This window comes from Lepidochelys kempii, chromosome 4 (assembly GCF_965140285.1).
Source record: "Lepidochelys kempii isolate rLepKem1 chromosome 4, rLepKem1.hap1, whole genome shotgun sequence".
Lineage (NCBI taxonomy): Eukaryota > Metazoa > Chordata > Testudines > Cheloniidae > Lepidochelys > Lepidochelys kempii.
The window spans coordinates 129,984,003-130,128,181 of record NC_136383.1 but is presented as its reverse complement, the minus strand read 5'-3'; positions in this window follow the sequence as shown (position 1 = coordinate 130,128,181).

The following is a 144,179-nucleotide window of genomic DNA, read 5'->3' as shown; positions in this document are numbered from 1 at the left end:
CAGTTTTTTTGGTTCTCTATCCTTCCGAGTGTGGCATAATTGGACTCATAATAATGAAGGTATTTGGTTCTGGAGTCTGATATAAAAACCACCAAAGTGGATGGAAAGACTTCCATTTGCTTTGGATTAGCTCCTTTATTTAAAGAGCAGCACTTGTGGCACCTTAGAGACTAACCAATTTATTTGCCAATTTGTTAGTCTCTCGGGTGCCACAAGTCCTCTTTTCTTTTTGCGAATACAGACTAACATGGCTGCTACTCTGAAACCTATTTGAAGAGCGTGTGTGTTTGTGCATAGATTAGATATAGATATATAAATACACATACACATTCATTGGTCACCAGTCTGATATATTTTATTGGACCAACTTCTGTTGGTGAGCAAGACAAGCTGTCAAGCTTACACAGAGCTTCCCTTCAAAAATGTGTCTCTTTCGCCAACAGAAGTTGGTCCAGTAAAAGGCATTTCCTCACCCAATTTTTTTCTCTAATATCCTGGGACAGACACGGCTACAACAACACTGCTTTCTGTGGAAAAATGTAAACTTTTCATTGAAATACCTAAAAACCAAAATGGCTGAAATAATCATTTTTTTTTTCAATGAAAGTGCCAGAATTTTCAGCAGAAAGGAATCCCCATTTTCTGATCAGACCTATTCATTACCTTTTGGGAGCACTCTCTTTAGAAAAGAGGTTGCTAAATAAGGGTGTTTTCTTGTACATCTGTTTCTGTATTGTGTCATCTATGTTGACCTGGCTTCAGAAGGTAGAGTTCACAGGATGGGGTGCTAACTGGGAAGCTGTGTGCGGGACAGTACCAGCTAATTCTTCCATACTTGAAAGTAAGGATGGTTTTACTGGTCTTGAAGTGAGGTCACTGGCACTCAATTCTTGAGTCTAATCTAGCTTTCCTGTGTGACATTGGCCATATCACTTAATCTCACTCTGTCTTGGTTTCCCCTCTTTTTAAAGGGGATAATAATACTTTCTTTCTCCTCCTGTTTGTCTGTCTTGTCTGATTAGGCTGTAAATTTCTCTGGGCAAAAGGATTGCCTCGTTCTCTGTCTCTGCACAGTGCTAGGGCACAAGGATGCCCTGAGCTCACATGGGGCCTCTAGGTGCTACTAAAATATAACAAGTAATACTGTTTAATAGTGTTAATAGTGCATTCTGTTATTGTTACCATTTATATTTTACTTGTACCTCGAGATCTGAACTGATGTCAGGACCCCACTGTACTAGACATGGTCCAGACACACAGTGAGAGAAAGTTCCTACTTCAAATAGCTTCAAAGCTGAAAACCAAGAAAGGGGTGGAGAATAACCTACTCAAGGTCACAGGCTAGGTCAGTGGGTGGCAGAGTAGGGATTAGAATGCAGATCACCTGACCGTGTTTTATCCACTAAACTATACTACCTCTTTTGGTCTCAACCCCTACTACAAAAAATAGACCCTATTTGCTGCCAGCTTACTAGGAATCTCCATTGAATAAGAAGTGGGCCCTGCCTCATTTTGTAAATAGTTTGTGGTGTTGTTCTATACAGTACACTGCCATGTTATTTTCAGCATAACCCAACATGCTATTTGTTTGGTTTAGTGAGATCCCACTGGGATTAATATAGTTGCACTTCTCAAGTCTGAGAGCAGTAAACAGGGGGGGTCTACGTAATGTACCAGCAGGGGGCCCTCAAATAGCATAGATAAAGAGGAAGGGCATGCATAAGAGAGAAGAGGTCACCACGTTATTTTTCTATTCTTCATTTTATTGCTGGTGCCTTGCATTGCTCGGGCAAGCACCAGGTTTTTCAAATTGTGTTTATTTCTTTCGGCCCAAGCTGGCTTTATCTTGCTTCCAAAGCCGGCTTATTCAAAATGTCAGTGTCTGCTGACTGCTAAAAATGATTTGCATCTACATTCATTTTAAATTAAAGTAAATAGTTTAGTTTTATCCACTCTATTGTCTGACCAGCTGCCTCAATGAAAAGAAAGAAAGAAAAAAATACCGCCATCAAAAATACAACCACGAAATGCGCTTATGTTTATGAACAATTTAGGCACAGCAGAGCTGCTTGCCCAAGGATGATTGTTCATTCCACTTTTGTTAGAAACAAGCCACGTCCAAATTAAAAAAAAAAAAAAAGAAGCAAAAATTGAAATTTCCACTTAATCAAAGGCTATCACTCCCAGCCCTAGCTCATAACTACAAGGATACCTACTTCACCCAGTGCTTGGTGGAAGAACAAAATGTGGTTACTGAAGGAGACATGGATTAAGCACCATTTAGTTCACTTTGGTCCTAATTCGGCAGATTTTACTCAGGAAAAATACCCACTGAAGTCAAACTCTCTGTCCAGGCAGGTTCTTGTATTGGCACCCATGGCCGTAATCCACAGGATGTTTTATGTCCTCACTCAAGCAAAAATCTGATCGAAGCTAATGGGATTTTGACTAGGAAAGGACTTCAGGATTTGGGGCCTGATGCAAAGCCTATTGACGTTAATGAAATGATGCCTACTGGTCTCATTGGCTGCTGGATCAGGCCCTTGGAGCATAACGGCGCTGATTCAGCAAGGTATTCAAGCACGTGGCTTCAGTGGGATTACTTGGGGACTTAGATTTAAGTATTTGTGTAAGCACCTTGCTGAACTTGAGTCAGCTGCTGAAATCCTGGCTGCATTAGAGACAATGGCAAAATTTCCAGTGGCTTCAGTGGGGACTTCAGGACTTCAGCAGATGTGTCCTGAATCCACATCTGCTGTGACTGATACAGTGGCAAAAATCCAATTGATTTCAGGGAAAGCAGGATTTGGGCTTCTTTTTCTCTGTGGGTTTGGTCTGACATTTTGCTCCATTTGCTATATTTTTCATAAGACTTCAGATTCCACATGTCGGGGTCATAAAAGAAAGCAACAGAAACCTAGAGGAATCCATTTGTGTGAGCAAACTGGAGGTTGGAAATATATATAAACACACAAATATCCCTCTTTTTTCATCCTTTTCTGTATTAAATGTATGTGTGATTTCCTTTTCCAAATACACACTCATATTGGCAGGTATTTAATAGTGCTTAGAAAATAGCAAAATATTTTTAAAAGACTGAGATGGAATGAAGGGAAACAAAGAGAATGTGTGGGAAGAAGAAGAAAGGGAAGGGGGAACCCAGCATGGCTGAAGATGGAAAGAATAATGAGACCGGTCTGTTTGGGTTAGTTTATTTCCTCATGGCGGAATTACCTGAGAGTATAAATCCAAGATTCTCAGAAATGCTGACCAAAATATCTTCAATAACTGGAAGGTGGGAGAGTGGCAATAATGTCCAAAGATTGTGGAGAAGGCTTTTTCCATCCTAATGACAATCTGGTGAACAGATTGTAAGCAGACACATCCTCAAAAGGGTTAAACAAATTTAGGAGACATGGGAACTAGTGGTGGACCTGTCCTCACACTTTGTTCTCTGATGTTATCCTATTAAATGAACAAAATTTACTTCACACCTGTCTTCAGAGATTTTATCAACACTGAAAGCTTTTAAACTCAATATGTGATTAAATAAACCCCATTCACCAATCTGGTAAAATACAATATTAATTTAAGCCATTAAAAGGCCTCCTAAATCAATGTATCTGCTCCACAGCCATTTCCTAACAGAAGACAAAAATCCCTATTAATATAAATAAAGGAAGGAAAAGATAAAGGAAAAGATTTGCAGAACACCATGGCTACAGTTTTAAAAGATCAAAGATATAATTCTTAGTCCTACCTCAGTGCCGGGACTTGGGCCAGATGACATATCAAGTCCTACATTTCTATTATTATATTCAAATTAATATTGCTCCTCAGCACCGTAATGACCACAAGCAATTCCATCTTTCCCCCACCTCCATGTGTTTGCACTGTATTTGGAACAGATGGAGTAATATTCTGATCCTCCCCATACTCTAGGAAAGTGCTGACTCACATTTTTTGTCTGAGGACCAGCGCTGCAACACTGATCACGGCCAAATGACAAACTCTTCACCTGGATCAAGAAGCAGGTGAGAAGTGAAGTTTGGTCAAGCCTCCCTGAGCTAATGAAGCCTGACGTGCCACGTGTTTTGAAGTGCCTGATCGCCAGAATGAAGAGCCAAGTCTATGTTTTTTTCTTTCAGTGACATTCAGAGTTGGTCTCCGTCCACCATCTAAACTGGTCACAGTTGCCACAGAGATGGTGGATAATAGGTCTCCATTCTGCCTTCAGTTGAACCCATTGATCAATGGCCATTCAGTGTCTAGTGTTGTCAGCTGGCATGTGTGTGTGTTCTTTCTGTGTGCCGTCCCAGCTTTGTGCAGCTAGCTGGCTCAGCAGAACTCAACAATAAATGCCAGTAGATGGCTAGCCCTCTGTGGAGAAAGAGGTGGTTAGGGACTATTTAGAAAAGCTGGATGTGCACAAGTCCGTGGGGCCGGACGAGTTGCATCCGAGAGTGGTAAAGGAATTGGCGGCTGCGATTGCAGAGCCATTGGCCATTATCTTTGAAAACTCGCGGCGAACGGGGGAAGTCCCAGATGACTGGAAAAGGGCTAATGTAGTGCCAATCTTTAAAAAAGGGAAGAAGGAGGATCCTGGGAACTACAGGCCAGTCAGCCTCATCTCAGTCCCCGGAAAAATCATGGAGCTGGTCCTCAAAGAATCAATCCTGAAGCACTTACGTGAGAGGAAAGTGATCAGGAACAGTCAGCATGGATTCACCAAGGGAAGGTCATGCCTGACTAATCCATTCGCCTTCTATGATGAGATTACTGGTTCTGTGGATGAAGGGAAAGCAGTGGATGTATTGTTTCTTGACTTTAGCAAAGCTTTTGACACGGTCTCCCACAGTATTCTTGTCAGCAAGTTAAAGAAGTATGTGCTGGATGAATGCACTATAAAGTGCGTAGAAAGTTGGCTAGATTGTCGGGCTCAACGGGTAGTGATCAATGGCTCCATGTCCATTTGGCAGCCGGTGTCAAGTGGAGTGCCCCAGGGGTCGGTCCTGGGGCAGGTTTTGTTCAATATCTTCATAAATGATCTGGAGGATGGTGTGGATTGCACTCTCAGCAAATTTGCGGATGATACTAAACTGGGAGGAGTGGTAGATACACTGGAGGGCAGGTATAGGATAGAGAGGGACCTAGACAAATTGGAGGATTGGGCCAAAAGAAATCTGATGAGGGTCAATAAAGATAAGTGCAGGGTCCTGCACTTAGGACGGAAGAACCCAATGCACAGCTACAGACTAGGGACCGAATGGCTAGGCAGCAGTTCTGCGGAAAAGGACCTAGGGGTGACAGTGGACGAGAAGTTGGATATAAGTCAGCAGTATGCCCTTGTTGCCAAGAAGGCCAATGGCATTTTGGGATGTATAAGTAGGGGCATAGCGAGCAGATCGAGGGACGTGATCATCCCCCTCTATTCCACATTGGTGAGGCCTCATCTGGCGTACTGTGTCCAGTTTTGGGCCCCCCTACAAGAAGGATGTGGATAAATTAGAGAGAGTCCAGCGAAGGGCAACAAAAATTATTAGGGGTCTGGAACACATGACTTATGAGGAGAGGCTGAGGGAACTGGGATTGTTTAGTCTGCAGAAGAGAAGAACGAGGGGGGATTTGATAGCTGCTTTCAACTACCTGAGAGGTGGTTCCAGAGAGGATGGTTCTAGACTATTCTCAGTGGTAGAAGAGGACAGGACAAGGAGTAATGGTCTCAAGTTGCAGTGGGGGAGGTTTAGGTTGGATATTAGGAAAACCTTTTTCACTAGGAGGGTGGTGAAACACTGGAATGCGTTACCTAGGGAGGTGGTAGAATCTCCTTCCTTAGAAGTTTTTAAGGTCAGGCTTGACAAAGCCCTGGCTGGGATGATTTAATTGGGGATTGGTCCTGCTTTGAGCAGGGGGTTGGAGTAGATGACCTCCTGAGGTCCCTTCCAACCCTGATATTCTATGATTCTATGAATATTACGCAGAGGGATCCCAGGCTCTGTTTGTGGGCGAACGTGCTCGGACAGGTTTATTGTCCATGAAGCACAGTACTAGCGCCCCAGCTCAATGGTTACAGGTATACTAACATATGTACGCCTGTCACAATGGACCAGCTCAGTCACCAGCAGAACTTTCTGCTGCCCCTCTTGGCCGGACAAAGGTTCCCGTCCTATGGTTCCTCTTTCTATACAGTGATACAAGCAAGCTGCATACTATACTCCTGGCGTCGTTAGTTACCAACCCTTGTACCATCTGGTTCTAACAAAACATCTCCATTCATGATTCTGTCTTCCTATCCTTGTCTTACTCCAATACCTAGTACTTAGGAGTGTTTGTGTTTTAGCAACACTTGCCGTACCTTTGCCAAGTGCATGTACCAGGCCGTGAACTTATAAGCAAGTGTCTGCTTTATGCCAGGGCCTGATTTTCACTCATAGCATGACCTGGCTTTGCTGACTGTGCAGTACTCCAGGGTATCTCTTTCTACAACTAGAATTCTTTACAGATGCATTATTTCATTATGATTTGTATGGTGTTTTAATTACCAACACTGCAGAACTGATATATACATACATTTATTTTTGACTGGAGCTGCATTTGAGTGTAGTTACCCATTTTATACTTCATTCTTTGAGCAATATTATTATTTGATTACAATAGTGTCCAGAATCCCGCAACCAACACCAGAGCTCCGCTCTAATGGGGTAGGCATGCTACATCACATGTCAAAAGATAGCCTCTAGCCTGAAGAGTTTATAGTTGAAAAAGAGAGGACAGGCAAAACTAGGAAAGGAAACAGGCACAAAGTGATTTGCCTAGGGTCACACAGTAGGTCAGTGATAGACAGGAATAGAAGCCAGGTATCCTGAGGCCCAGTCTAGCTCCCTATCTACTAGACCACGCTATATCTCATGTTGAGGGCTCCTGTATTCTTCTCACAAATAGGCAGGGAGGATGAGGCCAGTGAGATGGAAAAGGGGGCTTGTTCTTCCCCAATTAGTGTGAAATGTCACACTTAACATGCATGATTAGTAAAAGATATGAATGATATAGACAAGTTTCCATCTTGTGGCAGGAATAACAATATGGTTTTAAAATGCTTGAAGACTTGCAGCCCTTTTGATGGACAGATCTCCAAGGCTTGGCTTATATAATGATGAATTTTTGTCCTTGGCTCTCTCTCTTTAGGGCATTTTTTCCCTTCTGTTTTAAGGAATTTGATTCTCTGTTGATTTATCTCTATTTTAAGGTCCCTTATCTCTCTCTCTCTTTCTATTTCTGCTTTCAGAACCTCTCTCTTTCTTTCCTTCGGGGGCCTATTTCTCTTTGTTCTGTCTCTCATTTTCTGTGTCTGACACTTTGACTCCCGCCTCTCTGCCAGCCCTAAACGAACAATGTGATCGATGGAATGCTACTGGAAAAAGTTTCCATTCCTTCATTGAGTAGAAAGGTGACCTGCAAATACTTGAACAAAAATGAAGCAAATGCATTTTTATGTGCTGAATGCCCCTTCTAGCAAGAGGCACAAACTATTTGGGGTCAGCACAAAACACAGTTTAAACTAACCTTCTTCCCCCATCTCCAGTCCCTTGGGAGCTATGCACTGTGCCAATAACGGGCCTGCTCCAAAGCAAATGGAAGGCTTTCCATTGACTTCAGTGGGTTTTGTATGAGACCCCAGAACCATATGCTTTCATTATTATTACCTTGTCCCATGGAAAGCAGACACTGTTTGCAAAAAAAAAAAAAAAAAATCAGTTTGACAAAACCCAGTTTTAGGTCAAAAACAGTTTAGATGGAATAGTTCCGACCAATCCTGGTACTGAGTTTAGTTCTGCTGCACCTGAAGTGAAGACAGTCATAGATATTTGAGCAACTAGTTGTCCAGCCCTAAAGTAGATGCTAAGAGGTATCACTGTGTAGATGAACGTCAGAGGTGGGAAGAAATGTGGCATGAGTTGAAAACTGCACTGTAGTAGGCGGCATCCTTCAGTCTCGAGAGACCAGGGATATGTGACCCTGAGAGTTAAAGAATGTACTCGATTGGTTTTATGGCAGCCGCAAACATGACTGAAGAGACCCACTCTAGAGAGACAATCTCTGCCGCATCTGTCACATTTAAAGGTGATGTTTCAACCCTTTGGGTTTGGCTTTCTGTGAGCTCTTTTCTCCTCTGCTAAGTTGGACTGCCTCCCTGTGTAACTCCGGAGACCTTTGTTAAGCTCTTGTTTCCAAGGAGATTCCAAAGATTTGATGAAAGCAACGCATATGAAAGCGGTTAAGCCTCTTTTCCTGATCTGAGTATAACGCATAGTATAACTGCACTGTAAGAACTACCAGTTTTTCCTTGTTTTCTGCCTATTTGGTGAGCCAGTAGCTAAGATTTGTTTCCAGTTCTGATGTTTGTGTAACCCCCGTTTTGAGGCAAAATTCAGCAGCTGTATTTACAAATGTGAAATCTGACAGTAGTTCATATTTTGCCTTTGTGCCATTGAGCTAAAGGTTCTGACACATAAGGAGCTGGGGGTAAAGTCTGAAAGAGCCTTTGTTGGTTTGAGATTAAGGACAGGTAAACCAGTTCAGATACCGTAAGGACTAAAGTGATCCTTAGCCTGAAACTCAAACTGAACTTTTGCTGAAGTTCAAATATTTTCTGATAGCTCATTTCCCCATTTTTTTTTCCTTTTTGTGTACCTCAGCATTTCTTGGTATCCAAGGCCAATACTGCCTGCTTGACTCCCTTGAACAGTCCCACTGAGGCCACTCATGTGAATACGGCCAATGGGATTTAGACCCAGAAATTCAGGGATCAAAATAACATAAGAGGCTATTCTTATAGTCTCAACAACCTGACTAGAGGCAAGAAAGATCTTTCCCCAAAGCCTGTTCTCATGTGATTTTCAATTCAGTTTAGCAGGTTGAAATCGTTCATATGCTTTGGATAAGATTCATATAAGTATTCAACTTTTGAAAGCTTATCTAAAATGAACCTAGGAGTTTGAGTTTGTACTCCTCAATGTTTATTAAGATGGCACTAGGGCCAAGCGTTTAGCTCCAGTTCCTCAGCATTTATGATAAGCATGACAGAAGGTTCATTGGGTTGTACACCTCAATTCCACCTGACCAGAAATTCCAAAAAATAAACCACCTTATTTGAATCAGCCTGGAAACCCAAAGGTCAGGCTGCAAGAATGGAAATCTTCAAGGAGCTCTGATATTACAGAGTGGTACAACAAAGATTAAGTGACCTGGCAAATCTCTCTTTCACAGAAACTCTCCTCTTGCTCTGGTGATCAACGGAAAAGACCTTCTGTATGAGATGTGAATGGAGACCTCATTCACCAAAGGGACCTGTTTGCAAATCCCAAAATAGGGGTTGTAAAAAGATTTGCATGTAACTAATGACTACTGTGATTCTACAGCACAGCAGAAAGTGGCCCTTTGGAAGGCACCAGAAATCTGGCACTGCACGGTTGATATTGAAGTAAGGGAAAGACTGCAGCTGTTACATGGCAGCCTCACTGGTCTGGAAGGAGCACTGGAGAAATTGCACAAGGACAATCTCTTCTAAGGCTTCCCTTCGCACACAGTGGTTGAGCAATCAGCCCTGCTCTGTGGGCTGGCACGTTGTCAGGTCCTGCCTCTCTGTACCCCCTTTTCAGAGTCCCCAGGGATAGCAGAAGTAAGCAGTCCCTGCCCATCCTGAAGCACTGCCTGTTGTTGTGAGAGGCCCTTGCACGACTATACAAGGGTGATGGAGGCTTCTTGGATTCTGGGGAGAAGGAACTATGTTGATATGAAAATTGTTTGCTAAGAGATGCCATCATAGGATAAATATTAAGCAAAACTGTATGATTAGATACACTGTGGGATGAAGACCGACAAAAACATATGCCCCGGGTATGTGGGGAGACAGAGGATTGGACTCCTGGATGGATGCTCTACCTAGCCTGCTCGTTCAGGACTTCAGCAGTTTTGAATGTGAAGGATCCATCAGTTGGCTCCTGGGGTGAAGGGGAGCAGATTCGACAGTTGACTCCTAGGAGGAAAGGAAGCACTTATGGGCTCTTACATTGGTAGGCTGTCCCTACTAGAGTAAGAAGCAGGAAGCTTCCTGAAGGTTATTGTTTAATTTGTGTTATGTTTACTCAGGTTAAATAAGAGGTTAGTCGGAAGCATCATCAATTGGTGGGTTTGAGAGATCTGCAGGGCTCCTGAAATAGAGTTAAGAAAAGCAATCAAGATCACTCGTTCTTTATAGGCAAGTTCCCCGAGAAGATGATTAGGGAATCAAAAGGCTGCATTGGCGACCCAGCGACTCTGGTGTTGAATACTGTGTGAGTCCAGAAAAGGGCAGCTTGTGACAAGAATAGGGCGATGTGGGTGTCCTGGGGACTAGGGACGTGTGTGTGTGGGGCAGGGGGCGTTACATTGGGTAAGACAGGAGATGATAACAGCACGGGTGAGAGGTTTTATCATACTGTCCTATACATTACCTGGCAGACTGAAGTTACAGCACGTTGTGAGGATTCTGCAGCAAGTATTCATATAGGAAATAGCCCAGGCTAGTACAAGTAAAGAAAAGTCTGAGCATGTGTGTTCTTCTTGGTGTACCTGGATTCCTACTGGGAAAAGGAGATGAGTGGAATAGAGTCATTACCATTATTTGTTCATCATTGTTGCTGATTAGGTGGGATAGCTGCTTACTTTAGTCCTGTGGTTTTAGTGCTTGAAAACAGCTGCAAAATATGGCTGTATTTCATAGAGACTCCCAGAAAAGCTCAACCTTTGGCAGAGAACAGAGCTGCCTCCAACAGAAACCAGAGGAGGCACTCATTAAGGATAATGTGAGTTCTGAATGTGTTTTTACTTTTACTTTCCTCCTCGTCACCTGCTGCCTGATGGCTCTAAATTGATCTCCAGCTGTTTTTCCATGTTATTTTTTATCAGAGCTCAGACATGAGCTATGAGATGGTATAACATTGTCAGGGACTCTTCCCAGCTCATCAATCGGAAGTGCTGGCCTGTTCAGAACTGGAGCATAAAGGTAAGTAATGGTCTGAAGGTCTGCCTATTTATATCCCATTATCAAAATTAACAAACATTGCCACACTATGTGAATAGGTTAATTCAGTCTACTGAAAATGAAATACCATGGGCTGGATACCACTGTAAGAATGTGGTAAAAGAACCAGAATAGAATAGAAGGGAGGGATAGTTTTAGAATCAACAAACATGAGCTAAAATGAAGGAGGGATGGTCTAGTTGTTATGGCACTGGCTTGGGACACAGGAGACCTTGGTTTGATTTCCTTCTGACATAGGCTTCCAGTAGGACCTTGGGAAAATCATTTAGACTCTCTGTGACTCAATTCCTCATCTGTAAAATGGGGATAACAGCATTTCCTTTCCTCACAGGGGTGATGTAAAGCTTAATAAATGAAAGATCTGAAGTTGGCATCCATCTCTGCTTTTGGCAGATGCATGCATTGAAACACCGATAGTTTCTTGGCCCCACTGAAGTCAGTTGAAGTTTTGCTATTCTATTCTATATAGGTTCGTTTACTGTGTTCTGCATTGTGGTATTTGAGCACCTTCCAGAAGTGCATTAAGCAATGTGACTACACAGCTGTAATGTGTTGCTCATTCTCTCATCCTCTCCCAAGAGGGATAAATGTCTGCAACTAAGTGTCTTGTTTTGGTAGATTTATTGTGTGTATGTGTGTGTGTGGGGGGGGGGGGGAGGGTTAATCTACATGGTACTATGTATTTATGTTAGAAAATGAAAGCCAAAGACATGTGTCATGCAGTTGCAGCAGAAGGTGGTGAGTTTTCTGATGGCCCTTAGTTCCTGAGGGAGTTCATTCCCCAAGTTCAGACCAGCCCCCAGAAAGTTCTATCTCCTTCCCTTATTGTAGAGAGTTCCATTGTGCCAGATTGACTTCAGGGGGGCTGGGGTTTCACCCATAGAGATAAAGGGACACATAGTGACAAGGAATAGAATCCAGGAATAGTCATCTGTAGTGACAACTGTTACATGGACCACTAGGTCTGAAACCATAGAATAAAAGTCAAGTAACAAACGTTTGTTCTTTCAAAAGTAAAATAACTAGTATTATGGGAAAAGCACTGGGCAAATTAAAGAAATGACACAGTGATCTGGAGAACAGTTCTCAATGAAGCAACTTGGAACTTCTAGGTAGTCTGCACGGATTTGAAAATAATGAAACCATCAGTTTTCTTCAAAAAATATTACTTGGGATAACTAGTCAGCAGTTTGAAAATCCAACTATTGGAAGAGTTTATTGCTTGCTTGGAAAGGATGTGGGGATGGAGATGAATCTTAAAATATTTTCAAATGCTTCATTTTTCAAGCTACTATAACTGCCTCAAAACAGCTAAATCCATTAGCTTTCACACTGCATCAACATATATTCTGATTTTTCCTCTGGGAAGTTCCTAGTTTCAGTTCTACTTTTACATTTTATATTACACACACACACACACACACACAAAGTAGAAAAAAATCATATAACACAGCCACTCTATAGCATGGTAATAAAGTCATTATAAAGGCAAATTCCACCTGAAGATCTGTGAAAGCAGAATTTCTTCAGGCTATGAAGAGTGACAAAGACATGGAAATAGGTCCAGTTTTTAGTACTCAGACGTGAGGGCTCATGTTTGCACACATTAATTATGTATCCAAATTATTAATCTATGTTTATTTATGTATTATTTATTCGTTATTTCTCTTTTCTTCTTAGCTTTCTTCTTGGATGTATTGGAGACAATGTTTTATTTCAGAAAGTGGAGAAAGCTACTGGGGGAAGGCTGTTCTAGATTTGATTTTGATAAATAGGGAGGAACTGGTTGAGAATTAGAAAGTGGAAGGCAGCCTGGGCGAAATTGACCATGCAATGGTAGAGTTCATGATTCTAAGGAACGGTAGGAGGAGAAACATCACAATAAAGATAGATTTCAAGAAGGCAGACTTTAGCAAATTCAGGGAGTTTGTAGGTAAGATCCCATGGGAAGCAAGTCTAAGGGAAAAATAGTTCAAGAGATTTGGCAGTTTTTCAAAGAGACATTATTAAGGGCACAAGATAAACTATCCCACTCCATAGGAAAGCTAGGAAGCATGGCAAGAGACCACCCTACCTTAACCAGGAGCTCTTCAATGATCTTAAACTCAAAAAAGAGTCCTACAAAAAGTCCAAACTAGGTCAAAATAAAAAGGATGTATATGAACAAATAACACGAGTATGTAGGGACAAAATTAGAAAGGCTAAGGCACAAAATGAGATTAAAGTAGCTAGAGACAGAGGGTAACAAGAAAACATTCTACAAATGCATTAGAAACAAGACCAAGGACAGGGTAGGCCAGTTACTCAATGAGCGGGGACTTGGGGGGGTGGGGGGGAAAGAGAACAATAACAGAAAATGTAGAAATAGCAGAAGTGTTAAATGACTTTTGTTTCAGTTTTCACCAAAAAGGTTAGTAGTGATTGGGTGTCAAATATAGTGAATGCCAGTGGAAATGAGGTAGGATCAGAGATTAAAATAGGGAAAGAGCAAGTTAAAAATTACTTAGGCAAGTTAGATGTCTTCAAGTCACCAGGGCCTAATGCAATCCATCCTAGAATACTTAAGGAGCTGACTGAGGAGATATCTGAGCAATTAGCAATTATCTTCAAAAAGTCATGGAAGACTGGAGAGATTCCACAGGACTGGAAAAGGGCAATTATAGTGCACATCTATAAAAAGGGAAATAAGGACAACCTGGGGTATTACAGACCAATCAGCTTAACTTCAGTACCTGGAAAGATAATGAAGCAAATAATTCAGCAATCAGTTTACAAACAACCAGAAATAATAAGGTGATAAGCAACAGTCAGCATGGATTTGTAAAGAGCAAATCATGTCAAACCAACCTAATACCTTTCTTGGACAGGATAACAAGCCTTGTGGATAGGGGGGAAGCGGTAGATGAAGTAGATCTTGAATTCAGTAAGGCTTTTAGAAAAGGGGTACTTGTGGCACCTTAGAGACTAACAAATTTATTTGAGCATAAGCTTTCGTGAGCTACAGCTCACGTCATTGGATTCATGCAGTGGAAAGTACAGTAGGGAAATTTTATATACACAGAGAACATGAAACAATGGGTGTTACCATGCACACTGTAACGAGAGTGATCAGGTAAGGTGAGCTATTACCAGCAGGAGAGAAAAAAAACACAAAACCTTTTGTAGTGATAATCAAGGTGGGCCATTACCAGCAGTTGACAAGAACATCTGAGGAACAGTGGGAGATGGGGGAATAAACATGGGGAAATAGTTTTACTTTGTGTAATGACACATACACACTTTATTCAAGCCTACATTAATGGTGTCAAATTAATTCCAATTCAGCAGTCTCTCATTGGAGTCTGTTCTTGAAGGGTTTTTTTTTTTTAAGAATTGCCACTTTCAGGTCTGTAATCGAGTGACCAGAGAGATTGAAGTGTTCTCCGACTGGTTTTTGAATGTTATAATTCTTGATGTCTGATTTGTGTCCATTTATTCTTTTGTGTAGAGACTGTCTGGTTTGGTCAATGTACATGGCAGAGGGGCATTGCTGACACATGATGGCATATATCACATTGGTAGATGTGCAGGTGAACGAGCCTCTGATAGCGTGGCTGATGTGATTAGGCCCTATGATGGTGTCCCCTGAATAGATATTTGGATACAGTTGGCGATGGGCTTTGTTGCAAGGATAGGTTCCTGGGTTAATGTTTTTGGTGTGTGGTTGCTGGTGAGTATTTGCTTAAGGTTGGGGGGCTGTCTGTAAGCGAGGACTGGCCTGTCTCCCAAGATCTGTGAGAGTGATGTGAGGCTCATTCACCTGCACATCTACCAAAGTGATATATGCCATCATGTGCCAGCAATGTCCCTCTGCCATGTTTTTTCTTTCCTGCTGGTAATAGCTCACCTTACCTGATCACTCTCGTTACAGTGTGTATGGTAACACCCATTGTTTCATGTTCTCTGTGTATATAACATTTCCCTATTGTTCTTTCCACTGCATGCATCCAATGAAGTGAGCAGTAGCTCACAAAAGCTTATGCTCAAATAAAATTGTTAGTCTCTAAGGTGCCACAAGTACTCCTTTTCTTTTTGCAGATACAGACTAAAACAGCTGCTACTCTGAAACCTGTCAGTAAGGCTTTTGATACGTTCTTACATGTCCTTCTCATAAACAAACTGGGGAAATACAACCTAGATGGAGCTACTATAAGGCATAACTATTTGGAAAATCATTCCTAGGGAGTAGTTATCAGTGTTCACAGTCAAGCTGGAAGGGCATATCAAATGGGGTCCTGCAGGGATCAGTTCTGGGTCTGATTCTGTTCAATATCTTCATGTATGATTTAGATAATGGTATAGAGAGTACACTTATAAAGTTTTCAGATGATACCAAGCTGGGAGTGGTTTCAAGTGCTTTGGTGGATACGATTAAATTCAAAATGATCTGGACAAACTGGAGACATGGTTTGAAGTAAATAGGATGAAAATCAATAAGGACAAATGCAAAGTGCTCCACTTAGGAAGGAACAATCAGTTGCACACATACAAAATGGGAAATGACTGCCTAGGAAGGAGTACTGTGGAAAGGGATCTGGAGGTCATAGTGGATCGCAAGCTAAATAGGAGTCAACAGTGCAACCCTGTTGAAGAAGAAAAAAAAAAAGCAAACATAATTCCAGGATGTATTAGCAGGACTATTGAAAACAAGACACGAGAAGTAATTCTTCCGCTCTACTCCGCGCTGATCAGGCCTTAACTGGAGTATTGTGTCCAGTTGTAGGTACCATATTTCAGGAAAGATGTGGACAAACAGGTGAAAGCGTAGGCGCCGACTCCATGTGTGCTCCAGGGCTCCAGCCCCTATGGGGAAAAAACCATGGGTGCTCAGCAGGAGTCAGAGTTTGAGTGTGGAATGTGCTGAGTTCTGTGCTGCTAACAACTTCTGCCCTTGGGAAAGGGAGATTGTTTATAATCAGAGGCAGGGTGATTAGGATAACAAGAGGCTTGTCATTCAATTAAATTAAGGATCCTTAGGTGATCCTGAAAGCTCTCTCAGGCACTCCAGTTAGGATAGGGTAGGAATAAATGGTCCATTTTCAGAATGGAGAGAAATAAATAGTGGTGTCCCCGGAGGGGCTTGTACCAGTCTGGGACCAGTGCTGTTCAATGTATACATAAATGATCTACAAAAAGGAGTAAACAGTGAGGTGGCAAAGTTTGCAGATGAGACAAAATTACTCAAGATAATTAAATCCAAAACAGACTGCAAAGAGTTACAAAGGGATCTCACAACACTGGGTGACTTGGCAACAAAATGGCAGATGAAAATCAATGTTAAATGCAAAGTAACGCACATGGCAAAAATATAATCCCAACTACACATACAAAATGATGGTGCCTAAATTAGCTGTGATCTATCAAGAAAGATCTTTGAGTCATTTGCAGTCCTCTGGAAGCACTATGTTTCCAGAATACTGCAAATTCATAAGAATCCTTCTCACTGTGCTTGTATCATCCTGAACTGTGGACTACTCATTCTCCTCATTCTCCAGCTTCAGAAGACTTAAATATTATCTCCAGTCATCAATGGGACAGACAACTGATTAACGTAGCTGTCCTTAAGGTGCATCAAAACAATACCAGGGAACCTAGATGTAAATAAGATTGCTGACCGTTTCATCCAGAGAGCTACAGTGAGACATAATTTCTTTAAACTGGGATGTTAGTGAAGATAGCTTTTAAGGGATTGCAATGATTTTAATATACTATAATTCATGATAATGGAATGATGTACTTCATAACAATTGCATCATTATTAAAAGAGTAAAGATACCAATGATAGACACATTCAGTAACTAGAATATGAAAGAAGTGTATAAATATGCTGAAAATAGCCTCCCCCCAAAATTGGCAGTGTGTGTCCACATAATGGCCCCAGTAGTCTGTAGACCCAAGTGACCACTTTATGCCCAATATACGACGTTGACATTTTTGTGTGGAAAGCCTCCAACTTTGCCCAGTCTGCACAGCGAAGTGTCCATGTTTTGCAGCCGTACAACAGTATGGGAAGGTTACAGCTCACATAAATCCTGAACTTGGTTGTCATACTAAGATGATGTTGATTCCATATCCATTGAAAATGGCCCATGGCAGATGCTGCAATGCCAATCCGATGGAGAACCTCCACGTGAGAATTGGAGGAGCTGGTAAGTATAGAACCCAGATAGAAAAGCTGGAAATTGATTCGATGGTTTTGTTGTTCAAAGAGATTGGTGTAGCAGGTGGACGTGGTCCTGGATTTTGCAGTTTTGTCTTTGACCATGAAAAAATGGAGACCAATCTTAGCTGACTCCTCCTCCATATGTGGGAGTGCCTCACAAAACCTGTTGGGGCTCTGTACTAGGTTTAGGTTGGACATTAGGAAAAACTTCCTAACTGTCAGGGTGGTTAAGCACTGGAAGAAATTGCTTAGAGAGGTTATGGAATCTTCATCATTACAGGTTTTTAAGAGCAGATTAGACAAACACCTGTCAGGGATGGTCTAGATAATACTTACTCCTGCCAGGAGTGCAGGGCACTGGACTAGATCAAAGGTTCTCAACCAGGAGGCCAGGGCCCCATGTGGGGTGGGGGTGCGGGGGTCACAAGCAGGTTTCAGAGAGGCCTCCAAAATAAACCAGAAAGCAATGCCAGGGCAGAAAGCCAAAGCCCAAGCCCCTGCCCTGCTTGCTACCCCCTAACACCAGCCCTGGCTTTGAGTTTAGTGGATATGTAGAAAAACAGGTGCTGTGGCAGAGGTGGGCCATGGAGTTTTTATAGCAGGTTGTGGGGGGTGGCGCTCATAAAGGAAAAGGTTGAGAACCCCTGGACTAGATGATCTCTTCAGGTCCCTTCCAGTCCTATGATTTTATAATTCTCTGCAGGCTCCCCCACTTTTCTTTTTGGCTTCATCAATTATTCCTCCGATCTGATTCATTGCCCGAGTCACACATTTTAAAGGACAGAAGGGAACACCAAGCTTATCTAGTCTGACGTTCTGAATAACCCAGGCCATAGAACCTCACCCAGTAATTTCTAGATCAAGCCTATAACTTCTGTTTGAATGCCTGACTGAATTACTTGATAGTTTGAATTACCATCAGAGCAGGCTGCATGACCTCGATGGTTGCCCAGGGACTTGAAGACATTGGGGATAATTGCTTTATGGTGGGTGGAGATTTGATGGAGACAGTCCCACCACTTGGGTTTCTTGAGGTTAGAATTTTCCTGGACTGTTTCTGGGGATTTGCTGCTGGTTTTGGTTTTTGTTGTATTGTTATTTTAAAAACTGTCAAAGGCTCTCAGATTAACAGGCACTTTCCAATTCGAGTGAAACCAAGGGGTAAAGGATTGGGGTAGGGATTTTAGAATACAGTCTGCTCCCACTCTAACAGCATTGTTTACATTGACATTAATGGGAGCATGATCAGGCTCTAAATGAGTTAAATCCTTTCCTTTCTTCCACCTACAGTTTTGAATCATAGCAGTAAGAGATGGAAGAGAGATATATAGAGAGATTAGATAGATATATTCATCCACATTGCCCTCACTCTGGCCACTGCAAGATTGTTCAGTGTAGTACTAGGGGATTTTGACAGTGTTTTATATTGCTATTGTCTTTTACTCATTAAAGAACAAAAATAATATGCGTCCCAAATAACCACGTTTGCTAAATACAAACATGCCAGGCCTAGCTAAATACACACTGGGTCTGCATAGGTTTCAGGGTAACAGCCGTGTTAGTCTGTATTCGCAAAAAGAAAAGGAGTACTTGTGGCACCTTGTGGTTAGTCTCTAAGGTGCCACAAATACTCCTTTTCTTTTTGGGTCTGCATATACACTCTTGCTCTGGCTGGTTTCTTGTGGCTTCTAAAACTTAGTGAGATCTACTAGACGGCTCAGAAACTATTTAATATTGCCCTATCCCTATACACTACAATAGCACAGTTCATCCTAATAGCTATATAAACTATGGCCCACACCGAGATAGCCATATCTGTTCACAGGATGCATGTAAATTACACATTGCCGCAGAGGTGTAAATCTAAGTCTTGTCCTCCCTTTAGCCTTACTGAGCTTCATTTCTGATTCTGGGCTTATATCACACCGATATGAGCCATATGATCTTACCACTGAATTGCAGCTACCTCTGGGGTGGGTTGGTTCACAGCATATACCAAACCAAAAGAAATGTAGAATGCTATATCCATTTATAAGAGGGTGAGCTTTAAGTAGGCAGTCTATAATTACTAGAGAACCCAGACTGGAATACTGATCCAGATTCTGATCTCAGTTATGTTCATGTCATTCCAGGATAACAGAGACCAGAATCTCACCCTCTGCGTCCGAACTACTAACCCAAATTCTGGTGAAGATTGGATCCAGATCTAAACATTGTGACTCTATAATGACTTGAGAGCACTCTATCCCACTAGAAGAGCAGCATGCTAGAACTACATGATATAGCTACGACATCATCTGCTCAGAAAACTAGAAGTAAAAATTATAAAACTTGTTTCCGTTCTATTTTCAAAATTTCATTTCAAAAGTGGATTTTTTTTCTGACCAGCTCTAGGCAGAACTATCAAGATAACACTCTTCAATCTCAGGGACCCTTCCGGTTCCCAGGGTTCACTGCACTTCAGCTGATGAAGTATGCTGGCGGCAGCCTAGCATAACGGTGGCACAAAACCTTCTCCAATTCCATCCACGAACAACAGAAGGATTTCTTGTAGATCTATACCATAGTCATTCCAGAAGCAATAAAGAAGTTTCTTTCCCTCAGCCATTGCAGCTGTGAAATGGCAGTCAGTGGAAATATTCCAAATAGTGAAGAGTCTAATCAATCTACAACACAACAAACAGACATCCGTCCCGAGCACATACTGTTGGGAAGAGTCCCTTGGCATAGTCTGCAGAAAAACTCTACAACTCTACACAGGATGGGCTCAGGACAAGCCATTCTAACCTAGACCAAGAAGTCACAACCACTCCACCAGCCCGTTAAGCCTATTGCAACTGTGATGTGTTGAACTACTCAGAATTGTGAGTGCTGATAGCTACAATATAGATATTTGCCCTCCTTAGCTGATGCAAGCTAATAACGAATAATTGAATCCTCTATGAATGAAAATCACAAATGCCTCCTTCAGAGAAGATAATTTACCAGCTTCCTTAAAAATCTAGGATTCCTCACAGTCAAGATTTAAGCTAGAACATGACACTTAAGCAGCCCTATTAACACTATGGATAACCTCCTTGGGTATGTCTATACTGCAATAAAAACCTATGGTATGACTGTGGCTAGCCTGGGTCAACCGACTCAGGGTGCTGGACTAATAATTGTAACAGACATTTGGGTTCAGCGGGAGCCTGGACTCAGGAACCCCTCAGTGTAGGGAGGGTCTCAAATCCTGGACTCCAGCCTGAACCTGAATATCTACACTGCAATTTTTAGCCCCACACCCTGAGTCTATTGACACAGGTTCTGAGACTTGGTGTTATGGGTATTTTTTTTAATTACAGTGTAGACATACCTCTTATGTCTGGGGATAGGGCGACATCTCAGTACTCATAATTTTCAGCTTCTCTGCAGCCTTTGAAGCTGTCAAGGCCGATTCCCCGCTCTGACACTGAATGCAGAAAGTAGGACCCACAAGGATTTTAAAAATTAATAGTGGTCCCTTCAGGCTGGTATTAAACTCCCAAGGTCACAGCTTCTGTCTGACCTTGGATGGGTAGATGCTGCCACCACCCAAGTGCAAACAAATCCCCCCTTTTGAGAACCCAGGAAGGTGTACTTGGGAATTCCTTCCTGTGGGGTACCCTCAAGCCCTTTCACCCCCACTTCGGGGAAGAGCTGGAAAAAACCCCCAAAGGAAATCAGCTGTTGCCACAAGCTAATTAAACAACATGCACAAACCTCTTAGGGACACACAAATCCAATCCTGTTCTTAAAAAAGGTAATGTTTATTAAAAACAAAAAGAAAGAAAGTACATTTGGAACTCAGGCTTTTGCTACATTTTAAAAGAACAATTCCAAAAATTGAGCACCCAAAATAGCTTTCTTGGGGATTCAGCTTAAAGGTTACAAGCAAACAAAAGCATCTGGGGTTAGCACAGAGGAGTTCACAAGCCAAGAAATAAACATAATTGTTTTTTTCAAAACATTCCCTGTCCCAATGAATCCTTCTAGGTATGAACAATGAATTTCATACCTGCTCTAAACTTTACACAGCATTTCAGCTGCCCCCGCCATCTCTTCAGCCCAGAGAGACAAAGGGAAAGCTCTTTTTTTCCAATTTTAAAAAGTTCTAGCCTTCCTATTAGCTCTTTTGATCAGGTGCCCACTCCCCTTTATATTTTTTTCACCTGGGGAACTTTTTAACCCTTGACAGGTAAAGCAAGTAGTCACCAAGAGGGATTTTATAGCTAACTGGCTAGCTGGGTGTCCATAAAAGGGAGCTCCCCGCCCCTCCTTCATTTATCACAGATGCTATCAATAACAAAGTGCTGCTGACCCATTTATACTAACACAGCAGGCATAGATGTATGTAATATGTATGTAATGTCTTTAGTCATTCCTCTCTAATACAAACCAGAGAGCGGACCTCCCTAAGGATCCATCCTATACTTCCTCTTCCCACCACCAGATTCTGGTGTATGTTACTAAATATTACAGGCCTGAAATAAATAGTCTGGAGCTGGATCTAAAAGTTTAAGAGTGTTTAGATGGAGGATTTTTGTTCAACTCATTACAGTGATAGTTGCTAGCCAGAAAATTCAGAGCGGGAGCTGGACTTCCCCAAGGTTTTTGGATACAGGGGTTTTGTTTGTGGATTATTTAAAAATAGACTAATTCAACCCTAGTGAATGAAAAATCAGAGCAGGCAAAAGCCAAGCAGTGGTGATAATTTTAGAAGTATGGCATGTTGTGAAATTAAAAAGTTTTGCAAATGTTTTCATCAACTCAGCATGCATTTCTAATTCAACACACTGAACGGTGCTGATAATCAGGAATCTCTTCAGTAAATGTGCCATGAGAAAAGTAAAATAGGTTTCAGAAATTATAATAAATTCCTTTCATATAAAGTTAGCATCTTCTGCCCCAAGGACCTCATTTTTACCTATTAGAGAACTTGCCTGAGAGCAGACAAAAGAACTTTTCTGTTCTGCTGGCATGCTGAGTGGAATTCATTATTAAACTTTGTGCTGGGTTAATCTGATTTGAGAGAAAACTAAAGATTCAGATTTCAGAGTAACAGCCGTGTTAGTCTGTATTCTCAAAAAGAAAAGGAGTACTTGTGGCACCTTAGAGACTAACCAATTTATTTGAGCATAAGCTTTCGTGAATAAATTGGTTAGTCTCTAAGGTGCCACAAGTACTCCTTTTCTTTTTTTAAAGATTCAGAGGATTCTTTTATAAACACAAAATATTCTGAGTTAAAGTAGATAATATTTGGGAGATATTGCTAACTATGAGACAGGAGGTTTTTTTGCCCCAGCCCCCTAATAATGCTGGAAACAGCTGAAAGGAATGGGTTGGCACAGAGGACCAAGTAACAGGATTGAAGTTCTAGACTGGCATGTCTGATACAGCCCTTCATCTTTCTACAGTAGATAAACTGAACCCCATACAGTTCTGTGTGCATATCTTTCAGATGAGACCTTTTGAAGACCACAGTCCTGTCGAATGTGCACAGACAGAGGAATTCCTGTGGTACTGTTTGCAAGAGTGTGGTTTTATCCTGTTCTTGTTCAAAATCTGTCCTCTCTATATTGCTGCACAGTGGGCTGCTCCTTCATCTGTCTGCTACCTTCTACCTAGGAGGCGGGTGAAATAACGAGTTTAGTCAGTTCTGTCCTAATACTGCAGTCCTTGCCCAGGCAAAACTCACAGTGACCAGTATTAGTTTATAAAGCACTTTGGACCCCTTCTTTTTGGTTGTATATATTATAGATGGGCCAAAACAAGATCTTCAAAGTTGAATCTCTTCGAATATTTTGAGGGAGGGAAAGGTCGGCTTCAAAACCCCAGATTCAATTTGCCTTTACAGTTTGGTTCCTAGTCTCAGATATAAAACAGGGAAGGGCCTACATTTGGGTTCCATTTTGGGTGCTTGCCCTGGGGCAGCAGATATCATACAAGAACAGCTGGTCTCCCAATATTTGGGGGAGAAATCTTCAAAAATCAGTGAGATTTCAGCACCTTTGAATCAGAATTCAAATTTTAGTTCAGCTGTGTCAGGAAGGAATTAAAATTCAGCCAGCAGAAAAGACAGAAACTGCTGAAAACAAGGACACTGACAACTGTAAACAATTGATAAGCTTATATGGTCAATGCCCGCCCACTAACTCAGCTCTTAGAACAAAATAAACCCTCCATTCACAGCCCACCAGATATTTGTAAGCACTCATCCCTACCCCCCAACCCCACCTCACCTCCTTCCCCCACAAGGTAGTCATAGATGTCTGATGCAATTAGACAGGTTTCAGAGTAACAGCCGTGTTAGTCTGTATTCGCAAAAAGAAAAGGAGTACTTGTGGCACCTTAGAGACTAACCAATTTATTTGAGCATGAGCTTTCGTGAGCTACAGCTCACTTCATCGGATGCATATCGTGGAAACTGCAGCAGACTTTATATATACACAGAGAATATGAAACAATACCCCCTCCCACCCCACTGTCCTGCTGGTAATAGCTTATCTAAAGTGATCATCAGGTGGGCCATTTCCAGCACAAATCCAGGTTTTCTCACCCTCCACCCCCCCACACAAATTCACTCTCCTGCTGGTGATAGCCCATCCAAAGTGACAACTCTTTACACAATGTGCATGACAATCAAGTTGGGCTATTTCCTGCACAAATCCAGGTTTTCTCACATCCCCCCCACCCCCATACACACACAAACTCACTCTCCTGCTGGTAATAGCTCATCCAAACTGACCACTCTCCAAGTTTAAATCCAAGTTAAATCAGAACATCTGGGGGGCGGGGGGTAGGAAAAAAACAAGAGGAAACAGGCTATCTTGCATAATGACTTAGCCACTCCCAGTCTCTATTTAAGCCTAAATTAATAGTATCCAATTTGCAAATGAATTCCAATTCAGCAGTTTCTCGCTGGAGTCTGGATTTGAAGTTTTTTTGTTTTAAGATAGCGACCTTCATGTCTGTGATTGCGTGACCAGAGAGATTGAAGTGTTCTCCGACTGGTTTATGAATGTTATAATTCTTGACATCTGATTTGTGTCCATTTATTCTTTTACGTAGAGACTGTCCAGTTTGACCAATGTACATGGCAGAGGGGCATTGCTGGCACATGATGGCATATATCACATTGGTGGATGTGCAGGTGAACGAGCCTCTGATAGTGTGGCTGATGTGATTAGGCCCTGTGATGGTGTCCCCTGAATAGATATGTGGACACAGTTGGCAACGGGCTTTGTTGCAAGGATAAGTTCCTGGGTTAGTGGTTCTGTTGTGTGGTATGTGGTTGTTGGTGAGTATTTGCTTCAGGTTGCGGGGCTGTCTGTAGGCAAGGACTGCCCTGTCTCCCAAGATTTGTGAGAGTGCTGGGTCATCCTTTAGGATAGGTTGTAGATCCTTAATAATGCATTGGAGGGGTTTTAGTTGGGGGCTGAAGGTGACGGCTAGTGGCGTTCTGTTATTTTGTTAGGCCTGTCCTGTAGTAGGTAACTTCTGGGAACTCTTCTGGCTCTATCAATCTGTTTCTTTACTTCTGCAGGTGGGTATTGTAGTTGTAAGAAAGCTTGACAGAGATCTTGTAGGTGTTTGTCTCTGTCTGAGGGGTTGGAGCAAATGCGGTTGTATCGCAGAGCTTGGCTGTAGACGATGGATCATGTGGTGTGGTCAGGGTGAAAGCTGGAGGCATGCAGGTAGGAATAGCGGTCAGTAGGTTTCCGGTATAGGGTGGTGTTTATGTGACCATTGTTTATTAGCACTGTAGTGTCCAGGAAGTGGATCTCTTGTATGGACTGGACCAGGCTGAGGTTGGTGGTGGGATGGAAATTGTTCAAATCATGGTGGAATTCCTCAAGGGCTTCTTTTCCATGGGTCCAGATGATGAAGATGTCATCAATATAGCGCAAGCAGAGTAGGGTCATGCACATTGTGTAAAGAGTTGTCACTTTGGATGGGCTATCACCAGCAGGAGAGTGAATTTGTGTGGGGGGGTGGAGGGTGAGAAAACCTGGATTTGTGCTGGAAATGGCCCACCTGATGATCACTTTAGATAAGCTATTACCAGCAGGACAGTGGGGTGGGAGAGGGTATTGTTTCATATTCTCTGTGTATATATAAAGTCTGCTGCAGTTTCCACGGTATGCATCCGATGAAGTGAGCTGTAGCTCACGAAAGCTCATGCTCAAATAAATTGGTTAGTCTCTAAGGTGCCACAAATACTCCTTTTCTTGATGCAATTAGGATGACCTCTATATGTACTGTTCTTATTTTTATCTTTGTTTAGGGTTCTCTCTTGATTTGTAATAATGTCTGTCTCTGTACGTACAGATAAATGCAAATGAATTGATAAGAGAATGAACATAACTGACCACTATGGCACCATATTTTTGAAGCTGCTTGTCAGTCTTCCCAGTACCGTGAATAACTCCCCTTCAGTATTGTCTGTGCTTGCCTGATTCTTGGGGAAAAGGATCTTTTTGCCTAACAGCTGCAAACCCAGAGCCTAGTCTAAATGTAACTGGATTTCAATTTGGAACTGAGCAAAGCATACTGAAATTGGCTAGCCTATCAATGTAATGCACAATAGAAACCTGCTTTGTGCTGAAACTCCTTTTAACCAAAGCATTTTAGTGTCACCTGAGGATGTACTGTGCCCTGGGATCCTCATTCCAGGATGGAGAAGATGAAGTCTGCTTATTTTATCCAAAGAGCTTAATTTTCACTGCCGCTTGGGGTTGGAGAGCCTGGAGCAGAAATTTGGAAGATGAGCAGGAAGCATTAAAATCAGGAGAGACAGAGCAACAGGCTTTGAAGTCTTTGCTTTGGAGTTGAGGCAACTAAGGGCAGACATCAAAGCCTGCAAGCTGGTTCCCCTAACTTTACTAATGGACAATTTCCCAAATACTGAAGTTGTTCCCCACAGTTTGGGGGATTATGTGCTGTGTGGTTATTAAATACATCACCTCATTACACCAGGAAACAGCCTTCCCTTTAAAAAAGAGAGCCGCGTTCACTTTTCTAGGCATAGTGTTGCAGAAGAAAAACCCAAGCAAATCTCATCATGTAAACACAGAGAGCTGCATTTGAAAGTGAAGGTTTTAATTAAATTGACATTTCAGGGACTCCTGCTTCTCCTGGCCGCCATCTTGCTTATGACTGACAAGTGGTTTGCAGAGCTGCCAAAACCCCTAAATTAATGTTATGGGGAAAGAACAGGTGGAATAATTTATTCCTGAAAGGGGGTAGTCATAAATATAAAGGGAAGGGTAATAACCTTTCTGTATACAGTACTATAAAATCCCTCCTGGCCAGAGGCACAAAATCCTTTTACCTGTAAAGGGTTAAGAAGCTCAGGTAACCTGGCTGGCACCTGACCAAAAGGACCAATAAGGGGACAAGATACTTTCAAATCAGGGGAAGGGGGGAGCCGTGGTGAGCTGAGCTGGTTCGCACTGGTTCGCTGGAAAGGGTTGTTAAATTTAGAAGCCCTGTTAGAACAAGTTAACAACCCTGTTAACAACCGGCCAAAAGTGGCGCCTTCGGTGCTGACTCCATGGGTGCGCCGGGACTGGAGCACTCACGGGGAAAATTTGGGGGGTGCAGCTCCCCTCCCTGCCCCGCCACAGCTCACCTCCACTCTGCCTCCGCCCCTGAGTTATGCTCTGCCCCGCTCTGCTTCTCCGCCATGCCCCCCCCCCAGCTTCCAGCAAATCAGCTGTTCGTGTGGGAAGCCTGGGAGGGCTGAGAAGCAAGCGGCGGCTTTACGCTCCGGCCCAAGGAGGCAGAGAGGAGGGGAGCTGGGGTTGGGGGGGCATGAGGAGGGCCGCCCACGCTGCATCAGGTAACCTGGGGGGCACACAGGGGAACTGCTCCCCACCCCAGCTCACCTCCGCTTCCCTGGGCCTGAGCGGGAAGCCACCACCTGCTTCTCAGCCCTCCCAGGCTTCCTGCGCGAACAGCTGATTTGCGGGAAGCCGGGGGGAGGGGGTGAGTGGAGAAACAGGGTACGGTGGCCCATTCAGGGGAGGAGGTGAGCTGGGGCCGGGCGGGGAGCTGCTGGTGGGTGCTTTGCACCCACCAAATTTCCCCTGTGGGTGCTCCAGCCCCGGAGCCTAAGGCGCCACTTTTGATGGGATCAGTGGAGGGGAGTGGCCTCTCCCCCTGCTCCCCCCCAGCTACGCTACCCCACTCCTAGGAGCCAGAGGGACCTGTCGGATGCATCCCAGGAGCTGCCCCAGGTAAGCACCGCCGGGACTCCCCACCTCGCCCCCCAGCACGTCCTTCTGGCTCTTAGGGGCGGGGCAGGGTGGGCTCCCACTACAGTGGCCCACAAGACCCTCCTGCCTGGATCCCGGGCCCTCTGCCCCTCTGCCATGTACATTGGCCAAACCGGACAGTCTCTATGCAAAAGAATAAATGGACACAAATCTGACATCTGGAATCATAACGTTTAAAAACCAGCAGGAGAACACTTCAACCTCTCTGGACACTCAGTAAAAGACTTAAGGGTGGCAATTCTGCAACAGAAAAGCTTCAAAAACAGACTCCGAAGAGAAACTGCTGAGCTTGAATTAATATGCAAACTAGATACTGTTAACTTGGGTTTGAATAGAGACTGGGAGTGGCTGGGTCACTACACATATTGAGTCTATTTCCACATGTTAAGTATCCTCACACCTTCTTGTCAACTGTCTAAATGGGCCATCTTGATTATCACGACAAAAGCTTTTTTTTCCTCCTGCTGATAATAGCTCATCTTAATTAATTAGCCTCCTACAGTTTGTATGGCAACTTCCACCTTCTCTGTGTGTGTGTATATATATATATATATATATATATATATATATATATATGTTCTATTCAATGTTCTATTCAATGCATCCGATGAAGTGGGCTATAGCCCACGAAAGCTTATGCTCTAATACATTTGTTAGTCTCTAAGGTGCCACAAGTACTCCTGGTTTTTTAAGTTTAGTCAGTTTGTGTGTCCAGCAAAGTTGACTTTTAAAAAAAAAATAGCAATCTCCTTTACCAGTTTCTTAAAAAGTTGTTCAAGCACCAGTCAGAACATCAATGCACAACAGAATTTATAAGAGCATCATGTTCTTTTGAAAGGTTGGTTTAAAGGGTTTTCAACTGACTCTAGCATATATGTCCCTTGGGGGCATCTTTGATTTTGACATTGTTCTCCTGATCACACTGTGTGCTGCCAGAATGAGATTTTTTTCACTGTTTGTCTTCTTTTTCTTATTGGGCACTGTGTTTAGGCAAAAAATCTGTCAGAGAGGAATGGCTGCATACAAATGTTATTCCTCCGATGGCTCTTAATATTATAGCCCCAAATGTTTGGAATATTGATCATGGAGCTGGAATTAGCAATTAAAAGCCTAATTTCTTTTTCCACAGATTTTTGACTAATTGTATGCAAAAGACAGCATAGGAGTGACATAAGGGCAATAAAAATTGTACAGAAGGTACACCAATGTAATAGTTAAACATATGGCCACATGCCATGAAGGGGGACATGCGAGTTATTAACTAGGGAATGAACAGGAATATGATGCAGTTTTGATAATGAGAAAGGCTTGCTTCTCAGTGCTTTCATTTTCCTTCCCTCTTTCATTATATTTGCCTTCCATATCTTGTGTGTTTGTTACTTAGCTATCATGAGCTAAATCGGCTTTCACATTAGACCTACAGTGATCATGAGAAATGTTGATTTAAAGGCATAGACTAGACAGTGTTAAATTTTAACTCTTTAGATAGATACTGGAACCTTGATTTCATGGCATGGTTGTAAAAACAAGAATTCTAACTCAAACAGGCAGTGGGCTAATAGCAGAGAAAGAGGATCTAATTTCTTGCTTAGATTTGTGGTTATTTGTCCACATTTCCTGTGCAGAATATTAACAAGAATATAAGAATTTTTGCATTCCATTGTGAAGTAGAAACTGGTTCCATTTGTTATATTATTTCTTTCATGGTATTACCTAGAGACTCCAACTGAGATCAGTGCCTCATTGTGCTAGGTGCTGCATAAACAGAGAAAGAGCGCGTCATTGCCTGAAAGAGCTTTCTTTCTAATTAGATAAGACTGGCAAAGGAAAACATAGGCATATAGAAGTGAAGTGATTTTCCCAAATTCACACAGCGGGTAACTGGCAGAGTCAGGAATGAGAGGTTTCAGAGTAGCAGCGGTGTTAGTCTGTATCCGCAAAAAGAAAAGGAGTACTTGTGGCACCTTAGAGACTAACAAATTTATTTGAGCATAAGCTTTCGTGAGCTACAGCTCACTTCATTGGATCATCCGATGGAGTGAGCTGTAGCTCACGAAAGCTTATGCTCAAATAAATTTGTTAGTCTCTAAGGTGCCACAAGTACTCCTTTTTTTTTTGCAGAGTCAGGAAAGTGGATCCACGCAGAATGTGGGGGATTCTCAAATATTTTAGATCTTTAAATCAACCTTAGGTGTCTAAAATAAATGCTCTGGTTACGGGCTTGATGCAGGAATAACTTGGTGGAATTCTCTGGCTTGATGAATCTATGAATCCACTTCTCCTGTGTCCCAGTCCAGTGAGTGAGATAAGTAGGAAGATTTCCAAAATGGCTGGCAGTGTTGTCAAGTCATTGTGAATTCACTGCACCAAATCATCATCTGGGATAAATTGGAGTAGCTCCATTGAAATTAATGGAGGTATGATGCTTTACACCAAATGTGGATTTTTCCAGTCATTTGTAGGAGCAAGTTTATCAGGGCTTGACTTGTCTTTGTCAGCCAATGGGTGGAAGAGTTGTGCTACTTTTATCCTGGGAAGAAGCCCTGTTCTTCTCAGCAATTTCCTGTTCAGTATTCATAGAGATCTTTTCCTTGTAATTTATTGTTCGAGATTTTTATGTTTCTGATGAAAAAAGCAGTACACTGCCATATTCATAGAATCATAGAAGGTTAGAGTTGTAAGAGACCTCAGGAGGTCATCTAGTCCAACCCCCTGCTAAAGCAGGACCAACCCCAGCTAAATCATCCCAGCCAGGGCTTTGTCAAGCCAGGCCTTAAAAACCTCTAAGGATGGAGATTCCACCACTTCCCTAGGTAACGCATTCCAGTGCTTCACCACCCTCCTAGTGAAATAGCGTTTCCTAATATCCAGTCGAGACCTCCCCACTGCAACTTGAGACCATTGCTCCTTCTTCTGTCATCTGCCACCATTGAGAACAGCCGAGCTCCATCCTCGTTGGAACCCCCCTTCAGATATCTGAAGGCTGCTATCAAATCCCCCCTCAAACTTCTCTTTGCAGACAAAATAAGCCCAGTTCCCTCAGTCTCTCCTCATAAGTCATGTGCCCCAGACCCCTAATCATTTTTGTTGCCCTCCACTGGACTCTCTCCAATTTGCCCACATCCTTTCTGTAGTGAGGGGCCCAAAACTGGACACAATACTCCAGGTGTGGCCTCACCAGTTCCCAATAGAGGGGATTAATCACTTCCCTCGATATAAATAACAGATGTCGTCTCTAGGATTATGCACAGATTGGAAGACATGGGCAGAATTTGTATTCATTGGCTTTTGCTTTCATAAACCCAAATCGCTGCAGGTATGTTTATTTGTCCCAGCAGTTTAGCTCGTTTATTGCACGTGGTATACACAAATACATACATATATGTAAGTGAATGTGCTAAGGATAATTTTGAGGTCATTTGAACTATGAATTATCCAAAGTATTAAAGAGGCTTCACTGTGGCAGACAATAAAAGTCCAAGCTAACATACATGTTGACTACCCTTCAGGTTCTAGGCTGGATCTTTACCCTGAGTATCCACTTCTGTTAGCCTTAAAAGTAGCAATCTAGCCCTGTGCAGAAAACCAGGACAAAGCATATGACAAGTTTCAGAGCGGTAGCCATCTTAGTCTGTATCAGCAAAAACAACGAGGAGTCCTTGTGGCACCTTAGAAACTAACAAATGTATTTGGGCATAAGCTTTTGTGGGCTAAAACCCACTTCATATGAGTTACCCACAACAGGAGTTAAGTGATGGTTATGCCTTGTTCCAGACCTCTGCACATCACTCAATTTCATTAGCTGACCTGAATTGCAGTATTGCCACATCTCTTGATTTTATTGTGAAACTCGTGATATTTGGTGTTTTTCCTTCAAACACCAGCTCATGGAATCACATGATTGGGTAAGAATCAGCTTTCCTAGTCCATATGATGGTGGAAAAAAGCTTGAAAATGTGAACTCTAAGGAAACAGGAAGTCAAATAAAAAGAACCCAAATCTGACTTGTTTTATTTTTTAAAAAAGCTCATGATTGTAGGGGCCCTGACTCATGGTTTTTGAGTGCCTGGAAATATTGTAACAGAATTTCATCCAGTATGAGTAATAAATAGAATGTTTTCCTTCAGAAATTGCTGGTTTTCTCAGAAGTAAAACATTCCACAGAAATGTGTTGATTTGGATGAAATGTTGTCTAAAAATTGTAATGAAGCATTCTGATAAGGTCAAAATGTTCCTTTTTGATTGTTTCGGAATGGAGCATTTTGATTTTTCATTTCAGAATGACTTTTCCTTTCAATGTTTTTTACTTTATATTATAACATTTTTAAAAAGTCAAAATTGGAATGAAACATTTTGTTTTTACTGAAATGAAATGGTTCATTTGACCTGAAACCTTTTTTCCCCCAAATGTTGTTTTGCAGAACATTTTTATGTTTATTTTGTTGTTTTTGTTCCATTTTGGAGTGGGGAAAATCAAAATTGCAGAATTTCCCATGAAACAGAAAATCCAGATCTAATAGTAGGTATTAACAGGCAGGTAAAATATTGTTCCACTGAATCCGCTGTTCCTTTAAAGCTTTGCACTGGTGGAAATAAATAGGGCTACACAACTGTACGCACACATTGCCATCGTTTCATCCTTGGCAACCCTGTAATTGATTTCTGAATTAATGACACCTCACATGGGCTGGGGATTTTTAATGCTTTGTTGCTCAATCTTCCTAAAATAATGCTAAAAATGAACAACTATGAAATATTTCATTTAGTCATAATGAAGGACTAAATGAAAAGAAAGGAAGGATGAAAATAAGATTGTAGGGCCTGTATTCTTTTTAAACCTATTTCCTATGATAATTTTTGTGAAAAAGAGTAATTAACATGGCACAGCAAATAGATGAAAATGACTTGAAATCACTCACTTTTATGATGATGAGGTGCTTTTAATATTTTCCAATAGTTTCTATTAACAGGGGGCCTCATTATAGTATTTAGAATATTACATTGTGCACTGCAATTGCATTTGCTCATTATTGATGTTCCGCTCAAATTTGTCAAATGCCTGGAATTTCATTACACCCATCGTCTTCCCTAAACACCTTAATCGGTTGCTCAGTTGAATTATTTCTTCAGGTGACATTGCTCTGGGAAACATTAAGGCATGCAAGAACAAATTAAAAAAAGGCTCTCCACAATTTTTTTATTGACCCCATGTCTTGACAATACCAGGGTTTCTGTGCCCAGTAAAACCAATAATCATCAATCATGCCCTGTAGGAGGCATGAACAAGTTTTTTTAGGAATATGAATGTGATTTTTCAATCTGAAAAAAAAGTGCCAACAAAGTAAATAACCGCATGAACTTAAATCATTCCCTGTTGACTGAGTTTTTGCCTTGGACTGAAATGGAGTGATGGAAACCAACTTGTAGCTGCCAATTCTGTAGAGACAATAATGGGGAATACAGTGCAATCATTTCATGATTTAAATTTAGCTCAATGAAGCCAAAAGCATCTGGTGCAAAGGACACTTTGGCAGATTGAGTTAAGCGAGAATGTTGTTCTTGTTGCTGTTATGGTCCGATAACAAAGGGATAATACACATCCAAACCCATTAAGAAAGCATTTGCAGTCTATCTTCCAACCAAAGTTAGAACAATAATAAGGGGCAGAGATGCTGATTGTAATTGCACAGCCTTTCCCAACAGAGACTTCGTAAACCAATTGCCACTTGTCTGTTTGCAAACATTTTTGCTACAGGAGTCATTTGAAAATGCATTCACTTGTGGCATCCTTTCATTTATGTGATAATATCATTGCCCGTCTATTTTCCTTGGCAATTGCCTAATTCCCACCTGGGCGAAACACTACAGATCAAATTGGAATATCACTGAATCTTTGCCAGTTTTCAGACCTAAATTTGAACTGACTCTTTTTTGAAGTTGTGTAATGTTTGAGGAGGAAAATGGGTTGAGATATTTAGTTCTCAGCTGGGTCAGGAATCTGAGTGGGGAAAATACTTGGAGAAAAGCTTTTATTTGCTGCATTCCTAATTATGAATGGGAATGAGGCAGCTTGCAAACAAAGTATTTTTCTGTGAGATTTCTCATGAGTTTGCAGATTTAAACAGTTCAAGGAGGCCCATATGTTTTAAGATCTGGGGCCAAATTCAGAGCCTGCCTTAGTGGGCTGTTTCCCCAAACAAACCTTTAATATTAAACTGTTTTGGTTGTCTCAGCATAAACCTGATGAGGAAAACAGGGAGGTATATTTTGTTGGGATGATGATATAGCGCTGCAGACGTTTAATCACAGAAAAAATTAACCTTATTCCTAGCAACAGAAAAGTAGTAACAGTTAGCACAGGCTAATTAATACGAAACAGGACTGTGAGGTCGCAGATCTGGTATCTAGGCTAGGCCCTTCCACTAATACACTTGGCAACTTTGCATCCTTTGTCTGTCTGTTTAGAATGTAAGCTCTTCAAGACACAGACTATCAATTCATATGTGCTTGTACAGTACCAGGCACAATTGGGCACCAATCCCCCATAATACAAATAAATAATAATAACAACAATGACAACAGTCAGTGAAGGGCTCACTGAAGTCCATGATGACAGGTGGCTAATAATCCTTGTAATAAATAAATAATAAAAAAGGATTGTCAGAAAACAAGAGAGGTCAGCTGCACACTCACAGTGCAACAAGATTAGAATTGTTTCATTGATTCACATTCACAGAGTTTTAGGGCCAGAAGAAACCATTTACAGTACCAGGATTAGAAATCAAAATGGCCTTGATACATTGGAGAGCTGTCCTGAAAGAAACAAGATGAAATTCAGTAATAAAGACAAGTGCAAAGTACTACACTTAGTAAGGAAAAATCAAATGCACAAATACAAAGTTGGGCGTAGGTGGCCTTGACGCTGAAAAGGTTCTGAGGGTTACAGTGGATCACATGTAGAATATAAGCCAACAATGTGATGCAGTTGAACAAACGACATATCATTTTGAGGCATATTAACAGGAGTATCATATGTACGACATGGGAGGTAACTGAGACCACAGCTGGAGTACTGTGTCCACTTCTGCATGCCACACTTTAAGAAAGATGTGGACAAATTGGAGAAAATCCAGAGGAGAGGTACAAAAATGATCAGAGGTTTAGAAAACCTGACCTATGAGGAAAAGTTTTTTAAAAAACTGGGTATGTTTAGTCTTAAAAAAAGAAGACTGAAGGGGGACCTGATTAACTGTCTTTAAATATTGATGGGCTGTTATAAACAGGTTGGTGATCAGTTGTTCTCCATGTCCGCTAAAGGTAGAATGAGAAGTAATCAACGTCGTTTGCAGCAATGGAGATTTAATTAGATATTAGGAAATCCCTGTCACTGGAGGTTTTTAAGAACAGATTAGAACCAGGGGTTCCCAAACTTGGTTCGCGACTTGTTCAGGGTAAGCCCCTGGTGGGCTGCGAGACGCTTTGTTTACCTGAGCGTCCGCAGGTACAGCCACTCGCAGCTCCCAGTGGCCGCAGTTCACCGTTCGTAGCCTTTGGGAGCTGCGGGAAGCGGTGGCCCGGCCCACGCATCTTATGGCCAGCCAGAGGCTTACCCTGAAAAAGCCGCGAACCAAGTTTGGGAACCCCTGGATTAGACAAACACCTGTTAGCGATGGTCTAGGTTTGCTTGGTCCTGCCTCAGTGTTGGAGGATGGACCAGATGACCTTTCAAGGTCCCTTCTAGCCCTGCATTTTATGGTTCTATGATTAAATCATCTAATTTGACCTCCTAATATCTTAGGCCATTACATTTTATGCAGTAACCCCGGTACTGAGTCCAATCACTTGTGTTTGACTAAAGCATAACCTGTGTTTGGATAAAAGATATTTTCCAGAAAGGCATTTGGTCTTGATTTGAAGCCATCAAGAGATGGAGAATCTATCACTTCCCCAGGGAGTTTGTTAATGGTTAATCACCCTCTGGCTTCAACTTCCAGCCATTCATTCTTGTTAGGCCTTTCTCTACCAGATTAAAGAGCCATTTAGTACTGAAACCTGCCATTTAGTACTTGGTAATTTCTCTCTATTAAGCAGAGGTGGTCAAAAAAAATTCAGTGAAACAATTTTCCCTCAAAAATGCAGTTTCCTTGAAGTTGAAACAAAACATTTTGACTTTTATCAATTTGATTCATTTCATTTAAACTTTTTTACATAATACATAAAAGTTGAAACAAAATGAATGTAAACAAAGTAGAAATGAAACATTCTGGTGGTCACAAAACATTTTATTTTTATTTCCATTTTGTAGGAAGTTTCAAAAATTTCAGCTTTTTGGTCCAATTTAATTTTTTTCCTCAAAATGTTGAAATTTTCTACAAAAGAGAAATTTCAGTTCCTGACCACCTCTTCTAAAAAGGTACTTATCCATTAATCAAGCCACTTGATTTTATTTCTGATAACCAGAGATTGAGTTCTTTAAGCCTCTTAGGCCTTGTCTAGACTACACAATTTTGTTGACAAAAGTCAGCTTTTGTCAACAAAACAGTGTAGGTGTACACGGTGTACACACTGAAATGCTCCTCCCACCAATGTATCTCCCCTGCTATGCCAACATAAGAAAACCACCTCAACGAAAGGCATAGTTAGTTAGGGTGTTCTTTACATCGGCTGTTGTCTGTCATTCATGAAATTGACAAGAAAGCCAACTCCCGCTTCCCAGCTGGGCTGCTGCCAGGTCTTCGCTCCAAGCTGAGCTGCCACCCAGGCTCCTGGTTTGGGCTGCCAACTGCATTCCCCATTCCCTGTTGGGAGCCTTGCTTCCCTGGGAGCACAGCAGTCGACTGGACTCCGTGTATGAATCTCCGGGCAGAGGTGAGAAGCTCCAGGTGTTTTTCCCCCCTCTCCCAGCTGGGAGTGCAGAGGAGAGAAGCCCTGAGCAGCTGCCTCCTGACCCAGCTGGGAACGGGGAGGCGAGCAGCTGGACTCCCGGTGGGGAGCTGCACAGAGCAGAGAGCCCTGGCTCTCAGTCCCCCACATTGCCTCTCATCAATCAGTGGAAGCACTCCTGGTGAGGATGCGCACCACCGACAGTAAGAGGGTCATGTGGATGTCAGTATGCAGTGGTTGTAAGTCAACCTAACATAGATTGATTTAAGATTGTAGTGTAGACACAGCCTTATAGTAAGGCATTTTCTGCCATCTCTTGAATCATTTTTGTGGCTCTTTTCTGCACCTTCTCCAATTTGTCAACATCCTTGTTGAACACCAGAACTGGACACAGTATTCTATTAGCTGTCTCACCAATACTGTATATAAAGGTAAAGACACTTCCTTATTTCTACTCCCTGTTCCCCTCTTTATACATTCAAGGATCAAGGAAAGGGAGAAATAGAAGTGGAACAGGATTTGCTATTGCTGTTTCAGCTGTTTAGTCAATTTATGTATCAATCTTTACCTGGGCTCCTCCCACTTTCCCCATTACAGTCAGTCATAGTGTTAGCAGGGCCAAGTAGGAGAGTTTAGGAAACATTACTTCCCTTTGCAGCTGAGTAAGGGCTGTTCCCAATTAGCGCTGTATTAAGTCCTGATCCTGGAAACATTTACTCATGTAGGTCCCTTTGCACAGCTGACCAGTCCCACTGAGTTCAGCTCAGATCCTTCAAGTTACTTGTTCACATGTGGTTTTGCAGGATTGGGGCCATATAGGGTATCCTCCACATTGTTGAGTAACTCGCTCAGCACCTTTCATCACCAAGCCCCTTAACAATGTTTTAGCATCACCAGCAAAGATTTTTTTTTAAAAGTTGCTAATTTCATTTTATTAGTGATTTTTCTTTTGATGTACATCTGAAAATAATTAAAGACCAAGACTGCAAGGTAATGTCAGAGTGATTAGTATACGGAGAATAGTAATAGGGCAAGCTAAGTAAAATAAATTGAACAATATTGAAGCTGAGAGGTATCCCGCATCTTACTAAAGTTCATGCAGCCTATTATCAGTCAATAAAGCTTTTTAATATGTAAGATGAAATTTATGAGCAGAATAAGAGCACTGTTTTGTCTTTTCTCTATCAAGGAAAAAATGTCTCTCTCAATATTGTCAGATAAAAATAACAATTTGCATAAAGTCATCATGAAACATATGGTTTGCGGATAAGATTTTCTTTGAGAATTATAATAAAAAAATGTTACTTCATAGCACAACTATAGCAGCAGATGTATGATTCCCCCATACACATTTTGACAACAAGAGTTAACTTTGTTGCACTTCTTACCTTGTGCAAAGAAGGAAATTGCTTAATTTCAAGGCATGAATAAACAAACAACTTTTATATATTTGCAAGTAATTAAAAAAAGAATTAATTAGATCCTCCAATTATAGCACTGCAAACGTTGTCTTCATCTGTCAAATTTACAAGTGAACAAATGAATACTGTCTTTTTTCAATTAAACCACCCCTTTCCTCCCCACCCCCGCATTTTGATTGCATTATTAATGTGATAAATTAAACTGTCTCTCTGTGAACCATACAGTAGACGTTTCGAATTTATATTAGTGCATTTTGCTATTTATGCATAAAAACTGATTTTGGTCATGAAATTATACAGAAGAGATTTTTGAGAGGGGTTTCCCTTAAAGGTTTTAAAAGCATAATGCAAGATAAAGCCTTAATTGTAACTTGCTGTGTGCTCCAGGGCTAAAATGTTTGGCATTTACCAGCAGTATAATACATCATGCCAAGCAATTTGCACCCAATCCTGTAGTCCTTGGTCAACCTCCCAGTGAAACTGAGGTTATGTCTACCCTACAGATGGAATGGTGGTACAGCTACAGGGCTCCCCTACTGTAGTGAAGACACTTGCTACAGTGACGGAAGGGTTTTTTCCAGGGGTGAAAGTAACTGAGGCCACTTACTGGTATGGGGCAGGGCGGCTCCGGCTCCCGGAAGGGGCGGGGCCTCAGGTGGAAGGGGCGGGGCTGGGGGTGTCAGCATCCCCCAGCCAGCCCTTCCAGTCCAGCTGGCCTGTGCAGCCCCAGGGCTCCCGTGTTGATTTAAAGGGCCCGGGGCTCCAGACGCCGCTGCTGCCATAGTGGCAGCGGCGTCCAGAGCCCCAGGACCTTTTAAATCGCCGGCCCCAGGGCAGCTGCTGCCTTTGCCCTCCCCTGCCCGCGGGTCGGCGGCCAGGGGGACCAAAAGGGGCAGGAACGTTAAAGCGCTGCAGGGTCCTTTGCCGTGGCAGCCCTTTAATGTCGCTGCCCTTTCCCCTCCCTCTCCCCCTCACCCCCCCATCGGTGGCCCTGCCGGTACGGGCCCTACCAGCAGGGCTGCCGACAGGGGAGGCAAAAGGGGCAGGGACATTAAAGCACTGCCATGGCAACACTTTAAAGTGGGCTGGGTATGGGCCGGTGCGGGTTCTTACTGGTACACCGTACCGGCCCGTACCGGCCCACTTTCACCCCTGTTTTTTTCCCACTGCTGTAGTCAATCCACCTCCTCGAGAGGCAGTAGTGAGGTTGACGTAATAGTTCTTCTGTCAATCTAGTGGTGTCTGTCCAAGGGCTTAGGTCAATTTAACTCCTTCTCTCAGGCTTCTACCTCTGTGATGTAGCTAGGTTGACCTAAGTTTTAGATGTAGACCAGGCCTAAGAACAGAGGGTCATCCTAATCCTAATCACACTAGTTTGTAGCACCTTATTCCACATGTGATCCCATTGAAGCCAATGGGACTATTATATGAATAAGGTGCCATTCAGTGTGTCAGGTGATCACAATCTGTCTCAAAGAACCTATTATAGTACCCTTAATCAGGTGGGAGATCACTTACTCACGGGAGTAGCTGGTCCCATTGGAGTCAGTGGTTCAGATTCGGTCATCCATATCCATGCAGAGTAGTACTTTAATCTGGTGCAAATTGTGGCTTTGCAATCAACCCTGAACAAGGGGCAGCAATGAGCTGAGCTTCCCCAGAAGAACAACAGGAACCAGATTGTGACTCAGAGATTGTGATGCTGAGCGAATAACTGATGTTCTGATTCAGTGGCTGAACTGAAAAATGACACACACAAAAAAGTAGTTTCCAAGGAAAGCGGATTTTTCTTTTTGTTTTGTTTTTTTTCTTGCCGCAATGAAAATAAATGAAGAAAATTTGTTTGGTTTGAATGAAATGGCGAGTTTCAAAATGACATTTTGAAGCAAAATGGTTGTGATACTGACAGACTGGTCAACTTGTGTCTGACCCATAACAACATAAGAGAAGGCATTGAAATGTAATCAAGTAATTTAGTAAATCAAGTAATCTAGTACAATGTACTAGACCAGTAACAATTAAACCATTTATTTGTAGTAATAGAGATCAAGGGTAGAGGCTAAGTGTGCTTGTCTGTGTTTACATGTATCTGGTTAGAAGTTTAACAATATGAGCTAATTAGTTTGTAGTGCTAAAATTCTGTTCCTCTCTGATAATGCTTCATTACTGGATTCTATTCACTCAAAGATCAAAGATATAAGATACTGCAGGAACTAATAATGTTATTTACATTATCTTCAGCTTAATTATCTATGCTATAATGAACGACCTTGATAGTTTGAATGGCTAATTGCCTTATGTGAATGGATGCAGCTAGGTTATCTGTGTATGCACAGGAAATAGAAGATTAGCTTCAAAGCAACAATCTACACTGCCTGTTTGGAATCTGGGGAAGGTCCTATTGCGACAATTGTTGTCAAGAGGATTATTAGCTTGCTAGAAGACTATAAAGAAAAAGCCCCTGGCCTGATCCTTTTTATGTCAGGTCTGCTTAAACTTTGACAGGGAAGGTCTAAGCCACAAGACTGAGGTCATGAAGTTTACTCTGGTTTACCCTGGAAATCTCATGGAAGAATTTGAACAAACTCTACACCTGGACTGCTTCTTGGACAGACTTTTACAGATCAGCAGCCTGACCATCTCTGCTACGAAACTGACCTAAGGACTTTTTACATATCTATATGTATATTGATCTCTTAATCACTAAAAGAAAAGCAGTACTTGTGGCACCTTAGAGACTAAACAATTTATTTGAGCATAAGCTTTTGTGAGCTACAGCTCACTTCATCGGATACATACTGTGGAAACTACAGGAGATGTTTGTTTTTATACACACAAATCATGAAAAAATGGGTGTTTATCACTACAAAAGGTTTTCTCTCCCCCCACCCCACTCTTCTGTTGGTAATAGCTTATGTAAAGTGATCACTCTCCTTACAATATGTATGATAATCAAGTTGGGCCATTTCCAGCACAAATCCAGGGTTGTTACCTTGATTATCATACACATTGTAAAGAGAGTGATCACTTTAGATAAGCTATTACCAACAGGAGAGTGGGTTTGTGTGGGGGGAGGGGTGGAGAAAACCTGGATTTGTGCTGGAAATGGCCCATCTTGATTATCATACACATTGTAAGGAGAGTGATCACTTTACATAAGCTATTACCAGCAGGAAAGTGGGGTGGGGGGAGAGAAAACCTTTTGTAGTGATAAACACCCACTTTTTCATGATTTGTGTGTATAAAAACAAACATCTTCTGTATTTTCCACTGCATGCATCTGATGAAGTGAGCTGTAGCTCACGAAAGCTTATTCTAAAATAAATTGGTTAGTCTCTAAGGTGCCACAAGTACTCCTTTTCTTTTTGCGAATACAGACTAACACGGCTGTTACTCTGAAACCTCTCTTAATCACTGCAATTCTCTTCCCTTTTTCCTTTTATTATTAAAACCTTTAGTTTTAGTAACTAAAGGATTGGCATCAGTGTAATTATTGGGTAAGATCTGAAACTTCTATTGACCTGGGGATCGGTGTCCAGTCCTTTGGGACTGGTGGACCTAACACATGGTGAATCTGGTTTGCAGTAACCACTCACTGTATTAGACTTGGATATCTAGGTGGGGGTCAAGGGCTGGGATGTTTAAAGGGGATTGTATTTGGCTTTTCTGTAACCAGTGTGGCATTCAGAAGCTGTTTTGTTACTGGCTTGGTGGATCTAACTATAGAACAAACAACTAGTTTTGGGGATTGTCTACCCTATTCCTTGCAGTCTGCCCTGCATTTAGCATCCTCAGTGTGGCCCATCCAGGCATTTGGTCACAATATATCTTTTAGAAACAAAACATCAAAACAAACCATTTTGACTCTTTTTATTTGATGTTGTTGCTGTTGTTTTTTATTTGGCTGAAACAATTTGCTGAATTCAACCCTGACGTGTAAATAGTTTGTTGCCCAAAATTGCATTTTTTGGCAAATTTACTCTTCAACCACAAACTTTTGCCTGTCTTTACTCAAAAAACCCTATGCCTTGCACAGATTAACTCCTCTTCTGCACTGGCTGGTGCACTGCGGAAGCCGAACCAAGGCTGCAGCCCGTCCCCCACCCCTGCCCGTTCCACACTCACCTGTGTGGGAGGTTTAGTGATGACCCTGCTATGGCTGTACCCAAATGCAAATAGCTCATGCTAAGAAGTAAAGGGCTCTATACGCCCCCTTGCTCCCCTGTGTAGGAGCTGGAGATAAGAATGGGAAAGCCAAGGGAGAGAGGAAAGGCCAATAGTACATCCATACTGAGGAAAAGGGTATATGCTTGTCAGCTAACACATGGTAGGTAATACATAGCAAAATCCTAATGAAGACATGGCAGTTGCTTTCACACGTGTTAGTTAGTCACAGTAAACACCAGGAGAGAGCATTAGGTTAGTTACCCGGTGTTAGATAAAACATGGTAAGAACACTTTTTTGTTTTCCGAATGATGACAAGGCCTCAGAGGTATGAGTGAGGAGGAAGGAAACAGAGAATATCATGAGTGAGGGCAGGCATGTAAATCTGAATGTTGGCATTAAAGCAAGTGAACTGGGAAAAAAATGGCAGAAGAATCAATTAGCTGTTGATGAAGGAGTCTGGCATGTTGGGTTGCCTGCTGATGGACTGGTGCTCAGCTGGATGGAGCATGGGCTATGGCATCTGGAGGACTGAAGCAGAAGGAACAACTGCAGTCCATGAAGGTGTGTGAAAGGGTCATAGAGTTTAAGGCCAGAAGGGATCACCAGGTCATCTAGCCTGACCTCAAGTAAATCACAAACCACGGTCACCACCCAGCACCTGCACACCAGACCCAACAAATGAAATTAGACCCATGTATTTCTGCCCACATGAGGCTAAATGATTATGGGCCACAGGCAGAGAACAGGAGGGACCCAGGTGCACCAATGCTTTAGGCCCTGCAATGTCAGGGAAATGATTAAGTAAGGTATACCTAGATAACACTGGCAAATGACCCGCACCCACACACTGCAGAGGAAATCAGAAAACCACCAAGGTCACTAACAATTGGACCTGGGGGAAAATTCCTTCCCCACCCCACTATGGTGATCAGTTAGACCCTGAACATGTGAGCAAAAACCATTCAGGTAAGCACCTGAGAGAGAGAATGCTTGATGCCACCTCAGAGCACTGGCCCACTCCATCCAATGTCCCATCTCAAGCTGTAGGCATCCCTGATGCTTCAGAGGAAGGAGATTAAAAAAAATACACGGGGGTCGGGTGAGAGAGGAAAACTCTTGACCCCTGCCATGGCTGGCTGAAACCCTGAAGTGTGAGTTTTTAGGGAGATAAGACAGTGAACCCCAGGGCTGCTGAGCCCTGCCCCATACCATCACAAGCAATGCATGGATATGATGCAATAGGCCTAACTCATTTCTGTCCTTATATGTTACCATCCATTCCATCACCTTTAGTTAAAAATAATGCTTAATGTAGCGTATTGCCTTTCCACCAGGTTTCTCTTCCTTCCTGACATTGTGAGTAATATCTATTCATTGTGTTTACTGGAATCCCTAGAAGGAAATTCCATCCCAGATGTTCATTACAGACTCACTAGGTATTTCATTATTCCACACTATAATTGCAAATGGAATAATTCATACCAACGCTGAGCAGAGCACACAGTAATATCCAGGGTGTGTAGTTTGGTAGTTTTGTTGCCTGCCTCTTCTGCTCGGTATGGAAGGAAGCAAGGACAAAATGAACATTGTTTCTGTGGGCATTATAGGATCTATATTAAGACTGGACAGGAAAAGGTACATTGAAGTTAAAAAAGAAATCAAGGTAAAGTTTTAAATGGCTTTACTGTGAATTTGAGTAGATCAGGTGTAAGCTGTATTAAAGGCTGTACATTGTCCCCATGCAGTGCTTTACTGTAAAAACAGAGGTAACATTTCAACAATCTAAAATGCATATAAATGCATTTATAGGATGAAAACAAGCAGCAGAGAGGAAACCTATACAAATAAAAGTACAAGGCTCATGCAAGGCATTTAAAGATGCTCTGTACTTTACTACTGCTGTCTCTTTAGTGGTAAAGAAAATTCAGGGGCAGAAGTCTGGGGGAAGATCCCAAAGGTCTATACATTGCAATAGCTCCATTGACTTCAATAGAGCTATGACATTTTACACCAATTGATGATCTGCCCAGAAAACTTTATTGTTAACAGAGAGCTATCTGTGATTTTCCACTGTGATTTAAAAATTATGTTAAGCTACAAGAAAAAGAGAAGTAGGTTATATCTTGAGATGCCTTCTGCAAAATAATTTGGTGACACATTTTGCAGTAGCTTGGCTGAGAAGAGTAACACTTAGATTTTGACTCTTTCAAGCAAGGAGTTAATTTATTTCATTTCTTTATTAGAGTTGATAAATAAATTGTTTAAAGTGTCCTACATTTGTCATCATGAATAAATTGGAATATCAACAAGAGGCTGCTAGGCAGCTCTCTAACTCCACATTCTACAGGCCATTATCCTCTGATCCCACTGAGGATTACCAAAAGAAACTACACCATCTGCTCAAGAAATTCCCTGAAAAAGCACAGGAACGCATCTGTGCAGACACATGCCTAGAACCCCAGCCAGGGGTATTATATCTGCTACCCAAGATCCATAAACCTGGGAATCCTGGACACCCCATCATCTCAGGCATTGGCACTCTGACAGCAAGATTGTCTGGCTATGTGGACTCTCTCCTCAGACCCTACGCTACCAGCACTCCCAGCTATCTTCAAGACACCACTGACTTCCTGAGGAAACTACAATCCATCGGTGATCTTCTAGAAAACACCCTCCTGGCCACTATGGATGTAGAAGCCCTCTGCACCAACATTCCACACAAAGATGACTACAAGCCGTCAGGAACACTATTCCCGATAATGTCACAGCAAACCTGGTGGCTGACCTTTGTGACTTTGTCCTCACCCACAACTGTTTCACATTTCGGGACAATGTACACCTTCAAGTCAGTGGCACTGCTATGGGTACCCGCATGGCCCCACAGTATGCCAACATTTTTATGGCTGACTTAGAACAACGCTTCCTCAGCTCTCGTCCCCTAATGCCCCTACTCTACTTGCGCTATATTGATGACATCTTCTTCATCTGGACCCATGGAAAAGAAGCCCTTGAGGAATTCCACCATGATTTCAACAATTTCCATCCCACCATCAACCTCAGCCTAGACCAATCCACACAAGCGGTCCATTTCCTGGACACTACTGTGCTAATAAGCGATGGTCACATAAACACCACCCTATACCGGAAACCTACTGACCGCTATACTTACCTACACGCCTTCAGCTTCCATCCAGGACACACCACAGGATCCAGTGTCTACAGCCAAGCTCTAATATACAACCACATTTGCTCCAATCCCTCAGAGATAAACACCTACAAGATCTCTATCAAGCATTCTTAAAATGACAATACCCACCTGCTGAAGTGAAAAAATAGATTGACAGAGCCAGAAGAGTACCCAGAAATCACCTACTTCAGGACAGGCCCAACAAAGAAAATAACAGAACACCACTAGTTGTCACCCTCAGCCCCCAACTAAAACCTCTCCAGCGCATCATTAAAGATTTACAACCTATCCTGAAAAATGATCCCTCACTCTCACAGATCTTGGGAGACAGACCAGTCCTCGCTTATAGACAGCCCCCCAACCTGAAGCAAATACTCACCAGTAACCACACACCACACAACAAAAACACTAACTCAGGAATCTATGCTTGCAACAAAGCTCGATGCCAACTCTGCCCACATACTTATCCAACTCTGTCCACCATCATAGGACCTAATCACATCTGCCACGCCATCAGGGGCTCATTCACCTGCACATCTACCAATGTGATATATGCCATCATGTGCCAGCAATGCCTCTCTGCCATGTACATTGGCCAAACCGGACAGTCTCTACGCAAAAGAATAAATGGACACAAATCTGACATCAAGAATCATAACATTCAAAAACTGGTAGGAGAACACTTCAACCTCTCTGGACACTCAGTAAAAGATTTAAGGGTGGCAATTTTGCAACAGAAAAGCTTCAAAAAGAGACTCCGAAGAGAAACTGCTGAGCTTGAATTAATATGCAAATCATATACCATTAACTTGGGTTTGAATAGAGAGTGGGAGTGGCTGGGTCATTACACATATTGAATCTATTTCCTTTAAGTTAAGTATCCTCACACCTTCTTGTCACCTGTCTAAATGGGCCATCTTGATTATCATTAGAAAAGTTTTTTTCTCCTGCTGATAATAGCTCATCTTAATTAATTAGCCTCTCACAGTTTGTATGGTAACTTCCAACTTATGTGTATGTGTATATACATACATACATACATATCTATCTATCTATATGTGTGTATATACATACATACATATCTATATCTATATCTATATCTATATATATGTGTGTGTGTATATACATACATACATATATATATATATGTTCCATTCTATGTATCCGATGAAGTGGGCTATAGCCCACAAAAGCTTATGCTCTAATAAATTTATTAGTCTCTAAGATGCCACACGTTTTTGCGGATACAGACTAACACGGCTGCTACTCTGAAACATTCCAGGACTGTGATCCTGCCCCCATTTAAGGAGCAGCGCCCTTGATGAAAACATGCATAACGCCACATACATATAAAATCAGTCTGGGATTTGCAAAGGAGCCTAAGACATTTAGAAACCCAAATTTAATAGTGATTTGGGTACTTAACTCCTGGGAGCCCTTTGAAAATCTCACCGTCATGTTCTAAATCCCACCCCCAACCCTGCACCACACAAGGGGTCCACACACAGTACACAAGTTTCCAAATCTTGTTTTCATTGGGCACCAAGCACAAACTACAACCCCACAGTCCTCGACAGCCATGTAAGAGGGGTGGGATTTTCCCCATAGTAAAACATTTGGAGAATTTGCTTTAGCTACTGTGGAATGAAGTGAGGTCAGCACACAATGACCAGAATGGTGTCATATTTAAATACACGGGGTCTGATTCAGCAGCTTCAGTGGTGTTTGGACCAGTCCCAGTAATTCCATGGATTCAGTTCCATCTGTACTGGCTGTATCAACACAGAAGTTGTATCATTTTCAGGAGTATTTACAAGGAAAGGCAATTCCTTAGGCCATGATAGAGTCCTTGACAGTGGGGTTCAAGATCAAGTTCCATCCCCTTTTCAAAATGTTGTAATAGTCTTAACTCACATGTTTGTTAACCAGAGCAGCCTGGCTTGTCAAATGCAGAAGAGATAGAAATGAGATGTCTGACTGATTCAAGTTCCCGTTCGCAGACATGACAAAATGAGCCGAGTAATGTATCTCCTTCAATAGTTTGGGGATTGGAGGCATTTGTCGCTCTCTGCTCAGCTATCAGACTTTGTGCCAACATATTGATAAGACCTTTTTTTGAGGAGAAACAAACATGTCCTAACTTGTCTTTTTCTGTAGAATAAGATTTTTCGCCCCTGTTCAAGGCCAGTTCATTGTCAAATGTCCCTAGGGTGCTAAGATATTTTCTTTCCACATCACACAGTTCAATGATCGGCTCACACATCTGAATTTTGCCTCTTACTCTTTCCCCTCATGGCTAAACTAACAAAGGCCATTTGGAAAGCCCCTCAGCTGAGTGCCTTAGTCAATGGACTATCAGATTTTCTGATGGGGAGCGGGAGGGGAGAGGTGGGGCCTTGTTCAATCTCTGCTGTTGAATCACTTTGGATAAATCAGGTTAAAAAGTTGGAGCAAGGGGACTGGATATTGGATCTCCCACCTGGGGAAGTACTCTAGTCATCGCTCCCTATTCCCAAATGGAAACATTTTGTTTTGGTTGTGCTTGACTTTAATCCTTGTCCCATGAACTGCTGCGGTGCCTCATGGGAACCATAGTTCAGGAGCCTCGTGCTTCCATTCCCTTCTATGGGCTGGGCTCCTTGGCCGGACTACATCGCCCATGGTGGCCTGTGTTCACGACTTCTATGATGCACAGCATCATGTCAGCCATTAGGTAGGCCATATTGAACCATCGGAGATGTAGTCCACCCAGGAACCTCAGCCCATGAAGGAGAATTAGAGCATGAGGCACCCAAACTACAACTCCTATGAAGCACAATAGAGCAAACTAACTCAAAGGAAAAATACTTTGGTTTGGGTCAACAAGCAGAAATGTTTAGCTTGGGGTCGACCCTACCCAAATAAAATGTTTTGTTTTGATGTTTCTGACAGAAGATTGGGAAAAAAATCAGAAAATGTGAATGTTCATAGAATCATAGAATATTAGGGTTGGAAGGGACCTCAGAAGGTCATCTAGTCCAACCCCCTGCTCAAAGCAGGATCAATCTCCAACTAAATCATCCCAGCCAGGGCTTTGTCAAGTCTGACCTTAAAAACTTCAAAGGAAGGAGATTCCACCACCTCCCTAGGTAACGTATTCCAGTACTTCACCACCCTTCTAGTGAAAAAGTTTTTCCTAATATCCAACCTAAACCTCCCCCACTGCAACTTGAGACCATTACTCCTTGTTCTGTCATCTGCTACCACTGAGAACAGTCTAGATCCATCCTCTTTGGAACCCCCTTTCAGGTCGTTGAAAGCAGCTATCAAATCCCCCCTCATTCTTCTCTTCCGCAGGCTAAACAATCCCAGTTCCCTCAGCCTCTCCTCATAAATCATGTGTTCTAGTCCCCTAATCATTTTTGTTGCCCTCCACTGGACGCTTTCCAATTTTTCCACATCCTTCTTGTAGTGTGGGGCCCAAAACTGGACACAGTACTCAGATGAGGCCTCACCAATGTCGAATAGAGGGGAACGATCACGTCCCTTGATCTGCTGGCAATGCCCCTACTTATACACCCCAAAATGCCATTGGCCTTCTTGGCAACAAGGGCACACTGTTGACTCATATCCAGCTTCTCGTCCACTGTAACCCCTAGGTCCTTTTCTGCAGAACTGCTGCCTAGCCATTCAGTCCCTAGTCTGTAGCAGTGCATGAGATTCTTCCTTCCTAAGTGCAGGACTCTGCACTTGTCCTTCTTGAACCTCATCAGATTTCTTTTGGCCCAATCCTCTAATTTGTCTAGGTCCCTCTGTATCCTATCGCTAACCTCCAGCATATCTACCGCTCCTCCCAGTTTAGTGTCATCTGCAAACTTGCTGAGGGTGCAATCCACACAATCCTCCAGATCATTAAGGAAGATATTGAACAAAACCAGCCCCAGGACCGACCCTTGGGGCACTCCACTTGATACTGGCTGCCAACTAGACATGGAGCCATTGATCACTACCCACTGAGCCCGACAATCTAGCCAGCTTTCTATCCACCTTATAGTCCATTCCTCCAGCCCATACTACTTTAACTTGCTGGCAAGAATACTGTGGGAGACCGTGTCAAAAGCTTTGCTAAAGTCAAGGAACAACACGTCCACTGCTTTCCCCTCATCCACAGAGCCAGTTATCTCGTCATAGAAGGCAATTAGATGAGTCAGGCATGACTTGCCCTTGGTGAATCCATGTTGACTGTTCCTGATCACTTTCCTCTCCTCTAAGTGCTTCAGAATTGATTCCTCGAGGACCTGCTCCATGATTTTTCCAGGAACTGAGGTGAGGCTGACTGGCCTGTAGTTCCCAGGATCCTCCTCCTTCCCTTTTTTAAAGATGGGCACTATATGAGCCTTTTTCCAGTTGTCCAGGAACTCCCCTGATCACCATGAGTTTTCAAAGATAATGGCCAATGGCTCTGCAATCACATCTGCCTACTCCTTTAGCACTCTCAGATGCAGCGCATCCGGCCCCATGGACTTGTGCTCATCCAGCTTTTCTAAATAGTCCTGAACCACTTCTTTCTCCACAGAGGGTTGGTCACCTTCTCCCCATGCTGTGCTGCCCAGTGCAGTAGTCTGGGAGCTGACCTTGTTCGTGAAGACAGAGGCAAAAAAGCACTGAGTACATTAGCTTTTTCCACATCCTCTGTCACTAGGTTGCCTCCCTCATTCAGTAAGGGGCCCACACTTTCCTTGGCTTTCTTCTTGTTGCTAACATACCTGAAGAAACCCTTCTTGTTATTCTTAACATCTCTTGCTCGCTGTAACTCCAAGTGTGATTTGGCCTTCCTGATTTCACTCCTGCAATGTTGATGTTGCATGTTGCATTTTTGAAGGAAAATTCTCGACCAGTTTTATGAACTAGCAGAAGGAAGGGATAGAGAGAATATGTCAAACATCTTCATACAGCCACACCCTGAAGTTAATGGAAGATGTTGCTTTTAAAATCCAAGTGAGGGAATTTATCCTTACTGCTGTGAAGTCAGGAGTTTATTTTACAGATGGGGAAATCAAGGCACAGAGAAATTAAGTGATAAAGGTCAAACAAGAATTTATGCTAGAGCCAGTGTTTCATTTGTAAAGAAAGGTTTGGGGCCTCAAGCAACAATGATAATCCCTTTCCTAGAACAAAATGGTGTCCTCTACACAGTGTTACCTCACATGCATTGTCTGTGTGAGGTCATGCCACATGGAGGATGACATTTCATTCGACAAAATGGCATCCTTCATTCGTGTGACCTCACACACCTGGTACATGTGAGGTTTTGCCTTGCCTACAAGTGAAGAATTGCATGCCTTACTAAATGCCACTGACAGAAGAGGCAAGCCCTGCCACAGATTAAGCTGTGAGTAGAGCCGAGAACTATACCCACATCTCCAAAGACTAGGCCGGCATCTTAGCCACAAGACCATCCAGTCCCATTTCACAGCTATTTCCAGGGTAGATGATCCACTCCAGCGTCACTGTGCCCTTCGTATGCTGTATCGGATTCATCCCTGTGTCAACCCAGTCATACTCCACATCTAATTAAGTTTAACAATAAACCTTCCCAAGAGATTCTCCTCCTTTAATTAGTTGCTTCCTTGTCCATTGTATGTGTATCAGAGATGCTCACTCCAGGTTCTTTTGCCATGTAGTTTTTGATTCTTTGTGGTTTTGATCCTATAGTCAAAAGAATATTTATTTCATTTCCTTTCTATTCAGCTATCAGTAGGCAAGAAGCAGCACTCGACAAAGACTGAGAACCTTCTTTATTTGCATTCCTAAGTAACCTTTTCCTTTATCAATTTGTCATTTTGCTGACGGGCATCTCATACACCAAGGTATTTATAAGATTCATTATTGGTATCATGCCAAACTATGTTTTGCAGTGCCTCCCTTGATGGACTGTTTATTATTATTATTTTGTATGCTCTTCGGCACCAAACTGCTAATATCTTTTGTGATACCAGCAGTCTGTATAAAACCAGAGTTAAGCTTAAGTATGAAGTAAAAACCGTCAGCTTGGTTGCTGCCAGAGACTGAGTCCCCAACATCCACAACTAAAGCATGAGCCCCTAAAGCTGGACCTAAGACCAGAGTTTCCAAAAGAGCTCAGCACCCACAATTAGAGGCCAAGAAAGAGGCTTCATGTATATAGCATCTTTACTGGAAATCAGGGCTCCTGGGTTCGACTGCTGCCTAGTTTACCAGGGTGTACAAACAGGAATGGTTTTAAAGGGTTTAAGAACCCACATTATAAGGGGCTACTCTGGCAACTTTGCAGTCCAGCCTGAGTAAGGGGCAACATGCAGTTACACTGGCACAGGAGCAGATCAGCCTTTTAGTGACTAGCCCACAATGGATCAGCTGCAATGGCTGGTGCTTCAGAGGTGGTGGGATTGAAGCCCTGCTCACGTCCTGTCCCTATCTTCTAGGTGGGAGAGTAATAGCTCTTTAATGCCAGCTCTTCCACCCATGTTGCAATCGGCGACACAGATAAGCCATAAAGAAAGGTAAGGGGGCTTCTGTGGGTGGCTGTACTCACCTGCTCGGGCATGTAGGTCAGCTTACTATTGAGCTCAAAGTGGTATATAAATACAAACTACTATTATTCTTTCTTTAATTATTTACAGCTCAGAAAACATGCCTTTTTTATCTTTACGAGAGACACTTTGCTGGGCATGTGCGTAGCGACTCCCTAAGTTGGTCTTTTCATACAAAAAAAACCGAGGAGTCCTTGTGGCACCTTAGAGACTAACAAATTTATCTGGGCATAAGCTTTCATGGGCTAGAACCCACTTCATTGGAGGCATGGAGTGAAAATATAGGAGCAGATATAAATACATGAAAGAATGAGGGGTTGCTTTACCAAGTGTAAGGTCAGTCTAAGGAGATAAATCAATTAACAGCAGGATACCAAGGGAGGAAAAATAACTTTTGAAGTGGTAAAAGAATGGCCCATTACAGACAGTTGACAAGAATGTGTGAGTAACAGTAGGGAGAAATTAGTATTGGGGAAGTTAAGTTTAGGTTTTATCTATTAGACTTTCTGCAGCTTGTTTATAGTGCTGCAAGGCTGTGAATCAATGGCTATGTGTTGGATTTATGCCTCTGTTGGCATTTCATTGGTTTAGAAGCCATTTGGATGGTAAGCCCATGCATTTCAATTACAAACCAGTTGGGCCAAATTCCATAAAATACAGGTGATATAACACATTTCGTGCTTCAGGGCAGTTATTGCTGCCTATAAAGTTATAGCCTGTTGTGGGGAGACAGCAGTATCTACTTCCAATTCCTACTCGGTGCCCTCTTATGCATATTACTCTACAGATGGTAGAGGAAGCACTCTGCAAATGCAAGCTGATTGATGGCTGTCAATGCATAATGCTACTCTTTTTCACACGGTGCCCATTTTAAGCTTGGCAAGAATTCAATGCACTCGGGAATATTTCAGTATGAGGCCTTCGTCAGATCCATTTGCAAAATGCAGTTCTCAGTAGGGACAAATAATTGTGGGACAATAAGGCTACCCAGAACAGGGGCCATCCTTCCAAAATGTTTGAAAACTGCCTAGCACATAGTGGGTGCTACTGCAAATACATAATAAAAACCATGATGGTCTTCTCATCCACATCGTCCTATCCCCCATCAGAAACCCACCATCTACCTACTTTTAAAATGAAGTGTGAAATAATCTCTTTTCATCTTACTGAAACAATCAGTTCAAAACAAAATATTTAGGTGGTGCAGTGGGAATACCGGTACGTATAAGCGGCAAAGAGTCCTGTGGCACCTTATAGACTAACAGACATATTGGAGCATAAGCTTTCGTGGGTGAATACCCACTTCATCAGATGCATGATATGTATAGACAGGACTGGCGGTAGACGTGCCCCGAAATATAATGTGGGTAACATCCTCTTCCCCTCCCCCACATCTCTTTATCTTCTTCTCTGTTCAGATTTTACGCTCTTCAGGACAGGGACAGTTTGTTATGTTTCTGTACAACACCCAAATAATAGAATCATAGAATCATAGAATATCAGGGTTGGAAGGGACCCCAGAAGGTCATCTAGTCCAACCCCCTGCTCGAAGCAGGACCAATTCCCAGTTAAATCATCCCAGCCAGGGCTTTGTCAAGCCTGACCTTAAAAACCTCTAAGGAAGGAGATTCTACCACCTCCCTAGGTAACGCATTCCAGTGTTTCACCACCCTCTTAGTGAAAAAGTTTTTCCTAATATCCAATCTAAACCTCCGCCACTGCAACTTGAGACCATTACTCCTCGTTCTGTCATCTGCTACCATTGAGAACAGTCTAGAGCCATCCTCTTTGGAACCCCCTTTCAGGTAGTTGAAAGCAGCTATCAAATCCTCCCTCATTCTTCTCCTCTGCAGGCTAAACAATCCCAGCTCCCTCAGCCTCTCCTCATAAGTCATGTGTTCCAGACCCCTAATCATTTTTGTTGCCCTTCGCTGGACTCTCTCCAATTTATCCACATCCTTCTTGTAGTGTGGGGCCCAAAACTGGACACAGTACTCCAGATGAGGCCTCACCAATGTCGAATAGAGGGGAACGATCACGTTCCTCGATCTGCTCGCTATGCCCCTACTTATACATCCCAAAATGCCATTGGCCTTCTTGGCAACAAGGGCACACTGCTGACTCATATCCAGCTTCTCGTCCACTGTCACCCCTAGGTCCTTTTCCACAGAACTGCTGCCTAGCCATTCGGTCCCTAGTCTGTAGCTGTGCATTGGGTTCTTCCGTCCTAAGTGCAGGACCCTGCACTTATCCTTATTGAACCTCATCAGATTTCTTTTGGCCCAATCCTCCAATTTGTCTAGGTCCTTCTGTATTCTATCCCTCCCCTCCAGCGTATCTACCACTTCTCCCAGTTTAGTATCATCCGCAAATTTGCTGAGAGTGCAATCCACACCATCCTCCAGATCATTTATGAAGCTATTGAACAAAACCGGCCCCAGGACCGACCCTTGGGGCACTCCACTTGATACCGGCTGCCAACTAGACATGGAGCCATTGATCACTACCCATTGAGCCCGACAATCTAGCCAGCTTTCTACCCACCTTATAGTGCATTCATCCAGCCCATACTTCCTTAACTTGCTGACAAGAATACTGTGGGAGACTGTGTCAAAAGCTTTGCTAAAGTCAAGAAACAATACATCCACTGCTTTCCCTTCATCCACAGAACCAGTAATCTCATCATAAAAGGCGATTAGATTAGTCAGGCATGACCTTCCCTTGGTGTATCCATGCTGGCTGTTCCTGATCACTTTCCTCTCATGCAAGTGCTTCAGAATTGATTCTTTGAGGACCTGCTCCATGATTTTTCCAGGAACTGAGGTGAGGCTGACTGGCCTGTAGTTCCCAGGATCCTCCTTCTTCCCTTTTTTAAAGATAATAGGGCCCTGATTCTGAATTGCAATATGATGTACAGGGTATTAAAGCTGTGGACATAGGGAACATTATAAGTGAAATCCTGCCCCTGTTGTAGTTCATGGACATTTTGCTATTGACTGTTGATCAGGATTTCCCCTTATCCCTCTGTCTGCAGATGACATATTATTACAAGCCCCCTTCCTAGACTTTGCTGGAGACTCTTCAAATTATTGATACGTTAAGAGAATTACTCTGGCTTCTGGATGAATTGGAGGAAGTCAGCCATGGTCTTTTTTAATATAAAAAAATCTTTGGAAGTCCACTACAATTGACACCTTTGAGAATATCAAACACTTGTAGATCTGGTTGGAAGGAATTGGAACCGATGTCTTTTAACATTAGCCTTATTTGCTTACTCTGATTTCTCTATTTTTCCATGCCTACCTCAACTCTGATTGGATGCTTTTGTGTCACTAAGATGAATTCTTCCTGTTTTCAGGTCTTCCAAAGCTTCCCCATTAATATCTCAGATCAGGTCTCTTTGTACTAACAGATTTTTTTAATCTATTTCTGTGAAATAAAACCCCAGGGGTAAGTTTGTAACTCTGGCATTGTTTTACATATGACAGCAGATCTTTTCCTTAGCGATGTAAATTGGGGCAATTTTTATGGACCTGAAATTAAGTCTTCTGCACTACGTAAGAACATAATCATTCCAACCCCATACTAGTCAGGTTTGGTAGCAGTGTCTCGCTCTGCTGACAGAGAATATGGTTATAAACATTAACCAAGATAGACTAAAAACAGAATGTTATTTTATCTGGCATGAGGTGTTAAAGCTTTGCAAAGTACACTCAACTATATCTTCTGTTTGCGCTTCTAAATATATTTATAGATATCAATGAGCTAAAATATTTTCCACATGACATTCTGAACCTAGGCTAATTCTAGACTTGAAGATTCTTTGCAGCTGAAATATATTTAAAAAGAAAGATGTCATCCATCCCATATTTTTCATATTTATTAATAACTACAGGCATAAAACTGTGGTTAGGAAGAATGAATGAAGGATTTGGTTGCATGCAGATATATTTTTTTCTGTATTGTTGGGGACAGTATACTGCAGAATACAATTCACTGGTTATATAATCTGAGGCAATTCAACTGTTCTTCAAATATTGGCAAACTGTATGGTGGTTCTCCTAAAGGTATTAAACATGGACTATTTTAATATTATAAAATTAATATAAAATTAATATATATTAATAATTAATTATAATTATAATTAATAATTATAATTAATATAAAATATATTAATATAAAAAGCCCAGAGAGTTCCGACACAGTCAGAAAAAATTATTTGAGAATGAGAACAAAGGACTCACAACTAAATGAATAGTCTGTTAGACATGAACTGCATGACTCAGAAGTAATGTCTGATGCTTTTCATTTCTTTTTTAATGATCTTCTCCAAACTCTTGACCTTTATACTGTGTATGCACCTTAACTGCATGAAAATGCTGTAATTTTAAAGTTGGTTTTAGGTTTTACTGTTCTGACAGTTACTAATTCATAATCTGTCTGTTGATTTGTGCACAGGGATGCAGTTTGGGATTTTACATAAAGGCCAGGTTTGATTAACTAGACAATTTTTAAAAGCTATTATATATGTACCAGATCCTCAGCTCGTATAAATTGGTGACACAACTGACTTCAATGGAACTACATGATTTTACACCAGCTGCAGACCTAACATACTTTAGCACTTTACCTTTGAAGAACTCAATATACTTTGCAAACATTCACCAAGTATTGTAAAACCACTGAGGGATCGGGATTGTTACCACCACTATGATCACTATTTCACAAACTAACAGAGATGCAGAAACGTTAGTGTCTTGTTCAAGGTGATGCAGAAAGCCTGTGGCAGAGTTAGGGAGCAAAACCAGATCTCCTGAGTCTCAATTTTTGTTTGATCACACACTCAGAGATCATAGCAGAGACCAAAAGTGAATTCCCTCATTTTTAGGGCACTTGGAAGTCTAGGGCACTTTTAGACCAAATCCTGTTACAAGAATATCTAAATTCTGACGAGCCATGATTGCCAGAATTATATGGCTGGTTACACTAGGACTAGACAATACATGAAAGGCCTGATCTTCCTCTCACCTACATGAGTAGCTCTACTGAATTGAAGATGTTACACTCACATAACTAGTGTAAGTGAAAGGAGAATCAAACCCCAATTATTCGGAGATTTGATTGCTTATTGGGACAAAAATCAGGGTACTCTTTAATAATTAGTAATATTCCATCTAGATTTATCACTAGTGTGCTGTCTGTACTTTAAAATGAAATGGATATTTCACTGGAGGGGGCTGCCTGTTGTGGAGGTTGACCATGCAAGGAGAGAGGGTCTTTCTAATAGTCACTTAACAGCTTAGACCATACGTGGGCAAACGTTTTGGCCTGAGGGCCCTATCAGGGTTGTGAAATGGTATGAAGGGCTGGGTAAGGAAGGCTGTGCCTCTGCAAACAGCCTGGCCCCTGCCCCCATCTACCCCCCTCACAACCCCCGACCCATCCAACCCCCCCCCCGTTCCTTGTCCCCTGACTGCCCCCCTCCCAGGACCCCCTACCCCTAATTGTCCCCCCGGCACCCCAACACCTATCTAACTCCCCCTGCTCCCTGTCCCCTGACTGCCCTGATCCCTATCTACACCCCTGCCCCCTGACAGGCCCCCCGGAACCCCTGACCCATCCAACCCCCCCTTGTCCCCTGACTGCCTCCTCCTGGGACCCCCATCCCTAAGACCTCCCCCCCAGGATCCCACCCCCCCCCATCCAGCCCCCCCTGCTCCCTGTCAGTGAGAAATGTTCAATGGAAGTTACATTTTTTAAAGAGAACTGAAATCAGTTAAAAATGCAAACTAAGTCATTCTGGAGTTTGATACAATATGCTGTTCAGGCTAACTTAAAATGAAAAAAAAAACAGCCTTCAGTGAAAGATTTCTGTGGAGGGGCATACATTTGCAAGATTTTTTAAATTTAATATAATTTTATTTCATAAGGCTTACTGAAATCTAGTAAATCAGATCAATGAAAGCAATTATGTTTCATTTGGAGCATAAAAATTATATCGTTTTGGGTTCTCGTTTCCTTAACTTTCATTTATGCAAATTGGCTAACTTTGAAAAATGTTTTTAAAATAACATATTAATCATCTTTCAGTTTGAACAGGAAATTATCTGTAATAAGGGATGCAAAAGCAAACGGTTTGCAAAAGCAATTTTGGACCTTAATAAAGTTGCATATCTCAAATAGAGGAGTATCATGGAAAGCCTCTTGAGAGTTTAAAAGATGTGCAGACATAAATACTGCCAGTAAAAACTTATGCCTCCTTTATTTTGACTCTATGGAGTATTCAGGATTGTGACAGGTGAGTTTGTGCTACAGGTCCCCTTCTGTGCCAAGTCACTATATAAATCCATGGTACACCCACACCTGGAATACTGCATGGAGTTCTGGTTGCCCCATCTCAATAAAGATATATAAGAATTGGAAAAGATACAGAGAAGGGCAGCAAAAATTATGAGGGTGTGGAACGGCTTCCATATGAGGAGAGATTACAAGGACTGGGACTATTCAGCTTGGAAAAGAGACTAAGAGGGAATCTGGTAGAGGTCTCAAAAATAATGAATAGTGTGGAGAAAGTGAATAAGAAAGTGTGATTTATCCCTTCCCATAACACAAGAACCATGTATCGCCCAATGAAATGAATAGGCAGGAGGTTTAAAACAAACAAAAGGAAGTGCTACTTCACACAATGCACAGTCAACCTGTGGAATTCATTGCCAGGGGATGTTATGAAAGCCGAAAGTATAACTGGGTGAAAAAAAGATTTAGTAAGTTCATGGATGGTAGGTCGATCAATGGCTCTTAGCCAAGATGGTCAGGGATACAACTGCACACTCAGAGTGTCCTAAACCACTCATGGCCAGAAGATGGGAGTGGATGACAGGGAATGGATCACTTTGTTGGATCATATTAAAGAAGTTCTGTATTAAAATCACAAATGAGTTTGATTCCCCAGAGTTTAAATTCCAGGGTATTACTAATTAAGAGGTCTCTTGGTTTTTGGTACTGTTTCTCTCCCTCTATGTGTGAAACTTGCAAGCTGCTAATTGTGTTAGTACATTCTAAGACAGAGTCTGTTCTCAAAGCAGTTCACAGAGAGAGAGACTCAAAGCAATACTCTAACAACAGAAACAGCACCCAGAGACTCCCCACCCTTTTGTTGTATTAACAATTGTCATTAAAATAGAGATAGAGGATGCATGTGGATGGATGCTTGGTGTGGATAATAATTGAATGATCAGGGAGGTGCCAGCCTAAGAATCCAGTGTCCATTAGCTGAAGAAGGCGTCAAGTGGAAATAACCAGAGGACCCCACCCGGAGGGCAGACTGGAATCCACCCAACAGCCTCAAGAATGGGAGAACCAAAGAACAAGATAACATCTTGGAGCCGTCAGGAATGTGCTATCTGCTGATTGATTCAGCAACAGCATGATGAAGCAATTCCCATAGACTGGCATAGGAAGAAATTCCTATAAAAATAGACTCTAAAAAGTGAGAACTTTGGGGTCTGATTCTGCAAACCAACTTCCAGGAGCATCAGATGAGCATCTGACAAGGCCCTGCTCCCTCCTCATGTCCAGGCCACCTGGCCAGTGGCTTGGCATGAGCAACTCTAAGGCTGGTAACTATGATAACAACCTTGCAGAACCTGTGTGTGTGTGTGTGTGTATGTTTGTATGAATGAATGTGAGAATAAATTTGAGATTGAATGGAATGTTATAACTATAACTAACTGCTTACTATGATTCTTTCTGTATTCACAGTAAATGTGGTATTTTGCCTTTTTCCCTTTAATAAGATCCTGCTGGTTTTTATTTTATTGGTACAACAACTTGATAATTGGCCTGTTCTGTTAATTCCCTCTGCAGCATTTGGACACTGGTCAATGTCGGTAGACAGGATACTGGGCTAGATGGACCATTGGTCTGACCCAGCATGGCTGTTCTTATGTTCTTATGAGTTGCTGCAAATTCCAGCTGCAGAGCATTGTCCCCAATCCATGCACCCAAGGATGTATTATTTTTGGTGTGGTTTCCTCTCCTGGTGTTGGGTGGTAGGAAAAATTATTTCTGCTCCTGACCCACTTCATCATCATGCATAGCTTCCACACCCTATGGAAAATGTTCCATGTGGTCATCAAAAAAGGGAGCAGAGCAGTGGAGATGGCTGAACCTTCCCTATTCTACACTAACACAAGGGAATAGGATGCTGAGAGAGGCACCTTGCAGCATGGATCTGGAATAACGATCAGGCCAAACATAATTCAGACACTCAATCTTCCAAACCATAATCCCATCTGAACAAGTGAAGGAGAGGTGGAACGATACTTTGAAAAATTCTTAAATAAAGAAAATCCACTTCGGTGGAGTTGCCAAGATGTGGTCCTAATGTGGTCCTCTAAGCCCGACATAACAGAGGATGAGGTGAGAAATGCAATCCAGGAAATGAAGAACAATAAAACAAGTGTGGTGCTCTGTCCCATCCAGTTTCTAGTGGTACCAAGACCACTTAGAGAGAGATTAATGAGTCTACTATAGCCTTAGCTAAGAGCCATATGGCTTTTAGTTCATGTGGTAGAGACTGTAGATATTACCCTTGGTTATTTAGTCCACAGTGTCTCAATTTTAATTGTTTAATTAATTTCCATGTAGGTTGATCAGACACACTTTCTTTTACTTTAGCTTTTCTCTTCTGTGCCTACTCAACTGCATAAAATCCAACACTGTCTTCTACAGTAAAAACATGACAGCAAAGGAAATAGCAGTAGAGGGTTGCCCCATCAGTCACTGGGTTGTAAACCAATCCCTCTGCCATGTGGGTACAATGTTGTTTCAGCATAGAAACTTTCAAATGCACTGTAACCTGGAATGCTTAAATAATAGCAGAAGGAAGGGAAAGCTGGGGGACTGTGATGGGATTTGTACACATGCTTCCCTGAGGAGTATTGATGGGTTTAGCATGGATATTAGTGTCAGGGGGTAAAAGTTGGGAAACTGAGTCACAAGCACACCCAATTTAGGCTTAATCAATTTTTGCCTTTATTTATACGATTTCAGACAGAAGTATGGTCACTTACAGTGCCTGGAAATGCATTTATGCCGGACAAATAATAACAGACAAGACAAAATTGGTAAATGGACCCTTGTTACCACATTCCAAGGCACCAGGAAGCCCTTCCATCTTTCATGATAGTCACCACCTTCTCTGTTTCCTTGGTCTGGTCCTTCAGTAACATCCTTCAGTTTCTGGTCCAGTGTTTCTCCAGTTTGGGCCCAGGTTCATTTGATCTTCTATGCATTTCTATATTACAGATTACTTAATCTTCATCCAATTTGCGTTTAGCACATCAACCCTTTGAGTTTAGGTAGGCCATGCATTACACCCGGATCAGGTTCAATTACCCAGCTTCTGCTTTTTTCCTTCTGGTCTTGCAGTTTCTGCATCGTATCATTTTTACGTCACTCTACCCTTGGTCTACCAAGAAAAAAGGGGTTTGTTGTTGTTACAGGTTTGTGTGTTTTTACCTCAAAACTTCCAGCACAATATGTTGCCATTGTTCTGTCAGCAATAACACAATTTTAAGATCAGCAATTCTTTGTAAAAGAAGAACTGGCAAAACCACACTTCCGCCAGCAAGACCTTGGCCTAAATGTTACCTCATTTGTACTCACTATCCGTAATTACAGCTCATTAAAATATAACAAAGCTTATAATTTGACCATTTAACAGTCCTTCGTTTTTATACTTTAATGTTCTAAGTTAGTATATGTTATTCCCTTCATCTATTTGGGGAGAAGAGTTTGGAGAGCACACAATGATTCTTTGATGTCAACATTTCTTATCTTCTTTATACAGGGGTTTTTCGTTCAAAGTCCAGTTTTGCTTCTGAGTCATTACAAAGAAAATTCATGAGAAATTTTCCTATTAATGCATTTTGAGAGGATATCTCAATTTTCGGATCTTGACATTTAGTTGCTTTTAATAGTATCCCAGCACTAGGAAAGAAGGAACTCTGACTGGGACAGCCAGCTGGGGTTCTTAATCTCTGTAGGAATCCTTCACACCCTGGCAGCAGCGCAGAAGTAAGAGTGGAAATACCGCGACCTCCCTACAATAACCTTGCGACCCCGCTCCCCAACAACTGCATTTTGGGTCAGGACCCCTGGAATTACCCCACCATGAAATTTCAGATTTAAATATTTTGAAATCATGAAATTTACGATTTTTGCAATCCTCTAACCATGAAATTGTCCAGAATGGACCCTGAATTTGCTCGGGCCCTAGGGCTAACCAATGTTGCTCTGTGCTAAAAAGAGAGCAGCTCCACCTATGAGAAAATGAAGTAGTGTGTCCCATAACTGCATGGCGATACAAACTTCAGCTTCGATTCTCTTCTGACATGCACCAGTTTCATACCAGTGTGATCATTACACTGACTTCAGTGGAGCCACGGCTGACCCTGGATAAGAGGGGACTCATGACCATCAGTCCTTCTGTTTTAGTAACAGAAGTTTAAGGCCCAGCTCTCTTCTCCATTACTCATGTTTTACGCTGATGCATTTTCATTAACTAAAGTGGAGTTTCAGTGATGTAAGGTCAGTGCAGTGGTGTCATGGTTCCACAGGGTGTGTGCTACCCCAGACTTCGTACAGTCTCTTGGGAGGACTCCTCTTTCTCTGGCAAGCCCAAAGGTTTATCTTTCACACTCTGCAGCTCTCCAACTCCGAGACTGGGCCTTGTGGCCTCAGCACTCTTGTTTCTCTCCGTGTGCTCTCAACAATGAGCCCAGCTGAATTCAGACTCCTGTTTAGAAATTTCAGGGAGCAATGCAACTAGTAAGTATCTGCAGTGACGCAGAACAGCCTTTTCAAAACAAGGGAGCATTTATTAGTCAACTGGAATACAGCATCTGAGAGGCCTTATGTCCGGTTAGTATGGAAACAACAAGCTTAAGACAGAGAGGCAGAAAGCAACTGCCCCAATATCCCAGGCTCTCCTGGAATCCATCCATCCTCTCTCGCTCTCTCTCTCTCCCTCACTGTGTTCTCAACAGCAACCTTAAAAAAAAAAAAATGTTCTGGTCACACCTCATTCCTGTGTTCTCCTGTTCTGGACATTGCATTGTGATTCCCTGCAGAGAGGATGGAGCAAGTAACTTGTTCTTTGCTGAGGGCCATTTGGAGTTGATGGTCCAGTCATTGAGTCTTCCATTCAGATGTGTTAATTCCAGCCAGCTCTTGTTAATGTCTCTGGTTTCTGCCCAGACAGACCCATTTGTCTAGGTGACAGCTAGCTAGGCCTCACTCCTCCTGTCTCCAGAGTAAGAATCAACCCCTTTACACTTACTGGGTAAAATGAAAAGAAAAGGAGGACTTGTGGCACCTTAGAGACTAACAAATTTATTTGAGCATAAGCTTTCGTGAGCTACAGCTCACTTCATCGGATGCACACGGAGAGAAACAGGAGTGCTGAGGCCACCAGGCCTAGTCTCAGAGTTGGAGAGCTGCAGAGTATGAAAGACAAACCTTTGGGCTTGCCAGAGAAAGAGGAGTCCTCCCAAGAGACTGTATGAAGTCTGGGGCAGCACAAACCCTGTGGAACCACTGCATGCATCCGATGAAGTGAGCTGTAGCTCACGAAAGCTTATGCTCAAATAAATTTGTTAGTCTCTAAGGTGCCACATGTCCTCCTGTTCTTTTTGCAGATACAGACCAACACGGCTGCTACTCTGAAACGTGGGTAAAATGAATCACACATTGTTTATAAAAATATTATCAAAAGATTCCCACATTTTCTACAGAGGGAGAAAAAGGCCTTGTTTTGCTTTTTTTTTTTTTTTATTCCCACAGACCCACAAGAGTATTTCTCCCTGATCTTCTTTAGAAACATAAAAATGCAAAGCAGGAAAGATCAATTTCTACCAAAGCCTGCTTCCCCCTCAACCTTTGTCATTAATAATCCAGGAAACTACCGCTTCCAGAATGCAATGAATTACTCCCTATATTAACTAGCTTTGTATGAATCAAGTTGGAGCATTGCATGCTGGGTCTTGGATCTTTGGGCCACATCTCTACATCAGAAATGATGTCTTCTGCAGCACCCTGTTCAGTGCAATGCAAAGCTGCAAACACAGGGCTGAATTCTGATCCCACATTGATGTAACGCTGGAGCAACCTCATTGTCTGCAGTGGCGTCAGCTAAGTTCCTTCTAAACTGCACAACCATGCAGTAAGCTATCAAGGGCCGCACATGGACGGGGAGGGGCACCTCTCCTCCAGCCCCAGGCCCTGAGCTGCCACAGCCAGGGAGAGGTGCCTTTCCCCGGCCTGGGGTGCTGCAGCGAGAGAGGGTGGGGGGAGTCCTCTCTCCCCACGCAGCCCTAGGGAAGCCTGCATCCCATACCCCTCATTCCTAGCCCACCCCAGAATACGCAGCCACAGCCAGAGCCCTCACCCCCCTGCACTCCAAACTCTGCCCCAGCCCTGAGCCCCCCCTGTACACCAAAGCCCTCATGCTTAGCCCCACCTCAGAGCCTGCACCCCCAGCCAGAGCCCTTACCCTCCCACACCAACTCTCAGGCCCTGAGCCCCCTCCTACACTCCAAGCTCCTCATCCCCGGCCCACCCCAGAGCCTGCACCCCCAGCCAGAGCCCTCACCCCCTCCCTCCCACACCCCAACCCTCTGCCCCAGCCCTGAGCCCCCTCCCACACTCCAAACCCCTCGGCCTCACCCCCACCACAGATCAGCTCCATATTGATGCCTATAACAAAATTCATTCTGCACCTGGATGTAAAAATTAGAGGGAACATTGGGGATCAGTGGTGGCTGACATCTCCAAAAGCTGCCGAAGGGCTGGACTGTGTTTTTTAACAAATAGTGGCTGGGTAAGGGGAAGCATATTGCTCCTCCAGCCTAGCAGCAGCCTAGATAATTCCTCACTGGCTCCTCTCTTGGTTCCTGAATGTGACTCATAGTGGTAGCCATTCACTTCTCACTGCACACAGCTCCCGCTTCCCTGTGTGTGTGTGTGATTTTGCACATCATGTTCTGCTAGAAATTGGAAACAATGGTACCTGGAACTTGGTGATATGCATTAATGCAGTGCATTCTTAAACTAGGGCCGCCGTTTGTTCAGGGAAAGCCCCCGGCAGGGTGGGCCGGTTTGTTTACCTGCCGCATCCGCAGGTTTGGCCGATCGCGGCTCCCCCTGGCTGCGGTTCGCCGCTGCAGGTCAATGGGGGCTGTAGGAAGGGCGGCCAACACATCCTTTGGCGCGTGCCACTTTCTGCAGCCCCCATTGGTCTGGAGCGGCGAACCACGGCCAGTGGGAGCTGTGATCGGCCGAACCTGCGGATGCGGCAGGTAAACAAACCAGCCCGGCCCGCCAGGGGCTTTCCCTGAACAAACAGCACTCCTAGTCTGAGAACCACTGCCCTAATGAACTTGCATCACTCTATCCAACTACAGCTCTACTTGTACCATTCAACATGAGCCCTTCCAAAACACGCTAACAGTGCGATCCCGTCCAGTTGTTTCCTCAGCTGCCCTTTTCAATAAATATTACTGAACACAGAAAACTCAGATTCCTCATTTGTAAAGCAAGCTTAGGGCATTCCAGGTTTTCATTCCTATTTGTTTATTTCACTTATGCCAAGAAAATGTATTTGCAGTGGGCTCATAGAAATCATATGTCACTGCAACTGCTCCTATATTAGCATAATTTTATTTTCTGATATGTATCAGACAGATCATGCAAGATTAAAGTTGTCACTGATTTGCCATTACATGTCCTCCATGCCTTAAACTGTTCTATGCATTTTGCTGAATGAATTGGTTATTCAGCCCCCTGCTGGATAAGTGATTATATCAGATTATGAATCATTCCTATATACATACTAAACTGGTAGTTTATGCTAGAGGTTGCAACTGTGGCAGGTTGATATACTATTCAAATGAATTGGAAACAAATAAGAAGGATGGTGGTGTGGTTAAAGCACAGGCCTGGAACTCCAGAGATGTGGGTTCAAATTCTGGCTTTATCCCAAGTTTCCTATACTGTATCATCTTTAACAAGGTTTGTTTAATATCCTTGTCCATCTGTAAAATGAGGGTAATAATACTTTCTGTCTTGTCTATTTAGATTGTAAGGTCTTGAACCAGGGACTAGTTCTTACTCTGTGTCTGTATAACCCTTAGCACAAAAGGGGCCCAATCATTAAGCTACATTAACAACAATAAATAGAACTAGTAAATATCCCACGCCTGTTTCTTTGGCTTTACCATGCTTCAACTTCTGCGTTGCCCATCTGACATGAAGAAAATCTTGTTGGATCAATGTTGCTTGATTGCTCTGAGAAACTATCTCCAAAGCTCTGTTGTTATTGCACTGAGGACAAAGCTAGCTCATTCTCTTTGTTCATAATATCCATAATCAGATCATATGGCAAAATACTTCAGAGAGCTTAGACTTGTTATGTGACATATACAGTGGACCCTGGGCAGATAATACATTCTGTCCTTATGGCGGATTCCCTTCTTTCACAAGCTGAACACAGTCCCTCTGTCCATTCCTTATAAAGGCTGTTAGAGTCTGCTAGTCTTATTTCTTGTACTGCTTTTGTTTTTAATTGCCTTTAGAGTGACAAGGCAAAGAACAGCATGTTGGAGGTAAAATTTTTGAACTGTATGTAACAGGAATCAGTGGATACTGACCCATGTTGCATGTAACGAATCATGGTTATACTGTATACGTATCTATATACGTGTCTGAAGAAAATTAAAAGAGAAATTAGTTCCTGGAGAGGTACAGGAAATGGTCTTGCTTCCTACTGCTGGTGATCACTTGGATTTTTCTAGAAGAGACTCATCTAATAAATTCAAGGTTGTTCTCACTGAGGAGCTATTGATCAGATGCTGCATCAATACTAAAAGACCCAATTCTGAATTAAATATATAGATATTACACAAGTTAGAATTCCTGTACTGTAGTTATAAACTTTAGTGCCTTCTAGTGGAAACTCCAAATAAAAACTCCAGTAATATAAACTGTTTCCATAACATTACCCTTCTACAGCCTCTAACTGAAACTCAGCCAAAACTGCCAAGTTTTACTGTGATTCATGCTCAGAACATGTGATACCAAACATGAGATACCAAATCCTAATCTGGAAAAGTTTGCTTAACATTCTGCCCAAGATCTCTTGACTTGTGTTCACTGAAATATTTGCAATTCCTCAATGATGCTGGCTTGAATTTTGAATTTGCAATGATACATTTATTGTTACAATGGGAGTTTAATATTGATTTCAATGAGATCAAGATCAGGCCCATTACCTCTACAGTAACTTCTATGAATGAAGGCCAAAACTCGTTCTTGGTTGGCTCTGCGTGAAACCATTAGAAATCACGATTATGTGAAGCAGAAACAATACAATAAGGCAGAAGCAATCATACTACAGGGCGTCTGTAAAATAGTGCGCTTGGGATTTGTCATTTCTGCAAAAGCACATGGCTAGGCACGTCCTTTAAAGAGCATGTAAAATATATTCTGTTTAAATGGGGAAGGCACAGTAACAAGCTCCCATAAAGAAGTCTCGAGCATGAGAAGTTAATATAGCTGTAGCTAAGCCTCCAGTAAGGACATAAGAATGGCCACACTAGGTCAGATCAATCGTCCATCTAGCCCAGTATCCTGTCTTCTGACAATGGCCCATGCTAGATACTTCAGAGGGAATGAACAGAACAGTGCAGTTATCGAGTGATCCATCCCCTGTCCTCCAGGCCCACCTCGAATGATCACTGGTTCTTGCAGTACGTGAAGGGGTAAATAACATTTCCCTATTCACTTTCGCCACACAACTCATGATTTTACACACCTTTGTCATATCCACACGTACTCATCTATTTTCTAAAATGAACATTTCTAGTATGTTTAATCTCTCTTCAGATGGAAGTTTTTCCATACCCCTTATAATTTTTGTTGCCCTTTTTTGTACCTTTTCCAATTTTAGTGTATCTTTTTTGAGATGGAGCAACCAGAACTGCATGCAGTACTCAAGGTGTGAGCAGACCAGGGATTTATATAGTGACATTATATTTTCTGTCTTCTTAGCGATACCTTTCTTAATGGTTCCTAACATTCTGTTAGCTTTTTCACTGCTGATGTACATTGAGCAGATGTTTTCAGACAACTATCCATGATGACTCCAATATCTCTTTCTTGAGTGGTAGCAGCTAATTTAGACCCGATCATTTTGCATGTATAGTTGGGATTATGTTTTCCAATGTACGATACTTTGCATTTATCAACATTGAATTTCATCTGCCAATTTGTTGCCCAGTCACCCAGTTTTCTGAGATCCCTTTGTAACTCTTTGCAGTCAGTTTTGGATTTAATTAGCTTGAGTATTGTCTGAAAACTTTGCCACCTCATTATTTACCCACGTCTCTAGATCATTTATTAATTCATTGGACAACACTGGTCTCAGTACAGTTCTTTAGGAGAACCTCACTGTTTACCTCTCTCCACTGTGAAAACTGACCATTAATTCCTACCTTTTGTTTCCTATCTTTTAATTAGTTATCAGTCCATAAAAGGACCTTCCCTCTTATCCCATAACTTGCTTACTTTGCCTAAGAGCCTTTGGTTTGGGACCTTGTCAAAGACTTTCTGAAAGTCCAAATATACTAAACCCACTGAAGCACCCTTGTCTGCATGCTTGTTGGCACCCTCACATAATTCTAATAGATTGGTGAGGCATGATTTCTCTTTTAAAAATTCATGTTGATTCTTCCGCAGCATCTCAAGTTCATCTATTTGTATCATAATCTTGTTCTTTACTACAGTTTCTAATTGTTTGCCTGATACTGAATTGTAATGGCCAGGATCACCTCTGGACTCCTTTTAAAAATCAGTGTTACATTAGCTATCCTCCAGTCATCTGGTAGAGAGGCTGATTTAAGCAATAGGTTACATACCACCATTAGTAAGTTCTGTAATTTCATATTTGAGTTCCTTCAGAACTCTTGGGTGAATACCATCTGGTCCTGGTGACTTATTACTCTTTAATTTATCAGTTTGTTCCAAAACCTCTTCTACTAACACCTCAATGTGAGACAATTTCTCGGATTTTTACCTAAAAAGAATGGCTCAGGTGTGGGAATTTCCCTCATATCCTCTGCAGTGAAGACTCATGCAAAGAATTCATTTAGCTTCTCTGCAACAGCCATGTGTTCCCTGAGTGATCCAAAAAGTCCTTGAGCGCATAAGGGAGGCAGGACTAACTGTTAAGACTAAGAAGTGTCAAACAGGCCTAAACAGAGTGACTTACCTTGGACACCAGGTGGGTCAAGGAACTATCAGCCCCCTACAGGCCAAAGTGGATGCTATCCAAAAGTGGCCTGTTCCAAAGTCAAAGAAACAGGTTCAATCCTTCTTAGGCTTGGCCGGTTATTACAGACGATTTGTACCGCAATACAGCCAAATCGCCGCCCCACTGACAGACCTAACCAAACAGAAACAGCCAAATGCTGTTCAGTGGACCGAAAAGTGTCAGAAGGCCTTTAACCAGCTTAAAGCGACACTCATGTCTGACCCTGTACTAAGGGCCCCAGACTTTGACAAACCGTTCCTAGTAACCACAGATGCGTCCGAGCGTGGTGTGGGAGCAGTTTTAATACAGAAAGGACCTGATCAAGAATTCCACCCTGTAGTGTTTCTCAGCAAAAAACTGTCTGAGAGGGAAAGCAACTGGTCAGTCACTGAAAAAGAATGTTACGCCATTGTCTACACTCTGGAAAAGCTACGCCCATATGTTTGGGGACGGCGTTTCCACCTGCAAACCGACCATGCTGCACTGAAGTGGCTTCACACCGTCAAAGAAACTAACAAAAAACTTCTTCGGTGGAGTTTAGCTCTCAAAGATTTTGATTTCGACATCCAACACATCTCAGGAGCTTCTAACAAAGTGGCTGATGCACTCTCCCGTGAAAGTTTCCCAGAATCAACTGTTTAAAATCATCCTTGAGATGTAGAAAATATTGTTAGTCTTTATGTACTTGGTAGTATATTTAGAGATGCATGTGTCTTATTAACTCTGTTTTTCCTAGAGCTCCTGGAAGAAATCCCAGCCAGTGTTTCACCCTAGCTGAGATTTGGGGGGCGTGTCATAAATATAAAGTGAAGGGTAAACCCCTTTGAAATCCCTCCTGGCCAGGGGAAAGCTCCTCTCACCTGTAAAGGGTTAAGAAGCTAAAGGTAACCTCGCTGGCACCTGACCAAAATGACCAATGAGGAGACAAGATACTTTCAAAAGCTGGGAGGAGGGAGAGAAACAAAGGGTCTCTGTCTGTCTATATGCTGTCTCTGCTGGGGATATGGAATGGAGTCTTAGAACTTTTAGTAAGTAATCTAGCTAGGTATGTGTTAGATTATGATTTCTTTAAATGGCTGAGAAAAGAATTGTGCTGAATAGAATAACTATTTCTGTCTGTGTATCTTTTTTGTAACTTAAGGTTTTGCCTAGAGGGATTCTCTATGTTTTGAATCTAATTACCCTGTAAGGTATCTACCATCCTGATTTTACAGAGGGGATTTCTTTACTTCTATTTACTTCTATTTCTATTAAAAGTCTTCTTGTAAGAAAACTGAATGCTTTTTCATTGTTCTCAGATCCAAGGGTTTGGGTCTGTGGTCACCTATGCAAATTGGTGAGGCTTTTTATCCAACATTTCCCAGGAAAGTGGGGGGTGCAAGTGTTGGGAGGATTGTTCATTGTTCTTAAGATCCAATCGTCTGGGTCTGTAGTCACCTAGGCAAATTGGTGAAGCTCTTTACCAAACCTTGTCCAGGAAGTGGGGTGCAAGGTTTTGGGAAGTATTTTGGGGGGAAAGACGTTTCCAAACAGCTCTTCCCCAGTAACCAGTATTTGTTTGGTGGTGGTAGCGGCCAATCCAAGGACAAAGGGTGGAATATTTTGTACCTTGGGGAAGTTTTGACCTAAGCTGGTAAAGATAAGCTTAGGAGGTTTTTCATGCAGGTCCCCACATCTGTACCCTAGCGTTCAGAGTGGGGAAGGAACCTTGACAACCCCTGACTCTGTTAACTGGTAGATGACTCTGGTGCTGACCCTTGGCTTTGTTCCCCAAAATGAATGCCTGCTCTGCCCCCTAGATCCAACTCCTGTTCTTACTACTAGGCCAGACTCTTTACATTCCAGTTCACAATTGTGATATATTTTTAAAAATGCTGTTAGCTTTTGTTTATTTTGCGAGTTGCTCTTTGCATTTATTTTTGGTCTGCCTAATTTATACTTTTACACTTTACTTGTCAGAGTTTATGCTCCTTTCTAGTTTCCTCAGTAAGATTTGACTTCCGATATTTAAAGGATGTCTTTTTGTGTCTACCTGTTTCTTTTACTCTGTTGTTTAGCCATGGTAACATTTTTTTGGTCCTCTTGCTGTTTTGGGGGGAATGGGGTACACATTTAGTTGAAGCCTCTGTCATCGTGTTTTTTAATAGTTTCCATGCAGCTTTCAGGCATTTCACTCTTATGACTCCTTTGGCTCAGATAGACATCCAGGCAGTTTATTTCACAAATTAAATAATGATGTTCTTCGCAGTGCAAGCATCTTCCTCAGAGAGTTTGCAACTACGAATGAATTCAGCCTCACATCAGCCAGATATGTGGTAAATCAATCAGATTACCCCATTTTGCAGAAGAGGAAACTGAGACACAGAAAGGGCAAGTACTAAGGTCATATAGCAGGTCACTTGCAGAACCAGAAATAGAACCTGTGACCCACATTCTGGACTGTGTGCAGCGGCTTTGCTTCAGACCTGTGACACAAAACAGCGCTAAAGCTGGAGTGACTGGTTGCATGCAATGGGGGGAGGGGATCCTAGAGTAGCACAGAGTTGGTTTAGCACATTGTACATCACCACTACCTCCTGTGATGAGTGTAGGGAAAGTAATTAGTGGAAAGGGGCACAGTCATGGGGTCCCTGTACCCCAGTGATAATCAATTTTCTTAGCAGTTCCTTGGGGTCCTTGGTAGAGACGAAAGTAACTGCACTCTTCTGGCTGTCCTAACATGCTGAGAAACTGAGCTATCATGCAGCCTGGCCGGAACTGAGGGGGTGCAAATGTACCGTGAAGTCCTCTTTTTGACTAACAACCCCACTCCCACCTCCCCAATTGGAGACACGCCCTTCGTATCGGTAGTGTTGTGCTTTAACTAGTAGGCTATCCTCTCCCCTTTGTATCCGGTATTATAACCCAAATATTGTATAACAAGAAAAAAACCATGGGATTATTTTTGTCCTCGCAATATAAAATGCAGTTTTCTATTGTAGTCTGTTTCATTCCATTGTAATCATTGATCCAGTAAGTTCAAAGTCTGACTTTTTTCCCCCTAAACAGATATGTTCAATGTAATGAAATATCTTTTTCTACAATAAGCAGCTGCTGTCTAAGTCTATTTCCCAACAGAGGCTGTAATTAATATCAACAGGGGTGTTCCCATCTGCTTAATTTTTTTATCACATTGTATTTTTGGAATAAAAGGGTGGGATGGGGAAGGAGAATAGGTAGCTTTATTTATTTTAATGGAGGAAGGAATAGTTTGGAGAACTAATCTTTGGTGAATTTCCAATTCATTTAATTTTCTGGCTGATAGGGTCTCTTTAATTTGACCATCTGCTTATTCATGTTTGAATATGGGGAAGATACTACTTTGTAGAACTAGAAAATGGACCCACATCCTCAAAACTCCAGATCACGTCCCTAAAATAAAATGCACAGTACAACCACTGCTTTGTGCAGTGGTTTTTTTGCAAGCTGTGGTTCCCGTTCAACAAGACACTTAATCGTGTAAATTTCATCACACAAACAATGGGACTATTTGTGGACTTAAGGCACTTACGGTGGTGCATCAGGGTCACCATTCAGAAAGGCTTTACAGAATTAAAATACAGTGAGAATTAAATAATTGGCAAGTACCCAGTCCTCTAGCCAGTGCTACATGGGCAGCTTTTGTGCCGGTGCACGAGTGCAAGGATTCACTTACCTGGCTCCAAAGCAGGATAGAAGCCCAGGAGGGTAATAAACCCTTTCCTCATATTCATTGTTGTCAGTGGGGGTTCTGGGTATACCAGGAATGTAGGATCAGGCCCCAGGGAAGAAGAGAGAAGTTGAGACATCCATCAACGATGAGTAAGTATGTTTTCAGATGAGAGCAGAAAAGAAATGGAGAGCTGCTGAGAGCCAGGAAATGTGTTCCAGATGGCAGGAGGGAAAGGTTCGAATACCAGCACTCCCCATACTGTGGAAAAGGACTAGTGCCAGATAAGCAAATTGACCAAGAAGAGGAGTTTAGAGGGACAAGTAACTGAAAAATGCAAGTGGGACAAATCTAGGGGGGGTTTAAGAAACAAAAGTAGGACATTTTTTGAACTGAATCATGAAAAGTATGAGAACCAACTGGTGTTGCTTCATCTTGGTGGAGAAGGGTCCCCTCTTTGGACACGGGAGAGCAAAAGCCAAGACTGTTCTACGCACAGCAGGGTATAAAGAGCTGGGACATAGATCCATAGACTTTAAAGAGAGAAGGGTGACCAGATGTCCCGATTTTATAGGGACAGTCTCGATTTTTGGGTCTTTTTCTTATATAAGCTCCTATTACTCCCCACCCCCTGTCTCGACTTTTCACATTTGCTGTCTGGTCACCCTACCCAGAACCTCAAAGGGCCATTTCTGTATCAAGCCCTGTATTTTCACATGTAGTTATGGGATGGAATTAAACAAAGGCTTTGGCTACACTACAGTGCTTACATCTGGTGAGGTCGCTCTATGCCAACAGGAGAGAGCTCTACCATCAGCCTAATAAATCACTTCTGGAAGAGGCAGTAGCTGTTCTCCCACCAACATAGGGCTGTCCAGAGTGACATTTAGTTTGGTGTGACTTATTCATGTCCCTGAGCGATGTAAGTTACACCCACATAAGTGGTAGTGTGTAGAAACCCTAAGTCACTTGAGGTGCACAGAATTTTATAATGAAGTAGGTTTTTAACCCACGAAAGCTTATGCCCAAGTAAATGTGTTAGTCTCTAAGGTGCTGCAAGGACTCCTCATTGTTTTTGCTGATACAGACTAACATGGCTGTTACTCTGAAACCCGTCACAGAATTTTAAGTCACCACCTTCCCAGCAGTGTGCAGGCTTAGTTTGTTCCTATTTCAGTTTGCCATAGTAAATGTGATTACAAAAACAGCCCAACACTATGGGTGGTAGTCATCCTTGGTATAACTCCGTTAAAATCAGAGGATGTCTTTGGTCCTTATGTCCACAACTAGTAACATGTTATAAAAAAAAGACCAATTGAAATAAGCTGTTTATGTAGCCAGAAAAATCCATTGCCTAGATCTCTCTATATCATAAGTAAGGATGGTCCAGTGCTTAGGGTTCTACTCTGAGGAGAGTTAGGTTCAATTTCCAGTTTTACCACAGACTTCCTGTATGACCTGAGGCAAGTCACTTAGACCTGGACTACACTAGGTGGGAGATTGATCTAAGTTATGCAACTATGTGAATAACGTAGCTGAAGTCGACGTACTTAGATCCACTTACCGTGGTGTCTTCAGTGTGGTAAGTCGACTGCTGACGCTCCCCAGTCAACTCTGCCTGCGCCTCTTGCCCTGGTGGAGTACTGGTGTCAACGGGAGAGCGCTCAGTGGTTGATTTATTGTGTCTAGACTAGATGCAATAAATCAACCCCTGCTGGATCAATCGCTGTCCGCCGATCTGGCAGGTAGTATAGACATACCTTTAGTCTCTCTGTGCCTCAGTTCCCCATCTGTACAATGGGTATAATAGTGTAAACCACTCGTGAGCATGTGCTACATGTTCCAATCTAAAGAGAACATAAACTGTTACAATCCCCAGCTAGAAAGCTATAACAGCCCATGCTTTTAGCTCCTGAGTTTCCTGGTTCAATCCTGAGTGTGTCAGCCAAGTTGGCAGCCATCACAATAGAACTTCCCAACCTCACAGGAGTCTTGTGAGAATAAATACATTAAAGATTATGATGTGCTCAGATATTATGATAAGAGGGCTGTAGAAGTACCCAGGATACACAGTGTTTCTGTTTCTGAAGACTGGCCACGGTGTCAGAAGACCAGCACAGATAGGAATGGACCTACTGGATCAGACCAATGATCTGCGATCCATCTAGTTCAGTATCCTGTCTACAACAGTGATCAGTGCCAGATGTTTCAGAAGAAGATGCAAGAAACCTCACGTCAGGCATCAATGGGATAACCTGTTCCCAGAGAATGTTTTCTCCTAAATTTTAAGATTGGGTTCTACCTTCAAGTATGAGAGTTTATTTCCCTTCCAAAACTTGTGTGCCAAATGTCATAAATGGCTCACTAAGGCCAGAGAGAGGGGAAAGAAACCCAGACAAACACCAAGATAGGTGAGTTTCTTCAGATTCTGGTACAACCTCAAATATAAGTTCAAGGGAGGTAAAGATTTGTCAAATAAAATCAACTAGATTCTTTCCAAACAAAAGTAAAAAGTATGTAGCTGGTTTGATTTCATTTCAAATAATTATGCTACCAGGACTGTCACAGGCATGAAGATGCCCGCTATGTGATATATATATCGTACTCATGGATGATTTGAAGTCTGGGGTTATTATTAGAAAGACAGTGGGGAAGGTGGCATTTTGATCTGATTTGTGGGGGAGGGTGGAGAAAGTATCACATTGTGTACTTCAACAGAAGCCCCAAATGGATCTAACAGAGACAAAATGGTATCTCCTTTGTCAAGGGCAACCCCCTGAAGCTTGCAAAGCTGTGCAAAATGTTCAACACATAAAGCAGAACCAGTGGATTAGGATGTTTCATTGAATTGAAGAATAAGACACAAATTGCTCTGCACTTTGACCATTTTGCCTGGTGTTTGGTTGTTCAGAGAAACACAGATTTTTTTAACACCATGAAATGAATCTTCATCCAACAGACAATCCATGCATGCAAGCTGTGATTGCACAGGGAGGATGGAGACAAATGTCAAAGCGTAAAATCCATTTGTTACACCCCTCCTTCTTTTCTTGGGTTGTCCACAGTGGAACAGCAGCACTGATGTTAACACAGAGGCATTGAGCTAGATGCAAGAGGGACTAACAAAACACAGCATTGGCTGTAAGTAGCTAAAATACCATTGTCTTGAATCAATAGCTTCAAAGGCATCAGAGAGGTCAAGGTAGGGTTGCCAAGCCTCCCGGATTGTCCTGGAGTCTCCAGGAATTGAAAATTAATCTTTAATGAAAGATTATGTCATGTGATGGAACCTCCAGGAATACATCCAACCAAAACTGGCACCCCTAGGTCATAGAATCATAGAATCATAGAATATCAGGGTTGGAAGGGACCCCAGAAGGTCATCTAGTCCAACCCCCTGCTCAAAGCAGGACCAATTCCCAGTTAAATCATCCCAGCCAGGGCTTTGTCAAGCCTGACCTTAAAAACCTCTAAGGAAGGAGATTCTACCACCTCCCTAGGTAACGCATTCCAGTGTTTCACCATCCTCTTAGTGAAAAAGTTTTTCCTAATATCCAATCTAAACCTCCCCCACTGCAACTTGAGACCATTACTCCTCGTTCTGTCATCTGCTACCATTGAGAACAGTCTAGAGCCATCCTCTTTGGAACCCCCTTTCAGGTAGTTGAAAGCAGCTATCAAATCCCCCCTCATTCTTCTCTTCTGCAGGCTAAACAATCCCAGCTCCCTCAGCCTCTCCTCATAAGTCATGTGTTCCAGTCCCCTAATCATTTTTGTTGCCCTTCGCTGGACTCTCTCCAATTTATCCACATCCTTCTTGAAGTGTGGGGCCCAAAACTGGACACAGTACTCCAGATGAGGCCTCACCAATGTCGAATAGAGGGGAACGATCACGTCCCTCGATCTGCTCGCTATGCCCCTACTTATACATCCCAAAATGCCATTGGCCTTCTTGGCAACAAGGGCACACTGCTGACTCATATCCAGCTTCTCGTCCACTGTCACCCCTAGGTCCTTTTCCGCAGAACTGCTGCCTAGCCATTCGGTCCCTAGTCTGTATCTGTGCATTGGGTTCTTCCGTCCTAAGTGCAGGACCCTGCACTTATCCTTATTGAACCTCATCAGATTCCTTTTGGCCCAATCTTCCAATTGGTCTAAGTCCTTCTGTATCCTATCCCTCCCCTCCAGCGTATCTACCACTCCTCCCAGTTTAGTATCATCCGCAAATTTGCTGAGAGTGCAATCCACACCATCCTCCAGATCATTTATGAAGATATTGAATAAAACCGGCCCCAGGACCGACCCTTGGGGCACTCCACTTGATACCGGCTGCCAACTAGACATGGAGCCATTGATCACTACCCGTTGAGCCCGACAATCTAGCCAGCTTTCTACCCACCTTATAGTGCATTCATCCAGCCCATACTTCCTTAACTTGCTGACAAGAATACTATGGGAGACCGTGTTAAAAGCTTTGCTAAAGTCAAGAAACAATACATCCACTGCTTTCCCTTCATCCACAGAACCAGTAATCTCATCGTAAAAGGCGATTAGATTAGTCAGGCATGACCTTCCCTTGGTGAATCCATGCTGGCTGTTCCTGATCACTTTCCTCTCATGCAAGTGCTTCAGAATTGATTCTTTGAGGACCTGCTCCATGATTTTCCAGGGACTGAGGTGAGGCTGACTGGCCTGTAGTTCCCAGGATCTTCCTTCTTCCCTTTTTTAAAGATTGGCACTACATTAGCCTTTTTCCAGTCATCCGGGACTTCCCCGGTTCGCCACGAGTTTTCAAAGATAATGGCCAGTGGCTCTGCAATCACAGCCGCCAATTCCTTCAGCACTCTCGGATGCAACTCGTCCGGCCCCATGGACTTGTGCACGTCCAGCTTTTCTAAATAGTCCCTAACCGCCTCTATCTCCACAGAGGGCTGGCCATCTCTTCTGCATTTTGTGATGCCCAGCGCAGCAGTCTGGGAGCTGACCTTGTTAGTGAAAACAGAGGCAAAAAAAGCATTGAGTACATTAGCTTTTTCCACATCCTCTGTCACTAGGTTGCCTCCCTCATTCAGTAAGGGGCCCACACATTCCTTGGCTTTCTTCTTGTTGCCAACATACCTGAAGAAACCCTTCTTGTTACTCTTGACATCTCTGGCTAGCTGCAGCTCCAGGTGCGATTTGGCCCTCCTGATAACATTCCTACATGCCCGAGCAATATTTTTATACTCTTCCCTGGTCATATGTCCAACCTTCCACTTCTTGTAAGCTTCTTTTTTATGTTTAAGATCCGCTAGGATTTCACCATTAAGCCAAGCTGGTCGCCTGCCATATTTACTATTCTTTCGACTCATCGGGATGGTTTGTCCCGATGAGTCAAGGGCACAAGGGTGGAGGACAGGCCATGAGATTGGCTAAAACAAGATTGTTGCAGATTTTGTTGAGAAAAGTATCAGTTGAGGGTTGGGGCAGAAACTACAGTTGAGCATGTTAGAGGAGAGGGAATCAGTGCAATGGATTTAAATAGCCTCCTCCATGTGTTCAGACGTGAAGAAGAAACAGGAGGGAATCATAATGGTAGGTGAGAACACAGGTGGAGTTAAGGGTATCTTAGTTTAAGGACGGAAGAAACAAAAGCATGAAAGGACAAGAAGTTGAAGGAGAGGAGTAAGCAGGGGGTGAGAGCTGAGAGAAGGGAAGTGAATAATTGGAAGGGAATTGGGTAGAGGATTGAAAGTGGAAGGCAATCAAGTAACCACAGGGACAGTGACTGGAGAGGAGAAGAGGTTAGAAGGGGAAAGATCCTGCCAGATCTTATAAGTTTTCTCCTTGAATATTCAGCAAGATCCTGGGCAAAGAGAAGCTTGACCAGGGTGATGGCCTTAAATAGGGAGTGACAAACAGATGAGAGAGGTTGCTCTACAATAAAATGGGCCCCTTAGCATTGCTATTCCCTTAAAAGTACAGTGCAGGGGTATGTTGTGCCCCCTCACTTCTTCCTTACATTAAGGGGTAGATCTGGTTGGAAATGGAATTTCCTTTCTACAGGGAATTCTGACATTTAGAAATTTGTTTTCATTCCAAATTGGAATGATAAGTTAAAATTCCATGATTTTTTGTGGAATGAAAATTCTAAAAATGGATTTGGAAATATTAAAACATTTCATTTCGATAATGTCAGAACATTATATTGTAATATATTAAATATGATAAATATAATATTTGACATAAAAATAAAACCAAACAAAGTTATAAAGTCAACAACAAAAAGGTTTATCTTATCTAAATGAAACTTTTCAACATGATCCAAATGAAACTAGAAAGCTGAAACTATTCTTTTCAATATTTTCCCATTAAAAATTTAGTTGAAATCAACACATTCCCGCAAAATGTTTTGATTTCAACAATACTGTATTTTTCAAAGGAACTTTGGTCAATTCTTTTTTCAGTAAGCTCTACTGAGTGGTCCCTTATTCCCCAATAAATCCCACTGAAATTAATGTATTACTCCACGTAGTGGAGTGGCAGGACCTTAATGAGAATCGTAATATTCACAGACTAGCAATGCATTGGTTTTGTTTCCAGCAAATCCTAGTCTCTCTTTTTAGTAAAGCATTTTTGCCATTATTTTTCATATTATTTGGACCAGATTTTCCCCAATGTAAGTATGCCCGAGTCCATGAAAGTCAATGAAGTTCTGCTGATTTATACCAGCGGAGGACCTGACCTAGTATTTTAAATTAAAATGCCATGTGGTACGACCAACGGATCTCCACACTATAATCTGTATTGTTTGTAGAAATTAGAAGGTTATAAAATCCTTAACAAGGCACATGGTCTCACAGACTCTTGGCTACTTTTTTTAGTTAAATAAAAAGGTGGGGAAAGCATAATATAGAAAGCTGTTAAAATAAAAAATGTAGAGCAATTATGAGGAAGCACCTTCTACTCTAGATCTAGGAAATAAATATCTGTCATGACAATCTTGACAACATTTTTGAAGGTAAAGATATGTGGATTTAATTAAAAAAACAACTTGACATTCTTCTATAGAAACCGATGTCCCATATTCAGAAGAATGAGTTCATAAGCCCACAGAGCTCAGCTGTTTGGTTCCCCCCCCCCCCATTTGACATAGTTGATCTTCCTTGTGATTTTATATTTTTCAATGAGGTTATAACAGTGGCTACTAGTCGATTGCAAAAATTCAGAGCTGGGATTTGGAGGCAATAACTCTTCCCCACCATGAATGCAGGGTTGGTTTTTTTTCAGTATGAGCCACCTGCGCCACATAAAATAAAATCTTAGGCTATTATTATGCAGTAGGAAACATCTGAGCTCAATGAAAAAGAAGACATTTGATTTTCTAATAAAAACAAACAAGGGTGTAATTATATTTGGTTTTACAGGTCACATCAGTAAAATTATTGGGAAAGCCAACTACAGTGCACATGGCATCAAAGCTGTCATGTGGTTTTACCTGGAAATAGCTATTTGGTTTTATTTTTTCACTGCAGTTAACTTTATAGAAGCCTCTGACACAAGTATACACAAAACCAAGACAGTATAAACTTGTGAAGTACATGATCAGTGGAAAAGCAGCGAGCATTACAAACACCACTGACATTACCAGTGACAATCCAGAGAAGTGTATGTAAATTGAATTCAGGTATGGGTTGATCCTAAACCCATTGAAGCAAAGAGGAGATGTTCTTTTAAATTCAACAGGCTTTGGATCAGGTCGATAGACAACAAAAAGAGAATCAATGACTAAAGTCCAAAGAAGTGATAAATCAGATTTTTGCTGACCTTCATGGTATTGTGTGTGTTGGAGAATAGCAAAGTACAGACTAGGATTTTCTCAAGAAATGCTAAATTTTCATTAAACAAAGATTCACCAAGAAATGAAAGATGAGTGTCTCACAGTATTCAGAAACTGTTCTTGTGGGGAGAATTTCAGAAGATCGCCCTTTCTTTAAACTAAAAAAGCAGGTGGAATATTAGCTGTAAAAGCAATCTTTTCTCTGATCCTAATGTCAGTCAATAGGTCATGGTCAGAACCAGGATTAGAACCCAGATCAGGTGCCAGCTAATGTAAAAGCCTCTAGGCCTCACCGAACTCTGACAAATGCATAGCTAGAACCATTCCGGCTCACCTGTGTTTAGCATTGTTAAAATAGAGGTTAAGTTTATAAGACTCTGTTTAGTGTTCAGACTTGATGAAATGCTTGTAGGATGCTGCATGTATTGCTCTCACTTATAACATCTGTATCCCATGATATAAAGTTATGATGAGTGTTTGCATTGTAGACCTCTGTAACTGTAACTCACCAAACAGAAAAAACAAACATTAATTAATGGAAAATGCTGGTCCTGGAATCAAGGAGGCCCATTTAAACCAAACGAGCCATTATGAAATATCAAAGGATGCACACTTTGTTGACTCCCCCCACACCTACATAGCCATGAAGAGAAGACAGGAATAAGCACTTCTCCCATCAGTTTGAACTCTGGGGAAAGGGAATAAAAAGTCCTGAGCAAAAGGAACTGTATCACTGTGCTGCTTGCAATTTGGAGCGGGCAATATTTCTAAGCATAAGCAAGGGATCCCCAAGCTGCTTAGCTTGGGTTAGCTCAAAAAGGTATAGAAAACTTGCATATCACAAGTATTATATGCATCACAAGCTTGAGGAGTTTACACTTATTACATGCTTGGTGAAATCTAAGCATAGGACTCACAACCAGATTGAGTTTTGTGCCTTGCTTCTTCAGAGCCTGTCCTGAGGTTGACATTCACACTCATGAGTGACTTCAGACAGCTTGACACTCAGCTCTCTACTATACCCTGCATTGTAAATGTTGCTTGCAGTACACTTTCTGAACCGCAATTTTCCTGTTTGCACAGTGGGAGTAATGAAGATTTAAGGTGTCCGCCACCATATGCAGATCAATAAGGAAGCTTTATTGTGTCCATTTTCAATGAGTCTTATAGAGAGCATATGACTTCCCCAAAACCACAGAACAACTAATTATCTGGGAAGGAAGACTACATGTGCTGCTCAGGAGGTTAAGTGTTGCATTGTGGATTGTGTGGTGCTTTTATGTGTGTGTGCGTGTGCACACACACACACACACACACACACACACAAGTTTTGCCTGCTGCATGGCTATCATAAGAACTTTGTCATGACATTTTTTCACGGAGAATGTACGGCACCAGACCAGCCTTATCAAACACGTGACTTGGTAGCTTTAGAATTGCCAGTGGGTCCTGCCATCTGTAGACTACTGCTGTGTGTTGTGCAGGATGCTTTGTCCTCCTGGATATTAATGTTCTCTTACTATACATTTTGCTCTTGAGAAATGTGCATATTTCATTGCCAAACTCAAGTGGACTTATCTTAATACATTATTTTTACACGCACACATGGAAATCTGGCCTACAGCTAGTTATTTCAGATGCCTCAATTTTTGAGTGTCCAACACGAGACTACTTAATGGAGCATGATTTTCAGAGGGCTGGTTCGCAGCATTTTCGTACAATCAGGCCCCTTTAAGGTTTGTCAAGTTGGACACCCCAACATTGATGCATACAGTGTTGTTGCAGCAGTGTTAGGCCCAGTCTATTAGAGACTTACAGAGATTCACTTCACCTTCAATGGTCCCTTAGAGTATGTGCTAACTACTTATGCTAAACTATGTGTTAAATCTGGTATTTAGCTGCAACTCCCTAAGAGCAGGTCTGTGCTAGAAACGCTGCATCAGCATAGCTGCACCAAGGTATCTGTGAGGCTGTAGCACACTGGTGGGCAACCTGCGGCCCACGGGCCGGATGCAGCCCATCAGCATAACCTGCTTGTGGGCCACGAGACATTTTGCTGACATTGACCGTCCGCAGGCATGGCCCCCCACAGCTCTTAGTGGCCGCAATTTGCCGATCCCAGCCTGTGGGAGCTGCGGGAAGCAAAGGGCCGCAGGGACGTGCTGGCTGCTGCTTCCCACAGCTCCCATTGGCCGGGAACAGAGAACCAAAGCCACTGGGAGCTACCAGGGGCCATGCCTGCGGATGGTCAACATCAGCAAAGTGTCTCGCGGCCCACGATCAGATTACCCTGACGGGCCGCATGTGGCCTGCGGGTTGCCCACCACTGCTCTAATCCAACAGGAAACAGATACACCTAATGAAAGCATTCCGATATAAGCAAAATGTTTCCTATAGAAGTGTAGCACTTCCTAGAGAAGAGTGCCGAATTCTAATCTCACACCAGTTTTATGCCAGTGGAATTCCATTGACTCCAATGGCGTTACTACTGATTTACACCAATCTAAGTGAGATCAGATCAAGACCTTTTGTATGTTTTTTATTTTTCTTGTTTTCATCATGGCTTATGGGTTTAATTAAAGATGACAGAGAGAATTATTTAAAAATCCTTTTTTGGAGCTCACACAACACCATTAAAACACAATATAAATAACTGCAATTTCAGCAATTATTTACGTTACCCTTTTCCAAGTCCATCAGCTCCTCACCTCCTGTCTGGCTGGCTTCCAGGATATTTCAGCAGCACCAAATAAAGAGGTGATTTCAGTTTCCAGGGCGGTCAGTCTGAATGTTTGCCAGTGTATAATGTTGGATTTTAAAACCAGAAAGTTGAAAAAGAAAGAATATTCATTCCCCTGCCTGGGTTGCCAGTGAAACCTGCCATTGGAGATACAGTTCCTAACCGAGGCGAGCTCCCCATTGTGCTAGCCACTGTAAAGACACAGCAAGAGGCAATCCCTGCCCTGAACAGTTTACAATCTACATAGACAAGATGAATAGAGGGTGAGAAAGAGAGACAGAGGTCAAGACGCACAGAGAGATTTAACCCTGACTCCCAACAGACCATTTGTGGGGAAAGCTCAGAGAGGGATCCCTAGGGAGATTTCTTCCACAACTGCCCTCCTGTTTTTTCCCTTGGAAGAGTGCAGTCAGCTAGCTTCTCACCACTAGCCATCTGTCCCTGCCCTTGTGTCTCGTCAGATAACCCTTGAAATTACCTGGCATTGCAGCACTCACATAGCAATAGTAATGTACAAGTCTCGCATCATAATAATCCTTGCAGAAGAGCCTAGCTAACATACCAAAGTCACATTACTGTTTATGGTACATCTCCTCCTCTCATTACCCCCATTCCTCTGCATTATAACCAATTTAGTTTGTTACCTGTTTGGGGGCAGAGATCATATATCATGCCCTGAAGGGTTACAGATTCAGCTATGTTTTCACCAAGGGGAGGAGTAAAGTTGGTGGTGTTTCTTGGAACACACAGGGCTGGCCCTCTTTTCCATAACACAAGGTGCTCTGCTGGCCCCAGCTGTGGTGAGAAGTATGAGAAGAGAGGCAGGCTCCCAAATACATGGGTTCCAAGCTATTCAGGCTTTTACCGGTCAAAAATGTCTCTCCTCTCTGTTCTCGCAAAGAGCCCAGCAGCTCGGGGCAACTCTGCTGCCTCCTCCCCTTCTGTGAGAACTGCAGACAGGACTGTACCTCTTCTCCTCCCCCCCGCCTACAGCACCCAGCCTGGGAATGGTTGGGGGTCTGAAAAGCCCCTGGAGCTTCCCCTCCAATCTGGGAACAGAGAGATGTGATGGAACCTGCTGCAGCTCACCAGGCCTGGGAGAGGGGGGTGAAGAATCCTAGAAGAAGCAGAGGTGAGGCTGGGGCAGGGCTGAATTGGGGTGGGGTGGAACTAATGGGGGTGCTAATGGGCTAGGGTTGAACTGATGGGGAGAGCTGGGGGTCCTGCTGGTGTAACCCACACACCTCCTGCGTGTGGTGCTCTGTCCCCCCTAGTGGCACCGAGACCACTTAGAGATTAATGAGTCTGCTCTACAGCCTTCGCTAAGGGCCATGTAGCATTTAGCTCCAGAAGTCCCAGATTCAATCCCTCCTGCCACTGACTGGGGTCTGTCAGTGTTACACTGGGTTCACAGAAGGGGCAAAGCATCCTGCATCTTGTCAGGAGTTAGACTAGATTACTCTTGTGGTCCCTTCTAACTCTATGGTTCTGTGATTCTATGAAGCCCCATGGGCTGCAGTAGAGAAGACTAATTAAGCTATTTGGACAATTAATTATGAGATTTTTAAAAAATATATATACACATATTGAGGATATTTTACAAAGACAGAAGAATGATTTAAATTATTTTTAAATACTCTGAATGTTACTGAACTGATTATTTTAAAAAATAATATTTAGGGGTATTTCCAATTACTGTTCTAAAATGTAGAAAGCTCTGGAAGGTGGTTGATGTTGTAAAGTGTTCTAGCATGTAAAGGCCTTTGCACCTCACATAAATGTTTTTGAAAAGCAATTGGAAAACTTGATACATAGAGAGAGTGACTAGTAATAATATGACCTAATGAATCACTTAAACTACCTTGTGCACCTCTTGGGCAGGTCTTTAGAGACTATTGATGCACCCTGCACAGACAAAATTTGTGAGATTAAAAAAAAAAATGCCCTAAAGAAGTTAGATATATCTTCCCACTTAAAATTACTCAAAAGGTATTTTAACATGATAAAAAAGGATACCTATGCTGTTTTTTTTGAAAATGCACCCAATATTTTGAGTGTACATTGGAAATAAATCTGGAATAACATTGTTATGCTGGCAGAGCAGGTACCAGCTCATGCCGAGGAACCGAGGCCTCAACTGAATGCTGCCTAGTCTGGCTCACCTGTGTGTTAGCATTGTTATAATAGATGTAAAGTTTATAAGAATGTGTTTATGTAATGCCGACAGACTCTGGTCAACTGGGGCATGGGGGGGATTGAACCTGGGACCTCTGGAGCTTAGTGCAGGAGCCTTTACAGCATGAGCTAAAAGCCAACTGCCTGTTACCTAAGGCTGTAGAGCAGACTCATTAATTGCTCTCTCACTAAGTGGTCTTAGTGCCACCAGGTGGGACAGAATACCACACCCAGGAGGTGTGTGGGTTACATTTAGTGTTTAGACTTTATGAAATCCGTGTAGGATGCTGCATGTATTAATCTCACTTACAGCCATCTGTACCCTGTGTTATAAGGTTATATTGAGTGTTTTCATTGTAATCCTCTGCAACTGTTTAACTCACCAAATAGGAAAGAAGCATTAATTGATATAAAGTGCTGGCTTCCTACAGAAGGGGTTAGGCCCTGCCCACAGGAAGGCCCATTGAAACCAAATGAGCCTTTGTGAAACATCAAAGAACAAAGACATTGCTCGTCCCATCAGCTTGAACTCTGGGGGAAAGGAATAAAAGCTTCTGACATGAAGAATCTGTGTCTTTATGCTGCTTGGATTCTGAGGGGCAAAGATTTCTAAGTATAAGCAAGGGATCCCTACCTGCTTCGCCTGGGTTATCCCTAAAGGACATATGGATTTTGCTTATTATAGAAGCTTCCACCATCTTTTGGAACCTAAGACTAACTCATATGTGTGTGTGTGTTTACCTGCTTTAACCTTGTGAATAACTCTTTTACTTCTTTCAGAGTAGCAGCTGTGTTAGTCTGTATCAGTAAAAAGAAAAGGAGTACTTGTGGCACCTTAGAGACTAACAAATTTATTAGAGCATAAGCTTTCGTGAGCTACAGCTCACTTCATCGGGTGCATACTTCTGTTTCTTAGTTAATAAAACTTTAGTTAATATATTATAGGATTGACTACAAGCATTGTCTTTGGTGAAGGATCTAAGGTGCAGTTGACCTGGGGTAAGTGTCTGGTTCTTTGGGACTAGAAGTAACCTGAATATTGTTGTGATTTTTGGTGTAAGAGGCCATATTCACACAGGCAAGCTTGCAAAGGTGGCAAGACAGAACAGCATATCCAAGGGGACTGTCTGTACAGCCATGTTAAGGCTGTTATAGTGCTTGAGGAGTTCACACTTGATGCTTAGTTGATGAAATTGAAGCATTGAACTCACAACCAGTTTGGGGTTTGTGCCCTGATTTGTAACAGTTTGCCCTGACGCTGGTCATCCTGCAATTGAGCCACTCCAGACTGCCTGACAAACATCATGTTTTTTTTTCCTCTGCTTTATGAGGGTGCAGGTGAGTGTAAAGAAGGACAGGGAATGGAGCGGGAGGGAGGGAATTAGGGAGGAAGGTGGTTGAGGGCAGTGTGTGGAATGGGAGTGTTATTCTAGAATTAGAGAGAGTCAAGATAATACTAGGAAATGGATGACAGTTCCCGTGTTTTAAGGGTGAAAAAGGTAAATGGGCTCTCCATTTAAGTAGCCTGGGAGAGGCATAAAAAGAATTTAAATATTAACTTTTCCCCCTGACATTATTATTGATACATTTTCCAGAAGAGCAGAGGGGAACTGAAACATCAAAAAACAGACTTAAAAACATGTGTTTTGATTTTTTTTTTTAATATTATGGTTTGTAGGGCCAATTTCATGAGATTTTAGGATCTGACTTCTGATTTTTGATCTCTTGAGGTTGGCAGAACTGCAGTGAAGATAGTGAAATGCAATTTAATGTTTTCCTGAACTGATTTGAAAAGAAATGCTTTGGGTCAGTTCAAAAACAAAACATAAGGTCCCGCTGACCTTAAATGAAATATTTCCTTTATATCTTCCCAACAGAAAACATTTTGTTTTTGCAATAATCAAAATTTTCCTGTGGGAAATAATTTCGCAATAATAATTTCGCAATAAATAATTATAATAAAAATATTTAGATAAGATATTTAGATAAAATATTATAATAAATTATAATAAAATAATAATTTTTCAATAATCAGAATTTTGCAGAAACTGCACTTCCCATCAGAAAATCATTCTTATGGTAAATTCCTCCAATAGTTTTAATGCAGATCAGGAAGCACTTTGGCCAGCCAGATACACCAATTTTGGCAATAGGTTTTAAAACTTTGGCATAAGTGTCTTGACCAAGGTCAGTCAGCAAAAGAAAAACCTAATACCAGATCCCCTCATCCAATTGCTAAGACATACATTCTCTCTTCTCAGGAGCCTGTGTCATAGAGATAACAGCAGCCAGAGTAGATCCAATATAGAAAGTACCAGATTCTGAACTCAGTTATATCAGTGTCAATTAAGAGTCTCTTCCAACCCGATTCTTCTATGATTCTAAGAGTATTTCCATTGACTTCATTGGATTTACTCCGGATTTACATTCATGCAGCTGAGATCAGAATGTGTACCCCAAAAATTGTCATAAACCACATACTTCTTTTCATAAGCAGCATATATTATGCATGAAAGAAATATTAAATAGTATGTCAATATTTTATAACGTGCCTGAGGGGAAAGGGAATAGATGGAGTGTGGAGGGGGAGAAAGAGAACGTGTGACATCTTTCTGTAGGCTGATAGAATGAGCTAGACCTTCCAGTGTCCACATGTCAGGTGCTTGGTTTATTAAAGCTTCTTAGATATTTGTAGACGTAATGGGCCAGACCCTCAGCTGGTAGATCTGGCTCCTTTAAAGTTAATGGATCTAGGCAGATTCACACTAGCTGTAGATCTGCCCCAACAGATTTTGAGATCAGTCGCTATAACTTCTTTTGTGTGTGTACGTGTTATACCAATAAAATAAAAAACAGCAGGATCTTATTGAAGGGGAAAAGGCAAAATACCACATTTATTGTGAATACAGAAAGAATCATAGTAAGCAGTGAGTTATAGCTATAACATTCCATTCAATCTCATATTTATTCACACACTCATTCATACAAACACACACACACACAGGTTCTGCAAGGTTGTTATCATAGTTACCACCCTTAGAGTTGCTCATGCCAAGCCACTGGCCAGGTAGCCTGGACATGAGGAGGGAGCAGGGCCTTGTCAGATGCTCATCGATATGCTCCTGGAAGTTGGTTTGCAGAATCAGACCCCAAAGTTCTCACTTTCTAGAGTCCATTTTTATAGGAATTTCTTCCTATGCCAGTCTATGGGAATTGCTTCATCATGCTGTTGCTGAATCAATCAGCAGATGGCACATTCCTGACGGCTCCATGCTGCCAGATGTTATCTTGTTCTTTGGTTCTCCCATTCTTGAGGCTGTTGGGTGGATTCCGGTCTGCCCTCCGGGGGTCCTCTGGTTATTTCCACTTGATGCCTTCTTAGATTCATAGATATTAAGGTCAGAAGGGACCATTATGATCATCTAGTCTGACTTTCTGCACAACGCAGGCCACAGAATCTCACCCACCCACTGTCAACATCCGTGAAAGCTGTTCCCTAGATCACTTTCCAAAAAGAAAAAGGAACTCAACTGACATCCAGAGAGGAAGTGCACCTAGCTGTTCTTGTCCAATCTAAGATATTACCTCACCCACCTTGTCTCTTTAATATTCTGGGACCAACATGTCTACAACAATACTGCATATAAGTCTGTCATGTACACATATACCCTGAATATAGCACTCCCATAATAGTAAATGGCTCAAATGAGCACTAATTCATTTGTGAGTGCTTATGTCAGTAAAAGTCACCATCTAGCAATTGTTACTGCACAATTACCCCCAAATACATTCTATTAAATATTGGGGGTAGTAGGGAGGGATGTTAACTCTTGGCAAATGATGGCTTTTTGATGGCAACTTTTGTGCTTGTATTTTCAATCTCACTTAACAAGTAAAAGACTCATGGTTTTAACACAGAGGTTTTCAAATGGTGGGGTGCGCAGTAATGCGGGGGGGCATGGAGGAATGTTCAGGGGACGTGATGCTTAAGGCATTTTTTACTTTTTAAAATTATTATTACATAACAGAAACATGACATTGAAATAGTATGAGTAAACATTTTGTGACTGATTTACTCAGAATGGACTTTTTTGGCCAATACAAGGCTGCTGGTACATTACACAGGAGTGTGTTAAAATTTACATTAACAGATTATTTCATTATCAGTCGATCATCATTTCTATAGCAACAACTGCCTTTCCTGCCTTCTGGTTCAGTAAATCATATTCTGCCAATACAACAAGCAGTTCTTCTTCAGCCGATGGACACTGGATTCTTAGGCTGGCACCTCCCTGATCATTCAATTATTATCCACACCAAGCATCCATCCACATACATCCTCTATTTCTATTTTAATCACAATTGTTAATACAACAAAAGGGTGGGGAGTCTCTGGTTGCTGTTTCTGTTGTTAGAGTATTGCTTTGAGTCTCTCTCTCTGTGAATTGCTTTGAGAACAGACTCTGTCTTAGAATGTACTAACGCAATTAGCAGCTTGCAACTTTCACACATAGAGGGAGAGAAACAGCACCAAAACCCAAGAGACCTCTTAATTAGTAATACCCTGGAATTTAAACTATAGGGAATCAAACTCATTTGTGATTTTAATACAGAACTTCTTTAATATGATCCAACATAATGAGCACTTGGCCCATTGTGGGTACTAACAGAAACAACGAATCCCACTGAAAAGTGTGTAAAATGCACTTGTGGTGCAAACAGCTACTGCAAGGCCTTTCATACGATTTAAGCCTTACATTGGGGCTGCATGGGGGGGGAGCTGAAGATGGAATCAATGTCCATGGGTGTGTCATGCACCATGGAAAGGCCCCCTGTACCAGCTCCTCAGGCCTCCATGGAGGTGGGGCAAGGACCTACACTGACCCTAGTGGGAGTTTGCTAAGATTCATCCTCCCAAAATGAGTGGGCAGGATGCTGCTGCTATTCCAGCCCATATGACCAGCAATCTCAGAGTTGATGCACACCAGCAATATTCACCAGCCCCGGATTTATGGGAGATTATTTCATCTCCACAACCCCAATGTGTCCCACTGTGATATTACATAGAAGTTGTCACAGAATATCAGGGCTGGAAGGGACCTCAGGGGGTCATCTAGTCCAACCCCCTGCTCAAAGCAGGGCCAATCCCCAATTTTTGCCCCAGATCCCTAAATGGCCCCCTCAAGGGTTGAACTCACAACCTTGGGTTTAGCAGGCCAATGCTCAAACCACTGAGCTATCCCTCCCCCCTCCCCCCGAGCTATCCCTCCCCCAGTAGATTTCACCAGGTGTGATCAAGAGACTACTTTAGTGTCTCTTCAAGGTTGACTAGAAAAAGCAGAAGTATTTGATTTAAGACACCGTACAAGCTTGACATTTAAGAGATTAGAAGGAGGCCTGAAGGCAATTGTCATTTTTACTATAACGAAAAATTGTCCATTGTTTGTGGTCATCTTCTCTCTTTGTGCACCATAATTATCATCCCCATTCTCTGTCTGTAACTTTGAGAATATGAACAAGTAACTGATTTCTCTCGATAATGATGCCTCTCTGTATCTATCTCCCCTATAATTATTTCTGAATGACTTCAAGACCAGCTCTCTCTTATGTTTGTAATGTACTATTGTCTTTAAAATCACATATTAAGCACTAAAAATGGAAGGGAGGAACCTTTGTAATTCAGGAATGGTAAAAGTTTCCTAGTTCTTCTTCATTTACTATTTTTGCCTTTTATTTTTTACTATTGCCATTGTCCAGTTGCTATATCCTATATTTAAGATGATGACATAGGCAGGCAACACAATAAACCATGAGCCAACATGGATTACTTGAATGTAAAGTCAGAAGTGAGTACATCGTGTAGGGTAGGCAGTTGGTTCTAGTGGGCTGAACATTGGACTAGTAGTCAGGAGTATAGCTGGGTGGATTTTTTTTTTTTGACAAATATTTTATTCCCTGAAAAAAGCAGTTTTGGTCGACCCAAAACTATGTGTGAACTCGATACAAATTTGCCAAATAGTTTCAGTCACTTTTTTTAAGGACTTCGATGCCGTTTTTGAAATGGCTGGAGGAGGTGATGCGCAATGTATAACATCAGCTGAGGATCTAGTGCAGTGCATTGCTTCTCTGTGTATTTATATGCCCCCCCCCACTGTTGTATCTGAGCACCACCCACCCTCTAATGCATTTTCCTCCTCAACACTCCAAGGAGGGAGGGAAGTGCTATTGTCCACTTTTTTGGCCTTGTCTACCCTACAAAGTTTTGTCGGCAAAAGCTGCCTTTTGCCGACAAAACGGGAGGTGTGCACACTACAAAGCTACTTTTGGTGGCAAAACTCTGCCGTTTTGCCAACAAAATAAAACCACATCAACAAGAGGCATAAAGCCTTTTACCGCAAAGTTAAAGCGACAAAGCGTCAGCGCAGACACTGCTGTTTGTTTTGTGGACATAACTGGCTTCCACCAGTCTCCCACAATGCCTGCCTTGACCCTCTGCTCGCTGTTTTGATCTCTGCTGTTCTGCAGGCATGCGCCCCCCCCTCCTTTCAAAGATCCGGGAAGTATCTGACAGCTGAGCGTGCTGCACCCTTTGGGGAACAAAGAGCAAATCATTGATGTGGAATGCTCCTGTTCTACCCTGCACTAGGAACACAGCAGCAGGCAGACTGCTGCTGCAGGGACAGGACTGCTGTGCTATTTTGACATATTCCGCAGCAGGGAGAGCTCACAGAGCTGCTCAGGATGCCGCTCACCGCAGCCGAGGAGGCTATGGGACAACTCGGAGGGAATCACAAAACCATAGGCAGGCAGAGTAGGCTGCTGCAGGAGAGATTGCTGTGCCAAGCAGAGCCGGGGGCTGACGTGGGGTGTGTATGTGTGTGTCCCTCCCCCTGCCTCAGACACACCACTCTCCTCACCCTTCCCCCTACACACTTCAGTTGACAATCTATTAGGATGCCCCTGGAAAGATGGGATTGAGAAACCTTCATCATATGATGCTGTACCTGCCCCATGAGGCATTGCAAACCCTTCCCAAAACACCCTGTAGCCAGTTGCACATTGGGATAGCTACCCACAATGCACTGCTCTCTGCGCCGATGCAAGAGCTGTTAGTGTGGATGCACTCTCCTGACACAAGGAGCTAGTGTGCACATGTAACAGAGATTTTAATTAAAGCACTTTAATTAAAGAGACATAACTTCATAGTTTGACATAGTTCAAATAAGAACTAGATAAATTCATGGAGGATAGGTCCATCAATGGCTATTAGCCAGGATGGGCAGGAATGGTGTCCCTAGCCTGTGTTTGCCAGAAGCTGGGAATGGGCGACAGGGGATGGATCACTTGATGATTAGCTGTTCTGTTCATTCCCTCTTGGGCATCTGGTATTGGCCACTGTCGGAAGACAGGATACTGGGGTAGATGGGTCTGACTCAGTATGGCCGCTCTTATGTTCTTAACTTTTGCTGACAAAACTCTGTAGTGTAGACAAGGCCTTAGAGATGGGGAACAGAAAGATTACATGACTTGTTCAGGGTCACATAGGAAAGCTGATGGCGCAGCTAGGAATTGAACCCACATCTCCCAGGATAGAACCCTAACCTCTGGATCATCCTTCCTCTCGCTTTCTTCTCTCAAGCGAGTTATGTTGTTCAAACAATAATTTGGGAAATAATAAAAGACCCTGGCTGACATTTCTGGGAGTTGGCCCACTTGAAAACCTCAGCCACTGTAACCATGAAGTAAGGAGAGAGTGAGAAGCTGTAAGCGCCTGGATCTTCTCTCTCTCTCTCTCCTCATCATCCCCTCCACACCAACAAAACTGGCTTCTTCTCTGTCCCTTCACACCAGGGGCGGAACCAGACAGAGGTGGGCCAGACAGAAGGCCTTTGCCCTTCCACGCCATAAGGCTCTGCCCCCTCTGTGGCCCCACCTCTTGGCCAGGTTGGAGGCTGGAAGCCAGAGCAGGGCAGAGCAGAGCACTGGCTATTCACAGCCAGTGAGAACTGCCCGGGCTGGGGGACTGACTGTGGGGATGGCAGAGCCACTGGGGAGCAGTGACTGTGAGGGGCAAGGCTCAGGAGCCTGGACTGAAGCAGGTCAGGCTGGGCCGCTGTGGGGAGCCCTGGACCCTCCATCTGCCCTCGTGTGCAGGGACATAGGCCAGGGGCTGCTTTCGGACAACCGGCCCCCTGCCCGAGCTTATTTCTCCACTGCTGCTGGAACTGGCTGCCCGGACAGCAGCCACCCCTCTCTCCACTCTACTTTCAGAGCTGGGCAACTAGATAGCAGCAGCTGCTACAGGGTGGTTATGAGGGGTCTAAGTAAAATTTTGGGGTGGCTATACCCCCTGCAAGCCCCTTCCCCCAGGATCGCTCCTGATTCACACAGTTTCTCTCTTGATGGGAGAGTCTTTTCCTTTGCATCTCCTGTCATCTCAAACACCCATCATCTGTATTTCTGCTTCATCAGCTCTGCATCTTTTCTTCATATCTTCTCTGAAAACACTTTCCTCCTCTTGCCTTTACCCCTTGATTTCTACTATTAGTGAACTATGTCATTTAGCCCCAGAAAAGGTTTAGAGATACACCTCACGGTACAAAACAAAACAATGACACAAGAGAATAAAAAACAATTCTTACTCTCTGTATGGCAAACCCATCACAAAGTGATGTGACAGCTGATACATACGGTGAAACCATAACACATAATAATTTATACCAGTTAAATGGTTACAAAATTACTCAGTATCATAGAACCACAAATGAGGGGGGAACACTAACAATTCTCCTCAAGTGAAAAACTCCTTAATTTGCCGTTACTAGCAACAATTGTTGAATAAATGGAGTCCGCTTACATCTGGTTCAATTAGATAAGCCCCTAGGATATTTCTTCTTACATTCTTGTGGCTTCTTCACCTTCTTTGGCCAGATATTCTCATATCCAATTTTCTGCTTTGATGTGCAACAGGATATCAAAGCAAAAATCTGACTGGCAAATCTCTAATGTATATAATTTTCAACAATGAAAGTGAAGGAACACCTGATGTGTGGATCACAGGTAACTCAGGGTCGTAAATGAGTGGCCTTCCTTGAAATGCGTACCATCTGATATATATTCTAAATGCAGAGCAGGATCTATCCCCACCTCCCTATTTTCAGTGTAAGGGCACTGTTGCCCCCTTACTAACATTCAGTGGGGGTGTTTTAGTTGCTAGCTCCCAGTACTAAAAGGGGTGTTGATGGGAAATCAGGATCCTGAGACTGACAGTCCCCAGGAACAATGGGGGGGGGGGGCAATACTCTAGGTCAGCCTAGATGACAGGTCGGGCAGGCTAATCAGGGAGTCATGAGTCCAGGGAGGTTGCGTCCTCCGTGTGAGCTGGAATTGCCTGGATCAGGCAGAGTGGGGCTGAGCTAAGGAGAAAGCAGGGGCCCGAGCTGAGCTGGGGAGCAGAACTGGGCCAGATCCAGAGGGACCAGAAAAGCAGCCCAGAGAGAGCAGACCCTGTCCTGGGAGCAGAGCTGCAGCCCCAAAGCCAGAGGCACAGCCCAGAGAGAGCAGACTTGCCCTGGGAGCAGAGCGGCAGCAACCAGAGCCAGAGGGGCCCGAAAAGCAGCCCGCAAAGCAGGTCAGTGCTGGGAGCAGAGTCACAGAAGCAGCCTGCAGAGCAGACCTGTTCTGGGAGCAGAGCTGCAGCACCCAGAGCCAGAGGGGCCAAAGAAGCAGCCCAGGGAGCTGGAGGCAGAGCAGCAGCCGTGCTGAGGTAGAGTGGGACTGGAGCTAAGACAGAGTGGAGCTGGAGCTGGGGCTGGAGCAGCCCGGAGCTGGGTGTCGTGAGCAGCTGGGGAGAGCGAGGGGGGACCCTGGGCAGTGGGCCCAGCACAGGGAGACGCCTCAGCCAGGAGGCTCTGCAGGCCAGACTCGAAGCGGGATTGGTAACCTCGACAGGGCGGGGGCAATGCTGGGAAGAAGGGCCCTGCCACCCAGAGCCTGTGGCCACCACCAGAGCAAGTGTCCAACCCACAGCATCCCTGCAGCACAGCCAGGGCCTGAGAAGAAGGCCGGGGACTTACAAGGAACAGACTGAACGGCCCTGACATTCCAGAGACCCTGTTTGTGATGTTCCCTGCCACAGAGCGGGGTGATGTGTTTTCTTTAACCTTTCCCATTTCCCCTTATTTTTTTAAAAAATTAATTGTTGATTAAATAACTTGCATTTGCTTTATTTGTATGTAATGGTCAGTGGGTCAGAGGAGTGCCCAGTGCAGAGACAGTACCCCGGAGTGGGGACACCCTAGCCCCTGTGCTAGGTGACCTCAGCAGGGTTGGGGGTCGAGCCCCCCAGGAATCCTGGGCCCAGCCTTGTTGGGGTTACGAGGACTCTGCCAGACAGGAGAGTGGAAGGGGAGTCCTCAAGGGCAGGGAGGCCACTGGGTAAAGGAAGTGGGAGCGAGGACTCAGATCCTTTCGCTAGCCCACTTCACCGGGGTAGTGCAGAAGCCAGGAAAGTTCCCCACAACAGCGGGACTATTCCCCCGTTTACATCAGCATGCCAACTAAATCCAGTGGACTCTATCTCCCTGTGGTATCTTTCATTTCTCTTGTCTTGATGCCTTCTTATTTGTACTAATAATTAGGCTTTGTTTTCTTTTTTACAACCCTAAGAGTCATTAATGATCAAAGGTTTGTTGTTAATTCCCACTGGGAATTTAGAAGACATTTTCAGCTATTTTCTGTGTGATTCATTTCTTTGCCTTTCCTGTTGGAAATTTTCAGGGAACCAATATAACCAGAAAAGGTGCCCCTCCTGGAATCACAAGTTGTATTTTTTCTAGCAAACGCTGGTTGCTGTTTTTTATGATCTTATCTCACCCACACAGCTACAATTATTGCTGCTAATACTTAGCACTTACTGAAGTCAATGGAGTCATTCAGATTTACAGCAGATAAGGAGCTGGTCCATACACTGTAATGCACTACATTTTCACTCTGCTTTGAAAATATTCACTTAACCCTGCAGAATAATGGATGAGGCCCATTTCAATTTCCAAAGAAATAAAGTCCTCTATCTCTTACATCAGTTGAGACTCCAAACCACAGAGCAGCCTGATCACTAGGTTATTACCTAATCCAGTGGCTTCCAAGCATTGTTCATTAGGCAGACCCCTAAAAACTTACAAATGGAGGTGCAGACCCCTTTGGAAATCTCAGATACAGTCTGTGGACTCCCAGGGGTCTACGTACCACAGCATGAAAATGACGGACCTAGTCTAAAGTAAGAAAAGAGGTCTCTCGGGTCTTTTTTCACAAGAAATGAAAGGTCTCAGTTTCAGTTAGATGTGGAACAAAAACACATTTGAAAACCTTGAATTTTTTCAAGGAACAAAATACTTGTTTTGGGGGCAGCCCCCATTAAAAGGCATCATAAATGAACAGGGCCAAATCTGAAGGCTTTTTTCCTGATTATGAACTTGGTTCATAAGAAAACTAGAGGTGGAAAAGGCCTTTTAAGTCATCAAAGTCCATTCTCCTGACAGCAGGACAGCTCTCTCAAGTGGTTCCCATGTTTTGCCTAGTCTGGTTTTAACTACCAAAGTGATGTGAGGTTATATCACAGCCTGATACAGAAGTGTCCAAACTTCTTGGCAGCCACCACAGAGCTGCATCTACTTTGCCCAAAATGGAGCAGATGGCAGCTGCTGTCACGTTTTAATAGTGCCACTCCCAGCTCTGAATGGCCTCCAGCTAGATCAGGAGCAAGCATCACTAGCTACAGCCCGCAGCCTTCTGCCTGGTAGAATCTTATACGATGAATTTGACCAAGGAGAGATCTTTAGCCAACCACACTATATTCACCTTTCATTCTGCAATTGCATTTTTTTATTTCTGTTCTGTTATACATATGGTCTGATACCGTGCTTATTACATTTGTATCTGAGTCCCTTCCAGTAGTGCATTAAGCAGGTGACTTACACCTATCATGTGTTTGTTCTCTCATCCTCCAGTGGGAGAGATTTGTGCAGCGAACTCCTGCCTTTGTTCTGGATTTTTTTTTTTTTAATATATGTTGCTATGGATTTGTTAGAGAAGGCAAGGTCAAGGAAGTGTGCTTTGCACTTAGGATATGTCTACACTACACAACTCTGTCTGCACTGGGTAGGGGATGTGTAGCTACATGCCACCATGGAACGCAAGCTATGTCCACACTGTGGGGGTGGGGAGCTACATGTCAGTGAAAAGACCTGATGGGCCTAGGCAGCAGGGAAAGGATGAGTCTTTCCCTGCTGCCAGAGCCTTTTCCTGCTGCCAAAGCCTTTGCTCATTGCTGGAGTTTTTCCCTGTGGTAAGAGATGGCTCAAGTTGATGGAGCCTTTCCCCACTGCCTCCTTGGAGTCCTTCCCTACAATGGGGGAGGGCTCTATAAACAGGGAGGCAGCAGGATGCTACCCTGCTAAAAACAGCAGTGTAGGCAGGAAGGCACGGCTTGGGCAAGGAGAGAGCTGTGTAAGGTATGCACTCTGGTACATACTCAAAACCTTCAGCATGTCTTTGCTCGCCTAAGCCATGCCTCACTGTCTACACTGCTGTTTATACCCATGCTAGAGGAGCTAATGGCATATGTACGCTACATGTTGCTGAAAGAAGCATGCAGCATAGCTGTACCTTTAGGGTGGAAGGTGGTGAGGTTTGTGATGGTTCTTGTGGGAGTTCATTCCACAGTCTTGAGCTGCCACCTCGGTGAAAGCTCAGTCAAGAGGAACAGCCTGCAAACTTAAATAATTGATTTAAGAGCATTTAGACAACCCTAACAGTTGTTTTAAAATATTAGTGTAACAAATCTGTGGCCACTTAGGAACCTCATGGTTCTCACTATGATAAACCAGATGGCCACTTGTGATTCAGAGGGGACAGAACTCGTCTACACATATAACACTGCAGTTGCACCACTGTAGTGCTTAGTGAAGATGCTACTGATGCCGATGGGAGAGCTGTCTACACCAGGAGTTCAGTCAGTATAACTGTCACCCTAACCATAAGAACATAAGAACAGCCATGCTGGGTCAGACCAACGGTCCATCTAGCCCAGTGTCCTGTCTTCCAACAGTGGCCAATGCTCGATGCCCCAGAGGGAATGAACAGAACAGCTAATCATCAAGTGATCCATCCCCTGCTGCCCATTCCCAGCTTCTGGCAAACAGAGGCTAGAGACACCATCCCTGTCCATCGTGGCTAAAAGCCATTCATGGACCTAACTTCCATTAACTTATCTAGTTCTCTTTTGTGTAGTGTAGTTATAACAACATAAGTCTGTAATGTAGACCAAGCCTCAGATTCTAAAACACAGACTCCTCCATTACCTGCTAGGAATACAGGGCCTATGACAAACAGATGAATTCTCATTCTGTCCAGCCGTGGTGCTGATACACATTTCAATTGCATTATCAACAATGCAACTGTATATTTAAATTGGAATATAATCAATCAATGAGAACAAAATGCTAAGTAGACCAGAAAAAATGAATAATCAATAAATCTATATTACTTAAATCTTTTCATTCTAAAGAGGGGAGATTTTTGGCTAAATTTCAAAATTGATATTGACAGTCATATAAATCATCCATGCATCTTTGGAGAGACAGACTCCTAGTTATCTTTTCCATCAACTAAGATGATGCAACATGGTTGTCACCTCAGCACAGTGTCAGTATCTAAGCATCATATAGCTATGTTGAACACCAACATGGAATGAGTGTGGAAAATTACTATCAAAGGCAAAAACTAAACACCAACAGCCCTTGCCCCACAAGATAACAAGAGGAAGAAGTTAAATCATCATGTTTAGATAATAGATACCCTTTAAGGAAATAGTAGGAAAGTTGGGATATATTTTTACTGCCTGGTTTTGTTTGTAAAATGGCAAGCTCCCCCTTCCCCCCCGCACTTTTCATGCCTTTCTCTGTGAATTCCATAACCTACATTTCACTCAGAGCCAGTGAGTAGGTTACATGGTTTTAAGTGTCATGACTGAAGTCTGAACCAGCCATGCAGTTGATTTCAAAACTGACAGATTGTAGAAAGTTTATTAAACTTTCACCCCCCACACACAAGTGATTTACAGCAACACAGAAGAATTTGTCCGTGTAAATGAGACATCATGAGATTTTATGTTGTACCAACTCAACATTTATTTCTGCATGGTTTTTCTTTTTTTCATAAATAAACAATAGCATAAACAAAATCAGATGAATGGGTAGATTGGCAGAACACAGAAGTCTGGTGCCACAACATTTTACTGCAGAATTCCTGCTCTTCCTAATGTCACTCATCATAGACATGCCTGCTATACAAACAAATTGTTTCAATAGCTTGACAATTGAAAATTAAAAATACCATTTTATTGAAGAGGATGTTCAACTCTCATTGCCCCTTGTAAGAATCGTGAGCTAGTGTATACAGGAGATTCCCAAGACTGGGATTCTAATCCTGGCCCTGCCACTAACTTCTTGTGTGACTGTAAGTTACTTCAGGAAGCCATTTTTATTCCTCCCACATTTTATCTGTCTTGTCTATTTCACCTGTAAGCTGTTTGGGGCAGGGCCTGTCTCTAGCTATGTGTTCGTACAATTCCTAGAAGAACGGAGCCCTGTGTGACAGATCTAAAGAATGCCCGTGTCAAATTGTGAACTCTGTTGTGTTTGATGAATGTCATTTTAATTGTAATCATCACTGTCATCTTCACTTTTCATTGCAACTTCCATCTTGGGTAAAGACATCCAGGTGGTGTCAAAAACCAGCCCATTTTAGACATGTGTGTGCTCATGCTAGAGGGTCGGACACCTTAAGGAGGGCTAAAAAGAAGAGAGTTATCAACGCTGAACGACTATTCCCTTCTGGAACTGGGTTTTCTACTGCAGGGGTTTTGATATTGAAAGGACTCTATATACACAAATGTGTCTGTAAGGAGGGGGCTGGAGTGCACCAGTCTAAGAATGGTTGGGAGAACTGCAGTAACTCTGCCTGACCGACTGACTAGCAAGGAGAGTCTTCACATTGGGAGATAGCTTCTCTGAGCAGGGGGCTTCCATTGCCACTTGTAAGAACTTGCTAGGCAGAGTGAAGGCAAGAGAGACTCTGTCTGGCATAAAGATGTTGACCAGACCTCAGGATTCACAGGAGGGGTGGAAGATCAGAACAGGCAGCTGCATTCAGGACGGCTGTATGTTCTTCATAGATCTATAACACTCTTGTGCTTTTTTAAAGAGTTAGGTGGTAAGAAATTCCTTTATTAAGCCTGTCGGCCTTGCTTTACTGCCATATTATCCCTCAAAGGTGTAACTGGGAAATCAGAGCTCCCACAGCCAGGTGGAATTTTGGAAAATGTGTTTAAGTGACTGGGAGCTCAGGAGAAATGTGGGACTGATTCTGGGGTCTAGGCAACTGGACTGCAGGACTACCCCAGAAGTGTGTAATACATGGGGTCTGCACCTGGGACTGTGCCTCAGACCCCCAGAGCTAGAAAGAGTGAGGAGTCACTGCTCATGTGGGACTGAGTGGTAGGATCCACTCATAACAGACAGATGCCCATCCAGAGAGGGGAACTGGGCCAGGTTGTGACACCTGATCTTAGTTAGGGCCTCTAGGCCCTATTGTAATATAAACAACAACAACATAAGAGCTGAATACTGCAACCATTGAAGCAAAGCTCCCATTGACTTAAAAAGTGCAAGATCAGGACTTAAATGGAAGATATATTATCCAGATGATACCATCATCCATTTGTTCAATCTAGGCTAAACACCTTCACTCTCAGAGGCTGTTCATGCATCATCCTGCAGCACAATAAGACAAATAAAAGTAATAGACCCCAACGTGAATATTTTACAGTTTTAAAAATAGTGTGCAGGTTTTTTTCTCATCTTTCTGAGTGTTGTTAATTTAACTGAAGAAAGATGTGTCAGGCTTTTTGTCCTCATCAACTCTTTTGTGCCTTGGACCTGTAAATACTGTTACACCATATGACTAACAACGTTTCTTTTTACTCCCAGGAAATTACCCTAGTACCACTTACCTTTCCCTGCAATGTGTAGAGAGTGCTTGTTTGTATAGACAGCACTCATTTTGTGAATGCTGACTCTGGATAAAATCTAATGGCAGGTCGGCAGATGGTTTAAGTTTGAATGACAAGTATGTTTTTGATGAAATGATAGAGTTCATGATTCTAAGCAATGGTAGGAGGGAGAACAGCAAAATAAAGACAATGGATTTTAAGAAGGCAGACCAGCAAATTCAGGGAGTTGGTAGGTAAGATCCCATTGGAAGCAAGTCTAAGGGGAAAAACAATAGAAGACAGTTGGCAGTTTTTCAAAGAGACATTATTAAGAGCACAAGAGGAAACTATCCCACTGCATAGGAAAGATAAGAAGTATGGCAAGAGAGCAGACTGGCTTAACCAGGAGATCTTCAGTGATCTACAAAAATTGAAAACTAGGTCAAATTACAAAGGATGAATATAAACAAATAACACAAAATTAGAAAGGCCAAGGCACAAAATTCGATCAAAGTAGCCAGAAACATAAAGGGTAACAAGAAAACATTCTACAAATACATTACAAGCAAGAGAAAGACCAAGGACAGGGTAGGCCCATTACTCAATGAGGGGGAAAATAATAACAGAAAATGTGGAAATGGCAGAGGTGCTTAATGATTTCTTCGTTTCGGTTTTCACCAGAAGGTTGGTGGTGATTGGACGTCTAACGTAGTGAATGCCTGTGAAAATGTGGTAGGATCAGAAGAGGCTAAAATAGGGAAAGAAAAGTTAAAAATTACTTGGACAAATTAGATGTCTTCAAGTCACCAGGGCCTGATGAAATGCATCCTAGAATACTCAAGGAGCTGACTGAGGAAATATCTGAGCCATTAGTGATTATCTTTGAAAGTCATGGAAGACAGGAGAGATTCCAGAAGACTGGAAAAGAGCAAACTATAGTGTCCATCTATAAAAAGGGAAATGACAACCCACAGAATTTCAGACCAGTCAGCTTAACTTCTGTACCTGGAAAGATAAGGGAGCAAATCATTAAGCAATCAATTTGCAAACATCTTGAAGATAATAAGGTGATAAGTAACAGTCAGCATGGATTTGTCACAAACAAATCATATCAAACCACCTGATAGCTTTCTTTGACAAGGTAATCAGCCTTGTGGATTGGGGGGGAAGCGGTAGACGTGGTATATCTTGACTTTAGTAAAGCTTTTGATACTGTCTCACATGATCTTCTCATAAACAAACTAGGGAAATGCAACCTAGATGGAGCTACTATAAGGTGGGTACAAAACTGGTTGGAAAACTGTTCCCAGAGAGTAGTTATCAGTGGTTCACAGTCATGCTGGAAGGGCATAAGGAGTGGGGTCCCTCAGGGATCAGTTCTGGGTCCGGTTCTGTTCAATATCTTCATCAATGATATAGATAATAGCATAGAGAATACACTTATAAAGTTTACGGATGATACCAAGCTGGGAGGGGTTTCAAGTGCTTTGGAGGATAGGATTAAAATTCAAAATGGTTTGGACAAACTGGAGAAATAGTCTGAAGTAAACAGGATGAAATTCAATAAGGACAAATGCAAAGTACTCCATTTAGGAAGGAACAATCAGTTGCACACATACAAAATGGGAAATGACTGCCTAGGAAGGAGTACTGCGGAAACGGATCTGGTGGTCATAGTGGACCACAAGTTAAATATGAGTCAACAGTGTAATGCTGTTGCAAAAAAAAAAAAAAAAAGTGAAGGTCATTCTGGAATGTATTAGCAGGAGTGTTGTAAGCAAGACAGGAGAAGTAATTCTTCTGCTCTACTCAGGTCTGATGAGGTCTCAATTGGAGTACTGTGTCCAGTTCTGGGCGCCACATTTCAGGAAGAATGTGGACAAATTGAAGAGAGTCCAGAGAAGAGCAACAACAATGATTAAAGGTCTTGAAAACATGACCTATGAGGGAAGATTGAAAAAATTGGGTTTGTTTAGTCTGGAAAAGAGAAGACTGAAAGGGGACATGATATCAGTTTTCAAGTATGTAAAAGGTTGTCACAAGGAGGAGAAAGAAAAATTGTTTTTCTTAACCTCTGAGGATAGGACAAGAAGCAATGGGCTTAAATTGCAGCAAGGGAGGTTTAGGTTGGACATTAGGAAAAACTTCCTAACTGTCAGGGGTGGTTAAGCACTGGAATAAATTGCCTAGGGAGGTTGTGGAATCTCCATCATTAAAGATTTTTAAGAGCAGGTTAGACAAACACCTGTCAAGAATGGTCTAGATAATTAGTCTTGCCACAAGTGCAGGGGACTGTACTAGATGACCTCTCGAGGTCCCTTCCAGTTCCATGATACTATGATAGATTTGGTAATTTCTGGCAATATCCTTGGGAGACCTTGCTGAATTAAGTTAAAATATCCATTGTATTAAGTGACTGGTTTATGTATTATTGTGGGCCAGGAATGTATGCGATTTCTCTCTGGGGGGAGATGGGATGTGAACCCAGAGAAGTGTTATGAATGTCAAAGGACTATACTAAACAATGTGCCAGACAAAGATGGACTTTGGGGGCAAACAGTGCAAATGGTTTGCCCAAGGGGAGGTGAATGGAAATTCTTCGTCTCTGACTATGGAAAAAACAAACTTTTGGAAGCTACACCATAAGGAGGGGTCCATTGTCTGCTGACTACCCTGTCCCGAAGTCTCAACATCAAAGGCTCAAGATGTATAAAGGAAAGCTGTATAAGGAAAGAGTAACCTATTCATGAGCATTCTAGTTCTGAGCTGAGGCTGTTATGAACTTGTAACAACAGAAAAAATCTTTGGTGGGGTTTGAAGGACTGACTCCTACCAGAGCCGTTGCTGGAGTTTGCAGTGGTGGGGGGAGGGGGAGAGAATCTCTGGGAAGCTTATTAGCATGTGAGTAGGTTCCTTTCTCACTTTAATATGTTTTCTCTGTAATGCTGTCACCTTAACAATAAATGTGCTTGCTCTTAAAGAGCTGTGCGGTAACCGGTGCCTGCTGGCAATTACATACCTTCTGAGAGAAACCAAAGCACAGATGCTGGCCTGTTTACACAGTCTGGCTTGCTGAGAATATTGCAGTGTAAGCAAGGAACCATACAGCCTGGAAAAACACCAGTCAGGAGGGAGAGAAATGTGGATCTCTACTCAAGAGAATCGATGGCTGAGAAGCCTGGAGCCTAGAGTGGGTGTTCTTCAGGGACCACAGACAGGGAATATGGGTAGAACTGTCCTGTAACAGTATTGATCTGGCTGCTTTTATGAGAGCAATCGGAAGGGGCCCAAATGAACACCTATGTTTGGCTAGAATATAAACGTATGTAAGAAAGTCAAACATTTGGAGCTATTGAGAACTAGGATAATACTGCAAAAATATATTTATTTATTATTTTTTAGATTTAAAGCACCCCACAAAGAGCTCTCATCCAGATCTCTGCATGCCCTTGACCTAAATTTAAAAGCACAATAAAGAACAAGTTACACAACTAAGCCAGTATAATCACTGATCAGCAGTCAGAACTTAATTGTATTAAAGTATCACCCAGAGGTCCCGAACAGGATCAGGGTCCAATTGCAATAGCACTGTCTAACTACAAAGAGATATAAGTCTATGCCTTATGCATGGTCTGGATAAGGACAAGAAATGACAGACAATTGGATGGGGGTTGGGAATGGAAGACGAGTTTAACAGTAATGGGAACACAAAATTACATACAATCATTTGATTGTACACTCCCAAAGTCAGAACTATTCCAAGATGCAGCTGCAAATATAATCCTATTCTTACTACACCACATTTTCTAAGTAGCAAGACCACTAGATTATACAATATCAATGAATATTTTTACGACTCAAAGCTCTGGTGAAATCAATGGCTCAGGGCTGATCTACACTAGAAAATTAGATCGACTCACTCAGGGGTGTCACTGTCATTGTTTAAGCGTAGGTGTAGCCTCAAGAGGCCCTATTTGTTTCAGGGAGTCTTTCAGTAAAGTGAAACTACTGGTCAAGTTGATAACAAAACAATGCTCTAGTCATACCAGTAAGTATTTTATTCTTAGAGTGCTGTGTTTCCTTTTTGCAACATAAAGCAATATTACAACACAAGATTTTTACTATGAAAAGTTCTATTAAAATCAATAATGCAAGTGCCATCCTTCACACTACTAGGACTTTGTATGGTAAAGATAACATGCTGTGTCCTTGTGTATATTACAAAGAAATTTGTACTGCCTGTTATGAAATATACACACACGAGGTTTAATTTTTTTCATTTATTTTCTTTAATAAATAAATGGGAGACATTAATACCTCTCAGAAAGCCATTACTAGCTGGGAGTTAAATGCAGAAGTGGAAACTAAGAAGGCAAATTGGCACCACAGAAGATGAGAAGAGCCTTGAGGGAAGGGAGAACAGGGTAGGTTCAGGAAGACTGTCCCCTGCATAATGGGAAGCATGAGTGATGGTACCTGTGGGAGATGTGAACAAAGTGGTAGAGGCTGACCTCAATGGCACAGCAGAGTGGGTAGGAGATGGTGAGATAATATATAAGAGCAGACAAAGAAGGGCTTGTTCAGGGGCGGGGGAAGGGGCTTCAAGCTAATGACTAAAAATTTGTGTTTGATGTGGCAGAAAAGGGGAAGCTAGTGGGGGAGACAAAAAGGAGGGAGTGACATGGTGAGAACAAGAAGCCAGAAGGATGATCTGTAGCAGCAGTGTTTTGAAGAGACCTGAGTGAAGTGAGGTGAGTCTCAGGAAGTCCAAAGAGAAGGAGGAGACAATCAAAATGGAATAGGAAAAGTACCAGGACTAGGGTTTTACCGGCGGGATCAGCTCTGGGAATGCTGTACAGGGAAAAGTGACATGATTTCATACACTCATCTGAATGAAAAACCATAACCAACATTTACTTGTTTTCCTTGAACATTCAGACAAGTTGGGTTTGTTTGCAGGAATGTTCTTGTGAATACTCACATGAACTTGAACTCACATGGGAGCGTTTACACAGTTCTCTTGAAATTTAATTTCTCTCCTCCTTCCAGCCAGAGGAGCATAAACAATACCATGTGACTTAGCTGACCTCTCTGTCAATAACCAAAGTAAAGAGCAGCCAAAGGAAGCCATTTGCCATGCGCACCAAGAAGATGCATTTCTCCTACAAAACCCAGGAACTGTGCATCACATCCTTGAACTCCAACCGTTGGCACCTTGTCTATTGACAGGTAGAAATCACTCCTGTAACACTATCACACATCCTGAGAAAAGAATATTGCATAATAAATAGCTTGAGACCAACCAGTAAGATGAACTCTCCTCCTATAATGTGTTTGTCAGAATTTTTTTAATAATGAGCAAACTAATAACATTCAAAGTCTCTTCCCGGGCAATTTTCAAAGAGATAATAGGGCTAAACTGATCCAGTAAATTATTAGCTGTGAACAGTTCACCCAGCTGTATTGCAGATTCTCTCTTTTCAATGGCCTGGCCTTCAGAAGCAGTTGGTATGCTATACATGAGTGTGGTGTTTTGAAAACTGTTAAAATTACACACTATTACTTTAAGGGGTTTCCAGATCCTGTTTGCAGGCTCTGGGTCTCTGGAGAGAAGCATGAGATCCGGGCCTTGACTAGTTCATCTGCAGAGGGCTAGCCTAAAGCCAGGTGGGTTGAGTTGTGCTTCTTTGCTTTAAGGAGCAGCCTGCTTTATCTCTCTGTTTTGGGGGTCTTGTGTGTTAGGTTTCTGAAGTCTAAGCAATAAAGTAATGTTATGTTGCAACCTTCCAGAAAGAATATTGTAACTTGTGTGTGTGTGTGCGCTGTGAACAAGTAGCAAGGACAAAATACTATTTAAAATTGAAACATTTATTTTAATGGGTGGGACAAACCAATATAATAAGGTGAATGGTAAGTAGTTGGCTTCTACTGCTGTCAAAAAAAAAGACAGCAGGGGGATCATTTCTTATTTTCTCTAAGCATCATATTAAAGCACTGTTGGTTTTCATCTGAGCATTTCAAATGCTTTACAATCAATAAATTAGACATTACAACCGCTTTGCACTAAGCCTATTCTACAGGTTCCTAAAGTAAGGCTCAACTAGGTAAATGTGGAGAATGTTATGAACCAAAAAAAGCCCCAGACCCAATCACTTTGGTGTGGGTCTCAGTGGTGTAGCTCAGGTCCATCTCTGGCTGGCTAATGCCCTGATTCCATAAGTTGTTTCATGCAGGCAGATGTGTGCTTCCATATAGCGCCCTATTTACTCAACAGGGTCGCACATGTACACTGGGATCCGTGCATTGGAGCTCGCTCATTGCAGGACTGGGGGTGAAGTTTGAAAGTAAAGGTGATCTCCCAGGTAGGAAGAGGGTTCAGGAGTTTTGGCTTCAAAGTCACCCCATGCTCTAACCACTAATGCTTTGATTTTGCATGCAAAACACTTAAGCAAGTGGTTGAGTCCCCACTGATTACATGTGCTTCGATGCCGTGCTAAAGCAGAGGGCTAAGAAAACCCCTTTTCCTGTAGCGTTTTAAGCCAGGAGACGAAAACCATCATAGAAGATACAAATGAAACAGAGTTAAGCATTTGATCCATTTCAGAAAGCTGCTTTGTCAAACTGCTTCAGGGAATTTGCAAAACCCAGAATATTTTTAAAGACATGTAAGCGTGCAGAATACTCCTCAAATTTCTCTGCAGAATGCAAAGCAGTATGTAAATCACTCTATAGATGTGTTTCTTACTGATCACAATTTTACATGCTGCTTTTATGTGGTGTCAGTGAGTTAAGTGTCTGTTACTGTTTGGGCGCTCAAAGAGTCAACATTTATTAGAAGCTCTAGTTCAATCTTTGACACTTTAAATTGTTTTTTTTCACCCCTGAAACTAAATGTAGCAGACAATCCTCATGGGACACCATGCAATTTTTCATCTGAATCTCACTTTTTTTTTTTTCTAAAGTGTAAATAAATTCCTTGTTAAACACACTGTGGGGTCTTTGCATACATTCTGCCTGCCCCCTTGGAACAGATGATTAATTTAATGTTTCATTAGCATGTTTTAGCATGGTCTCCTTTGTTTCTAATAGCTTTGCCTCCAAAACCTGTCAGAGGGACACTGACGGAAGCTGACCCGATCCTCCCTTGCATAATAATGAATCCCCATTGGCAAGGTCTCACCATTAATAAGAGCCAGTGGAAGTCTCTACACATTTCACTCCTCTTTCAACTACATAAACCTGAAAATTCAATTAGAATTAGCACTCATGCTACACTGCTCTAAACTGTCATGGGTAAGACCTGAGTGAGATTTTTTTTTAATTAAGCAGCAAATTAAGCCAGACCTAACCTTTGACTCAGCAGTGTGGAACAAGGAGCATTGGCGTTGATTCTGTCACTGGTAATGTATCTTGACTTCTTGCTGTGATACTGCACCCCATATTCTTCATGGTGATGTTATTATGATATGATTATGACATAATTCTGATGTATGTTATGCAAAAAAAGTCACATGATGTGTCATTGGAAAAGTTATGATTTGCTGAATATGATTACCTTATGTGTATGAATGTATCATTTTTTAATCTAAAGTTATGAATATTGACTATTTATTGGTATTTCAAATGTAGTTGCACCTGGGTAATGACCACTAGACAAGATCCTTTCAGTCTAGATATTGGGCGGAGAATGGGCCATTAGGAAAAAACAATAGGCCTTAGGAGAAGCTTATCTCCCACCTGGGGAGCCTTCCTGAGAATGCTCCAAACAGCCTGTGAGTAATGGCTGCTATCCTATGATTCTACAAGTACATGTGATCAGACAACATGATCCTGGACTCTATCTTGGGATGTCAGCATTTTTCCACAGACTGGTCTGGGAAGCAAGCTTTGAAACAAAGGGTTCCGACCATATACAAAAGCTATATAAGGCAGGGAGTGACATCATCTGGTGTTCTTCACTTCCCACTCAAGAAGATGCCTGGAAACAACTGAGGAATAAAGACTGAGCGGGGGAGAAATGCTGGACCCAGACTAATGGGATTTCTAGCCTGTGAATGAGACACCCAGAGATTTCAGGCTGTAAAGCAAGTGCAGCTTTCCCCTTAAGAATCTGCAGGCTGCTTGTATCATCTCTTAGGGTGAGAATCTGCTATTCATATCCAATCTATTTAGTATAATAAGCTTAGTCTGTGTTTTTTGTTTGCTAAGTAATCTGCTTTGATCTGTTTGCTATCACTTATAATCACTTAAAATCTATCTTTTTAGTTAATAAACTTGTTTTTGCTTTATCTAAACCAGAGAGTTGGAGTGAAGTATATGGGAATCTTAGCTTAAGGGGCAAAGTCTGTTCCATATTCCTTTCCACACTGAGGGGGGGGGGCAAACTTTATGAGCTTACACTGTATAGTTCCCTGTGCAGCACAAGATGGTATAATTTTGGGTTTATACTCCAGAGGTGTTGTGTGCCTCAGGAGCTGGAGTTGCCTTGCTGTAGCCTTCCTATGCGGGGTCTGGTCAGAGAGACTCCATGTAACTGCAGCTTGGTGTATCCCTACCTGTATGTATGCTGGTGAAAGTGCAGGCTGGAGGGCTTTGCAGCTTGTCACAACAGTACAGTACATGAGAGGGAACCCATGGTCGTGGGTCAAGGGACTCAGTGGTACCTCAGTTCCAGATGGCATCCTGGCGGGAACCCATCACACTTGCCCTTATCCATTGTATCAGGTCATTCCCCTCATGTTGTTGTGTGTTCAAAGAGTCTGAGTAGCTGTAAAAGCATTCAGCAGGCCAATGCTGGGAGCATCACAGTCTTCCCAGAAGATCCAGTATGTCAGTAGAAATTATTGAAGCTGCAGAAACGCTATAATTCTCAGACTAATAGCTAGAGGGGATTAAGAGAACTTGATGGTTGAAAGGACCATTCGGGAGAGGAGAAAAACCCAGTAAGAGCCTGGTTCTGGGGCAGCTGCATAAGGGAGAACCCTAAAATAATCCATTAGCACCACCCATAATTTCCCATTCCCCTACCTTCCGCTGGCCCAGTGACCATTGCTCTACACTGCCCCATAATATTAACACTTTGTATTCAGATTTGTGAGCACATCACAAAAGCATCCTTCTCCCTATTTTTCTGATGGGGACAGAGCACTTAAAAGGCTTGTTCAAGGTCACTCAGCCAGTAAGTGGAGGAGCCAGGAAAAGACCCCAGATCTTGCGATTCCAAGGTGCTATGTCCAATGCACTGGACCATGTTGACCATGTTGCCAGCATAATAGACAGGAGTGAAGTTGCCTAAAGTGGGTTCTCACTTCCTGGCCCAGCAAAGCCTGGGAGCACAAATGGGTAGGGCCCTACCAAATTCATGGTCCATTTTGGTCAATTTCATGGTCGCAGGATTTTTAAAATAGTAAATTTCATGATTTCAGGTGTTTAAATATGAAATTTCATGGTTGTGTAATTGTGGGTGTCCTGACTCAAAAAGGAGTTGTGGGGGGGTTGCAAGGTTATTGGGAGGGGGTTGAGGTACTGCTACCCTTACTTCTGTGCTGCTGATGATGGCAGTGCTGCCTTCAGAGCTGGGCAGATAGAGAGCAGTGATTGCTGTCCGGACGACCAGCTCTGAAGGCAGCGTTGCTGCAAGCAGCAGCACAGAAATGAGGATGGCATGGTATGATATTGCCATCCTTACTTCTGCGCTGCTGTCTGCAGAGCTGGGCCCTTGGTCAGCAGCTGCCAGTCTCCGGCCACCTAGCTCCGAAGGCAGCAGCGCAGATGTTATGGTTTTGCCATCCTTACTTCTGCGTTGATGTTGGTGGGGCACTGCCTTCAGTGCTGGATGCCCGGCCAATAGCGGCCAATCTCCAGCTGCCCAACTCTGAAAGCAGCACAGAAATAATGGTGACAATACTGCAACCCCCCTAAAATAACTTATGACCCCCCTGCCGTTCCCTTTTGGACAGGACCTCCAATTTGAGAAACCCCAGCCCCCCCATGAAATATGTATAGTATAAGGCAAACACACAAAGAAGACCAGATTTCATGGGAGGAGACGAGATTTCACAGTCCGTGACCCATTTTTCATGGCTGTGCATTTTGTAGGGCCCTACTAATGGGATAGGACACTCAGTCCTTAAAACGGAATGAGCACATTCTTCTGCACTGCAGAATCCCACTGGCCAGTACAGGACAAATATTAATAGTTCCAAAGGGAGTCCCATCCAACCTTACTTGGCTGGAATAAGACATCGCAGGCATGGTGAGGTAGTCCATCAGGAAAGAACAAAGTGGAGAATTCTTAAAAGTCCCCCTTTGAGGCACAGGGGAGTCACCATGGAAGAAAACCAGCCCGTTTTCCTTAATTTCTGTAATTCCAGGTCCTTCCATGAATCTGAACGTGTTGTGATAATTACACAGTGATGTATTTTTAAAAAGAGAAACAAAGAAATGTCATTCCCACTGCTGCCTTAGCACTCCTAAAGGGTATAAGTGAATAAAGTATCAGATCATTGTATTCTTTCCCTCCCCCACATTAACATATTCAAGAGCATTAAGTGTAGTCAAGCTGTAAATCAGGAGAGCTTTAGGAGAGATCAGAAAATGGAAAAGATTATACACTATTTAGAAAGAGAACAGGGCACTTGAAGAAACTGTACCACATGTCAGATAGCTCTGAGGAGAATCTTCAGAACTAAGAAGTGAAGCAAGAGCTGGCTTGTTTTAATGCTAAGAAGTCTAATTGTGTAATGGACATAGCTGGAGCAAATAAAGTGGAGGTTGACTTGAGTTCCTTTCCACTAAGAGGGAGAGGCTAATTTTCCCAGCCATTCTTACCCACTTCCAGTCTATTTAACATTTCAGCCATAGCTGGGTTTGGGTTGCTGCTGTCAATAAATTTAACAACAGATAAAAATAAAACAAAACAAAACAACAAAACCTGTTCCAAGTTGTCTGCCAATAAAGTTCAGTAAAAATAATTCATACGGTAATAGAAGTGGAAGTTAAGAGCAGTCCTACTGGGTCAGACCTAAGGTCCATCTGGTCCAGTGTGGCCAATGCCAGCTGCTTCAAAGAGAATGAACAGAACAGGTAATCACCAAGTGATCCATCCCCTGTCGTCCATTGCCAGCTTCTAGTAAACCGGTCTTAGAGACACTATCCATTCCCATCCTGGCTAACAGCCATTGATAGACCTATTCTCCATGAATTTATCTAGTTCTTTTTTGAACCCTGTTATAGGGTTATATGTCTTCACAACATCCTCTGGCAAGGAGTTCCACAGACTGACTGTGTGTTGTGTAAAGAAATACTTCCTTTGGTTTGTTTTAAACCTGCTGCCCATTAATTTCATTTGGTGACCCCTAGTTCTTGTGTTATGAGAAGGAGTAAATAACACTTCCTTATTTACTTTCTCCACACCAGTCATGATTTTATCAACCTCTATCCTATCCCCCTTTAGTCGTCGCTTTTCCAAGCTGAAAATTTCCAGGCTTACTAATCTCTCCTCATAGGGAAGCCGTTCCATACCCCTAATAATTTTTGTTGCTCTTTTCTGAACCTTTTCCAATTCCAATATATCTTTTTTGAGACGGGGCAACCACATCAGCACATGGTATTCAAGGTGTGAGCATACCATGGATTTATATAGAGGCAATATGATATTTTCTGTCTTATTATCTAACCCTTTCTTAATGATTCCCAACATTCTGCTAGCTTTTTTGACTGCCACTGCACATTGAGTGGATGTTTTCAGAGAACTATCCTCAATGATTCCAAGATCTCTTTCTCGAATGATAAGTTAAAAATCATTGTTTTGTTTTTTTCCCCTTACTCAGGGAGTTTGCAGACTAGCCAAAGAATGTATACATATCTATATCATCTACATGTGTAGACATAGACAGTCGTGTGTTTGGGGCACTATAAAGTCATACCTCCTTGGTGATATGACACCATCCCTCCTGAGCTCTGTGATGACAGTTGCTCTATCCTTTCAATTCACAAAGCCATGCTATTCCTTTACACTTGGGTGCTCCTGGAGGAGGCAGAGAGATATTACATGCTTGCATGAGTCTGCCAGCCAGAAAAGATGTATGTAGTGGTGTTGTAGCTATGTCAGTCCCAGGATACTAGAGAGACAAGGTGGGTGAGGTAATATTTTTTTATTGGACCAACTTTTGTTGGTGAGAGAGACCAGCTTTTGAACTTCCAGTTCTGAAGATGTCGAAACCACCTTCCTGGGTCACACCAGCTAATGAAGAGTCCCTGGTGAAGGAAAATCAGATGAGGGAATGTGTGAGAACAGAGGTTGAAGTGACACAAATCAACAGCAATAGCCCCTCTGCCAGCAGAGGAGTTCCCCAAAAGTGGGTTGGTGCCAGCCTGGTAGTATGGTAGGGCAGGGGAGGAAAGGGGGCTGTAGCATGGGACCGTCCTATAGCCTCTTCTGGTGGGTCACCGGTACAGCCCCAGTGGAGCTTAAAGCTGCCGGCACCCTGGTGTGACCCCTTACAGATAGGCAGATGGACATACTGCCTGCCCTTCTGCCACCACACACACACACCAAATGTGCAGCCAGAGACAACACATAACTCTTGATAGTGGGGGGCACAATTTAAAGGCTCGGGGAGGAGGGACATGACTGGCCCATGTGTCGCCTCTGGGAGGTGGAGGGACATGGGGAAAGTTGAAACTTGCCACTGACTTTGGCTAGACTTTTGCTGGCAGCTGGTGCAGAGCCGTTCACAGGCGAGAAGCCCCATCCCGCAGGGTGGCCGGCCAGCGGGCTGGCTGGGGGGAGGCGGGCCAGGCTACAGTTGGGAGTTGTTTTGCCTGTGGGTGTGAGCCTGGGAGCAGTGATGGAAGAGATCCCAACCCGGGGAGGGAGAGAAGTTGGAGGGGAGCTCAGCATGGACTGCAGTCCCGTTAGACCTTCTGCTTCATTCCCAGGTGGAGAACGCAGAGAGAGGAAGGCGCTGAGTTGTTAGGAGTCAAGAGGGACTCATCCCACACAGCCCACCATACCTAGAGATAGCAGGGAACTGGGTGGGTTCTGCTCTCAGCACTCCAGGGAGCAGGGTCAACTGGAAGGCAGAAATCTGGGAGGGGCGGCATGAGACCCCGCCTGACCCCCCCCCCCGCCCCATGCATTGCCTCTTTGCAGCAAGCTTTTGTATGAGAGCAGTAGGAGAATTTAACCCTGTGGTTGACCTGCAGTTGCAGAGAGACCACTGCCTGGGACTGTGTTCTAAGAGGAGGTGGGCTATGCCATGTAAAGTGAGACTCAAGTACTCTCCTGGATTACACCCTTTGAAGTCACAGTGAAGTCAGAGGGGATACCCTGGATGTAACTGAGGTCAAAAATCAGTCTGGAATTTACCCATTACGATTATTACATTATGTTGAGTTTGAATTAGGAGAATAACCTGAACTGGATTTCTATGCCCCTAATTATGGGGCTGCTGCTTTGATTAGCTTTCCCAGGAAGTTGTTTGATACATTTTCCCCTTAAGAACTGGGGAAGAACTGGTATATAGCTCGCAAAGGGCCCTCATTTTGAGCCACATCACTCATTGCAGTCTCAAAGTTAGCTACATTCCAAAAAAACGGAGCATCCTCTTGCTTTACTTGTTGAAAATCAGTTGTACGAGAAATAAAGAATCATGAAGTAGCTTATAGGAAGAATGATTGGCTCCGAAGGAATCAATCCCACAGCATTTTAAAACGGCATAAATATTTTTTTTGTGCTACCCATCACAACTCCCCCTCTCCATTGGCAGGTTTGAGAAGTGCAGCAATATGGTAGAGAGAACAAAGAAGCAAGTGTCAAGATCCCAACTCTCAAGTACCAAGATTATCTCCTCTGTTCACTGGGGATGATAAGAAAAATATCTACCTACACTCACAGAAAGGTTGTTAGCATCAAATAAATGAAGGTTGGAAACAGGATGTATTGATTTAAATCACCAAGTGGAAAGCCTGGATTTAAATAATCGATTTTAATCAACTTTTCCATTTGTACTTGTTACTTTCTAAAGAAAGGTATATTTTCATAGGTTGATATGGCTATTAAAATATCTTGATCTATAACTAAATAGAGCCTTTACACCAGATGTCGTACTGCTTTTTGCTACCTAGGAGGATGCATTATAATGATATACATTTATTTAAGTAATTATATAGTTTATTTTTTTTCAGATTGATATTAATTGTACCTTTTTACTATGTTAGAAAATGGTGAGTGATATATTGCTTATTTACTAGATAATTACCTTTTTGCACAAGAATTGTATCAAACTGCATTATGATGGTAACTGGAATATAATTAAACACACAAAACAACATATAACATTTATTTTTATTAAACAAAATTGGCCCCTCATAAAGCACATGACCTGATTTGCCGTATTCATAAAGATTGAAAAGCAGCTTTTAACTCAAGTTTTTTGATAGATGTTCATGGATTCCACATTTTTTTTTATTTAAATGATTTAAGAGATTATAATAACTTTAGGCTTTAACATATTGTGTCTTAAATTCAGATTTCATTTTAAACTGGTTACTTTTAAAAAAGAAAAATCTATTTAAGTAAAAAATCTGATTTATTTGATTTTTTTAGGAACATGATGATGATGATGATGATGATGGTTAGAAAAGCAATTTGTGATCTTTAAAAATAAAAGCCACTTGTGATGAATCACTGAAGGAGTGGAAAGTTAGTGAGAAGGTCAGAACAGAATCTTCCATCATTCCTTGGATTACAATAGCACCTATAGGCCTCACTGAAGATCAAGGCCCCATTGTGCTAGGCTATAAATACCTTTCAATGCAAATAGACAGGACAGCCTAAGGGAAACAGTCACAAAGAGGTGAGTGACAAAGCTGAGGCTAGAAAACTGGTGTCTTGCTCCCATGCCAAAGACCTATACACCAGACGCCACTTCCTTTCACATACCTTACACCCAGAAAACAATTCACTAGTGTATATATTACATTGATTTCTGCCTTTCTGACCAATAGAGCAATAACCACTGTCTGTGTTTACAAGCATTAGCCTTGCCCACCACATGGAAAATTTGGTTAGAAGCCATTGTTTATGTATTAAACCGTGACAGCTGGAAGCAATAACTCACCGCAATGTACACCAACTTAATTGTATTACCTGGGGTCAGAAGCAAACAGCTACTGCATGTTTTCCATGCTGTGGATGTCTATAATATGCTATAGATAGAGACTAACTGCATTTGGCAAAAGTTCAGGAAAAGGTAAACCAAGGAAATAGGCAGGGCCAGGAGATTAAAGGAAAATGCTTTTCACACAACAACATCTTATTAGATGTTCTCAACTTTCATTAGAGTCTTTGTCCCATTGTCTCCTTCCCCATCTACCCAACTATCTTGGCAACAATAACAGACTTTGACAGGTGCAAGAATAAAACCCATCTTTCGAGAAAAACAATTGATACTTTTGAAAGTATCTCATCAACCTCCATAGCAGAGCCTGAAAACACAAACACGAAAGTACAGCCCTCTGTGATCAATGTTTTTTCCACCCGTAGAAGATTTACTCCGTGTTCCTTTTCACACTAAAAAGGCTGCTTTCAATCTTCAGAATGCCATGAAAATAAAGCTATACTTACCATCAAAATAGAATTAGGGTCAGACTCTGCCCTTGGATACAGCTGATGTGTATGTGCATCTAAGGCAATGTTTGGCCTTTCATTAGTAAGTTTCCGATGGCATAGCTATGTGATCCAAGAAGAAAGAAGAAACAGTTACTAACCTTTCCGTAATTGTTGTTGTTCAAGATGTATTGCTTGTGTGCATTCCACATTAGGTGTGCACGTTTCATGTGGTGCAGCACATTTATTTGCCAGTATAAGGGGCACCGTCGGCACCGCACCCTCTCAGTTCCTTCTTGCCGGCTAACTTTGACAGAGGGGCAGGAGGGTGGGTCATGGAATGGGCATGAGCAACACATCTCAAAGAACAGGTATGGAAAGGTTAGTAACCATTTTTTAGTTCTTCAAGTGCTTTCTCATGTCCGTTCTACGTTAAGTGACTCACAAGCAGTACCCAAAGAGTAGGGCTCGGAGTTCATGGACATACGAAGTGCAACACTGCTCTTCCGAACTTGCCGTAATCTCTGGCCTGCTGGGAGATGGCATAGTGGGAGGAGAAGATATGTATTAATGACCAGGTTGCAGCTCTGCAGATGTCTTGAATCAGGATCTGGGCCAGAAACGCTGCTAAAGAGGCCTGAGCGTTTGTCAAATGAGCAGTCAAGACAGCAGGAGGTGGAATGTTCACATGCTTTTAGCATGCCTGAATACAGGAGGTTATCCAGGATGAGATTTTCTGGGCTGAAGTTGGCAGGCCTTTCATCTTCTCTGCTAGTGCCATGAAGAATTGCGTAGATGTTAAGGAAAAGTTAGCACATGTGACTCCATTTTGGTTTGGGGCCCACCATTGTCTAAAAGCAAGCACATCATACACCAGGAGGAGTGATCCTTAGATACTGAATCCCTGTGAAAATCCTCCTCCTTGTCTCCAGCCTGCCTTGACTCCCAGTATCTGGTTTTTGTCAGTCTCTAACTCCCTATCTCTTGGCCTTTGATATGAGGCCTCCCATCATGATAATAAAAGTTACTGATGCATGGCTTTAGGACCATGCTGTGTAATTAACATACTGGTTTAGCACGAGGAATGCACCAAGCAGGGATAGGTGGTAGATAAGAAAAGGGTTTGTTTATTGGCTAAGGTTTCCGATGCACAAGGGCAACATGCTTTGCTAAAAAGTATATAACCTTTGTATAAACTGTATTCAGGGTCCCCTCCTGGCTAGCAGGGGGGCACCACGCTCGAGGGTAATAAACTTAGTGTCTTTTGGGAACTCTGCAGTTGTGGACTTTGTTTATGCGCCTCAGCCTAGATTCGAACTGTGCGTGACCTATCAGGTATAATTCGCAGCATTTCTGTACATGTCCTACCAGGTGTAATCCGTAGCATTTGTGTGAGTGTCCTACCAGGTGTAATTCATAACATAGATCTATGGAACAGCTTAGTCATCTCAATGTAGCAGGTTAGGAGATGTCTGACATTTAATGAGTGAAGTCGCTGCTGTTCTGAATTTCTGTGCGGTTTTGGGAAGAAAATTGGCAGGAAAATGGCTTGGTTACTAATGAACTGTGAGACTACCTTTGGAAGGAAGGCCAAGTGGGGGCACAGCTGAACCTTGTCCTTGAAAAATACCATGTATGGTAAAAAGAAAAGGAGTACTTGTGGCACCTTAGAGACTAACCAATTTATTTGAGCATGAGCTTTCGTGAAGTGAGCTGTAGCTCACGAAAGCTCATGCTCAAATAAATTGGTTAGTCTCTAAGGTGCCACAAGTACTCCTTTTCTTTTTGCGAATACAGACTAACACAGCTGTTACTCTGAAACCATGAGTTTCGGTGGTTCTGATGTAAGGGCCCTGATTTCTGAGACCCTTCTGGCTGACGTAATCACTACCAGGAAGGAAAACTTCCAGGAGAGAAATAGCAGAGGGCACAATGCTAGCAGCTCAAAGGGCAGGCCCATGAGTCTTGATAGGATCAGGTTTAAATCCCATGGGGGAATCGGTTTGCAAATCTGAGGGTAAAGTCTCTCTAGCCCTTTAAGAAAATAGATGGACATGTCATGTGAGAAGACTGACCTTCTGCTCACTGGCAGGTGGAAGGCTGAGATTGCTGCTAGGTGTACCTTGATAGATGTGAGGGTCAGAACTTGTTTTAGGTGAAGCAGATATTCGAGTATAGACTGAATGGAAGACCGAGTAGGCGAAACACCTTACTAGGATTATCATATTGAAAAATGCCTCCTCTTGGCCAGGTAGGTAGCCCCAGTAGACAGCTTCCTACTACCTAGCAAGAACTGGAAGACTTGTTCTGAACAGGCCTGGTCCCCACGTTCAACCATGGAGCTACCACGTGGTCAGATGAAGGGCCCCGAGGTTTGGATGGAGTAAATGGCTGTGGTATTGTGAGATTAAGTCCACACAGAGTGGGAGACGTAGCAGGGGCACTGCCAACAAGTCTAGCGGCTTGCCAAACCAGTATTGGCGTGGTCACACCAAAGCTAAAAGAATAACCTCACCTTGTCATATTTGATTTTTAGAAAGACCTTGAGCACCAAAGGAATTGTAGAATGGAGCTCTGACCATTGAAGCAGGAAGACATCTGAAAGGGAGCCCAGGCTGTGACCATGGCACAAGCAAAACTGATGATATTTCCTGTTCTGCCTTGTTGTGAACAGGTCTTCCTGGGGAGATTCCCAAATTGGAAGATGAACCTGGTGACTTATGGGTGAAAGGACCTCTTGTGGTTGAGGAGAAAGATATGTTGAGGTGAGATGCCAGGGCATTCTAGGGTCCCAGAAGAATGGCAGCTTTGAGGTGAATGGACTGCTTCATGCAGAAGTCCCAGAGAGGGATGGCCTCCTGATACAGGGTGGAGGAATGCTCTCCTTCCTGCTTGTTGATGTAGAACATGGCCGTCATGTGGTCTGTAAGTATTTGTACTACTTTGGAAGCAACACTTAGCAAGCTAAGCAGACCATTCTGAACTCTCTGCTGCTTCTGTGTAGAGAGAGCTCTTCCTGGGACCAAAGTCCCTGTGTTCTGAGGTGATCAAGGTGGGCTCCCCAGCTTAGATCATAAGTGCCCAAAACTAGAGACACCAAACACTGCGGGGTGGCAAAGGAAATGCCTGCCGTTGCTGACTAGGGATCCTTCAACCAATGGAGGCGAGGACTGGGGCTGAAACAATAAGCACTGAGTCCAAGTGGTGTCTGTTTGGTGAATAAACTGAAGCTAACCATATCGGCAGCGGTCTGAGGTGCAGTCTTATGTGTTGTACCATGTAAGTGCATACAGACGTGTCCCAGAAGCTTGAGGCAAACCTGGGCTGTTGTGGCAGGATGGACCTTGACCCTGGATATCAGATCTGACATTGTCTGGAATTGAGCCTCTAGAAGGAAGAGTCTGGCCTGGGTCAAGTCTAGCTCTGCCCTGATAAATGCTATTCTCTGTACTGGGACAACAGTCGACTTTTGTTCTTTTATCAAGAGGCGAAGGGCTCAGAAGGTGGCTTGGTCCAGGTTGATTCTGTTCTTTACTTGAGCCTCTGAGCAGCCCTTGATCAGCCAGTCATCAATGTATGGGTAGACTTGGACACCTTGCCTTATGAGGCAGGCCACTACCACTGCCATGCATTTCATAAAAACCCACGGGCCTCGGACAGACCAAAAGGCAGGAAAGTGAATTGGTAATGGGACTGGTTTACTATAAAACTGAGAAATTTTCTATGGCCTTGAAAGATGGAAATGTGGAAATAAGCATCTTTCAAGTTGAGGGCAGCGTACCAACCCCCTGGATCCGGGAAGGGAATGATGGAGGCCAGGGAGACCTTGCAGAACCTCAGTTTCTTGAAATAATTGTTGAGGCGGTGCAGGTCCAGGATGGGTCAGAGACCCCCCTCGGCCTTTGGGGATTTTGTTTTGTTTTGTTTCCATTTGACAGTTCTTTCATGGCCTCTGTGAAATGGAAAAAAGGACTAGCTTCAGTCTAGTTCCTGGTTAACAAGTGTTCAGATAATATAAAATGCTAATTAGCACCATTCTTAGCGTAAAAGAGTAGAGGGGTGCTGAGGCAATACTATATAACTCCAATATATTTCCCGTCTTCCTGCACCTTAGCTCTACTCTTTGCTTAAGCACAGGCTGCTGTCTTTTCAGGACTTTTCAGAAAACATTTCAAACAAAGCTTTAAACCTCAGGGCTTTTTTATGTAAAACCCTCAGAAGTAGGTGTCAGTATTTCCCAGGCAACTTCAAAGAGAGAGTACCATGTTAGGGGGTTTATTCCTTCACCCACTTACTTCCCTGATCCTTCTCGCATGAACAGAGAGCAACAATACCCGAAGTCCAAAGGTGCAAACAATTCAATGTTTATTGTGGTGAACTTCCAGCAAACATAATTCCAGTTTCCTTCCTTAGTATCCTCCTTCCCAGCTCTGACACCACAGAGCCTTACACCTGTGTCCCTGTTCCCATCTCCCCCATTAGCAAAACATGATTCCAATTTCCTTACCCCCATTCCCATCTCCCCCTTTAGCAAAACACGATTCCAATTTCCTTACCCCCATTCCCTGTTGCCATCTCCTCCACCCATACACCCACCCCCTCACTTCCTGATTGACTGCAGACTATATAGTAAAATTTGAATTCTGCTTAGCTATACCTTAACAAATCATTTTCCTGAAATTTAACTAACCAATCCTAACATATTGTAACATGATTATGTAACCAATTATATCCCACCACCTTAATTAGTTTACACCCAGCAAAATTAATTATACAGCAGACAGGAACAATCACAGAACCAGACAGAGATTATACAGACAAACAAGAGCAAAGTGGGAACTATAATGACAAAACAATACAGAAGTGAGGATTTCACATCCCAGCTATTGATAAGTGAGTTCTTGCCAGACAGGATGCTATCAAACTAAGTTTCCTTTTACATCTTCTAGGCACTTCCCTTTCTCCAGAGGTGATAGGCATTATCAGGACAGGATTGTATTCCTAACAGCCCAATAGCACCTTCTTTCAATGTGACTAGTTTGGAAAGTGAGGATGTGACTGATCGCTTCCCAGTGTATGGCTGCCTCTGTTGCTTAGCCAAAGGCCTTAATCTAAGAACAGGGCCTCAGACTTACACTGGCAGTGATTTTGATTCTTTCTTTCTTTTATACCTCTAACTAGCCAAGTGATAAGAATACACCTAAATTCTTCGAGTACAGGCCTTTACCGACAGGCCTGAATACCTATATCCTAACATACCATACAGATTCTTAGTAAACAAATGTTTAACTCACACAAAAGCATTGCAAATTGTAGCTGGAATATCATGAACAACTTTAAACAAAAGCTGATAGTAAATCTACTATTGTTCCTTATCCAAACTTCCCCACTTTGTTGCTGTTACATATATTTATATATAAGGTTCCGACATAACATAGAATATCAGGGTGGGAATGGACCTCAGGAGGTCTTCTAGTCCAACCCCCTGCTCAAAGCAGGACCAATCCCCAATTTTTGCCCCAGATCCCTAAATGGCCCTCTCAAGGATTGAGCTTACAACCCAAGGTTTAGCAGGCCAATGCTCAAACCACCGAGCTATCCCTCATGTATGCTTCTGTTCTGTATCATGCCCATCAAAGCACATTCTCTTCTGATCCTCTCTCAGAGATCATCTCTCGGTCTTTCTAGTGTATACCCTATATAGACACTTGTATAGTGTCAAGGCCCTAATACATACTGTGTGTCACCTGCACTCTTCAGAGCCTAGCAGAATGGCAGCAGCTGTGTTCTTACAAACACTTCAGAACACTGTCAGTAAACAGAGAGTCTAGGGAGTTCCACAGCTAAAAGCATTCTAATGCTTGGCTTAGTAGCTGACTTTGACCTCAGTTGCTGGTGTTAACCAATATATGCTGACAAGCATATATCATGTGAATAATATACATTATCCAGACCATATATATATATTAGCTTGCAATAAGCATCAGTAGTATTAAGCACAACTATAATAGCATTTATATAGCCTAAACTGGTCTATGCCTTTTTATATAACTGTTCAGTAATGCTAAGTATTCCATAACTCCTACCATTTACTGAAGTAAATTTTTGAATTGGGCAAATAGGGAAGCTATCAAGACCAGGACGGATGCGTGCTTTACCGCAGCACCAGGAAGGGAGTTATTCTCGCTGCCCAGTACTGGGATGTCCCAAAGGGAGAGGATAAGACATGAATGTTCTATCCTAGTACAAACCTAGGAGGGGCCTGCACACCCATTGGTGCCTAGTATGCATGTGTTCAAAACAAAGAGATAATGGTATCCAGGGGCGGCTCTACCAATTTTGCCACCCCAAGGACTCGCCGTTGAATTGCCGCCACATGACACGGACAGCAGGTGCTTGGGGAGGCACTGAGAATGGGGCAGCTGTCCGTGTCATGTGGCGGCAATTCAACGGCGACTCCTTGGGGCGGCAAAATTGGTAGAGCCGCCCCTGGATACCATTATCTCTTTGTTTTGAACACATGCATACTAGGCACCAATGGGTGTGCAGGCCCCTCCTAGGTTTGCTCCAGGCACTAGCCCTGATGGTATCAGAGAAACAAGGTAGAAAGCTGATTGATTGCATCTAGTTTCAGAGGATGTACAAAATACGTTTTACTTGTAAACAGGTAAGGTATAAAACGATGGGTCTGGGGTGTTACTTGGGGAACATAACTTCTGCATAAGGTTAATGTAACAATGCTGCAAGAGACAGCTTCCTGGAGACTGGTATTATATAGAACCTCTCTCCTGCACCATATTATTATTGACTTATACTAATTAATCTGACTGGCATTGGTTATTAGGTCTCTTGAATATATTTCATAACAAACCAAAGTGTGGTCACGCGATTGACTATACAATTTCTCAACCCTGGTGAAACAAAAATCTGTAACCGGTATCCAAAGTGCTACGGATATTGGGATCAGCATATTAAAAACCTACTCTTTTGATTTTTAAGGCTCTCAATTCTGTGGGGCACTATCTTTTTCCCCCATAAGTCTAGTTAAGTCAGGTATGTCCAGACCCTCATTTCATTCAGCTCTGTCCCAGTTCTCTCTTTAACTGAGACAGAAACCCAGCTTAAAGCAGTTAGCTAATATCTAAATGTAAGTTCTACAAGCTGTGTAGCACCTAGAGGAGACAACTGCCCCCCTCCAAACTCTCTCTCCAGGTCCACAAAAATAGTCAATAGACCAAACATAATCCTAATATAGGACTTCCCTAGTAAGTAAAGCTGGAATAACACTAACCTGTATCCAAAGTGGTAGAAGCATTGGGAACCAGCCTTCTCAGCAGACATCTCTTAAACTACAGGACTGTCTTTAACTTCTATATTTATAACCTCTACCCCGCCCCCCAGGGCTCTGATTGGCTCAGCTATCAAATGGTGAATATCTGTGGGACCTTTCTATATAGCTTTGCAGCTACTGAGCATGTCCAGTAACTGCCACACCCTACTTCTGGATGTTTCTGGGAATTTCTAGCTGAGTTGCCCTGACATGCACTCTGCATATGTGCAGAGAGACAATAGTATTCCAACTAAAATCCAGTCTCCAGCACACGGCTTCTCACCCTTTCTTTGGGTCAAGCAAAGTCAAATGCTGCTGAATAAAGCATTTTGTTGAAGTATAAAACATATGGGCTGTATACAGAAAGAGAAAAGATGGCCTGGTGACTAAAGCTATGGAGTAAGAGGTAGGATTCCTGGGTTCTAGTCCAAGTCATGACAGCCTTTGTGACACTGAGCAAGTCATATAAGCCAGCATTTTGAAACTGGGTTGCCTAAATTTAGCCACCTAAATTTACATCAAGGGACTTCATTTCCAGAGGTGCTGAGCATCCTCTGCCCTGGGCCGGATTTACACCTTATGCACCCTAGGCACAGCATCTTCAGCGCCTGTGGGTTACAGCTAAGTTTCCTCCCACTGCCACTCCCTCCCCTCACTGCTCCGAGACTGGTCTGGCTTCTGCACCGATCCCAAGTGGCTTGGGTCCAGGGAGGCAGGTGCTCGAAGTAGGTTAGTGGGAAAAGCAGCTTCCTTACACCATCACTTGCCTGGGAGCATGTGTAACGAGGCTGGTTCTGGCGGGACCCTACTGAGAGTGCCAATTCGGGACGAATTGCTTAAAGCAGGGCAGTTACAGCCCAAGGCTGGAGTTTCTATGCACACCAAAGCAAACCAAACCCGCCAAACAGAGAAGACTTTGGTTTTACCCCAATGGCTAACCACAAGTCACACAAGCAATTCCCTTAGACACTCCAGTTTCCCAGTATCACCACTCATTATGGGGACAAATGGTTATGAAAACCAATATCCCAGTAAAAGAAAAAGGGTTCTCTCAATCCCAAAGGATCAAGCCCCAGACCCAGGTCAATATACAAATCAGATCTTACTCACAAATCACGCTGTTGCCAATCCTTTAGAATCTAAAAGTTTATTCATAAAAGGAAAGAAATATAGATGAGAGTTAGAACTGATTAAATGGAATCAATGACATACAGTAATGGCAAAGTTCTTGGTTCAGACTTGCAGCAGTGATAGAATAAACTGCAGGTTCAAATCAAGTCTCTGGAGAACATCCACGGATGGGATGCATCATTCAGTCCTTCGTTCAAAGCTTCAGTGTATCAAAGTCCCTCCAGAGGTAAGAAGCAGGACTGAAGACCAGATGGAGGAGCTGCAGCAGCTTTGTATAGTCTCTTGCCATGTGGTCTCTCTTTCTTTGTCCCAAAGACAAGCTGTCCATCTCATGGCCTGGAAAAACCTCAGAGTGCTGCCCATAGGCATTTCCCAGCATACCTTGCTGAGTCCCAAGGTGTGTCTGCCTTCTCTCAATGGGTCAACTGTATGGTGGATGGTCCTTAATGGGCCATCAAGCAGGCTAGGCAGAGCTGACACCAACTTGTCTGGGGTGTCGCCCAGAAGCATAGCATAAGTTTGAAATACAGACAGTATAGAGCCAATATTCATAACTTCAACTATAAAAATGATAGACATATACAGATAGCATAATCATAACTAGCAAACCATAACCTTGTCTTAGACATCTCATTTGACCCCCTGTATATAAGATTTGGTGCCACTACAGGACCTTGGTTGCAACAATGATCTATATGGTCCCAGTTCAAGTCAATAATGTCACAGCATGTAACATCAGTATCAATGTAATTGCTGTGTCAGGGTTTCCTCCCCACTCTGAACTCTAGGGTACAGATGTGGGGACCCGCATAAAAGACCCCCTAAGCTTATTTCTACCAGCTTAGGGTAAAACTTCCCCAAGGCACAAACTCTTTGCCCTTGGAGGGTATGCTGCCACCACCAAGTGATTTAACAATGAATCAGGGAAAGGACAACTTGGAGTTCCTATTCCCCCAAAATATCCCCCCAAGCCCTTACACCACCTCTCCTGGGGAGGCTTGAGAATAATATCCTAACCAATTGGTTACAAAGTGATCACAGACCCAAACCCCTGGGTCTTAGGACCATAGAGAAATCAGTCAGGCTCTTGAAAGGAACAGAACTTTATTAGAAAGAAAAAAGGTAAAAGCAGCACCTCTGTAAAATTAGAAGGGAAGCTAATCTCACAGGGCAATCAGATTTAAAACACAGAGGATTTCCCTCTGGGCAAAAACTTTAAAGTTACAACAAAGAAAACCAGGAATACACCTTCCTCTCAGCACAGAGAAAATCACAAGCCAAAACAAAAGTAAACTAACACATTTCCTTGCTAGTATTTACTAATTTTAATGGAGTTGGATTGCTTGCTTTCTTGATCTCTCTCTGGCAAGCCCACAGACCAGACAGACAAAAGCCTTCACCCCAACCCGAGATTTGAAAGTATCTTGTCCCCTTATTGGTCTTTTTGGTCAGGTGCCAGCCAGGTTACCTGAGCTTCTTAACCCTTTATAGGTAAAAGGATATTGTGCCTCTCGCCAGGAGGGATTTTATAGTACTGTATACAGGAAAGTTTTTACCCTTCCCTTTACGTTTATGACATGCTGTAATCACCAATAGACAGGTGGTACCAAAGAATAATTCTTTCCACTGGAAATATCACTGGGTGAAATACTCTGGCCTGTGTTATGCAGGAGGTCAGCTCAGATGATCGTAATGGTCCTTTGTGGCCTGAAAATCTACAAATAACCCTATTTATGGATATGTTCTTGGCTAAAATCTGATCAATAAAGCTGCTGTCCTCAGATGACTTTAACTCTCAAAATATGAGGCCTTGTTCCCAGCATGACTGCCTCATAGGAAGAAACAGCACAGGGCGTCTGAAGTCAATAGTCATGAGTATAGATTGATCCTGCCACTTTGGGAATGCAAAACATGGACTGCTGCTATGTGAGCTAAAGGACCCCATTCTATCAGCCAAGCCTGTAACAGTCTCACCAACCTCTACCTGTGGCCAAGCCACCACTATAAGGGGACAGGGTCCCACACTGAGCATGTTACCTCCTCAAAGAAGAGCTGAGATGCACAGCTGCATGGCCATAAAGAACAACTAAAAATTTTGCCTGCTTTGCCACTTTAAGAATGGGAAGGTTCACAAAGCTCTTTTGTGTATCCAGCTTGATTAAAACATATTGGTTTGTTTGTGTTTTCAGGGGTATTGCTCAAGTCAGCAAGTACATTCTTGCCAACGGCTTCCCATTTGTTAGGCCTTATGCAACCTTTATGTTTTCAAATTAACTCTCTGAGTAGGTCTTTCTGGACTTACAATGGCATTCAGCTTAAATAAAGCAAAACAGTTTGCAAAATATCATTCTCCATCTCGCAAACCTCTGTGTCCTCCATAGTGACAAGCTAACTGAACTTCTCATAAAAGTGAGGAATTATTCTGCTTATCTGCGGTACTTACACCCCTGCAGGTTACAACAGCCAATAGAAAAAGACATTTCCTGTGATGCAGCAAAATATATGTTTTGTTTTGGAGCCCAGAGGAAGCTCTTTTTAAATGACAACAAGTGGCAGATACAAGGTAGATGAGGTAATATCTTTGCTTGGACCAACTTCTGTTGGTGGAAGGTACAAACCACACAGGGGTCTTCTGCAAATCTGGGGAAGGAAATCAGTGTCTGAACTAAGTACAAGTCGGGACAGATTGTTAAACATAAGGGGTCTGGGAAGGGGTGTTCACTCCTCCCTTGCCCTGAAAGGGTTAATGTAGACCTAGAAGAGGCTAAATAACCCAACAGGCCACAGCTGAGGGAAATCAGGTGGCCAAGTAATCCTCTGACTGACTGAGGGAGTCCACCTGAGGAGGAATGATCTGGGCTGGACATATAAAGACAGGAAAGTAGAAGCAGAGGGGCTGCTGGGAAAGTCTGCTGTCACTCCCTGGGAGCAGGGAGGTGCCATTGGGCTGGCAGATGCAGAGCAGGGGTGTTAAGGTTCCTTCCCCACCCTGAACTCTAGGGTACAGATGTGGGGACCTGCATGAAAACCTCCTAAGCTTACTTTTACCAGCTTAGGTTAAAACTTCCCCAAGGTACAAACTATTTTACCCTTTGCCCTTGGACTTCCACTACTACCACCAAACATTTATCTGGGTTTATTTTATTAGGAAAGTGTTGTTTGGAAACGTCTTTCTGCCCCAAAATCCTCCCAACCCTTGCACCCCACTTCCTGGGGAAAGTTTGGTAAAAATCCTCACCAATGTGCATAGGTGACCACAGACCCAAACCCTTGGATCTTAAGAGCAATGAAAAAAAGCATTCAGGTCTTACAAGAAGACTTTTAATAGAAGAAACAGTAAAAAAGAAGTAACAATAAAAAGAATCACCTCTGTAAAATCAGGATGGTAAACACCTTACAGGGTAATTAGATTCAAAACATAGAGAATCCCTCTAGGCAAAACCTTAAATTACAAAAAGACACACAGACAGGAATATCCATTCTATTCAGCACAGCTTAATCTATGCATATCTAGCTAGATTACTTACTAAATTCTAAGACTCCATTCCTGTTCTGTCCCCGGCAAAAGCATCACACAGACGGACTTTTTGTTTTTTCCCTCCCCCCAGCTTTTGAAAGTATCTTATCTCCTCATTGGTCATTTTGGTCAGGTGCCAGCGAGGTTATCCTAGCTTCTTAACCCTTTACAGGTGAGAGGATTTTTCCTCTGGCCAGGAGGGATTTAAAGGGGTTTACCCTTCCCTTTATATTTATGATAAGGGGGAAGCCAGGAAGGTTGGACTGGACTCAGAAAGGCAGAAAGGTCTAGAAGGAAAGAGACCTTGACTGCTGGCTAGAGAGTCCCTGAACCAGAACCCAGAGTAGAGGGTGGGCTTGGGTTCCTGTGCCAGCCACTGGGAGTGGTACTATGAGGCAGTGAACAGGATTGTTGAAGAAGAATTTGGAACTCCAGAAGGGGAAAATGCATACAGTGACCTGGCCAGAGGGCTGAGCTTATGCAGCCAGAGAGGGGCCGCAGACCCAGGGAGAGAAGTGGAGGATGGTGTGCAACTGCAAGAAGAGGTGTAAATCTCACAAGCTATTCCCCAGAGCAACCAGGAGGAGGCGCCATCCTAGTGGTGAGTGGAGCACCCAGCCGAATGTGGGCATGACAGTCACCCCTGATACAAGGGGAGTGTGATTGACAGTTTGAGACAGTTGCTCTGATATGAGGGGAGTGGAAAAAGCTGTAGAAGAGACATTTGGGGCAAAGGGACAATGGAGCCACGGTGAGCCGGAGGCTTTCTTTGAAGAAGGCAAGTGTACCTTCCCAGGCTGGATCACAGAGTTGCAGCTCTCAGTGAAGGGGGCTGACAAGCAACAAAGGGAGATGCAGGTCCTAATGAGACCAATTCTATAGAACCAGCGGCAACAGTGGGAGGTGCAGAGATACCTCCAGAACTATATGATACAGTTGGTTGAAGAACAGCTCATGAACCTCCAAGAGGTGAGCTGGGACAAGAAAAGAGGTCCCAGAGTCTGGAGACCAGAAGCCCAAGCAAGATATTGTTATACCTGTGGGCGGAGGAGACACCTTAAGAGAACTTGCCCCTATTGGGAAGAGAAGAAGCCTAGTCCTAAAGGAGGGAAAGCAGGAAAGCCACAATGTGTCCTACCTGTGAAGAAAACAGGAATGGGGGATGCTTGTTTCACCTGTGGGGAACCAGGACATATGAGGAGGCAGTGCCCTCACAGACAGAATGGTAGCCCAGGGAAGGGCAGAGTCCCAGTGGGGAACAAAATCAGAGACAAGCCAGGAGAAAGACCAAGGGTTCCAAAAGGATCAAGCTGGACATTTGGACAATTCTGAAACTATTTTTTCAAAGTTTTTGAGTCTTGAAATTTGTTGAAATGTTTGTCTTGAAATGTTTCAGTTTCAACTAATCAGCATTTTTTGACGAAAAACCATTTTGTTGAAAAATTCCCAACCAGCTTTACCATTTCATCAGTGTGAGGAAGGGGTTCACAAGCTGCCTCTTAGTAGACCATGTCCATTTCTTCCCCTGACATTTTAAAGGGTGAGCTCTTCTCCTGCCACACATCTGGAAAGGTCTCTGACGAGGAGTTTAGTACAGAGCAGCATGCTGATTTCATGTGCCAGAAGTGGCAGAGCAATGCAACCTACCATAAATATATGATCATATGAGATGCACAGTGCATGGATCTTTTTGTATTGTGATCTTTGGTTTGCCTGCTTTGGTTCATATTCAGTCCTAGCACAGCATATCCAATTTCATTAAAGTCAGTGTAGTTATCTTCTACACCAAGGGTGAATTTGTCTCATACTGTGCTCTTTTGAAATCTAATATGCACAAATTCCTGAAAGTAAACAAAAATACATCGTATACTATTGCTCAATTTTGCAAATTAAGATCAATTGACACATTTTTCCCCTCCCACTTTCATTGAAATCAGTGTAGGAGATGATTATACAAGGAAAGAGTGTTACACAAGATTGCGGCACACTTTGTCTAAATAAAGTCATCATTTTAAAAAAATCCTATAAAAAGACATTTTCCTTATTGGTATCTGTGCACTGAAGCTAATTAGCACCCATGAGCATTTTGATGGGCTTGGGGGTGCATGTACCATCATTTCAAAATCTGGAATGCAGAAATGACAGATTTTAGAAGTAGGAAAGGGCCACTTTTTTCTCCTGTCATTTATGTTAACAGAGATTCTCCTTCAGCTCAGGTACTAGGGGTCCATACTTTTGAAGCAGCGGGAAACCTAAGTTCTACCTCCTGTGTGGCTGTGAAGTTCTCAGAGACCACAGAGCGGATCACAGTGATATCCCTGAAGTTCTTAGCTGGCCCATGTATTTGTTGCAATATATGAACCATGTGCTGTTCATTTGAGAAGGTGGAGGGATGAATAAAAGTCTGTTGAATAGCTTTGGTGATGCCTAGTTTTTGTATTTAATTACATTTATATACTGGATTTATTTTGCTTGATTAAAATCACCATCTGAGTGCTTGAACCCTGTTTGATAGAATGCTGTACTATATATATACAATAACTAAGGGCTTGTCTACACTACCAAGTTTTGTTGACAAAACATATGTCGACACCCAAAAGTCGACAAAACAAAAATCGCCAAAGGGTGTTCACACTTGCTCCCTCTGTCGACAGATCATGTCCACATTGGGGACACCATCATCGACAGGGTGAGCAGTGCACCATGGGTAGGTATCCCCCAGTGCAGTGTTGTGGGAAGGAAGAGCTGATCGCTGTGCATCTTGGGATTCTCTCCCATTCTCCCACAGCCCCCTCAGCTGCTGAGAGCAGCACCATGAGTAGCTCTGGGAGCCCTCCCCTGCCCAGGAATGGCAAAGCAGCCCAGCAGTCTGTCCTTCTCCCCCTGCAGCAGCAGTCTACCTGCTCCTGTGTTCCTAGCACAGGGCAGAACAGGAGCATTCCTCTTTGTTTGATTTGTTCTTTGTTTGTTCCCCAAAGGGAGAAGCACACAGATACTTCCTGGAGCTTTGAAAGGGGTGGGGCGCCTGCCTGCAGGGCAGCAGAGATCAAAACACTGAGCAGAGCGATCAGGGCAGGCATTGTGGGATACTGGCAGAAGCCAGTTCTATGGACAAAACAATCAGCAGTGTCTACACTGGCTCTTTGTTGACAGTAAAGGGAGGGGAAAAGATAAAAGTCTCTTGTATGGGTGGATGTTTTCTGTTGCCAAAACTGGGTGTTTTTCGCAACAAAAGTCCCATTGTAGTGTGTATGCTCTTGCTGTTTTGTCGCCAAAGTCAGTTTTTGGTGACAAAACTTACCAGTGTAGATAAGCCCTAAGTGATCAAGGGGTCTGATCCACAGCCCAAAGAAGTCAATGGCGATCTTTCCATTGACTGTATTGGGCTTTGGATCAGCCCCTTAAAACACAACAAGAATAACTCTTTTGGACTGTCTCTGTAGAAAGAAAAGGAGTACTTGTGGCACCTTAGAGACTAACCAATTTATTAGAGCATAAGCTTTCGTGAGCTACAGCTCACTTCATCAGATGCATATCGTGGAAACTGCAGCAGACTTTATATATACACAGAGAATATGAACCAATACCTCCTCCCACCCCACTGTCCTGCTGGTAATAGCTTATCTAAAGTGATCATCAGGTGGGCCATTTCCAGCACAAATCCAGGTTTTCTCACCCTCCACCCCCCCACACAAATTCACTCTCCTGCTGGTGATAGCCCATCCAAAGTGACAACTCTTTACACAATGTGCATGACAATCAAGTTGGGCTATTTCCTGCACAAATCCAGGTTTTCTCACATCCCCCCCCCCACCCCCATACACACACAAACTCACTCTCCTGCTGGTAATAGCTCATCCAAACTGACCACTGCTATTACCAGCAGGAGAGTGAGTTTGTGTGTGTATGGGGGTGGGGGGGATGTGAGAAAACCTGGATTTGTGCTGGAAATGGCCCACCTTAATTATGCACTTTGTAGGGAGAATGGTCACTTTGGATGAGCTATTTCCAGCAGGAGAGTGAGTTTGTGTGTGTGGTTTTTGGGAGGGGGGTGAGGGGGTGAGAGAACCTGGATTTGTGCTGGAAATGGCCCAACTTTATTATCATGCACATTGTGTAGAGTTGTCACTTTGGATGGGCTATCACCAGCAGGAGAGTGAATTTGTGTGGGGGGGTGGAGGGTGAGAAAACCTGGATTTGTGCTGGAAATGGCCCACCTGATGATCACTTTAGATAAGCTATTACCAGCAGGACAGTGGGGTGGGAGGAGGTATTGGTTCATATTCTTTGTGTATATATAAAGTCTGCTGCAGTTTCCACGGTATGCATCCGATGACGTGAGCTGTAGCTCATGAAAGCTTATGCTCAAATAAATGGGTTAGTCTCTAAGGTGCCCCAAGTCCTCCTTTTCTTTTTGCGGATACGGACTCACACGGCCGCTGCTCTGAGACCCGTCTCTGTAGAGTGGCAGGTTAAATCACATGTTGCTAGATGATTTTGTTTTGCTGCAAATCATTCACCGAGCATTATGTGTTGTATTAGCTTAAACCTTCGATTTCTTGTTGCTTCTGCGATATGAACTTTTGGGGCCACTCATCACTGTAGGTTGGAAAATGTGATTGGACTGCAGTGACCTGTCCAACAGAGTTCGGGGCTGCTGAGTAAGAAAGAGGAGCAGATTCTCAGCTCCTGCAAAGTGTCATCGCTCTACTGGAACTGTGACAATTTACACCAGCTGAGGATTTGTCCCTGAAAGTAATAGCTCACCTCCACCCTAAGTAGTTTAATCCTTCTTTGAATTTGATGTTTTAATTTTATACATACACAAAAAAACAGCTTCAATCATGCAGGCAGTTCCATGCAGGAATTCAACTGAACCCCACCCACACAGACGCACCCATACAGAGCTTCTCGCGGAATCTGGGCCCACAGCATGTTCCATGTATTTTAAATGATATGGAATGGGTGGGGGGTCTTTACAACTTGTAACAATATGTTAAAACGTTGAGGGGGTACTTTTCGTACAGTACGGAAAATATGTATTTCCACACCCCTGTCCCCCCATCCCAGATATGGCTTAACCAGTTGTTGGTGAGGTTTTGTTTGTTTTGTTTTTTTGTAATAGTTAAAGCCACAATTCAGCAAAGATCTTAAGCACATGCTTAAGTGTCAGCAACTTCAATCAAAGTTAAACGCATACTTAAGAGCTTCAGCGAATCAGTACCTAAACCTGTCGGTTTGTTGATCATATGGAACCCTAAGACTATTTTTTACCTGCTGTGCCAAGTATAGTTCTCTGCAGGTTATATGAGGCACAGCAGGGTGGGCAAGGGAACGCACATAGAATTGTGTACTAGGAGTGTAGTTTCCTGCCCCAGGCCTTGGCTAATCAATCCTTACCCAGATATGCTGCAGAATGCGTCACCTGTAGGAAAGCTGGAGGTCAGAGAGGTGCAATAGACTCATCTACACCTGTTTCACCACAGACTCAGAGGTGCCTACATAACACCCATTTTACAATCCCAATCCAGAATCAGAACACTTGTTTGCCAAATACTTTCAGCAATGGAGAAACAATATTTGAGCAGAATGGTTTCCCCGAGGCATTCTCAGGAAGCTGGTGAGTCTTGCTAATACTTTGCTACATCTACACTGGCTAACTGACACAGGTACTTATCTATGTGTATGCTCACTCATGTACCCCATATTCATGCCAAGTGCACAGATATACTATGCTGGACATGGGTACAAACTATGTACATGCATATACTCGTGTCCACATTGCGCTTTTTGGTATACACATTTGGCATTAGCATTCAGGGGCACTAGCCCAGAGTTGTGTGTGTCATAGGAGATACTCTAGGAACCGCCTTGCAATGTGTTGTTGGTGCTGTAGCCATGTTCATAAACTGTTGCTGGCAGTTCCCACTCACCTCTCCCTTCTGCCAACCTTGGTAAAAGACATGACATCTGTGACCTACAGCATGATTCTGCTCCTGCTCCCTCCTTACGGGACAAATGTGTATGTGTTGGATTACGTGACCGGTGAAAATCTTGGGGAATGGACTTGGACCTTTCTCACAAACCAAAGATGGATAACCAGGATGGTGGCTGATCCACTGTTGCCCCATGACACAGAGATGCAGAAGGCTGCTGGTGTTGTCACTATATGTCCATGGGTGGACTGCCACTTCTGGATGAGGAGAACCAGCATGGTGTGATAGGATCACATCACATTGGAAACCTTGGATGCCAACCAGTGGCTGCAGAACCTCAGAAGGAGGAAATAGATGTTTCTGAAGCTCTTTGAGGAGCTGGTCCCAACCCTATAGTGCCAGAACATTCAATTCCAGAGACCCATGTCAGTGCAGAAGCAGGGAGCTTTACCTTGTGGAAGCTGGCAATGCCAGGCAACTATCCGTCAGTCACAAAACACTTTAGGGTTGGGAAGTCCACTGTCAGGGTTGTGGTGGTGCAGGTTTGTGAAGCTATAAACACTCTCATCCACCCACTAGTGGTTGCCATCATCAAAGTTTCAGAAATCAGAGCTGGATTCCAGATAATAGGGTTTCCAAACTGTGCAGGGGCCATTGATGGCATCCACATCCCCACGCCTTCCCCATGAAAAGAAGTGAGTGAGTACATCAGTTGAAAACATTATGATTCACTCATTCTTCAAGGCTTAGGGGATCACAAAGGCAGGCTCATGAATACTAATGTTGGACACACAGGAAAAGTACATGATGCCAGGGTGCTGAGGTGGTCAGAATTCTACTTGAACAGTGTGGAAGGGACTTTATTCCCCAGAAATTATGTGGTTCTGTACAGCATCTCCATGTCTGTGATTATTCTGGGGGACTCCACATACCTGCATCTACCCTGGCTAATGAAACCCCACCACAATACCAATGACTTGGTAAAATAGGAATTTAACTTCAAACTAAGCAGATGCAGTATGGTAGTGGAGTGTGCCTTTGGATGGATGAAAGATTGTTGGTGATGTCTATGTAGCCTGTTGGCTGTCAGTGTGGACAACACCATCTGCATTACTGTGGTGTGATGTGCTGTGGCCTTCATAACATTTGTGAGACTAAAGACAAATATATTAGGAGAGAATGAGCATAGGACAGGATTGGATTGCAAAGCCTTTACAGATAGTCTTACAGTGAACATTCATATTGATGCTGGTTTCTAGTGGGATAGAGAAATCAGGGATTCTGATAAGTGAAGTGGGGTAGCTCCCTTTTATGAACACTCCACCAGCTAGTTAGCTATAAAGTTCCTCTTGGCGGCTGTTCTCTGCTTTCTTTACCTGTAAAGGGTTAACAAAGTCCCCCAGGTAAAGAAAAGGGCACCTGACCAAAGGAGCCAATGGGAAGGCTAGAACTTTTTAAAATTAGGAAAGAAGCTTTCCCTTTGTGTCTGTGGTTGTTCTCTGGAGAGCACAGACACAGAGCAGCAATACTGTAAGAAGCTTTAAGCCAGGTATGATCATAAATCATCAGATCATACCTAGAACTACTTATCTGGAACTCCCAAAGGTGTAAGGAAATCAGGAATGTTTAGACAGATATAATTAGGGTTATTTCTGTTGATTTCTTATGGCTAATGGACTCCTCTGTGCTAACCCCAGATGCTTTTGTTTGCTTGTAACCTTTAAGCTGAACTCCCTAAGAAAGTTATTTTGGGTGCTTAATTTTTGGAATTGGTCTTTTAAAATCTAGCAAAAACCTAAGTTCCAGATGTATTTTCTTTTTTGTTTTGTTTTTAAGAACAGGATTGAATTTTTGGTGTCCTAAGAGGTATGTGCATGTTGTTTGATTAGCTGGTAGCAACAGCTAATTTCCTTTGTTTTCTTTCTCAGCTCTTCCCCAGAGTGGGGGGTAAAAGGGCTTGAGGATACCCCACAGGGAGGAGTACCCAAGTGCTCCTTGCTTGGTCCAAGGGTTTTGGGTTTTTTTGTATTTGGGTGGTGGCAGGATTTACCAAGCTAAGGTCAGAGAAAAGCTGTAATTTTTGGAGTTTAATACTAGCCTGGAGTGGCAAGTATTAATTTTTAATATCCCTGCAGGCCCCCACTTTCTGCACTCAGACTGCCAGAGTGGGGATTCAGCCTTGACAGGGATATACCTTGGAACATCAGGCAGGCATGGTGTTCTCTCAGCTTGGTCCCAAACAAAGCTCTAGACCACATCCAGCTGCTGTAAATACACAAGGGGAAACATTGTGTTTCAATGCCCAATTTAGTTCCACTCCTGCTGATGGTCATTAGCTGGTCTTTTAGGTATGACTCACTGGGTAATTGGGACAGACGCCTTTGCAGGCATAACGACTCTTGGTTTGTGATTGTTCTGTGGAGGGTATTTACCAGTTAAATTGCAGTTATTGTTCTTTTTGCTTTGTGTTACCATTCACAGCTGTTAGCCAGACCATGTCTTAGGAAGAATTATTCAGTTTTTGAAGGATCTTGAAAAATGTTGATGAAGGGATCGGATAGGGGTTTTGCAAGTGGTTTCACTTATCAGCTATTAATGGAGAGTTCTCAGTGACCATGGTGTGTGAGGGTGGGGGTGGAGTTGAGGAGTGGCTGTTGGGCTGTTCAGTATGTGATAGCATAAGTATTTTGTTTTCATGCTCTCTGTTTTGTCAGAGGCACAGGGAAGTTTATCCACACTCAACTTTATTAACTCAGGAAAAAAATTAATCTGTTTTGTCAGTGCATGTTGCACGTTCAGCATATTTCCAGCTTACTTATTCACATATACCTAAATGAGGTGCTGCGGTTGGGAGGGATATGGAGGACCTTGTCTGGGGACTTATGCAACTTAAGGCACTGATTTGTGGAGCCTAAAGCCAAAGGGTAGACTAAAATTGCCACGTTATCTGGGTTTTACCTGGACAATCCGTTTTTTTGGCTTCTGTGTCCGGGTGCCGTTTAAGGTTGCCAGGTGCCCAGTTTTTGACCAGAAAGTCAGGTCGAAAAGGGGATCTAGGAACGCTTTTTGGCACCTGAACAAAAAGTCTGGTTACTGCAGGGTAGGGGGAAGAGCAGGTCATTAACCCGTGCCGGATCCTGCTCAGCCAGGGCTGCCTCCTACCTGCAGGATCTTTGAGATGATCCAGAGAGCAATAGGGAGATGGGGGGGTAGAGGAGCAAGTGACGGGGGGGAGGGGCCTGTGGAAAGAGGTGAAGAAGGGGCGGGGTCTTGGGGAAGAGGAGGAGCAGGGGCAGGACCATGGGTGGGGGAGGAAGAGGAGCAGAAGTGGGGGCTTGGGGGTCCAGTTACCAACAATTAAAAAAGTGGCAACCCTAGGGAAGATAAAAAATAAAAGTTTTCCCTTTCATCACAGCCTGAATGAAGGGTACATGCATACGTAAAGGAAATAACATTTATCGTAAGTAGCACAGGTAACATAACTGAGAACATTGTGTAAATGGGAACTTTGAAAGAAAACCAAACAGATAAGAAGAACATTATAACTAATGCCTACAACCCTTTGTCCTTGGGCTTGATCGCCCCATCTCCTGGGAGAGTGGGGGAATAGCTGTGGTAAATGGTCTGGGGGAACATAGGGATGTCTTCCGTGCAGGGGTTAGGGGCCGGATACATACAGGTCTTCAGGCACAATTTCAGGCTCCTCATTCCTCTCTTGCGTGTTCACAGGAATACCCTTGGGAGAAGTTTTTGGATGCCAGTGGAGGGTGTTGTGCTGGAGTCCTGCAGCGTCCCGCCTCTGACAGGGATGGGGGTTGGAACCTCTGCCTCAGCAGCACGCTGGGCTGCAGATGCAGGAGGATGAGGAGCTGAAGGACATGGAAGAGACGCCAGTTCCTGGACACTGGCAGTGACTGTTGCAGCAGATGGGACCCAAATCCTTTCCACCACCACGTGTACCAGGGACTGCTACAAGGAATGCTCCCAGGCCCTTGGGGCAAATTCCTATTCCTTGCACTGTGTATCCTGCTCCAGGAACCAGATCTTTACTGACTCTTTCCTCTGAAAATGTTCCTCCCTCTCAGCAGCGCATTCCTCCCTTCTTGTCATAAATCAAACTGCTCCTGGCTCCTCTTGTGGAAGTCAATGAGCAGGTCCCCAGTGACATCCTCCATCTACCCCTATTGTCCCTGGGCTGCTGCTCTTGGCTCACAGGCAGAATGAGCTCTCCCTCCTCAGCAAAAGTTCCTTCCAGTTGACTCACAAGAGCAGCATTGTTCTTTTTCATTCCTTTCAAAGCAGGTAAGAAATCACTGTCGTAACATAACTGTGCTGTTGAAGGCCACAATATCGATACTTTTCAGTTTTTCAGGAATGTGATTATTCCATCCTTCTTTCTGAGACAACTTTTGCAGGCACCCAGAAAGAAGCACTCACTGAAAATGGTAGGTAACATCAACTAATTGTTTTTAAAAATTCAGTGTGTGATTGGACCAGAGGGCTGGAGCTGGGGAGGCAGGGACAATGTTAATGGCTCCTAATTTCTTATTTTAAGGCTGGCCATTAGTTGGAGAACATAGCCTTTTTGAAAATACCAGACTGGAAAAGGGAGGTGACTCTCCACTCCTGTGGTGAGGATCCGGCAACCTATGCCAGAGAGATGTTTGTGCTACTTGTTACCCGACTACATGTTGCTGAATGGAGGGGTTTGTTGAGCCGTGAAGGTGGACCAAGCACATTTGCACTGATGTTGAACCTTAAGAATCAGCTCTAGTTTCTGCTGCACCAGAAATTTGCAGACAAATGCTTACGGGAATGGGAGGCAATCTGTACAGAAATAGACTATATTCTAAGCTAGCTGACAGAACCTGCAAGAAGGGGGAGAAGCGAGCCACTGCAAATGCCCACCCATCCCCAAACCAGTCCCTGCAGCATCAGGAAATCCTGACTCTTCATCAAGAAAAGAGCAGAGAAAGTAACAGGAAAAGAGAGAGTCACACAGCACCTGTACTTTGTTCCATTAACTTACAAGCCACTTGGCAAAGGGAAACAGCATGGCATTCATATAGCTGCTGGCATGGATCCCTCATCCGTCCCCCTTTCTGCTGGCTTGTGTAGCATGGCTTAAAGCGGGGACACCCTTGTCATAAATATAAAGGGAAGGATAACCACCTTTCTGTATACAGTGCTATAAAATCCCTCCTGGCCAGAGGCAACATCCTGTTACCTGTAAAGGGTTCAGAAGCTCAGCTAACCTGGCTGGCACCTGACCCAAAGGACCAATAAGGGGACAAGATACTTTCAAATCTTGGGAGGGGGGGAAGGCTTTGGTTTTGTGCCCTTTGTTTACGGGGTTGTTCTCTCTTGGGACTGAGAGAGGCCAGACAGAAATCCATCTTCTCCAACCCATCCAAATCCAAGTCTCCAATATTGCAACCAGTATAGGTAAGCCAGGCAAGGTGGATTAGTTTATCTTTTGTTTTTCTTGTGAATTTTCCGTATGTTAAGAGGGAGGTTTATTCCTGTTTTCTGTAACTTTAAGGTTTTGCCCAGAGGGGGATCCTCTGTGTTTTAAATCTGAATACCCTGTAAAGTATTTTCCATCCTGATTTTACAAGAGGTGATTTTTACTTTTTTTTTTAAATAAAATCCTTTTAAGACCCTGACTGATTTTTCCATTGTTTCAAAATCCAGGGGTTTGGGTCTTTAATGATTTTGTAACCATTTGGTTAAGATATTATTCTTAAGCTTCCCCAGGAAAAGGGTATGTAGGGCTTGGGGGGGATATTTTTGGGGGAAGATGTCTCCAAGTGGTCTCTTTCCCTGTTCTTTGTTTAAAACGCTTGGTGGTGGCAGCATACAGTTCAATGACAAGGCAAAGTTTGTACCTTGGGGAATTTTTTAACCTAAGCTGGTAAGAATAAGCTTAGGAGGCTTTCATTCGGGTCCCCACTTCTGTACCCTAGAGTTCAGAGTGGGGAAAGAACCCTAACAACCCTGGACACCAGGGACTGGGAATGATTTAAAACATTTGTACTGTGAAGGGGACCACTGTTATGTTCCTCAGAGAAGCAAAAATTCCCTTTCTTCTTCTCAGATGTAACTGGCCTTATAATAAACCCACCTCCCCCCTTCCAGAAGTCTCCCATTTGTAATGGGGGAGGGTTCTGTAGTGAAAGGAGCCGAATCTTAAAAGGAGCTGAAAGCGGCTGTAACGCTGGAGAACCGTTACTCTTGTAAATGTCTTGTCCCCCAACCGAAATCTTTCCACCGGCTCCCTCGCCATCAGCCAAGAAAAGCACAGATGCAGGGGCGCTATGATAATCTGTTCTATGACTTCTGCCAAAAGCTTTATAGTGGTTCATGGTAATTCAATAAAATGGTGAATTACAATTGTGTCTTGGTTGGGGATCATTTGCTGGAGGGAGGCCAGTCTTTTAGCCAGCTCCAGAGAAAGAGGGAGGGGATGTTTCCAGGATGGATGGTGTGTTAACTAAGCAAACTTGGGTTCCAGTTCCTACTGTGTCTTCTCCTCTGGCTCCTCAGGAGGGGCTTGCTGAGACAGTTCCTCCAAGTAGAGGTTCAGAATAACTTGCTCCTCTTCCTCTACATCTTCTAGGGCCTCTTTCTCTGTGGTCCCTGATGCTTCTTCACACTGGCCCTTATCAGCATCCTTTTGGACGATTAGCCTGGTGGATTTAAGGAGGGGTCTTGTATCACTTCATGTTAGATACTGGGAGCCCTGGAGAGCACCCGCTCCAGTTCCCTGAAGAAAGTTAATGTTTGAGGACCTTTGCCAGAGTGTCTGCTGGAACCTTTTGTGCTCGGTACTGGAGCTTAAGGTGCTTGATCCATTTCTACCACTGGGCCAGAGTATGGTGAATGACTGCCTGTGCCAGTCTCTCCAGAGCTGCCCAGTAAGCTGGATGTGCCTGGTTCTGTGGAAGAAGTCACAGAGGACAGTGAACTCTGACCACACATTTATCAGGGCCTGGGTGTGCTTGGCTGGCCAGGCAGCTGCTCTCGGAGCACTTTCCATGTTCATGTCTGGTGGTGAAAACAGTGCAGCAGAAAATTGTTTGAATTGGTCTACACAGCTCACTAATACTACTGGTGAAAATGGGGGGATGGGGACCTTTATATCGTTGAGCAAGAGTCAGGTAGGAAAGAGCTCAGTGCATTCTGGGGATGGGACTGGAGGACTATTGATCTCAGGACATGGAACACATCACTTACCTCCATCTACACTGCAAACTGGCACAGGTAGGGGGCCATGCCACAGCCTGAGATGTGTTCATACCTACACTCTCAGGTGTACTAGTGTTCTTCCCCCCACCTTCCCACCCCCGTAGGGTTTTTTGTGTCCAGGCACCATGGAGATGTAGCCTGGGAAAGGAAAGTGTTTTCTTAGATTACATGCCACAAACCAACCAGACAAACAACGTATTATTTGTATTACTTAGATGGCTTAAAGGGCTTAGATACTTTGACTGACATTGGGACCCCATTGTGCTAGGCACTATATAACCACCTAGCATGAGACAGGCTCTGCCCCAGATAGCTTACACTCTAAAGAGCAGAACAGAGAGATGGTATGAGAATGGAAGTATTGGTATCCCTATTTTATAAATGGGGAACTGAGGTGTGTGTAGATTAGGTGACTTGCCCCAGATCATACAGGAAGTCTGTCACAGTGTTGAGAAATTAACCAAATCTCCTGAGTCCCAGTCCAGTACCTTAACCACAAGACCTCTCAAGAAAGATTTGGAGGTTTACATTCCTAAATAAATTACATAGGAGAACCGCCGTGACAATTGGCACTAACTGCAACCTTTTTGACACTCTCAGAAATGCTTTCAAACCAGCCTGACGTCTCCCAGTTACAGATGGTCCTCTATGGGTCAAAGTTGAACTATGTCAACAGTAGCTACCTCAAGAATGTTGGCTTAAAAACATAGGAATGACCATGCCAGTCCAGGCCAATAGTAACCTGGCCAGTCCCAGATGTTTCAGAGGAACATGCAACTCTGGTGTTGGTAGGCTTTTATACATGTCCTCTAGACAAATGGAACCATTCAATCAGCACCTTTTCATGGGCACTCCAATTCTCTCTTTAAAAAGGAAAAAAAAAAAAAAAGAGAGAGAGAGAGCATTTTATTTCCAAGAAATGCACAGATGGTCTTTCCCTTGAATGGTATACAAATTCCTTATCCTGAAGATAGGGGGTCTAAGCTACACCAGTTTCATTGTTTCTAATACTTGCCATCCCTGCATAACTCTTTTCATTTGAAAGCTATAAAAGCAACCTTGTTTTCATACTTTTTAAGACAAAAACCTGTATGACAGAGCTGGCTGAGAAGAGTCATCTTTCAGCCTGACAGTGTAATAGGGTCTTTTCATCTCAAACAAACAGCTTCTCCTATAGAACTGTTGTGAATTCATAATAACTCTGCTGTACAAGTGTATAGTCCTTTCAATTCTGCCTGTCACTGCTGAGGAATGGATCTTTCAGTGTTGGGATTCAGAAAGTAGCTTGTAGATACAATTGTCCAATAAATGTGATGCATTCATTTCTTTAGGACCCCTTTCTGAGATTTTAATTAAAATCTATCATTGTTTCAAAACAAGCTGGATGGCCTGACAGTCATTATATATATATAAATAATATAATATATATAATATAAAAATATATAATATAATATGTATAAAGTATATTATATACATAAATAATATAATAACATATGCATGTGTTTGTTATATTTATATATTATACATTTATTACATATATATATATATTGAATTATTAACAGTAAATTCATTACATTAGTTCAGTCAAACACACAATACATAAAATATATAGTACAGCTGAACAGCAAGACTCTTGTACAAAGTGTCTGATCCAAAGCTCATTAGTCAAAGTCTACATATATAGTCAATGGGAGTTTTTCCATTGACTCCAATGGGATTTATATCAAGCTGCAAATGAAGAGGTGATATTCATGTGATAATTGCAGA